This window comes from Cricetulus griseus, chromosome 8, assembly GCF_003668045.3.
Source record: "Cricetulus griseus strain 17A/GY chromosome 8, alternate assembly CriGri-PICRH-1.0, whole genome shotgun sequence".
Classification (NCBI taxonomy): domain Eukaryota; kingdom Metazoa; phylum Chordata; class Mammalia; order Rodentia; family Cricetidae; genus Cricetulus; species Cricetulus griseus.
This window is the reverse complement of record NC_048601.1, coordinates 20,903,069-21,045,647: the sequence shown is the minus strand read 5'-3', so window position 1 is coordinate 21,045,647 and position 142,579 is coordinate 20,903,069. Positions and strand designations below refer to the sequence as shown.

At 47.7% G+C, this 142,579-nt stretch overlaps 2 protein-coding genes, 2 long non-coding RNA genes, 2 other non-coding genes and 1 pseudogene across 11 annotated transcripts; 4 read left to right on the top strand and 3 right to left on the bottom strand.

The window, feature by feature from the left end:
* Positions 1-37,390: 37,390 nt before the first annotated feature.
* Positions 37,391-38,716, top strand: LOC100750823 (annotated as a pseudogene).
* A 13,602-nt stretch (positions 38,717-52,318) lies between these two features.
* Positions 52,319-53,377, bottom strand: LOC100764724 (ribosome biogenesis regulatory protein homolog). Its single transcript, XM_027428214.2, has one exon. The coding sequence runs from the start codon at positions 53,375-53,377 to the stop codon at positions 52,334-52,336; it is 1,044 nt and encodes a 347-aa protein (XP_027284015.1). The 3' UTR covers positions 52,319-52,333.
* Positions 53,378-63,141: 9,764 nt separating this feature from the next.
* Positions 63,142-96,056, bottom strand: Cd9 (CD9 molecule). 4 transcript variants are annotated; one of them, XM_035448783.1, is made up of 8 exons: positions 96,010-96,056; positions 73,152-73,254; positions 67,052-67,149; positions 66,563-66,637; positions 65,448-65,546; positions 65,243-65,332; positions 64,150-64,233; positions 63,142-63,623 (listed from the first exon to the last, which is right to left on the bottom strand). In XM_035448783.1, the coding sequence occupies exons 3-8, from the start codon at positions 67,115-67,117 to the stop codon at positions 63,558-63,560; spliced, it is 480 nt and encodes a 159-aa protein (XP_035304674.1). In that variant the 5' UTR covers positions 67,118-67,149; positions 73,152-73,254; positions 96,010-96,056; the 3' UTR covers positions 63,142-63,557. The 4 variants fall into 4 exon arrangements, with proteins under 4 accessions (XP_035304674.1, XP_027284129.1, XP_035304673.1 ...); XM_027428328.2 differs by lacking the exon at positions 96,010-96,056 and adding an exon at positions 95,392-95,608; XM_035448782.1 differs by lacking the exons at positions 73,152-73,254; positions 96,010-96,056 and adding an exon at positions 69,907-70,007.
* LOC118239267 lies at positions 94,044-114,363 on the top strand. Of its 2 annotated transcripts, none has more exons than XR_004771078.1 (4): positions 94,044-94,502; positions 100,564-100,627; positions 101,372-101,508; positions 114,089-114,363. It is a non-coding gene; the product is annotated as an uncharacterized LOC118239267 (long non-coding RNA). The 2 variants fall into 2 exon arrangements; XR_004771079.1 differs by lacking the exon at positions 94,044-94,502 and adding an exon at positions 94,516-95,421.
* LOC113836950 lies at positions 100,130-100,320 on the top strand. Its single transcript, XR_003487475.1, has one exon. It is a non-coding gene; the product is annotated as a U2 spliceosomal RNA (small nuclear RNA).
* Positions 101,835-101,936, top strand: LOC113836953. The gene has a single exon (XR_003487477.1). It is a non-coding gene; the product is annotated as a U6 spliceosomal RNA (small nuclear RNA).
* A 4,366-nt stretch (positions 114,364-118,729) lies between the features above and the next one.
* LOC118239264 lies at positions 118,730-127,773 on the bottom strand. Of its 2 annotated transcripts, XR_004771064.1 has the most exons (4): positions 127,559-127,773; positions 121,107-121,165; positions 120,353-120,419; positions 118,730-118,932 (listed from the first exon to the last, which is right to left on the bottom strand). It is a non-coding gene; the product is annotated as an uncharacterized LOC118239264 (long non-coding RNA). The 2 variants fall into 2 exon arrangements; XR_004771065.1 differs by lacking the exon at positions 118,730-118,932 and having other exon boundaries at positions 119,480-120,419.
* Positions 127,774-142,579: the final 14,806 nt, after the last annotated feature.

Here is a 142,579-nt window from a genome sequence, read left to right as displayed (position 1 = left end):
GGTTAATGCTTCCCATTACTAGAAGTTTTGTGGATGCTTGTTGACAGTTTCAGTTGACTCTCCTGATTTAGCTTCAGCTGAAGAAGTGCCCACCCATTCTGCTCTGTCTATGGGACACCTGCATCCAGTGACAGGCTGGTTTGACAGTGCAAAAATCTGACCCCCTTGTTCAGATGGGAGACAGTTGTGCAGGTGCCTGTGTGTGAACCACAGTCTCTGAGCCTTAAAGCATCCCCCTCTGCCCTTTACAGAGACTGAATCCAAGAGAAGGTCCGGATGTGCTGTTCTCCGCAGAAGCTAGTTTCTTACAACAACTGGTAAGGGCTTGTGTATTAGTCAGCCTTGTGTCACTATAACAAAGACCCGAGATAGGGAACTTATAAAGAAGAGAAGCTTATTTTGGCTCACAGTTTGTAGTGTCAGTTTTTTAGGTTCTAATGTTCTGGTTGCCCCAGTTGTTTTGGGGCTTGTGGCAACCGAGCACACCATGGTGATAGGAAATCAACCCATTCACTTCACAGCAGGGAAACAAAAGAGAAAGAAGGGGACAGGGTTTGCTCACATATAAGAGTGCCCTCCAGGGACCCAAGGACGTCCCACTAGACCCGCCTCTGAAAGTTTCCATCGCCTCCCCATAGCATCAAGTGCTGGTTCTACTCTACTCCGTAGGAAATAATGCCAGGAAAAAAGTCTGTTCCTGCTTGGTCGAGGCAGGCTTTTGCTAATATACTCCATCTGAGGTAGCTGCTGATAACAATAGGTGGATAGAGACCCTGCGAGAGAGGGACGAAGACCTCCTGCCCTAGGCTTCAGCACTTTCCCTGATGCCAGGTAGTCTGTTTAGAGGTGGGATTCTGGTATTTCAAAGGAAATATAATATCTCTTGTGCTGGTTAGTTTTTTGTTTGTTTGTTTGTTTGTTTGTTTGTTTTGTCACCTTGACACAAGCTTAGGTCATCTGGGAAGGCAGAACTTAAGTTGAGAAAATGCCTATATCAGACTGACCTGTATGTAGGCAAGACTTTGGGGGAATTTCTTTCTCTTTTTCTTTTTCTTTTTCTCTTTCTTTTCCCTTTTCTCTCTCTTTTTCTCTTTCTTTTTCCTTTTCTTTTTCTTTTTCTTTTTCTCTTGGTTTTTCAAGACAGAGTTTCTCTGTGTAACACTGGCTGCCTTGGAACTCACTCTGTAGACCGGGCTGGCCTTGAACTCAGAGATCCACCTGCCTCTGCCTCATAAATGCTGGGATTAAAGGTGTGCTGTTGTGTGAAGTTTTACTCTTTTGGCTCTTTAGTCTTTTTGCTTTTTTTTTGGGGGGGGGAGTCCACCACTCAGCTCCCAAGTAAATCATATACCGAGGCTTATTCTTTTTTTTTTTTTTTTTTTTTTTTGGTTTTCCGAGGCTTATTCTTAGTTATGAGTGTCCAGCCTTGTTTCTAGCCAGGTTTTCTTATCTTAAATTAACCAGTCTACCTTTTCCCTCTGGGCTTTTGGGTTTTTATTTTTTATGTTTATTTTAACTCACATTATGGGATTGTGTTTTCATACCACATTGTGTGCCTGACAGAAGAGGGTGCCAAAGCCCCTGGCACTGGAATTAGAGATGGTTGTGAGCAATCATGCGAGTGCTGGAAGTCGAACTTGGGTTCTTTGCAAGGACAGCAAGTGCTCTTAAACCCGGAGCCATCTCTCCAGCCCCTCCCTCTGGCCTTTTATCTTTCTTACTTCTGTACATCTTACTTGCCTTCTTACTCCATGGCTGGCTGGGTGACTACGTGGCTGGTCCCTGCTGTCCCCCTCTCCTTGTTTTCTAGATGCTTCTTCTCATTTTTCCATCTATTTATACTCTGCCTGCCCCACCTGTCCTTGCTCCTGCCTCACTATTGGACATCCAGCTCTTTATTAGTACTATCAGATGTTTTAGGCAGTCAAAAGAAAAATCACAGCTTCACAGAGTTAAACAAATGTAGCATAACCAAAAGTCACACCTTGAACTAACTTTCTACCACAGTGTGTGCTACCGCCGCCTGGCGAGGGGGAATTTTCTTGATTAATGATGTGGGAGGGTCCAGTCCACTGTGATTGGTCCCAGCCCTGGGAAGGAGGTTCTGGGGTGTATAAGAAACAGCTGAGCAAGGCAGTAAGCAGCATTCTTCCACGGCCTATGCTTCAGTTCCTGTCTCTTGGTGCCTGCCTTGAGTTCCTGTCCTGACTTCCCTTCATGATGGACAGTTGCTTTTGGCCATGGTGTTTATCACAGTGATAGAAAGAAAACTAGGACGTTTTTTACACCTCCATATCTTCAAAGCAATAGTGTTGGTGTTGACTTTGTGCAGTTACAGCAAGAGCCAGATGAGTTAAGATTTCGAAGCCCTTAGAGTGTTACCCCACGCATATGCAACTCAGTTGATGATCATGATTTGAATTGGATGTATTAGTAAACACAGAATTATCGATAAACTTCTTACAAGAAAAGAAAAAAAAAAGAACAAAGCAAGTGTGAAATCCTTCACTTCCTCCTTATTGAAGCCATGAACAAGATGCAAATAGCAGAGCCAGACAGGAAGTGAGAAGTGAGAAATGCTGGCCTGGTACTTTCTTTATCACTAGGAAGCAACCTTAGGGAGGGCTAGAGAATGCTTTGTAGTGGATCAGCAGGACTAGGGTGCTTTTTTTTTTTTCAAGACAGGGTTTCTGTGTGTAGCTTTGGAGCCTATCCTGGCACTCGCTCTAGAGACCAGGCTGGCCTCGAACTCACAGAGATCCATCTGCCTCTGGCTTCTGAGTGCTGGGAATAAAGTCGTGTGCCACCAACGCCTGGCAGCTAGGTTGCTTTTTTAAGAATCATGAGTATCATGGGGCTGGAGACATGGCTCAGAGGTTAAGAGCACTGACTGCTCTTCCAGAGGTCCTGAGTTCAATTCCCAGCAACCACACAACCACACAACACACACACACACACACACACACACACACACACACACACACGCGCACACACACACACATAACGGTGGCTCACAACCATCCGTTATGAGATCTGGTGCCCTCTTCTGGTGTGCAGATATACATGGAAGCAGAATGGTGTATACATAATAAATAAATAAAATCTTTAAAAAAAAAGAATCATGAGTATCTCTATTTTACTATTATTATTACTATTATTATTATTATTTTCATCCCTACCACGTTTCTTCTCCCTCCTCTCCTCCCAGTCCCTCCCCTTCATTTCCCATCTGCCTCCCCATCCACTCCTCCTCTGTTTCTTCCCATAAAAGGGCAAGCCCCCCATGGATATCTACCAAACGTGGTCGACTCTATAGTGCTCTGCTAGAATAGGGACATCACCTGTGGGTGACAGGGCACCGCCACCTTCATCATGCCCTCGCCTTGCACTCAAGTATTCTTGGACACTTTAGGAGATATGGAGATTAATGCCATCCTCACTCCTGAGGGCCAGTCTGTCTGGATCCAGGATATGCAATATGGGCCCAAATAGCTCCTTTTTTTTTAAATACTTTGTCCTTAAGCAGAAAATATAATTGTCCTGCTGTGGTGGCATACTCCTGAGTATTCCCAATACGCAGGAGGCTGAGGCTAGAAGATCTCACTGCACATGTACCCCAAACCATTTCAGCTCTGATCAGGCCTTCTAATTTTCACATATGGATACATGAGAAATATACTTGATTAGAAACTGTCTAAATTTGGTTGGTATATCCAGTTGTGGTGGGGAACACCTTTGACCCCAGCATTTGGAAACAGAAGCTGGTGGATCTCTGAGTTCAAGGCTAACCTGGTCTACAGTACAAGCTCCAGGACTATATATATGTGTGTGTGTGTGTGCGTGCGTGTGTGTGTGTGTGCGTGTGTGTGTGTGCGTGCGTGGGAGAGTGTGTGTGTGTGTGTGTGAGTGTGTGTGCGCGTGCGTGTGTGTGTGTGTGTGTTGTGTGTGAGTGTGTGTGTGTGCGTGTGTGTGTGTGTGCGTGCGTGCGAGTGTGTGTGTGTTCGTGTGTGAGTGTGTGTGTGCACGCGTGCGTGTGTGTGTGTGTGTGTGTGTGTGTGTGTGTGCGTGCGTGCGTGCGTGTGTGTGTGTGTGCGCGCGCGTGTGTGCGAGTGTGTGTGTTCGTGTGTTTGTGTGTGTGTGTGTTGTGTGTGTTGTGTGTGTGTGTGTGTGTGCGTGCGTGCGTGTGTGTGTGTGTGTGTGAGTGTGTGTGTGCGTGCGTGTGTGCGTGTGTGTGTGTGTCGTGTGTGGTGTGGTGTGTGTGTTGTGTGAGTGTGTGTGCGTGCGGCGTGCGTGCGTGTGTGTGCGCGCGCGTGCGTGCGTGTGCGTGTGTGTGTTCGTGCGTGCGTGCAAGTGTGTGTGTGTGTTCGTGTGTTCGTGTGTGTGCGCTCGCGTGCGTGTGTGTGTGTGTTGTGTGTGAGTGTGTGTGTGTGTGTGTGTGTTGAGACATCTACATTATTGTTCAGAGATAGGAATCATGTGTACTTTGGTGCTAGTGTTGACTTGAGGGTATTATGAGGTTGCTAGGGGCAAGAGAGGTTTGTGCATAACCCAAGCCAAATAGGGCTCACTGAGCTATCACCTATGCTTGCTTGCCTTGGTAGTGTCCATCTGTAATCTCAGCATTAGTTGCAGGAGGACTGCTGGAAATTCAAAGTCAGCCTGAGCTACATAAGAGTTCTGGGTTGACCAGGGCTACATTACAAGACCTGCGTCAGAAAGATTCCCCCCCCCCAACAACAACACACACACACCACACACACACACACACACACACACACCTTTCTGATTTGAAATTTGCATGTCACTGAAGCTCAGCAGTCACTCCTCCGTTCATTTTGACTTACAGGAGGATGGGAAACTGGGTTTAGCAGTAGACAGGTTGGCCCAGGGTGCCCAGGGTGTACAAGGGCTGGAGTTTCATGGATGGCACCAAAACAAAATACAAGCAAGCAAACTCCAAGCAGAGCAAACAATAAGGCCCCTGCAGAACCGCACCAAAGCAAACAGGAAACAAGGCTGTGAGTGGTGGTGCATGCCTGGAATCGCAGCACTCAGGAGGTAGAGGCAGGAGGACCGTTGCACTCTGGAGGCCAGCCTGATCTGTGTAGCAAGTTTCAGGCTGTCTGGGGTACACACCTGCCTCAAAAACAAACAAACCAAGAAACCAACCAACCCCTTGGACAGACAGACAAAGTTCATACTCAGGGTGAAGCACTGTATTCCTGTCATCAACTGGAAACGTGGGCTGATGTGAAATGAAGAGCAGCTGGTAAGGAAACAATGAATGAAGAAGCCCTCAGAATGAGAGGGAGTATTTGTCGCCCATACATCCGATAGAGGAATATACAAAGAACTAGAAACAAAATCAAACAGTCAAGAAAACAAATGACCCAATTAAAATATGGGCTAGGAATCTAAACAGTTCTCAACGGAAGAAATAAAAATGATTTAAAAATATCTTAGAAAGTGTTTTCAGGCGGGCGGTGGTGGCTCATGCCTTTAATCCCAGCACTTGGGAGGCAGAGGCAGGCGGATCTCTGTGAGTTCGATCCAGTTCTAGGATAGGATCCAAAGCTACACAGAGAAACCCTGTCTCAAAAAACAAAAACAAAAAGAAAAAAACAAACAAAACAGTGTTTTCGTTGAATGAAAATGGCTCATAGTCTCATATGTTTGAATGTTTGGTCTTCAGCTAATGGGAACCTTTGGGCAGGATTAGGAGGAGTGTCCTTGTTGGAGGAGGCATGACATTGGGTTTGGCTTTGAGGTTTCAAAAGTGCAGGCTCAGTGTCTCTCTGCCTCCCTGCTGCCTGTGGATCAGGATGTAAGTTCTCAGACCTATGGCTGCCTGCCATGATGTTACCTGCCACGATGATCATTGGCTAATCCTCTGAAACTGTCACCAAGCCCCCAATTAAATGTTTCTTTTATAAGAGTTGCTTTAGTCATGGTGTCTCTCCACAGCAATAGAACAGTGACTAAGGCAATCATTCTCAGCAGTCAGGGAAAGGAAGATTAAAACCACTTTGAGATTTCGTCTTATCCCAGTCAGAATGGCTAAGATCAACAAAACAACTGACCACAAATCCTGGTGAGGTTGTGGGGAAAGGGAAACCCTCATTCATTGTTCGTGGAAGCGTAAATTGGTGCAGCCGCTCTGGGAAATTCTTAAAACATTAAAAGTAAATTTACTGTGTGACTCAGCTGTGTCACTGCTTGGCATACGTCTAAAGGGTTTGACACCCTAATCCATAGATACTCGCTCAGCACATAGCCACTCTATTCACAATAGCCAGGAAGAGGAAACAATCTGCGTTTTTCAACAGATGAATGGGTAATAAAAATGAGGCACATGTACAAAATGGAATTCTGTTCCGCTACAGAGAAAAACAAAATCATGACATTTGCAGCTAAACGAACACACCTAGAAATGATTACATTGAGTTAGATAGCCCAGACTCAGAAAGACTAACACTGCATGGGCTCATCTGTGGTTCCTAGCTCCAAATCCTCAGGTATGGGTACATACTACATGAAGTAACCTCAGAACCCAGGGAATTATAAGGGGATCATGGAATGGGGGGTGGGGGACTTGAGAGGGGAAAAGCAGGATCCGGGTGATATTAAGTGGTAAATGGAAAAATGGGAGGGGCTTCAACTGGGAATGGGAGGTCAATACAGAAGGAGGGATGAATAACAACTATCTATCTATCTATCTATCTATCTATCTCATACATGCATATGTGTACACACACACACACACACACACACACACACACACATATGTAAGCATTATACTCACACACACACACACAGAGAAAGAGAGAGAAGTTATGTCACTTGGGTTAACAATGCTCCTCACAAAAACCACAGACTATCGGGGCGTTGATGGCGCACGCCTTTCATCCCAGCACTCGGGAGGTAGAGGCAGGTGGATCTCTGTGAGTTCGAGGCCAGGCTGGTCTCCAGAGCAAGTGCCAGGATAGGCTTCAAAGCTACACAGAAGAAACCCTCTCGAAACCACCCCCCCAAAAACAACAAAAAAATCCCCCAAACCAAAAACAAACAAAAAACCACAGACTAACAAAACCCCTAGTACCAGGCACAAGAAATCTCCATTTGAATGGTGGTCATGGTAGACCAGGCGACTCCCAAGACAAAATATTTGCCCTTGGTTGCCTCTCAGAGGTTGAAGGTTAGCCCCTACTGCTGGAGACAGGACGCACTTATGATACAGGACTCAGACTATGTGAGCTGGATCTAATCGGAAAGCCTCCTTCCTCCAGTCTAACTTTTGTAGTACCAGAAGGTGCTGTGCAAGCTGTCAAAGGAGAGAAGCAACTGACAGTCCTACCCAGCTTCCACATCTATGAACCACAACAGTGACCGGCAAGGCAAGACAGCTGTGGCGGTGTAATAGTTGGGTGGTAGCCACCTGCTGTCTAATTGGACGTAAGGACCACTCAGCAAGAAGGGAAGTTGTAAGTACAGCTGTTTGGGGAAAGGGTGCGCTGTGTGACACCCCACAGCTCCCAATGTCACCGCGATGAAAGAATATGTGATGGAGAGGCAGGAAAGGCAGAGGGGTGGAGTGGGACAAGTATGGGGTAAATTTTATTCTTTATTTCCTTCTGGGGAGGAGGTTACAAGGATGGAGGGCGGATGCGGAAGGGCTGGGGCATGAGTGTGATTGGGATGCATGATGTAAAATTCCCAAAGAATCAATCAAACGATGTTAAAAACAAACAGGTACCACTGTTTACTTAGTGTTCGAAGAGTCTCCACAGACAAGGCATTCCTGTTCTCAGCCCGGTCGTGGTGGTGGTGGTGGTGGTGGTGGTGGTGGTGGTGGTGGTGTGTGCACCATTGGTAAAAGGTTTCAGGTCCATGTTTGATTCCGTAGTTCTCGATGGAACCCGGAGTCGTGTGTGTTCTAGCGCGTGCTCACTCCCAAGCTGAAGCCCACTCCTACATTTCTTAATTTTTAAAAGATTTGTTTTATTTTTATGAGTGTGGGTATTTTGTCTATATGTATGTTTGTGCAGTACAGAGACTGGAAGAGGGCATCAGATCCCCCAGAACTGGAGTTTCCGGTGTTGTGAACCACCATGTGGGTGCTGGGAATCGAACCCAAGTCCTCCTCAAGAGCAGCCAGGGTTCTTAACTGCTGAGCCATCTCTCTAGCTCCACCCCTACCGTTCTTTTATAAAATGGCAGACAGGGGACTGTTTGAAAAGGCCTGTGGGATGGAGCACGGCCAGACGCATCTCTGGCAGGGCTATTTCAGGAAGACCACTGCAGCAGGCTGAGTCCATGCGCTGCTTGGTAGGTATTCACATAGCAGCTGGCCTTGGCATCTCTGCTCCTCCTTCGCATGAGATGCGGTTTCTGTCTCCATCCTGATCTTTGGACCGGTTCATCTATCCCAGAGCATGAGGCTGAGGGACTGGGCTTAAGGCTGGCAGGATAAGTCTGGGAGCCTGGGAGCTCCGTGGAGAGAAGTCTGCTGTTCCAGATTACGTATGGAAATAAGGTCTCGTGTTTTATAAATAAATTTCCGGCACTTCGAGGGTCAGTGAAGGCCCTGCCATCTGAGCAAACACTGAAAGCATGGATAGGTTATGAGTCAGGAGGCAGCAAGGGAGTTCAGGGCTGGAGCAGGGAGAAGAAAGAAACCAAGAACTGGCGAGCTGGCAGATAGGCCAGAAGCTCAGGGTGGGGGAGCATAAGCCCCGGGGTTTCCAGAAAGGAGCCCAGAGGGCTGGACTTGTGCAAGTCATACACCTGACTTACATCCATGACCTAAGATCCAGACCTGGGAACTGGGGAAGTGGGGTGGGGAATGGGGGGGGGACGGCGGGGCGGGACGGGGATAGGAAGTAAGGTAGGGGTGCCTGCCTGGAGGTTCTCAGAGGCTAAACCAAGAAATGCAGGGTCTTATCCTCGCAGGGTTGCCCGGGGACACTTCTGTTAGTAAAGAATCCTGTTTATCACTGTCTGACGCACAGTCACCTGTGGTTTCCATGGTTCCCATCTACAATGCAGGGCTGGTCTACAGGGTGGGGCATCCTCTCCCTTGTCTGGCTCATAACTCAGCTGTTTCTCTGCTCACTGCTGGGTGACACGGGGAGAGGAAGGTGTGGATCTCAGGCCTGGGTTTCCCCGGGAGGTGAGGCAGAGGTTTGGTCTTTGCGACTGGGACTGATTGCGAAACACTAAACTGAAGCCTCACTCCCTCCACCCAGTTAGGGAGGAGTTCAGAAATGCAGACTCAGAGAACTCCCAGCAATGAAAAGTTAGAGCAATTTATGAGCTCTGGTCATTTAGAACTGCTCTCCAAGCCAGTGGCAGGGTTGGTGTGTGGGATATTGGGAAGGGGGTAGGTGGGTGATGGGTCATCTATAAATCTACAGCTCAGAGACAGGTTGTTTAGAGCCAAAAAGAAAGGGAAACAAAAGCAGTGGCCTGCTTGGTTTTGTTGGTTTTCTCCTTAGAGCCATGGTTTCCCTAGCATTCTGGGCTTGCCTGGAACTCACTGCTCCATGCTCATCCTGAGTGTTGTGTTTCTGCTTCAGCCCCATGAGACCTTGGATCACAGGTGCATACCAGCACACCTAAGGGGATCTTTATGTACAGATCTGGAGACTGCAAAGCCTTTTTGTTGTAATTTAAAAAGGCAGTTTGGCAGGCAGTGGTGGCACAGGCCTTTAATCCCAGCACTCGGGAGGCAGAGGCAGGTGGATCTCTGTGAGTTCGAGGCCAGCCTGGTCTCCAGAGCGAGTGTCAGGATAGGCTCCAAAGCTACACAGAGAAACCCTGTCTCAAAAAACAAAACCAAAACAAAAAAAACAAAAAACACCCAACCACCAGCAACAACAAAAGAACCAAAGCCAAAAAAAGCAGTTCAACAGAGCTGGAGTTTTTTTTTTTTTATTAGGGGAGAGGGAATGGGGAAGTGGGGGAGGGGATGGGGAGACTGGCTTCTGGGGACAGGAGCAACAGAAGAGAAAAGAGAGGCAGAGATGGGAGGGTGACAGGCAGACACACAGACACACACAGACACAGACACACACACACACACACACACACACACACACAGAGAGAGAGAGAGAGAGAGAGAGAAAGAGAGAGAGAGAGAGAGGAGGTGGGCAGCGCCCTTTAATGGGGACATAGTGAGTATGCACTGGTGGTGCTCTTAGTGGCTGCAGCTGAGTATGAATCCCGTCAGAACCCCAAGGACAGGCCAGTACAGATGCCTGAATACTAACACCTTTTATTTCCATGTTTTCATCTGCTTTGTGCACAAAGCAGATGAAAACATGGTAAAGATGCCAAGCCAAGGAATATAAATCCATTCTAAAATGAGTAAACTAAACCCTTTTTTTGGGGGGGGGTTGGAATATGGTCTCACTGTGTTGCCTTGACTGGCTTGGAGCTTGCTGCATAGACCAGGCTGGCCTTGAACTCAAAGAGATCTGCCTGTCTCTGCCTCCTGAGTTCTGAGATTAAAGGCCTATACCACCACACCCAACACATTTGTCCTCAAGTTACTTAACATAATCAAGACGACTGAGTGTGTCGTCTGTGCTCGCCTGTAATTCCAGCACTCAGGAAGTGGAGGCACAAGGACCTAGAGAGAAATCTGTGTGTGGGCGGGCTACAATGTGAGTTTCAGGTCAGCCTTGGCTACATAATGAACTCTCTCTCAAAAAGAGAAACAAACAAACAAACAAGGATGGACATTGGTGTTGCAGGGTTCCAGGTCTGTCAAGGCTGCATACATAGACAGACTCTGTTTCAGAAAAACAAAACAAAATAGCCAAACATAAGCAGAATCTGAACATTCCCGTTTCTGACTCATTGCTCATTCTGTTGAATCAGTGTTTCTTTGTAGCCCAGCCTGGCCTCCAAACTTTCAGTCCTTTGGCCTTGGACTCCTAAGTAGCAGGGATTACAGTGTAAGACCCCCTGGAGGGAAATTACAATGCTCATTCATGAATGAGCTTTGCATAGTGGCAGGATTGCAACCACTGAGGTTATCACTAATTGAGAACTTTCCTCATGCATTGACAGTGGGGATGGTGGGGACATAAAACGATTTAGCTGCTGCAGAGAACTACTTAGTGGCTCCTCAAAGGGTTAAATGCCAACTGACCTTATAGTCCCCAAGTTCCACCTGTTGGCATATATCAGAGAGCTGAAGACACATTTATACAAAACTGTGTACATGTGGTACACGCTTGTAATTCCAGCCTTCAGGAGTGGAGGCAGAAAGAACAGAAATCCAAGGTCGTTCTTGCCTTAGTAGTGAGCCGGAGGCTAGCCTTGACTACCTAAGACCCTGTCCGAACAGTTTGATTCCATTTATATAAAATGTCCAGAATAGGCTACCCGTAGAGACAGGAAATGGATTAGCTGTTTCCAGGGGGTGTGGAGGGGTGTGGCAGAGCTGCAGATGGGTTTGGGGTTTCCTTTGGGGTGATAGGAAAGTTTTGGAATGAGATAGTAGTGGTGATGGCGACTTTTGTGGGGTAATCGTTTTGTGAAGATGTGTATCGGCTAAGGCACCGTCTCATTGGTTTAATAAATAGCTGAATGACCAATAACTAGGCAGAAGAGGCTATGTGGGACTTCTGGGCAGAGATAGAAACTTGGGGAAGAAGAGAGGTGCGGTTTGCCAGCAAGACTTGGAGTAAGAGGGACAGATGGTAATGAGCCATGTGGCAGAACATAGATTAATATAAATGTGCTAATTTAAGTTATAAGAGCTAGTTGGGAATAAGCCTAAGCTAAGGCCAAGCTTTCATAATTAATAAGAGGTCTCCGTGTCATTATTTGGGAGCTGGCGGTCCAAAGGGAGACCTGCCACAATATTCAGTACAGAGGGTATGCCAAAAACTACTAGATCAGCTTTGAATGACAAGTTTACACTGTGTGAATCATAGTTCAGTAAAAGTGTCAAAGCAGAACAAACAAAACTCATGAATGCACTTTACCCTCTGGGACAAGCGACTTCATGGGCAGAGGGCAGAAGCAGCTTCCTGTTCGTGTTCCTGTGTCTTCATGAACACACTGAAGAGAATGTTTCCTTAGTGCCTGTTGTTTGAATCATGGGGAGTTTTCTTTTTATTTCCTTCAACACTTCACTGGCCTCAGGAGCCATATTGGTGGCTGCTAGTGGTTTTCAGTGAATTAAATAGAGTTCACACTGGCATTCCAGTGCCGGTGATAAGAATAACAGCTAGCGCCGGGTGTTGGTGGTGCATGCCTTTAATCCCAGCACTTGGGAGGCAGAGGCAGGTGGATCTCTGTGAGTTCGAGGCCAGCCTGGTCTCCAGAGCGAGTGCCAGGATAGGCTCCAAAGCTACACAGAGAAACCCTGTCTTAGAAAAACCAAAAAAAAAAAAAAAAAAAAAAAGAATAACAGCTAGCATTTATTGAATTTAAAAATATTTTGTTTGGGGCAGGGAGCTGGCTCAGGTTTGGAGCATTTGTTGTTCTTGCAAGAGCTGGGTTCAATGCCCAGCTCCCACCTGGCAGCTGCCAACCGTCTGTGGGGCCAGGCATACATACATATATGCAGGCAAAATATTCATACCTATAATATAAATGAATCTAAATTTAAAAAAAAATTGCAGTGCTCTGGTGGGGCACACTTTTTTTCATTAATTAATTGCTTTATTATATGTGAGTAAAAAATCAGTGAGCAATGGTTTCCCAGTTTATGAATAACACAGGAAAACACACAAAAAACTTACTGTCTACAATCTTGTTTCATAAATTATTCAAATATACTTGGAAAAAATTGATGTTTTAGCAACACTGGGAAATATACAAGGCTACATTTTAATAACCAGTTCAGACAACTTTTTTTGAAGATTCTAAATTTGATAACTTTTGAAAGGGCAAATCCTTCTTTAGATTGTAAGGAAGTTATTTGAATTCACAGAAAATGAAATTCAAGGTTTCCAAGATTCTGTTGGTTTGAGATTTTTTTTAAATTTAAATTCTTTAAGTACTACTCACATTTACATATACCATTCCCTTGCCCTCCCATCCTCCCATGTTCCCCACCAACCCCCACCAAACCATCCCGCAACTCCTCCCCAGGGATAGTGAGGCCCTCCACCAGGAACCTTCAAAGTCTGTGGTATCATTTGGGAGAGGGCCTAGGCCCTCCTTGCTGTATCTGGGCTGCGATAGCATCCCTCCATAGGGAATGGGCTCCCAAAGTCCATTTGTGCTCTAGGGTTAAAGACTGGCTCCACTGTAAGAAGTCCCATAGAATGCCCAAGCCTCCTAGCTGGCACCCACATTCAGAGGGCTTGGTTCGGTCCAATGCTGTTTCCCCAGCTTTATGACTAGGGTCTCGATGCCATCAGTAGATCAGGTCAACTGTTTCTGTGGGTTTCTGCAGCACCGTCTTGGCTCCTTTGCTTATCCCTCCTCCCTCTCCACAACTGGATTCCCAGAGTGTGGTTCAGTGCTCAGCTGTGGGTACCTGTTTCTGCTTCGAACAGCTTCTGGATGAAGGCTCTAGGAATGGTAACCAAGGTAGACACCAATCTCATTATAGGGGAAGGGCATCAATGACATCTTCACCACCACACTTGGATTCTTAGTTGGGGCATCCCTGTGGATCCCCTAACATTTCCCCTATGCCAGACCTCTCTCCAAACCTGTACTGTCTCCCTCTATCAAGGCGTCTCCTTTCTTGCCCTCCTCTACTCCTCCCCTGTCTCAGTCCTCCTGTTCTCCTCCCCCCTCCCCTTCTTCCCTTCTCACCTCCTTCCTCTCTACCCACGCCCAGTGATTCCACTTTGTTCAGGGGTTATCATCTCTCTCCCTTTCTTTGAGGGACTATGCAATCTTCTCTTGGGGTCCTCCTTGTTTCCTAGCTCTTCTGGCAGTGTGGATTGTAGACTGTTAATCCATGTCTAAAAATCTTATATGAGTGAGTAATACCATGTTTATCTTTTTGTGACTGGGTTACCCTCACTCAGGGTGGTTTCTTCTAGTTCCATCCATTTGCCTGTGAATTTCAAGATTCCATTGTTTTTTTTTTTCCTCTCAGTAGTACTCCATTGTGTAAATGGACCACATTTTCTCTATCCACTCTTCAGTAGAGGGGCATCTAGGCTGCTTCCAGGTTCTGGCTATTACAAATAGTGCTGCTATGAACATGGTTGAACAGATGTCCTTGTTGTATGAATGTGCTTCTTTTGGGTATATGTCCAAGAGAGGAATTGCTGGATCTTGTGGTAGACTGATTCCCATTTTTTTGAGGAGTCGCCATACTGATTTCCAAAGTGGCTGTACAAGTTTGTACTCCCACCAGCAATGGAGGAGTGTTCCTCTTTCTCCACATCCTCTCCAGCATAGACTGTCATTGGTGTTATTGATTTTAGCCATTCTGATAGGAGTAAGATGGTATCTCAGAGTGGTTTTGAGTTACATTTCCCTGATGGCTAAGGATGTTGAACAATTTCTTATGTGTCTTTCAGCCATTTTAGATTCCTCTGTTGAGAATTCTCTATTTAGTTCTGCACTCCACTTTTTAATTGCATCGTTTTGGTGTTTTGGTGGCTAGCTTCTTGAGTTCATAGTATATTTTGGTGATCAGCCTCTGTCAGATGTGGGGTTGGTCAATATCTTTTCCCATTCTGTGGGCTGCCATTTTGTCTTAGTGACTGTGTCCTTTGCCTTACAGAAGCTTCTCAGTTTCAGGAGGTCCCATTTATTAATTATCTATCTCAATGTTTGCCCTACTGGTGTTAAGTTCAGAAAGCGGTCACCTGTACCAATTTGTTCGAGGGTACCACCTACCTTCTCTTCTAGGAGGTTCAATGTGGCTGAATTTATGTTGAGGTCTTTGCTCCATTTGAACTTAAGTTTTGTGCGTGGTGATAGATATGGATCTATCTGCAATCTTCTACATGTCCGAATCCAGTTATGCCAACACAGTTTGTTGAAGATGCTTTCTTTTGTCCATTGTATAAATTTAGCTTCTTTGTCAAAAATCAAGTGTTTGTAGGTGTGTGGGTTAATATCAGGGTTTTCAATTCGATTCCATTGGTCAACCTGTCTATTTTTGTGCCAATACCAAGCTGTTTTCAGGACTATGGCTCTATAATAGAGCTTGAAGCCAGGGATTGTGATGCCTCCAGAAGTTCCTTTATTGTACAGGGTTGTTTTGGCTATCCTGGGTTTTTTGTTTTTCCATATGAAGTTGAGTACTGTTCTTTCAAGGTCTGTGAAGAATTGTGTTGGGATTTTGGTGGAATTGCATTGAATCTGTAGATTGCTTTTGGCAAGATTACCATTTTTACTATGTGGTGGGGCACACTTTTAATCCCAGCATTCAGGAGGCAGAGGCCAGTGGATCTCTGTGAGTTCGAGATCAGCAGGATCTACAGAGTGAGCTCTAGGACAGCCAAGGTTACACAGTGAAACCTAGTCTTGAAAAAAACAACAAAAAATTTATTGTATGTATTTGCGTTTTGCATGCCTGCTGTCTGTAGGGATGATAAGAGGGTGTCAAATCCTCTGAAGCTAGAGTTAGAGGCGGCTGTGAGTCCCTGTGTGAGCCTGGCAACTGGACTCAGGGTCTCTGCAAAAGCAACAAGTGCTCTTAACTGCCAGACCATCTCTCCAGCCTTTATCGAGTAATTGTATATACTACACAATCCTAAGTGTGCTCTCTCTTCCCTGCCCCTGCTCAGTGCTGGAGATGAACTCTGGGCCCTACCTCACACAAGATAGCTAAGTGCTCTACCACTGAGGTATAGCCCTAGCCCTGTGTGTATTCATTCACCACCCTTTACAAATGCATGCATCAGACATTGTTACTGTATTAATGTCCCGTGTTTTGAAAGGAAACATCCAGAAGCACAGAGAGGTACAGCTGCCTTTGTCATGATTTCAGTTTTCTTGTCTTAATGTCCCCAAGGCCAGAGTTCCAACTGTATCAGAGTTCCATCTGTATGAACCCCAGGCTAACATTTTATGCACCTGCATCTAAATAAACTTAGATAAAACAAAATACTGCTGTCTTATGGTAGGGGGCTGGCCTAGAACTCACAGAAATCCACTTGCCTCTGTCTCAGAATGCTGAAATTAAAGGTGTGTGAGACCATGCCTGGCCCTTCCTAAATATCTCGGCTATAGCTGTTTATCTGTCTGCCTTCTCTGTCACCCATTGACGTTTCCCTGCAGGAGTGACCTCTATGATTTCAGGGTGTAATGAATCAAACTGTGAATGTAAAAAACACTGTTAAAAAGAGATATACTGTTAGTTATCTGTGTCTCTCTGGGTGTGGATGCCCGTGGAGGCTGTAGGACTCCCTGGAGCTGGCATCACTGGTAGCAGTGAGTTGCTTGATGTGGGCACAGGGGTCACCAAGAGTGCCAAGAGTGCCAAGGGTTCCAGCGGAGCTAGGAACTGAGCTGGTCCTCTATAAGAACAGGGACTGCTCATAGCAGCTCTTTCCAGCCACAGAAAGCACAGTGTAGAGCATTTGTGAAACCATGCATTTAACAGAAAGACGAACCAAGGGATCCAGGCAGCCCCAGATGCCCGTGTGCAGCAAGCATGCTGGACAAGAGCTCTACCATTGGGCTGCATCCTCAGCTCTTGCTTTCCACTTTTTATCCTCATTAAATTACCCAGGCTGTCCTTGAACTCATCCATGGCCCAGATGGACGTTGAACTTGTGAACTTCCTGTCTCAGCTTCTCCGGTAGCTGGGACTATTGACTTGTGGCAAATCATAATAATAATTAGGACATCATAATTATTGATCTGGGAGTGTATCTCGGTGGTAGAGCATGTATCTAGCACATGAGAGACCCTGGCTTCAATTCCCAAAAACAGAGAGGGCATTATGGTAGTTCTGTGACAATTAACCAATGTCACATTCCAAACTTGTCATCATCTGAGGGGCCGGAACTGATACATTTAACCTCTCCAAGAGACATTAAGCTCTAAGAGATGGCTGTAGAGAACATGATGGAAGAACAGCTGGGAGAACTGTCCCATTTGAAGAGTTGAGGGAACAGTCGGGATTTAGAAGTATTTTTCCAGAGTGATGCATTTCCCACCACCAGGCATACCTGTGAGGTTACTGTAGTCTACCAGCAGGGGGCATCGTGGACCTAGAGATTCTGGCTTTGGACCTCTTAAGTGGAGCCTGTCTTGGGCTCCAGGCTCTTCAACAGTTGGCCTCTCAACTTTCTCATTCAGATTGTTTCTTTCTGTATACTTGCCTGAATTTACTGTCCTCCCTCACAGTCTCCAGGGATTTTAGGCAAGGGTCACTGCATCAGGCCTGCTGTTTTTCTGTTGTCGCTATTTGGTTTTTTGGGGGGGGGGTTCTTTGTATAAATAGCCCTGGCTGTCATGAAACTTGCTCTTTAGACCAGGCTGGCCTCGAACTCACAGAGATCTGCCTGCCTCTGCTTCCTGAGTGCTGGGATTAGAGGTGTGCACCACCACTGCCTGGCTGTGCCACTACCTGGCCAGGCCTGGTTTTTTGTTTATTTGTTTGTTTTTTAAAGATATTTATTTATTTATTATGTATACAACATTCTGCTTCCATGTATATCTGCACACCAGAAGAAGGCACCAGGTCTCATAATGGATGATTGTGAACCACCATGTGGTTGCTGGGAATTGAACTCAGGACCTCTGGAAGAAAAGCCAGTGCTCTTAACCTCTGAGCCATCTTTACAGCCCCAGGCCTGGTTTTATAGTTTTAATCAAAAGGATTTATGACATTGCCCTCCCCACAAAGTCAAGAACTTTCTGAGACCCCACAGCAAAAGGCCCTGATTGTCTACCAAGTATCAAACTTTATATGTGTAACTTAACTGTAATCCTCAAAGGGGGGCAAACAGGAAGATCCCGAAGTTTAGAGAGCATAAATGTACTTTGTCTTGAGGAGTCACAGGCCTGGAAGTGGTGCAGCTGGGATTTAATAGTCCAGGAATGTCTGTTATGTCCTGCCTCCCGTTGTGTGCACTTTGGTATCTAGAGGAGTGGTGGTCCTGAGGCCCTGTCCAGGGCGTTGGAAAGAGGACGTGATTGGGAGCAGGGGGTACCCAATGGGGATCACACTGAGAGGGCCCCCACTGACTGTGAGAAAAAGTAGCTGGCATGATCAGAATAAAGCATGGAGTCGTGGAGGCACAGCTGGTAGAGATGCTTGCCATGCGCTGGGTTCAATATTCAGCTCAGCGTTAAACCGCTCGTGGTGGTGCAGGTCTGTAATCAATCAGCAAACAGGGAGCACCTGAAGTTCAAAGTCATCCATGGCTACATGGCGAGTTTGAGGCCAGCCTGGGCTACATGAGACCCTGTCGGGGGGGGGGTCGGGGGGAGAGGAGGGTGGGGGAGGAGAGAGAGAGAGCACATGCTTGTTAGAGAGAAGGAGAGAGAGAGAGCCAAAGAGAGAGAGAGCCAATGAGGGGGAGGGAGGAAGAGAGAGAGAGGGGGAGGAGGGAGGGAGAGGGAGAGAGGGAGAGAGGGAGAGAGGGAGAGAGGGAGAGAGGGAGAGAGGGAGAGAGGGAGAGAGGGAGAGAGGGAGAGAGAGAGAGAGAGAAAGAGAGAGAGAGAGAAAGAGAAAGAGAGAGAGAGAGGGAGAAGCCTGCTACTTGTGTGCTCTATGATGGAGCTGGTTGGAGAACGGAGTCCTGCAGGGATTCCTGGGCCACTTGAGGAACTCAGATATTACTCTGAGCAAAAAGGAAACTATTGTAATCTTTAAGCAGAGGAAGGAAATACACACTATTTTGTCTTTCTTATTAATTGTGGTCACAAAAACACAACATAAAACTTAACCAGCCTTGGAGTGGGCTGGGGTGTGGTGGTGCACCACTTTCATTCCAGCCTTTGGAGACAGAGGCTGGTAGATCTCTGTGAGTTTGTGGCCAGCCTGGCTCACATAGAAAGCTCAAAGTCAGCCAGGGCTGTATAGTGAGACCTTGTCTGAAAACAAACAGGATGGCCTGTGTATACAGTGTGTACGTGCCGGTGGAGGGCAGAGGTCAACCTCAGAGGTCATTCCTCAGGAGATGCTGTCCACCTTGCTTTTTTGAGACAGGATCTTTCACCAACCAGGGTCTCCTCAGCAAGACTAGGATAGAAAGCCCCAGAGAAGCCATGATGCTAGTTTTTATTGTGTGCATCCTGGGATGGCACTCAGGTCCCCATGCTTTCATGGCAAGTGCCTTACTGGCTGAGCGGTGCCCCCTCCCACCAGGCACAGCTTCAGTGTAACTGTTCCTTTGTTGTTATTGACAATTTCCACAATTGTAAACAATGCACTACCACCATGTTTATACCAGTACCCTCTCTTGTCCCTGTCGACCCCTGCCAATCCCTGTCTTCCAAACTAGTCACCCTCCCTCCTTCCCTGCCTCCTTCCCTCCGCCTTTCCTTACACTTTCTGTTTTCTACAGGCCTCCTGCAGGTGGCCATAGCTGCTCCACGTACATGATTGCATCCACTGTGTCTTATCCGGACAACTGTACTCATTTCTCTTCATTCCCACCCCTCTTTGGCTCCCACAGTTCTTGCATCCTTTGCTCCATGACGTTCCCTGGAACATAGGAAGGGTGACACAGATGTCCTGTTTTGGCTGAGCCTCAGTCACTCATTCTTGGCATCCGACCAGTTATGAGACCTTTGGCCCTTGCTCGCAGCTGAGAGAGGCTTTTTGACCAAAGCCGAGAGCTGTATTCGTCTGTGAATAGAAGGCAGGTTCACTACATGTCCATTCAGCATAGGACCCACAGGGCCATGCTTTTGACCATGAAAACCAGGTATGTACGCCCTCCCATGGATCAAGCCTCAAATGTAATCAGAAATTGGTTTGGAGCTGTGCTGGCTGATTTCGTGTGTCAACTGATGCAAGTTAGAGTCGTCAGAGGAAGGAGCCTCAGCTGAGGAAATGCCTCCATGAGACCCATCTGTAAGCATTTTCTCAATTAGTGATCAATGGGGTAGGGCTCAGCACATGGTGGGTGGTGCCATTCCTGGTCCTAGGTTCCATAAGAAGGTGGACTGAGCAAACCATGGGGAGCAAGCCAGTAAGCAGCCCCCCTCCATGGCCTCTTCAACAACTCCTGCTTCTGGGATTCTGCTCTGTTGATTTCCCGCCCTGACTTCCTTCAGTGATGAACAGCCATGCTGAAGTGTAAGCCAAATAAGCCCTTTCCTCCCCAACTTGCTCTTTAGTCAGGGTGTTTTGTTGCCACAATAGAAAAACCCTAACTAAGACAGTAACCTCCAAATATTCTTGACACTATTACAACAGGTCAAAGTGGATGTGTGAAGAACCAGCCTGCCTCCTCGTCAGGCTTAAAAGCCATCTTATAGTAAAGACAAACTAGGCTCATTCCTGTTTACGACTAAATCTCTGTTTCTTGGGCGATGTCCCACCTGTAACCTTATCTACAAATAGTTCTGTACTGCTGTTCCAGGAATGGCAACCATCTCTTTGTTTAAAAATGTTAACCATCTTGCCATCCAACCTTTGTTTCTAAAGGGTTGTTATCCTGTTGTTATGACTACCATGTTATGAGTCCTTGTTGTTAAGACCACCTTGCAATCATGTCTTTGTTTCAGGAGGTTATTATGACTAACTTGTATGCTTATGTTCTGCTCTTGTAACCCTGCCTATTTTGCCCACTAAGCCCCCCCCATTTGGAAACCCCAGAGCTATAAAAGCCTTGTCTTCCTCACAACCAATGCTGAGCTCTTGAACCCTGCCTTAGGGGGAGGCAGCTCATGTACATGAATAAAAAACTTGCTTTAAGGCTAGAGAAATGGGGCTGGAAAGATGGCTCAGTGGTTAAGAGCACTGGCTGCTCTTTCAGAGGACCAGGGTTCAATTCCTAGCACCCACATGGCAGCTCACAACTGTCTGTAACTCCAGTTCCAGGCAATCTGATACCTTCACACTAATGCACATAAAATAAATAAGTTAAATAAATTAAAAAATCAAACAAACAGTGGGAATGCTAAAATATCCACAACTTATTTCTTTGTTGGGGGTTGTTGGCACACGCCTTTGATCTCACTACTCGAGAGGCAGAGGCAGGTGGATCTCTGTGAGTTTGAAGCCAGCCTGGTCTACAGAGTGAGTGCCAGGATAGGCTCCAAAAGCTACACAGAGAAACCCTGTCTTGGAAAACCACACACACACACACACACACACACACACACACACACACAAATCTAAGATCTGACATCCTCACACAGACATACATGCAGGCAAAACACCAGTGCATATAAAATAAAATTTAAAAAGCTTGATTCAATTAATTTGGCGATGATGATGATGATGATGATGATGATGATGATGATGATTTGAGTCCTGGTCTTTCTCCTTCCATCTTTGGGATTAACACATAATCCAACTCTAAGACCAGAGACTATGGGACCCACTCAAGGTAGTTTGGAGAAAACTACTGACATTGGCCCTGACAATGAATTTTTGATGTAATACTAAAATAAAACAACAAAAGCCTAGATGATTATCTTTGAGGGTGTGGAATAAAGGGAATTATTATATAGAGTTGGTAGACCCAAAGGTTTCTAATTAAATCATCAGAACCTTCCAGACATCATCCCAGAGGAAATCCAGTAGGCACCACACACTCCAGTGTCCAGTGCAGTCCTGCTCACAGAGGCCAAGCTATGAAAACCACAGGTGTGCACTGATGGAGGGTCATGATAAAGAAGCTCATACAAGCATACAGTGGGATATCATTCAGGCCCAAAGAAGAGCGAGATCTGCCATTTGCCACAACTGAGCATGGAGCCACGAACCAAGTGAAATAAGGCAGAGGGAAAGAAAAGCATTGTATGGTCTCGTGTGATCTAAAATCATATTCAAATACATAAGCAGAGGACAGACATCGGTTACTGGGGGAAGGGGGAGGGAAAACTGGGCTGTGTGTGGGGTTTGTGGTAGATGAGCAGATTTTAGATGCTTTCACCACAAAAGTAGGTAACTATGAGAGGTGCTGGACCTGTGAATTTGTTCCACTTAGTAACTTCTTCACTGCATGGACCCTAAATCTGTCACACAGTATACCTAGACTTTCAGTGTGTACCATGCAAATTTTTGTTTTGTTTTGTTTTTGAGATAAGTTTTCACACTGGCCAGACTGACCCTTGATTTCATTATGTAACTAGGACTGACCTTGGACTCCTGATCCTCTGCTTCCCAAGTGCTATGTCTACAGTTATGTGCCACCTGGATAGACAATTTTTTCAAGACAGTTTCTCTGTGTAGTCCTGGCTGTCCTGGAACTCACTCTGTAGAACAGGAACTCACCTATAGGCCTGGAACTCACAGAGATCCACCTGCTTCTGCCTCCAAAGTGCTGGGATGAAAGGCGTGCGCCACCATCACTCAGCGTTTTTGTTTTTGTTTTTTTCCTTTTCTGAGACAGGTTTCTTTGCATTGCCTTTACTGTCCTGGAACTTACTGTTACTGTGTAGACCAGACTGGCCTTGAACTCATGGAAGTCCACCGGCCTCTGCCTCCTGAGTGCTGGGATTAAAACTCATGTGTGGGAACAATTCTCTTAAAACAGTAATTGGTGCCAGGCGTTGGTGGTGCACGCCTTTAATCCCAGCACTCGGGAGGCAGAGGCAGGCGGATCTCTGTGAGTTCGAGGCCAGCCTGGTCTCCAGAGCGAGTGCCAGGACAGCCTCCAAAGCCACAAAGAAACCCTGTCTTGAAAAACAAAAACAAAAAAAACAAACAAAAAACCAGTAATTGGTTACCTGGTTTAGTAGCACATGCCTTTAATCCCAGAAACTTGGAAGGCAGGGGCAGACAGATCTCTGAGTTTGAAAATAGCCTGGTCTACACAGTGAGTTCCAAGCCAGCCAAGGCTATGTAGAGAGACCCTGTCTGTCTCAGAAAAGAAGTTGGGCTGGGGATGGGGGCCCACACCTCTAATTCTGGCACTTGGGAGGCTGAGGCAGAATTGTGAGATTGAGAATGACCTGGGCTACATCGTGAGTTCTAGGTCAGCCAGTGCTGTCATGGGACCATTACTAAAAACCAAAACCAAAACCAGGGAATGCTGGGGGGAAGCCCAGTCAGTGGAGTGTTTGCCTTGTGTGCACAAGGACCTGAGTTTGATCCCCAGCACTTGGAGAGTTTGTAATCTGTGCCTTGGGGAGGTAGAGACAGGAGGATCCTTGTGGCCAGCCAGTCTAGCCTAATTGGTGTGCTCTGGACGAACCAAAGAACTGTGTCAAAGGAGGTGTACCTAGGCTGTCCACTGGCCTGTATAAGCACTTGTACATACAGATACCCCCAACACATGTTACCTGAACACACATACAGCAATAGACACACAAACACACAAAAGCATGTGGGGGACTTGGGGAGTTCAGTGGGAGGACACAAACTAGAAATCGAGAGTAGAAAGCTGTGACTTCAATCGTTAGCAGGAAAAGAAGTTCCAGTTTTACACACACACACACACACACACACACACACACACACACACACACACACACGAAAAAACAGTCCAAAACACATGTCAACAGGTTATTTTGGCGTTGAAGGGAAGGGCTTGTGGGACAGAAACTGAGGATGCAGTCAGCAGGGTGGGAGCAGCCATGGTCAAGAGAAAGGATGGGAGCCGGGCACCTATGGACCACTAGACTTGCAAGGACACATCCAGTGTAGGATGGGGTGGGGAGGAAGCAGGCTGGGCTGTGGGTGGATGACTTTTCAGGAAGTCCAGAGAATTCTTATCACATGGCTCTAGGTTCCCAAGAGACAGGGAGAGTTTGGTCAGGTGACATTTGGGAGGGCAGGGGCTGAGAGAGATTCCAGGCTACAGAAAACAATGTGTGGTAACCAAGGTGAGGAACAGAGAGAATGTATTCACAAACCTCTTGGATGTTTTTGTTTTGCTACCGTTGTTTTGCTGAAAGGACAGGTTGTCGAGCTGCCTTCTAAACATGCGTGCTTATACTCTTAGTCCCACCGGTCAAGAATAAGACCACAGTTTAAAGTCAAATTCAAAACAAGCTTTAATTAAATACTGGACAGGTTGATGAACTCTCTGGTCAGGTCCATCTCTGGTTTCCCAGAAAAAGGCCCCCAGGCACGGCTTGCAGGGGTTTAAAAAGACAAAACCTATAATTCACCACATTTCTCATGTGGTCCAATCAGGGACAAGCATACATCCTGACATACCTACCTCCAGCCTACATTCAATCAGGGGCAAGTGTACATCCTGATGTATTTCCTGCCTGAATACCTCCCGCCCACATGTGATCACGCTTATAGAGTCAGATGGGTCAACAAACATGAGCTTGTGCTGCTCCCAGCCTCTGCCGGAGGAGTGTCTTTTTGTAGTGGGCATGAGTTAATGGGAAGATTCATGACTGGTCCAAGTGCGGAGAACAAATGAGTGCCCAGTGCTTGGCGCACAAGACCCACACAAGCCTCCGTTTGCTCTTCCTCCTCTGTTTAGCAACTCTGTGCCCTCAAGTGCCACAGCCATAATGCACTGACGACCATAGATCCAAAATATATGGGCCGTTCATTCATGGACCAGGTCTGCAAGATTTCCTGCTATTAAGGGCACCCAGTTACTGGACCTTTGTAGATTGCCAGCCAATTTGTGACCCTCCCCTAGTAAGTATGGATTGATTACACCCCATTTCCACCTACAGAAGCTTTGCCTGTCTTTGAGAGCAGTGGGATTCTGTTTTGAGTCCCTCGTGAGATTTTGAATTGTACGAGTACCTTTTGTTGGGCATGCATGCCTGTGGTTTACAGTTTGGGCATATGCTTCCGAGCAAATTAGGAACTTTTTATTTATTTATTTTTCTTGGCTTAAAACTCATTATGTGGCCGAGGCTGGCTTTCAACTTCTGATCCTCCTGCCTCTACCCCCCCCCCCCGCCCCCGCCCCACAAGGGTGGCACCTTCCTCTGTAGCCTGTGCTGACCTCTAGTGGCCTTTCAGAGAAGGCAAGCACTGCAGACTTCCCTGTCAAGGGGGAAAGTGCTCCCTCCCCACAGCCAGGCCTCTGTGGTTTGAGCTCTGTGACTCACAACCATTGAAATTTGCTGGTGTTGATGTAGAGATAGCCTTTTCCTGTTTGCTTTGAAGGCAGTCTCCTCTGGGTTTCACTCACGTGACTGACTCCCTTTTTTCTTGTAAACTAGCCATTCCTTTTTCCTGACACTTAAACTCTTCCCTTATTGTCTTCTCAAGGACCCAAATCCTCCATTCGATTTTACTTATTTTCATTTTTTGTGGTCTTGACAGCCTTTGGGTAATGCGGACAAGGCCCCAATGACTCCTTCCTGAAATCCTCTTGCCTCAGAGAGGGGGAGGGGGGCTCACCTCAGGTCTGAAGCACTTCTCTCTCTGTCTCTCTCTCTCTCTCAGCGAAGCCGATAGCTTCCAGTCTCTTGACTGTGGAGCCCATTTTGGTTTAGAGTTAGCAATCCTGTCTCTGGCTAGTCTGAGGTTCTGGGATTATAGGTTTCCTCACTAGACCTAACCCCTACCTTCGTGAAGGCTGCTTAGAGCAGTCTGGTCCTTTGTAGATTGCCAGCCAATTTGTGACCCTCCCCTAGTACGTATGGATTGATTACACCCCATTTCCACCTACAGAAGCTTTGCCTATCTTTGAGAGCAGTGGGATTCTGTTTTGAGTCCCTCGTGAGATTTTGAATTGTACTCGCAATGTTTATTGGGTATGCCAACAAACAACAAATCTATCCCTGAATCTCAAGACACTCACCCTTCAGGGCATGGGGAATACAGTGTATAGGAAAGCAGAAACCACTCACCAACCTCTGACTTCCTAGAAGCAAGATGGGGTGGGGTGGGAGGGAAGGGTAGAGGATGGGAGGTGTGGGTGGAGGGGAGAGAAGTGAGGGAGGAGGGGGCGTTTCAGTTTGTTCTGGATGCCATGGCTACCAGAAGGGTGGGTTAGTGACTCATGGTTGCTGGAGCCTGCAGGTAGGGTTGAGTGAGTCACTGTATTGCTCGGGGTGGGGAGGGAGAGGCAGGATGGAATGCAGGGAATCACCAAACTGAGGGTTGGTATCTAAGAATCGGGAGTCCTTGAGAAAATAATTTGCTTTTCTTGTTAGTTGAGCTTATCAGTGGGGCATAATTCCACACTCCAAATTATTGTGGAATTAGGTGAACGTGTTGTTTAAATAATTGAGTGTGCTACAAATGCTGGTATTGCCGTTATTCAAGTCTTCATTTACTAGGGAAGACAGGCAGGGTGATAGCATCCACCTCCTTCAGTGGTTAAGGGCATTCGATAATGTATACAAATGCTCTGCACAGGGTATTGGGTAAATGTTGGCCACGTTCATCAGCTGGGGGGAGGGGTCCTCTGGTTCATCTCCAGTGACTGCTTTGCCGTCTCAGGACCATATCTCAAGGAGAAACGGGTCCATTGTCCCAGATGAGAGTTGGCAATGAGGGTGCACCGGTTGGGGCCAGGCAAGCAATCCTCCTGTGTCTGCATTGCGAAGCTGCCGACTGCGCGTATTTAGTGTTATGCATGCCCCCACGGGGAAGAAGGAGAAGAAAACCAACTGATAAGGGACTGTTTGTGTTTGCCTTCTTCCTTGCACCTCAAATTCATCTGAAGGGGGAAAGATGGACCCAGGGGCTCGGGCTGCGCTTTCTGATGCGGCCTGCAGGGGGCGCGAGCCCCTTCAGGACAGAGTCGCTCTGTGTGGCCCGGGAGGCTGGGGTGGTTGCGGTGGCTCTGGGAGACAGGAGAATGAGTCAGCCTCCCAGGCTTCCGGGCACGGCCAGACCCTCCCTCCCTCCCCGCCCGACCGCGCCCTGCCCGCGGGCTGCCGCCGCCCCGGGGTCACCCTCGGGTGTCAGCCTGCCACCCTGCACCAACCCAAGCCTCCCTGAGTCCCCGCTGCGCCTCTAGGCAGCAGGGCCAGCCCTCGGGGTGTCGAGTTTCCTGTAGACCTGGCGCCCCTCCCTCCCCAAGTTCCAGGGCTTCAGCGCCCAGGGTGGGAATGGGCTGTGCCAGGTCTGGGTGGCAGGCGGGACACTGGAGGGAAACTTGCCACTAGCCAAACCACTTGCCAGGGGAGCCTGGCCAGTTCCTCTGTTCAAAGTCAGAGAGGACAGGAGCCCCCAGTGGCTCCCAGCTACAGGTTAAGAAGTAACAGAGCTGGCTCAGACCCTGTGGGTGCTAAACTTCAGAGGGCCTCTTCGGAGATGCTGCCTAGGAGGAAGTGACTTGCTGAGAAGCCCAGGACCTTAGGTTCTGCCCCCCTCCAAGAGGAGCAGGGAAGTGCCTAAAGTAATGTCTAGGGCAGAACACTTAAACATTGTACATAGTAACGTACATGTTATTATATATGTATAGTTTTAGATATAAAATTATAATTAACACGCAAATCATATAGATTTCTGTGCGTGTATACTCGTGTATTTTATAGGGCACCTCCTGTATGTGAGGTATTGTCCCAATGGTTTGTCAGGTATTAATTATCTCAGGCAGTTTTCCCAGGACACAAGGACATAAGTACTATTATTTCCATGTGGTAGCTGAGGAAGTCAAAGCTCACAGAAGTTAATTTTGAGCTGGGTGTTTGTAACCCAAGCACTTGTGAGGTAGAAAGAGGAGGACCAGTGTAACAGGCCCCAGACCTTGGCACAACTGACCCCATGGTGGAAGTGCTGTAAAACTCAGCACGTAGACAGCACCACCTGCCAAAATAAAGACAAAGACCTAATGCATCAAAGTCCATAGTTGTGGGAACGTCTCTAATGGACTGACTATAACCTTGCTTTTTGTTTCCTGTAGTTCTGCTTCTGGCTAACTGTTTTTGTTAACTGAAGTATGTCAGTCTAGGACATGTTTTTGTTTTCCTTTTCTTTCTTTCTTTCTTTCTTTCTTTCTTTCTTTCTTTCTTTCTTTCTTTCTTTGTTTTTGTTTTTTTGTTTTGTTTTGTTTTTTTTGAGACAGGGTTTCTCTGTGGCTTTGGAGGCTGTCGTCCTGGAACTATTTCTTGTAGACCAGGCTGGTCTCAAACTCACAGAGATCCTCTGCCTCTGCCTCCTGAGTGCTGGGATTAAAGGCATGCGCCACCAATGCCGGGCTTAAGACATGGTTTTTATGCTTAAAAGTTTGGGGCTGCACCGGGATCCCGAACACCCAGTGTAGTCACTGCAGGCTAATAAAGACTTTCTGTTGGCTTAAACTCATGTCCAAGTAGTCTTCTCTGGTGAATACCCCACGACATCAAGGTTCAAGACTGTTTTCAGCAATGTAGTGAGTTCAAGGCTACCCTGGGCTACATGAGACTCTGTCTCCCAAAATATAAAGAAGGGAGGGATGGGAGGGAGAGAAGCAGGGGAGGGGGTGTGTGGTTCCTGCCATTTGCTCTACTTGTGTCACTGGTGATAGGCCTTAAGTGCGTTTGTTCTTATTTTTCCTTCTCCTAGAGCACACTTGATATTTGCTATCTTTGTATATAGTTTTGTATCAAGCCTAAATCTTTTTCTTTTTCTTTTCTTTTTTTATTTTTTTTTGGTTTTTCGAGACAGGGTTTCTCTGTGGCTTTGGAGGCTGCCCTGGAACTCGCCCTTATAGACCAGACTGGTCTCGAACTCACAGAGATCCGCCTGTCTCTGCCTCCCGAGTGCTGGGATTAAAGGCGTGAGCCACCAACACCCAGCTTCCACATTCTTTTTATTATTATGCTTTTCTTAAAAGTTTTTTTCTGCAATTACATCTTTTAAAGATTTGTTTTATGTTCCTCAAATGGGGGCTTTGCCTATATGTATGTCTGTGTGCCATGTGCATAACAGGTGCCCACAGAGACCTGAAGAGGGCACTGGAGCCCTTGGACCTGGAGTTACAGTTGGGAGTTGCCATGTAGGTGCTCCGTATTGAACCTGGGTCCTTTGGAAGAGCAAATTAATCTTCTTGTTGGGCTGAGCCATCTCCTAAACCTCTTCTCAGCAGTTTTAAAAGTTCTTTGAGAAGTTCTTTTTTTGGGGGGAGGGTTTCAAGACAGGGTTTCTCTGTATAGCTTTGGAGCCTATCCTGGCACTCACTCTGGAGACCAGGCTGGCCTCAAACTCACAGAGATCCACCTGCCTCTGCCTCCCGAGTGCTGGGATTAAAGGTGTGCGCCACCACCGCCCTGCTGAGAAGTTCTTAACAAGTATTTTGATCATAATTACCCCCAACCCACCCAACGCCTCCTGTCCCGCGAGCTGTATGTTCTCGCCGGCAAGAAATACACGCAGGACACTTGGATCCTTCTGCAGACAAGCTTTAATGCATCTTGAGAGTTGGGAGAGAGCATAAGCTTACCAGAGTGGAGACTCTGAACCAAGAATCCCATTCCTTAATAAAGGCTGGCAAGCCGCCTGGGACGTGTTACCCTATGAATGGCTTCAGCTCCTCAGGCCGAATGAGCCACGGGATAGGCAGAGATCAAAGGAATGGAGATTACCCAGCGCCTGTGAAGTAATTTACATTTTGGTGTCTTCAGGCACCATTATTGTAATGGAGAATGCAGGGATGGCTCCCTACAGCCTCCCCCACGCAGTTGACCCCCCCCATCTCTACCCATACAACTTGGTGTCCTTTTTTTTTTTTTTAAACCCTATCTAGTTCAGTTTGTGCTGCCCATCTACTTTTATACTTGTGAGTGTGTGTCCCAACACTGGATAGTAGCTGATACCAGGGGCACATCCTTAAAGAAAATGGACTGTCCTCTCCCAGCAGCTGTCAGCTGCCAATATTTCGTCACTTAGCGGGTGGAACTTCCCTCCCACCTCCTCTCTCCATGCTGGGATTTAGTCTGGCTGGAGCTTTTGTAGGGCTTGTGCATGCTATCACAACAGTATGAATTCATATGTGCACCTGCCCTGCTGTGTCTGGAAATACTCTTTCCTTGTAGTCATCCACCACCTCTGGCTCTCACAGTCTTTCTGGTCCTTCTTCCTCAATGGTTGCTGAGCCTTGGGATGAAAGGATGTGATACAGATGTCCCCTTTAGGGCAGGGTGCTCCACAATCTCTGTACCTTGACTACTGTAAAAGCTGCCTAAAATATATACATGCACACTTATAAAAATAAGTCAAAGGAGTTACTCTAAAACTGATCACAAAGCACCGATTGGACACCACAGACTAAAACAACAACAACAACAACAAAATCCAAGTGCCAAGAATAGGTCACCTCGTCATTGATGGCTGAGGTCCCACACAGTGCTGAACATGAACACTATAGACTATTACAAGTATTCTTTGTTACTTTCCAGAACTTGATGACAATGACAAAACCCTATTGCTGAAGACACACACACTTGAATCAAAGAACACGGACAAATCAAGCCTGAATTCACCAGGAAGTTCCATCTCTACCTGCCAGCTTTCATAGTGCCGGAAGGTGTGGTACATGCTGGTAGGAGGAAAGTAATTATCCGTCTTACCCAACCGTGAACCCTGAGAACTACAGTAGTGAGACTGGCTGGTGCAGCAGTGGGATGCCTGTTATGGAAGCAACCAGCCGTGTTGACTGAATTTAAGTTTCCATTCACAAGATAAAACCATACCTGGAACTGTTACTGGGGCCAAGAACCCATGGCCATTAAGGTCTTAGGTCCTAGGGGGGACCCTAAATTCTGCTAAATGTATGCAGTCTTAAACTGACTCCTGATGACTTTATAGTGACAGCCACAGATTTGTGCGTCTCAGAACCCTCGTCAGAGAAGCCTCTTTCCTTCGTAGATGGTGATTAACACAGAGATCATTCTGACTGAGTAGATCTGGGGCTCAGATGGAAACATGTTTCTAAGTGATTTGAGTAAGCAGTTTGAGGCTGAGAAGCACTGCTCTGAAGACTGACTTGGTAGACTGAGGTGATCTGGGTACTCTGTACTTAGAAACATATGCTCCAGAGAATGTCATGTACAGATGTGCCTAGAATTCCCTGTCTTCTTTCTGACTACAGTAAAGGATTCTTCCAAGGCAGTGCCAGCATCACAGGTAGGAGCTGCCTCGCAATGAGTGCTGTCTTGACCTCTCTCAGCCCAGTGTCGTGTACTAGACTCATGTTTAGTAGACACTACTATTCTTCTCACCCAGCGGAGTTTGTTTCTCGGGGGGTTCTGGGCAATCCTCTGCTCTCTCCACTTGAGGCTGGGATCTTTGAGCTGTTAGCACTCAGATAGCTCTGTGGGCAGCCTGTGGCTCTCTGTAAACCTTCTTTTTAAAAAATCTGTTTCCCAGGTCTCCAGGACAACCCATTCTGCCTCTCCTTTAGGTTGCATTCCATCCTGGAGTCAAGTTCTGTCTGGCATCGCCTAGTTAATAGCCTCTTTGACTTCTCTTGGTCTACTAAGTGGCATTGTAGATACTAGGAATTAAGCTAGGAATCTTCCTTGTCAATTTAACTAGACTTAGAATCACCTTGAAGATAGACCTCTGGGTGTGCCTATGAGGGAGTTTCCGGGGAGTTTTAACTGAGGAAGACCCACCCTGGATGTAGGCAACCCTATCTCACCGGCTGGTGTTGTGGGCTATATAAAACAGGACAAAGGAGAAATGATTGGAGATCGCATTGTTCTCTCTCTGCTCCCTGAGAGCAGAGGCAATGTTCCCCCATGCTTTGCACCCAGTGAGCCACGCCCATCATCTTTCCTTCTCTGCTGAGGTGGACTGTACTCACAGACCATGAGTCGGGATAAATCCTGTTTCCTTCCTCAAGCTGCTTTTATTTTTTTTTATTTTGCCAGGTTTTGCCTTTGCTTTACACTAGGCTGGCCTTGAACTCACCGAGAATCACTGGCCTCTGCCACCTAAGTGCTGGTATTAAATGTGTGTGCCACCATGCCCAATATTCACATCAATAAGAAAAGTAATGTACACATTTTTGTTCCAAACTGTGTGCACTGGAATGCACTACTTAACCTTTTTTGGTAATGGAGGGTGGAATGGGGGGGGGTGGGAGGGTGCTCTGAGACAGGGTTTGAACTCACAGAGATCCGCCTGCCTCTGCCTCCCGAGTGCTGGGATTAAAAGTGTGTGCCACCACACCTGGCTATCACTTAACATTTTTGAGCCTCAATTTCCACATTGGGAAATGAGGAGAGGTTCAAACAAGAATCTGCAAGGCTTTGGTGAAGGCAGATCGTGACATAGCAGAGGCTACTCCTTTGTGAGTAGTCCTTTGTAAGGGACAGCCCTCCCGTGTGCCTGCCATTCTAGAGGCCACAACTACATCTAAACATTTCTTGAGATTTACAGAACTCAAAACAATTGGTGTCCTTCAGATAATGTGAGTATGCGTAATGTCCTTCCTAGTTCTTTAGCTCAGTGCCTCAGCAAACACAAAGCTCCCAAATTACTGAGCAGTTTAACTCATGGAAAAGTACTGCATCATTTTAAAGAATTACTGGGTGGAGCTTGGTGACACACACCTGTAATCCTAAGGTTCCAGTCCAGGCTTAGCAACAAGACAAGACTCTGTACCACAAAACAAAGCACAACCCCTAAAGATATACCAACATATGGACAGTAGCCCAGGGAGGTGGACAGTGAGTACAACAGTCTGTCAGAAGAAGAGGAGGAAGAGGAGGAAGCAGCAGCTGCTAGGAGACCCTGCACGTCTTCTCCCTTTCTTTCCCTATAAAAGTCTTTTGTCCCTATGAGTTTCCCAAGAGGGAGCTCCAAGGGCCCAAACTCCCTCCATCCTTTGGGGTTCTGTACAAAATTTCTGTCCTTCTAAGTTAAATAGTAAGTGGCTGGGTCAGAGTCCTAGTAGTGGTGACATCAGCGTTAATCTATGATTTGAATTGAGTTGGATACATTTCAAAACTGTTTAATTTTACTTTTTTTTCTTTTCTTTCTTTTTCTTCTTCTATTTTCCACTTTTGGTTATAGACTCAAATATTCTAGGCTAGCCTATGTTATGTTTTTGTTTAAATTAGATATAAAGAAAAAGAAAAGATGAGACATAAGACTAAGAGACATATTGACATATTAACTAGTTTATTATAGGCCTGGCAGAGTAGGGAGACTAAGAGAAGAGAAACAAGGTTAATGGCTGACCGCCATGGCTGGTCGCCATAGAGAGAGAGAGAAGAGAAACAGAAGCAAACAGAGAAGAGAAGAGTAAAGAGAGAGCGAAGAAGCAGAGAGAGAGAGAGAGAGAGAGAGAGAGAGAGAGAGAGAGAGAGCGAAGCAGGGAAGTTGGGACTTTTAAAGGGAAGACTGCGCATGTGCGCTGAGGTTCCACGCATGCCCAGAGTCCTCACGCAGGCTGTAAATGTGTGGTGGGTGATGTGGTGATGGCACGTTCCTGTGCGTGCCCTGACTGTCGTCAGGGGGCGGGGTTTGTCTCTTAAAGAGGTAGAGCTGATCAGCATTAAAGCCTGAACCTTTCAGCCTAGAATTTACCAAATAGTTGAGGATAACCTTGAACTTTTGATTCATCGCATCTGACTTACAAAGGACTGAGGATCAAACCCAGGGTTTCTTGCATCCTAAATAAGCACTTGACTGAGTGACGTCCCCATCACCCCTTTTATCTTAGTCTCCAAGAAGTCCAGAGCTAATATTACAGTCTGAGACAGTGATAGGTCCTAGAACCTTGTGTCTGTTTCTCATTGGATTAGGGGTCTACTCATCAGGTGCCCACTGTTACGTGTCCACTCAGGGCCGAGGGAATTCTAGTCTGTTACTACTTCAGGAGGTTCACATAGTAAAAGAAAAAGGTGGCCAGGAAGATAGCTCAGCAGCAGTACTAAAAAAAAAAAAAAAAAAAAAAAAAAAAAAAAAAGATTAAGAACACTGACTGTTCTTCCAGAGGTCCCAGGTTCAATTCCCAGCACCTCCAAACCTCCATCCATTCTTCTCACTGAAAACTCTACTTGGAAACAAATGCAACAGGAATCTATTCTGTCTGGGACCAAGCAGGAAGAAAAGAAAGCCGGAGAAGGGTTGGGTGGGTGAGGGAAAAAGTGAATTCCAGCCCTTGGGCTTGGCCCTGGACGGCGGCTCACAGTGGTTGCCATGGAAGTGGTCAGAAAAGCTCCTTGCCTTCCTCCACCCCACCCATGGATTAGGCTTGTAACTTTTCTTCTAATCCCCTCAGGTCCTGTCTGGTGTGGAGTACAAGTTTCCTTGTTGGTGCCTTGGTTTCCCAGTCTGACCAGGGAAGCAAGTATTGTACCCTGGGATAAGCGAGCGGGTTGTATATTTACTCCCACTATGCACCCTTCACTGTGTTGGCCCTTGCACACTGGCTATAGGAATTTTTCTACAGAGTCCCCTTGCCCTCTAGTGTCCACCAGGCAGTGGGAGCCCCAGCAAGATTGGCCTGCTTGAGGAAAGTGAAGGGGTATTGATGTTCCTTCCTCTGGCCCGCTGGCTTACTGTAGGGTCCCTCACCTCCTCTGCCTCAGAGTGGCAGTGCCTCCCTGTTTCTGCCAGCTTCAAGGTCCCCTGCCGTTTCCATTGCTTTCTCTCAATTCGGCCCTCCCCTGTGTGCCATACTCCTCTTTCCAGTTCCCCCAGAGCCTCTCCCTAGTTTTCAGGATAGAGATGGAACCCAGGCCTCAGCTGTGCTAGGCCTACACCGCAACTGAGCTATAGTCGCAGCTAGAGTCCCAGCCTTTGATTACTTTCTGTTTGCTGCTGTATAATGACTGCTACCGAGAATGTCTCAACACAGCCAGACACAGTGAAGCTGGCTCCTAGTTCTAGCACTTCTGAGGTGGAGGCTGGAAGACCATGAGTTCAAGACCAGCCTGAGCCACATAGCCCCAGGTCTTGTTTTATGGTTACGGTTTTACCAGTCTCTCCCACCCCCACCACTAAACACCTCTTTCCCTCCCTCTCTTCTCTTTTTGCTGACTGCCCACCGTGTGTGTGTGTGTGTGTGTGTGTGTGTGTGTGTGTGTGTGTGTCTTCCCTGTTATAATCCAATATCTGTGAATTTCTTTGTCCAGAGACCTGCAGACCTAACCCCTGAAGAGATTGAAAACCTTCCCTATAAACCACTATATCCCCCAAATAGGAGGGAGGTTGATATAGTCGACCATTTTTCAACCTTCTCTGTCTCTTGTGATAAGAGACCTGGCTGTAGGCAGAGTTTTCCTTTCCCAGGAGCCGCTTCCAAATTTTCACACAGAGGCTCATATTAACTGCAAATGCTCAGGCTTATTACTAACTAGCTCTCATATTTTAAGTTAACCCATATCCCTTATTTACCCTCTGCCATGTGGCAATACCTTTATTAGCATGGCATGTTCATCTCCCTCTGCATCTGCCTGGCGGCTCCTCAGTCTCCACTCCTCTCCTTCCCTCCATCTTTAGTTTGGCCTAAACTTCCTGCCTGGCTACTGATCAATCAGAGTTTTATTATCATTTTATTATATCAATTTGAGTGACAAATCTTTATAGTATACAAGAGGATTATTCCACAGCACCTGGCGGAGTTACATCAGTGTGAAGCTTGTGTCTGTATTGTGGGTATTCATGTCATAGCCCTGGCACAGAGTACCTACCTTCCTTTCTTTCTTTCTTTCTTTCTTTCTTTCTTTCTTTCTTTCTTTCTTTCTGAGACAGGGTCTTTCTACTTGGCCTGGCTATCCTGAAATTCACTATGTAGAACTCACAGGGATCTGCTTGCCTCTTCCTTCTGAGTACTGGGATTAAAGGTTTAGCAGAATAAGTTTGATGAAAATCTATTGGATAGGTTCTTTTTTTTAATTAATTAACTAGTTAATTACTTTTTATTTTGTTATTATTTGTGGTGTGTGTGTGTGTGTGTGTGTGTGTGTGTCTGGTATATGCCACATGTATCCAGGTGCTCTAGGGGTGTGTGTGTGTGTGTGTGTGTGTGTGTGTGTGTGCGCGCGCGCGCGCGCGCATACAGGTATGGCAGGCCGTGGCACATTTGTACTACAGTGCATCTCTGGGGGTCAGAGGAAAACTAGGTGGTCAGGCTTCTACTTTTGCCCACTGCACCATCTTGCTGGTGTTAATTCTACCAGTAGAGAATAAGACCACTACCACAGTTTAAAGCCATATTTGAAGCAAACTTTAATTAAATACTGGCCAGGCGGATGGACTCTGGCCAGGTCCATCTCTGAGTTTCCTGAAAATGACCCGGAATCAGGGTTTACATTGGCTTCAGTATTTCCTATTAGGTCCAATTAAGGGCAAGTATATATCCTGACTTATCTTCAGCCTACATCCAATCAGGTGCAAGCAAACATCCTATGTGTTTCCTGCCTGCATACCTCTTGCCCACATGTGATCAAGCACAACCATATATATGGGTCAAACAAACTTGCTTAGGGCAGTGAAAATATGAGGCTTGTTATCTCCCATAAACTACAGCCTCCAGCATTTCAGGAACTATCTATCTGTCCTTGGGCAAGGGACTTGCAGATCAGAGACATTTTTGTTTTATGGATCTCTAAGGCATAGTATTTAAAACCTAAGATGTAACTTCGGCTCTCACACAGCTCTTGTACAATTTTTAAAATCACTTAGCGCCCCCTCACCCCCTTTATTTTGAGACAGGGCCTTGCTAAGCATCCTAGGTTGGCCTTGTTCTTACTTAGCCCAGGTCGCCCTTGACCTTGTGACTCTCCTTCTAAACCTCCAAAGTAGCTGGCAGAACCACAGCATCAGCCTCAATCAGGCCTAGCCGTTGGGTAAATTTATTCACCACTCTAGAGATGTTTCTCAAGTGCCTGTTATGTTCCAGGCACTGTTCCAGACTATCGAAAGGCAGAAGTTACTAATAAAAACAAATGTGCAAAATGCTGCGAGACTATTGGAGAAAACTGAAGGAGCGGGGAGAGGAGTTTCTGGAGGGTAGCCAGGCCTTATTGAGAAGGGGGCATTTGAGCAGCCTGCAAGAGTTGAAGAGTGAGCTCTGAGCTATTTAGAAGGGGAACGATGCTCTCAGAGAAGACCTTCAAGGCAAAGGTCCTGAGGCTGGAGCCAACCTGGCAACAAGAAGGAACAGGGAAAAAATGGTCAGAGTGTTTGGAACCAAGGTGCCAAGGGGGATGTTGAACAGAGGCTGTGTCTTCCCTCCTTGCTCTTAGAAGCTAAATTCTCTCTGTTTTCTAAGTGTAGCCTGAGAGTTATTGACAGGAAGCCAAAGGTTTCTGACATACAATATGATGGGACTCCTTGGGGTTTTCTAATTGAGTCTTTTATAATAAGCCCTTGTTGCTGGGGTATTTTAGTTTTGTTGTTATTTAAAATTAAAAAAAAAACTTAAAAGAATTTTTTTTAAGGCCTGGAGTGGTGGTGCATGCCTTTAATCCCAGCACTTGAGAGGCAGGGACAGGTTGATCTCTGTGAGTTCTGGGCTAACCTGGTCTACTGGTTTATATAGTGAGTTCCAGGACAGCCAGAACTATGTAGAGGGTCTTTCTAAAAGGAGAAGGAATGAGGAGGAGGTATTGTGTGCTGACATAAAATAACAAAGTAACTTTAAAGAAGCCAGAAAATATTCACCTTAGACCAAATGCGAGCTTGTGACTTGTGAACTCGGATTCATGTTAGCCTGTGTCACATGCTCCGTTGTGGAAGAAGTTACATAAACTTTGGTAGTGACACAGCAAGAGATCAGCATGAGTCAACACACTTACTAATCACGTTGAAGGGATCGTCAGGTAGGTGGGTGGGATTTGAACCAGAATGTCCCCTGCAGGAGGCTCAGACGTTTGAATACTTGGTCTTCAGTTGGTGGCTCTGTTTGGGTAAGTTTAGGGGTTGTGGCCTTGCTGGAGGAAGTGTGTCTGTCACTGGGGGTGAGCTTTGAGGTTTCAAACGTCTTGCTTCATACCCAGTGCTCTCTACTTCCAGTTTGTGGTCCATCATGTGAGCCTTCAGCTTGGCTCCAGACACCTTATCCCGAGGCTTGCTGCGTGCTTCCCTGTCATCATGGACTTTTCCCTTTGGAACTATAAGCCAAATAAACCTTCCTTCTATGAGTTGCCTTGCTTATCTTATTTAATCACAGCAACTGAAAAGCCACAGCGAAGAGGAGAAATCTCTTCCATAGGTTTCAGATGTCACCTGTAGCTTTCCGTATTGGTGGAGTCTAGGGGTCCGCTAGACTTGGGGGCACATTCTGAGTTCAGAGAATGTCAGGTGAGATACAAAAATAAAGGTGGGATCCCTTGGGCGCCCCACCCCTTCCTTCTTCCTCGGCGCTACCTGCCATCTCTTTTACGGCATCATGGCTACGCTCCGCCCTCTGGTGAAACCCAAGATCTTCAAAAAGGACCAAGAAGTTCATCCGGCACCAGTCAGACCCATATGTCAAAATTAAGCGAAACTGGTGGAAAGCCAGAGGTATTGAAATCAGGGTTCAGAGAAGAATCAAGGGCCAGATCCTGATGCCCAACATTGATTACGGGAGCAACAAGAAAACCAAGCACATGCTGCCTAGCGGCTTCTGGAAGTTTCTGGTTCACAATGTCAACGAGCTGGCAGTGCTGCTGATATGCAACGAATCTGCTGGGATTGCTCACAATGTTTCCTCCAAGAACGGAAAAGCCATTGTAGAAAGAGCAGCACAGGGGCCATCAGAGTCACCAACCCCAATGCCAAGCTTCGCACCGAAGAAAATGAGTAGATGGCTGGTGTGCATGTTTTATTTGTGTTTAAATAAAACCACGAAGCTGAAAAAAAACAAAAAACAAAAAACAAAAATAAAGGTGGGCTATTAAAGGGCTTTTGACCACACGATAGAATGCAGGAGAGAAAGCAACCGAAAGGGGAAATATCTGTTTGGGTTTCATTGCTTCTGGGTCTGTGCACAGAGAGGTGTAGCATGGTGGTATGGTGTGTGAGGTGGAGCACAGGAGCTCACCTCCTGGTGGACAGAAAGACAGGAGGCGTCCACTGTGAAATAAACCCTCCAGATGTGAAGGCCACCTGACTGTGACGCCTGTAACTCACTGGTTGCAGAGGTTGGTGTGTCAACTATTGTCAACTGTCAACTATCCCCTCCCTCCCTCCCTCCCTCCCTCCCTCCCTCCCTCCTCCCTCCCTCCCTCCCTCCCTCCCCTCTCTGTGTGTTCTGTGTGGTCAAAACAGCATGGTTGGCTGAGGAAGACAGCCTTCAGCAAGAGAGATTAGCTTCACTCAGGGGTATGTGAGCTGGGGTATTTCTCTGGTAGACCTTCCAAAGGCCGGTCCCTGGATCCCCGTGACTTAGTTCCTCCACCTGGGTCCCCTTTTCTAAAGTTTCTATCACTTCCCCAAAGTGCCATTGTGAGCGATTCCTGGAAAGAAGCGGTGTCTGAGAGGATAACTGACTGACTTTGACCCAGTAATGCAATGAGTTTGGAATGCTGCAGGTCCAGAGACTAGTTCCAGTTTATCCTGGGCTGCCTTACTCTCTAAATAGCCATTCCTTGCCCTCTTATGTTTCAAACCTAACACCCCATGATTAGCAGATAAAAATCCTTTGGAATATATAAATAAGCCTCTAGTTGCTATTAGTCAAAGGGGTTAGGAATTCTGTCAGATAGCATCTGAGGTCTGTAGCTGAGCTGTCTCTACCTTCCGTGACACACCTCTCTGCTATTTCTACCAGTGTATCCTGATGTATGACCTGCTTTGCTCTGTCCTGTAGAACCTTCATGAAACTGCTTTTTCCATGGTGGGATTTGGGATTTGGGGAATTTGAATCTGTGTTCCCTGGTCATGAGTACTCATACCTCACTCCAGAATAAACTCTCTTGAGGATTGTGTTCTTGCAGCAACACCATCATGACATGAATCCATCAAGGGATTAACCTGTTGGTTTGGCCAAAGCCTCCTGGAGTCTTTTGGAGAGATGTCTCATCCTGAGTGTTTTTAGGTCTCCACCTTCAATTCCTTCTCGCCATGATCAGGCACATTCTAATTAGTCAGGTTCTAACAGTCTGTAGCATCATTAGAGAGGACTTAGTTTCTTTGGAGAACCTTAACTCACTTGTAAATGTGTATGATTTTGCAATATATATGTTTGGTCTTCATCTCAGTTCCCTGGCTCTTAGGACTCTCTGAAATGGATGGTACCCTTTTGTATGCTAATGAAATGTCTATTGGCGGGTTCCAAGGTAGGTTGGGTGCGACCACCAGAAAGATGGAGGCTGGGTTAGAATTTGTCATTATTCAATAAGCTCAGATGTGATGGAAAGGTACAATCCTGTCCATCTGTGTATGTGACCATATGTGCATGACACTCCCTGAACACTCAGGAAGATGGGACTCGGGGAGCATTTGGGAGTTTCTGGAGGGTGGTACAAGAAAGTGAGACAGGGCGGAGGGAGACCCAGAGATTAACCTAGGGCGGCAATGGGAAGAGTGGCAGCCCTTAGTCCACGGGCACTTCATTCAACCCGGGGAGCATGCTCTGAGAAAATCCCATGATCCCATGGACTAAATCTCTGAAACTGTAAGCCAGCCCCAATTAAATGCTTTCCTTTATAAGAGTTGCTGTGTTGGGGCTGGAGATATATATGGCTCAGAGGTTAAGAGCATTGGCTGCTTTTCCAGAGGTTCTGGTGAGTTCAATTCCCAGCAACCACATTGTGGCTCACAACCATCTATAATGATATCTGGTGCTCTCTTCTGGCATGCAGGCAGAACACTGTATACATAATAAATAAATAAATAAATAAATAAATAAATAAATAAATAAATAAAGTCTGCCCTCTAGACTTAGATCCTCATCTATAACAGATGCTTTGGCCATTTTTTCCTTTCCTTGTCCCGTGACTCTGGTCTACATCCTTTGTAAGAATCCTTTATACTGTGAAACAAGCTTGTTCCCTAACTAGAACTAATAAATAAATTAAAAAAAAAAGAATCCTTTATACTGTCAGGTGTTGGTGGTGCACGCCTTTGATCCCAGTACTCAGGAGGCAGGCGGATCTCTGTGAGTTCGGACCAGCCTGATCTGCAAGAGCTAGTTCCAAAGCTACAGAGAAACTCTGACTTGGGGAAAAAAAAAAAAAAAAGAAGCCCTTATATTAAGCCAGTAAGTGTTGCCCCAGGTGGACACAGAAGCAAAGTGATTGAACTCAAGGAGGGTTTGTGGAAACCTTGGCTTATAGTCCATGGGTCAGAGGTGCTGAGACAACCTGGGACTTAATCTTGACCTTCTAACCTGTGTGCAAGGGGAACAGTTTTGAAGAGGACCCTCAACCTGTGAGGTTTGATGTTATCTCTGGGTAGTCAGTGTTAGAACTGAGTGATCAGAGTACACCACTGTTGTCTGTTCCAGAATGACTTTCCTCCTAGTGGGAGAAATCCCCACACATTTTAGGGTTATAGAGTGATATGAGCATACAGTAGGAGAAACCAAGCATCCCATCTGGGCTTTTTTACATGGGTTCTGGGGATCGAATCCATGTCTTGGTGCTTGCAAGGCCCCAGCTTTACCAGAAGAGCTATCACCATAGGCCTCTCCCCCTTAAAAATTATTTTGAGAGCCAGGCGGTGGTCGCACACACCTTTAGTCCCAGCACTTGGGAGGCAGAGGCAGGTGGATTTTTGTGAGTTCCAGACCAGCCTGGTCTACAAGAGCTAGTTCCAGGACAGCCTCCAAAGCCACAGAGAAACCCTGTCTCGAAAAAACAATATATATATATATATATTATATATATATATATATATATATTTACTTTTTTTTTGAGAAAAAATTGCCCAGGCTGCCCTTGAACTTATAGGCCTTCTGCTTCTGCCTCCCAAGTGGCCATGTAGGCTGCACCACCCACCCACCAGGTGTAGCTCTGACTCTTCTGGTTCTTGTCTTTCTCCCTGTCCACCCAGATGATCATCTTGTTTTCTGAACACACTGGTACCCTATGCTTTCTATGCCAGGAACGTCCTCTTCTGCCGTCTGCAATGAGGATCCCTCTCCTGCTTTGGTGCCTTCCTCCGAGAGTCGCTTTGATGCTGTACTGCCACAAGGGCACTTTGGATACCTTTAATTGGCTCTAGTTTATTTTTCATGGGATTTATCACCTCCTCACATACTATGTGATGTTCTGGTGCACTGTTATTATTTTTTGTGGTAATGAGGATGAAGCCTGGGGCTTTGCACGTGCTAGGAAAGTGCTCTACTGAGCCACACCCAAGCCCGCATTGTTAGTATTAATCCGGTTTGTCTTCCTCCTCCTTTATCAGGCGGAAGGACAAGGAGCTGGTCTGTCCTGTTCACTAATGTTTTTCCATGCCCATCATGTGACCTGACCGAGAGACACTTGGTGCTTACAGTGCTTACGGTGCTTACGAGGTATCTAGTGACGTAAAGGCGGGGAAAAAATGCATCTCAAAATATACCTGACACTGAGGCCATCAGAGCTGATAATAATCCAAGGCCAGCCACACCTCACTGGAGGAAGCAGGGACAAGAGGAATCCTAGGCTTCCATGGCCAGCCAATGAGAGATGTTTTCTTTTCTTTTTTATTTATTTGTATTTTATTTACATTGATGTTTCACCTGCATATATGTCTGTGTGAGGGTATCAGATCCCCTGGAACAGGAGTTATAGACAGCTGGGAGCTGCCATGTGGGTGCTGGGAATTGAACCCGGGTCTTCTGAAAGAGAAGCCCGTGCCCTTAACCACTGAGCCATTTCTCCAGCCAGGAGAGATGTTTCCTTAGAGGAAGTGAGTAGCATTTCTGAGGATGACACCCAAGGTTGTCTTCTGGCCTCTGCATGCATTCTCACCCATGTGTGCCCATACCTGCACACTCACACACCCACACACAGCAACACATACACACACACACACACACACACACACACACACATGCATGTGCACATATACACACCCATATACACGACACACTCACACTTTACAAAAATAAAGCCTGAGCATTTCAGTTCTCACACTGGCCAGTCAGAAGAGGGTGTACTGTGACTTATGACCAAAGAGTCTGAAGTAATAGGTGGGGATAGCGATCAGTGTGTGACTGTCAGAAAAGGGAACTGAGGAGGGATGTGGCTTTGTCGCAAACATTTGCATAGCATGCATGGGAGCCATGGATCAGAGCCCGACTATTTGCAACTAGTGGGCTGGCTTTAGTGTTATGGGAGCTCACCAGAGATGAGCGCTCAGACACAGTTTACACAAGTCCATATTCCAGCTGGCCGGGGCTATTCTCAGGTATTCCGGACACAAGCGCAAGTGTTTAGAGTAAGCAGATTTAAAAGACAATAACCACATCCTGGTGTCAGTCAGGCTCAGCAGCTGGACAGGGAGGTTTTGTGCAAGCAAGGAGTTTAACAGAAGCTAAGTTGGTTAGCTGGGGCATCTTGATCTCAGTTCTCAGAATAGAGTCGTGTAGTTTTCCCCTGAACTTTACATCAAGGAGATCAAATTCTAGCTTAACCTAAAATGGCCCCAGAAAGAATATAAGATGGAGGAGCCTTTGCACTGTCTTGACCTGCCCTATTGTCATGCATATTTAAAAAAAATCCTCTGAGTAGTTTGAAGAATTAGGTATCATGTTTCCCTCGTCAATAAAGATACTGAGTTTCTATGAAGTTCAATGTCTTGCCTAAAGTCATAGGCTAATGAGTGGCATGGGTAGAAAATCCAGGACTTTTGATTTGGGAACCCATGTGCTTACTGTGATTTCTCTCTCTCTCTCTCTCTCTCTCTCTCTCTCTCTCTCTCTCTCTTCTCTGTGTGTGTGTGTGTGTTTGTGTGTGTGTGTGTGTGTGTATAGATCACCCCAAACTGCCAAAATTTTCACGGCTGCTAGAGTTCTGGCAAAGGACCAGAGCAGAGATCAGGAGAAGGACACGGGCCTTTGCAGCTAAGGGTTTCTGACTGTGGACCTTCTTCTTTGGAACAAAGATCACAGTCCATTGTATCCTGGCCTCTGTATACAAGAACACACTTAGGAGAGGCAGTGTTCCAGGTTAGGTGAGGCCTGGGAAGGTAAACACAGGCTCCTGAGTCCCTGGTGTACTGGGGTTTGTGTGCCATGTGACTACTCTGCCTCTAGTCCCTTTTGAGAGAAGCTTTGCAGGCCCTTGGCAACTGTCTCTAAGGCCTGCTTCTTCCTGTCCTGACCCCATATCTGGTTGCTTTTACGGGATTGGATACTAGCCCAAAGGCAATCTCACCACAGGCTGACAGAACCATGATACAGCTTTGGTGGCCAGAGATGTGACCAGACAGGAGAGTAATCTCGAGCTAGGCCTCTTGGCAAAGGGCAGGAACATTACAAAAAAGGAACACAAAGGCCACCTACTAGAAGGGCGACTGTCTCCAAGGAATTCTGCGATCCTTACCCTGAGCCCCCAAGTCTTTATTCTGTGATTCCCTTGAAAAAAGTCCCCTTATGGTGTAGTTCAGTGAGGGAACACTTGTCTGGCATGCATGAGATCTGGGTTTGATTACCAATAATACAAATACACACACACACACACACACACACACACACGAATTTACTCCTTTTAGACCTCCATTGTGGGATGTCTTAAGGAGTTTGTTGCTTGTAGCATCAAGCAACTTGTGTGCATTTTGTATTTACTCTTTTTTTTTTTTCTTTCTCTAATGCTAAGGACAGAACCCAGGGCCCTCTAGGCAAATGCCCGACACTGAGCTATGTGCCAACCCTCCACATTTCCTTCTTTAGCTGTTTCCAAAAGGCCCAGAAGGGAACACGCTGGAACGCCTCCTTCCGTCCCTTCTGGCAGGCTGTCTCCCTAGAGGCAACCGTCTTTACAGATTTTGGAAGCATCCTTCCATCTAAGCAAACACAATCATGTTCACACTGTCCCATTCTTCCCATTTTGCACACAAATCTTAGCACTCTATTCTCACTGTTCTGTGGCCTCCCCCCCCCCTTTGTAGTTATGGAGGATTAGTTGTCCTTCTCCTCCACATTCCTTTGCTCCTTCCTGGGAGGGGGCCGGAGGGGCAGCAGAGGCCAGGACCCTTTGGGAGGTTTAGCATTCCTATTTATCATTCCTATTCATGTGTGCTTATGTATCTCACCGCGGCTGCCTTTGTTAGTCAGCTTTCCATGTTGTGACAAAATACCTGGAATGAACAGCTTAAAGGAGGACACATTTAATTTGGCAGATGTTTTTGTAGGTTTCTTCTCGGGTCCTGGTTCTGACGTATTGGGTCTGTAGTGGTGCATCGTAGTGGGGGTGTTCACCTTGTGATAGTTAAGAAGTAAAGAGAAGCCCGCGTTGGTGGTACACGCCTTTAATCCCAGCCCTCGGGAGGCAGAGGCAGGCGGATCTCTGTGAATTCAAGGCCAGCTTGGTCTCCAGAGCGAGTGCCAGGATAGGCTCCAAAGCTACACAGAGAAACCTTGTCTCAAAAACCAAAAAAAAAAAAAAAAAAAAAAAAAAAAGCAAAGAGAGAGGAAGAAGAGGACATTGGTTGTGGTCCCAACATCCTCTTCAAGAGTCTATCCCTAATGACCTAACTTCCTCCTGTTGGGTTCTGCCTCCTAAAGAGCCCATCTTAGCTCCAGGTGTTGGAGACCAGGCCTGTAATCCATAGGCCCTTGGGGGACATCTCAGATCCAGTTGAAAGGGCAGTTCTAAGGCTGAGTTCTCACTAAGAAGCTCCAAGGCCTGTTCTTGTTTTAGTTCCTGCATCACAATGAGGGATGATAAGAATATTTTCTGGAGGTGTTGAAAGGAGGGACTATGGGCACGTTGAGGAGCTCTCTTTTGTAAGTCCTCAGGCCCTAGGCAGTCACAACCTAAATGATGTCCCTGACCTCTGTCCCCTTGATCATTCTCAGCTGACAGCAAGTCCCTACTTCCTGATGTAGATAAAAAGCATTTCCAGTTTCCTACCACTCAGGAGGCAGAGGCAGGAGGATTGCCTTGAGTTTGAGGACCGATTGGCTACACAGTGAGTTCTAGACCAGTCTGAGTTACAGTATGATATCTGAAACAATAACAACAACGAAATGGAGTCTGAAGTGATATTTTAATGAGAGCTGTCTGAGGAGATAGGCGGGGATTTGGTTCTACAAAGCCAAAGGAATTCATGGGGATGGAGAACCCCTGCTGACTGTGTGTCTGTGTCCTCTAGTGCTTTGGGTGGGCAGGAGGGTCTGGGTTCCTACCCTGGCCACCAGTGACCTCTGCCCCTTATCTGAGGAGTAGGCTCTCTTAGGGCACCTCTGTGTTTTAGTCACTTTCGTCCATTAGACTTGTCACATAGTTTGCCATCGGAAGCATGTGGACACACCAAGAGCTTGTTTCTCTGAGTGTAAAGGTGGAGATATTTCAACTTGCCGTGGTGTGCAGTGGTGTACCCATGAACCAGTGTGCCCCAACCAGTGGAAGGGCAATTAGAGAAACTGTGTGCCTTATGTTCCTTCCTTCCTTCTTTCTTTCTTTCTTTCTTTCTTTCTTTTTTTTTTTTTTTTTTTTTTTTGGGAGATTCTGTCTCGGCAGGTGGGGGAACCTAACCAAAGGCTAGCAATGTACTCCAGCGGTAGAGCATTTCCTAGCATGTACAAGGCTCTGGGTTCAATCGGCACCATGCCAATTACAAATGAAACAAAATGAACCTCCCAGCAGGCACTAGCCTGGGGTCCCCACTCCTCAATACCTCAGTAAGATTGTGTCATATCTTTGACCGCACTTTGTGGAAAGTCTAGACGTTTCCCCCAGATTTCAGACACACAGAGTGTGTGTCGGGCTACGTTTCCCCAGCCATTCTGGCCCTGGACTTCTACTTTTGTCTAGGCAACCATCTTAACAGTTTCATCATTTCTATTTGCCAACCTAGCCGCCTTCTTTCTTTATTTCAAAATCCACCCCCTCACGACCTCACCCAGAGGCACAAGTGGTGTGTGTGTGTGTGTGTGTGTGTGTGTGTGTGTGTGTGTCTAACTTTCCAATGATCTTGAAGGACAGAAAGAGCTTACATTGCTGTGACCATAACTTGAAAGTGGGTGCTAGATCACAGGGCTTATGATATATATATGAGTACTGCCTGGTGTGTCCACAGCCCTGGCTCCTGGCTGCTGGGTGACCATCTCTTTTGTCCCTGTTCCTCCTTTTTCAGAGGACTCTCATCACTGTCTGAAGCTGCTCCGATGAAAATCAAATCCCTCCATTTTCTTTGTCGGTGAAACCCCATCCTCTCTTGTCCTGAGTCTCTGTCCTGGCTCCTAGTCTCTTTCTGGGCTCACAGCAGGTGCACTATTACAGACATCAAACTCTTTCCTGGGTGCCAGAGTCCTCCCAAAGGAGCTGGGAAGAGGTGACATCTGAGGCCACCTTGAACACTGGCCTTCCCAGTCCTGGCCAGGTGAGGAGGTCACCTTCATTTGTTTAGCCTATGGTAGAGATTTGATTTTGTGGGGACAGGTGTCCAGTCACTTGTGGGGACAGGTGTCCAGTCACTTGTGGGGACAGGTGTCCAGTCACTTGGGCTGCAGACACCAGGCTTGACTTCAAACAACATAATGATACATCTAGCCAGGCGTTGGTGGCACACGCCTTTAATCCCAGCACTCGGGAGGCAGAGGCAGGCAGATCTCTGTGAGTTCGAGGCCAGCCTGGTCTCCAGAATGATAAATCTACCTCTGTGGTTCATCCATGGGCAGGAGGGCCTGGTCTGGAGGTTGTACTTAATGTCGCTGATGGCCACTGGGAAATCACAGTCCTTCTTCTGCCGGGATAGATGGCCTCTTATAGTCTTGTCTTTTGTGCTGCTGAGGAGCCTTCTGGTTCTTGAGAGGTAGGTGTGCAGTGTGACTCCCCCTCCCCTCATGGGTGGCTACTGGCTGCAGGTGGCTGGTATTGTCACAGACTGAGCTCCTGGTATAGGCCCCAGTGCCCCAGCCTACAAGAAAAACAGATTCCTCTTAACAAAGCTGCACAGTGACCTACAGAAACTCAGTTGTAATCTGACCTCCCAAGAAACCAAGGCAGGTAAGAGCCAACGCTCTGGAGCCTCATGGTAATGAAGTCCCTTGCTTTCCTCCTTACAAAAAACTCACCTGAGGCAACCTGATCTTAACCAGTTATTTCCTGTCTCCCTGTCTCCCTGTCGTGCCAGGCAAGAAAAGTCACTTTGCCATGGTCCTTTTCTCATTCTTTCCCGTTACTCAGGTTCTCCAAACAAATCATTTTGTTTGACAGGAGGAAGTGTGGTCTGGTTCTAAAATCTCAAATAAAGCCAATGTAAGATCTTTACATTTATTATCATATGTTTGGGGACAGTGCATTCTTTTATTTAGTGCATTCATTCCTTTATTTTTAATTAGAATTGTGTATATGATGTGTGTGTGTGTGTGTTGCTGGGTGTGGTGGTGTACACACTCATGTATGTGTGTGGAGGTCAGAGAACAATTTTGTAGAGTTAGTTCTCTCCTTCACCTTTCTGTGGATTTGGGAGCTTGAGCTCAGGTGACACTTGCACAGCCAGTGTCTGTGCCTTTACCCACTGAGCCATCATACCAGCCCCTATAATTTGTTTTTGTTTGGTTTTCTTTCTTTCTTTCTTTCTTTCTTTCTTTCTTTCTTTCTTTCTTTCTTTTTTTTTAAAGATTTTATTTATTTATTATGTATACAGCATTCTGCTTCCATGTATATCTGCACACCAGAAGAGGGCACCAGATCTCATAACGGATGGTTGTGAGCCACCATGTGGTTGCTGGGAATTGAACTCAGGACCTCTGGAAGAACAGTTGATGCTCTTAACCTCTGAGCCATCTCTCCAGCCCTTTGTTTGGTTTTCAAGACAGAGTCTTGCTATGTAGTCTAGGCTGGCTTCCAACTCATGTTCGGACCTCTTGTCTCAGCCTCTCCAGGGCTGGTGTTACAGGCATACATCACATGGCTGGCTTTTCTTTTTCAAGACAGAGTTTCTTGGTGTAACTGTCATGGAACTCACTCTGTAGACCAGGCTGGCCTCCAACTCACAGAGATCTGCCTGCCTCTGCCTCTCAAGTGCTGGGATTAAAGGTGTGCACCACCACACTAGGCAATGTCTGGCTTTTCTGTGATAGGCATTTTGCAAAGCTTCTCTCCCACTTCCCTTCCTGTCTCCTCTCTCTTTTCTTCCTTCCTTCCTTCCTTTTCTGGCATTCTCAGTGCAAGGGATGCAGCCTTGAACATGCTAGGCAGACATGCTCTGCCTCTTAGCTTTGGTCAGCTTCCTCCCAAGCCCTGTTTTGAGATGGGGTCTTACTATGAGGAGGCAAGAGTTAGGCCGAGTGTGGTGAGGCCAACGAACAGGGGATTTGGGTTGAGTGGAGACAGGCAGATGAGGGAATGAGTTTGAATGATGAAGAGAGATCAGAGACTGTGACACTCGGAGCTCTTTGTCCTACCTTGCTGGCTGATTTATTTCGCTCTTCATTGCCAGTTCCACCTCACGTTTTGATATCTGTCTTAGGGTTTTACTGCTGTGAAGAGACACCATGACCACAGCAACTCCTATAAAGGAAAACATTTGATTGGGGCTGGCTTACAGTTCAGAGGTTTAGTCTATTGTCGTCATGGTGGGCAGCATGGTGGCACACAGGCAGAAACAGTGCTGGAGAAGGAGCTGAGGGTTCTACATCCTGCAGGCAGCAGGAAGTGAATGCCACTAGACCTGGCTTGAGCTTCTGAGACCTCAGAGCCCACCCCCCAAAGACACACTTCTTCCAACAAAGCCACACCCACTCCAACAAGCCACATCTCCTAATAGTGCCACTCCCTATGAGCCTATGGGGGCCATTTTTTTGTTTTGTTTTGTTTGTTTTTTTTGTTTTTCTAGACAGGGTTTCTCTGTGGCTTTGGAGGCTGTCCTGGAACTCGCTCTGTAAACCAGGCTGGCCTGGAACTCACAGAGAATTCCTGCCTGCCTCTGCCTCTGCCTCCTGAGTGCTGAGATTAAAGGTGTGCACAACCAACACCAGGCAGGGGGCCATTTTTATACACACCACCAAAATAACCAAATCCAGGGTAAAATAATGCAAAGTCAGGACAATGGTTTCCAAATTGAGAGACAAGGCCCAATGGTGACGCATTCAGTTATACCAGTGGGTTGCAATCAGCATCTCTAAACAGAACATAGTGTAATACATGTAGCAAGGGTAAGTATTATATAGTTGTTTCATTTCATTTATGTGTAGGTAGATAGTGTGTGTGTGTGTGGTGTATTTGTGTGACTGGATCATAAGGTGTTTAAATGCCACAGGCTATGAGAGCAGGTGAGGAGGTCATAGATGCAAAGGTCAGCTCACTGGAAAGATATGTTTTGGAAGAAAGGACAGGTTTGATGATTTTCTAGGGCTTTGCACATGCTTCATCCCCCTAGGATGGAGATACATGCTAGGCTACGTCCCCCAGAATCCACTGGAAGAATTTTATTATGAACCCTGAACTCTCTAAGACTAGATAAGATATGGTGCTGAAGAGAAAAATATGTTTCCAGGATCAAACTAAGAGTTGGGCAATGTGAGTGGGGCAATGATCGCGCACGCCTTTAATCCCAGCACTCGGGAGGCAGAGGTAGGTGGATCTCTGTGAGTTCGAGGCCAGCCTGGTTTCCAGAGAGAGTGCTAGAATAGGCTCCAAAGCTACACAGAGAAATCCTGTCTCGAAAAACAAACAAACAAACAAACAAACAAACAAAGAGTTGGGCAATGTGTCTGTAGTCTTAGTACTCTGGAGGCAGAGGTGGTGGGAGAATCACCTCAAATCTGAGACCAGCTGGTCTATACAGGGAGATCAAAGCACTTGCTGTTTAAGTTGAAGACTGGAGTTCAGGTCCCCATCACCACAAAAACAAAACAAAACAAAACAAAACAAAAAACTCTGGGTGTGGCAACATGTGTTACCACATATCCAATCCCAGAACTGACCAATTATAAGCAGCTGGGACCTGGTTCGCATTGGCTGGTCAGTCTAGCCATTACTGATGAGCTCTAGATTTAGTGAGAGACCTTGTCTCAAAGAATAAGGTGGAGAATGATGAGGAGACATCCAATGTTGACCTTTGGTGACTACACTCAGGGGGACAAATCCACAAGATTGTGCATACGAGCACAAATGTGACACACACACACAAAAGAAAGCAAAAATAATCCATAGGAAATGTCCACAGGAGCTGGAAGAGCATCACTTCAAGGTGGTTCTTAGTACTTGCTCTGAGGCTGACTTTTAATCGTTTCATCTCTTCTCCCTGAGCCGGCTGCTAGCTCTCTGCTCATAAGCCCATTGTAACCTGTTTTTGAAGTCATAGCACAATTATAATTCACCTCCAACCTGCTAAGTCCAGCCTCATGCTAGATTCCTGGTTCCCCCTCTCTTCCCCTCCTGTTTGTCCCCTTCCCTCCTCTCCTCTTCTCCACCTCCTCCTTCTACCCCCACACTTTCTACCCTGGGTTCTTAAGGAGCCCAGGCTCACCTAGAACTTGCTATGTAGCCAAGGATGACCTTAAACTTTGTATCTTGTTTGCACCTTCAAAGTTCTAGGATTACAGGCAAGTGCCTGTAATGTCCAGGCACCATGTCCATTAAGAATATTTAAATGCCGGGCGGTGGTGGAGCACGCCTTTAGTCCCAGCACTTGGGAGGCAGAGGTAGGCTAATCTCTGTGAGTTTGAGACCAGCCTGGTCTAGTTCCAGGACAGGCTCCAAAACAATACAGAGAAACCCTGTGTCGAAAAACAAAACAAAACAAAACAAAAAACAAAAACAATAAAGAAACCCTGTCTTGACTCCCCCCCCCAAAATAAAAGCTTAAAAAATTTAAATATTTTAAGTTGTGTGAGTATGTGTGAGGGCACATGAGTGTATGTGTCCTCAGAGGCCAGCAGAGCCATTTGTATCCCCTGGAGCCAGAACTACAGGTGATTGTGAGCTGAGACAGAACTCAGGTCCTCTGCAAAAGCAGGATTTGCTTTTAACAACTGGGCCATCTCTCCATTCCTGCAGTAATGGTTTGATAAGAGACAGCCAGGGCTACACAGAGAAACTTTTTACTGGCACACTTTTTATTAAAGTAATGTTTACAACACTTGTAAAACACAGGTAGACTTGGTTTTCTCCATTCTCCCTGCTTTGATAAATTTACAAGCTTTGTTACAAAACAATGCAAACATACTGAAACCAATCACTATATCCAGAAATCTGATCCAAAGTCAAGAATTAATTCGTAGTCCAGTACTGACTGTCCTGAAGGGAGACAAACCTGTCCCTTCAATCTCAAGTTCAACGGGGGCAGTGGCCTGCACTGTGCACAACTTAACCCTTAGTACAGACAGTCCAGTGGGAAGAAAACTACTTCCTCCTCTTCTCACCTTGGCACTCCTTTCTTCTTGCCACGTAAAGCAGGAGGCCTGGAATGCTTCTGGCCTCCAAAGCTGCCTTTCCTCTTCTTTCCCTGGCCCGGGGGTCCGCCTTTTCTCTTGCCCTTCTGGCCCATTTTCCTCCTCTTGGCAGCAGCTTCTTGGTCCTCCTCCCTCATCTGCATGTTGGTGGCCCTCGTCACGTCCAGCTGAGGCTTCTTACTGTTCATTACTCGAAGTAGCTCCAACTGGTTCTTTTTCTCCGCTGCAAAGTCCCCAAAGAGGGGCTGAAATTTCCTCTTCTTGCCGGTGCCCCGGGGTGCCTTCTCCTTGGGCAGGCTCTCCTGGAAGCGCCCCGCCGAAGCGGTGGAGACCTTGGCTACGTGCATGGCGCGGCCCAGCTCCTCCTTACTCTGGTGTCCCGTAGGGTGCAGGCCGGCCGAGCTGGGCATCTGGACCTTGTGCGCTCGGGCCAGGTTCCGTAGCCGGTTCAGCTCGTTCTTAGCCACGCGTTCCTTCTTGGCCTGAACCCGCTTGGCGAACTGGTCTTCCATGGGGTCGGCGCCCCCAGGCACCTCGATCAGCCACTCCTTGGTGTCGTCCCGGGCGCGCTTGTAGCCCCAGCGGCGCCGCCACTGGCCACTCACCTCGTCCCACACGAGGTTGGTCTTCTTCTTGGGCCGGATGCCCTTTAGGCGCGCGAACTGCTGCCAGCGGGTGAGCGGCCGCGGCCGGGGCAGCGGCTTCTCGCGGGGCAGGCGTGTGACGGGCTCCGGCAAGCGCGCTACCACCGCCTCCTCCACGCGCTCGGTCGGCAGCTGCCACAGCTGGTTGATGAGCAGCTGCGTGTTGTCCCGCGCCAGGGCCCGCAGCTCGGCCTCCGGCGAGGGCCCAGCCTGGCGCAGCACCGTCGGGGGGTTGCGGTCCGAAGCCAGCAGGTTGCCCAGGTCGAACTCCAGCTCCAGCTCTTTGTGCAACGTGATGAGCCGCAGCTTCTCCGCCTCCTCCTGCTCTGCCTTGGCCAGCAGCTCCTCGACGTTCGGGCCCTCCATGGCTCCCGCTGCGGGCCCGGTCCCGTGTCCTGACTCTGCGGCAGCAGCAGAAAGCAGCTCCACTCTACAGCAGCATCCAAAAGCTGCCAACCAAGTGAGAATGTCCTGAGTCGAAATCCGGAAGATAAATGTTCGAGAAACTGTGTTTTAAGACAAACAAACAAGCCGGGCGTTGGTGGCGCACGCCTTTAATCCCAGCACTTGGGAGGCAGAAGCAGGCGGATCTCTGTGAGTTCAAGGCCAGCCTGGTCTCCAGAGCGAGTGCCAGGATAGGCTCCAAAGCTACACAGAGAAACCCTGTCTCGAAAAACCAAAAAAAGAAAAAGGAAAAAGAAGTGTGGCCTTAGCCGGGTGTGGTGGCGCACACCTTTAATCCCAGCACTTGGGAGGCAGAGGCAGGTGGATCTAGTGAGTTCGAGGCCAGCCTGGTCTACAAAGTGAGTTTCAAGGCTGTTACACACAGAAACCTTGCCTCAAAAAACAAAACTAAACAACAACAAACAAACAGAAAGAAGGAAGAAAAGAAGTGTGGCCTTGTTGGAGGAAATGAGTTTTCAAAAGCCCTCGCCAAGCCCAGAGTTTCTCTTTTTCTGCTGCAGGCGGTGATGGAGCGGTCAGCTACTGCTCCCGCACCATGTGTGCTGCCATGTTGCCCTCCATGATGAAAATGAACTAAACCTCCAAAACTATAAGCAAGTCCTCAGATCAATGCTTTCTTGTACAAGAGTTGCCTTAGTCATGGCATGTCTTCACTGCAATGGAACAGTGAGTGAGACACCTGCCGTGATTAGTTTGTAAATAAGAGTTTTTAAATGGAGACTGAAGCCAGGGCTTCATGCTTGCATTGTGTTAACTAGGCTGCATCCCTAGTCCTTGGATTTCCTTTTATACCCCACTTCTTATCAGTGATGGCAACAACATCGAAACCAGTGGTGCTTAGCCCTTCTCTGGGCTCTATTAAGTCACTACCCTGCAACATAGAACATTTTCCTATTCTACAGAGGAAAGCCAGGAGTTCAGAGGTTAACTGACTTACCCAATGTCTCTTTGTGAATGGCCCAGGCAGAATTTGAACTTGAGTTGTCTCTGCACTCACAGTCTCCCTAATAGACTGTCCTCACAGTTGGTTGACCAATCTATTGGACTACAGTGCTGTGCTGTGTGGGGTTTTCTCCCCAGCTGGAGTGTAAACGCTTGTAAATGTCCACTGTCCTCACTGCATGTCAACTCTATACTCAGAGCTTTATATAGAAGAAAGGCAAAGAACAGGCTGCTGGCCTCAGGAGATCCCAACTAGGGACTCTAGACCTTTGGAATTAGTCAAATGATGAAACTGTGTCACCAGGCAGGGACAAGTTAAGAGCCTGAAAGTGAGTAGTCAGGAGTGCCCTACTATTTCTTGAAGTTTTTAACACTGTTTTTCAGTGGTGGAGACAGATCCCAGGGCTGTCAGCTGAGCTATACACTAGCTCTACTAGAAGATTTTGGTACGTGGTAAAATATCTGTGTCTTCAACATGATTGTATAAATTGAAAGAAAATGACCCCCAAAGTGAGTGGCACTATTAGGACCCTTGTTGGAGGAAGTGTGTCACTGTAGAGGTGGGCTTTGAGGTGTCATATATGCTCAAGCCACACTCAAAGTGGCAGATCACTTCCTGTTGCCTGCAAGACATAGAACTCTCAGCTACCTCTCCAGCACCATGTCTGCCTGCAGGATGCCTTGTTCCATCACGATGATAATGGACTGAACTTCTGAACTCTAAGCCAGCACAATGAAATGTTTTCCTTTATAAGAGTTGCCATGGTGATGTTGTCTCTTCACAGCAATAGAAACCCTAACTAAGACATCTTTCTTGTTCTTATTTTATGCATTTTTGTGGTGTGTGTGCATGCATTCATGGTCACATGTTGTGGGCACATGTGCGTGGGGGTGCATGTTTGTAGGCCAGTTGTTGGTATCAGGTGTCTATCTTAGTCACTCTCTTTATCTGTTGAGGTATGGGTCTCTTCTTGAGCCTGGAGGTTGTGGATTCTACTAGTCTAGATAACCAGCTTGCCTTAGGGTTCCTTCTCTACTCCCCAAATTCTGGGATTACAAAGCCTGCCCAGCTTTTACTTGGGTTTTGGGAATCCAAACTCCAGTCCTCATGCTGGCATGGCAAACTCTTTAGCCTCTGAGACATCTTCCCAGCCCAATTGCTACAAATTCTTGATTACAGATATCTTGCTTAGCATGTATACCTTTTCCAGGTTGAGAATGTAAGAGGATAATAGCAGACTGGTGAATCAGGCTATAGGTAAGGCTCTGCCCAGTTGCCACATCCCATTTGGCTCCAGGTGTCCAGAGGCCACATGCCTCAACTGAAGTCAGACCTTCAGGCCCTGGCCTGGGCCTACGGAGTCTATCTGATCCAGTTACTGTAGTCCCACTCTACTTGTTTGTCATAAAAACTGCCACGTGGCCAGTCCTAACCAAGGAGATGTGACAGGATGTCTTCTGAGGGAATTCTGGGAGTAATTTACATATTTTTAAAGAGCTGCATGTGGGGAGCTATACCTGTAACCTCAGCACTTGGGGAGGTCAAGGCAAGAGAGATATGAGTTTGAAATCAGTTTGGGCTACATAGTGAGACCATGTTTTACCCCCCCAACAAACAAACAAACAAAAAGCAAAAACTCAAACAATACACACACACACACACACACACACACACACACACACACAGAGAGAGAGAGAGAGAGAGAGAGAGAGAGAGAGAGAGAGAGAGAACATAATTTAACCATATAGGGATGTTTTTCTCTTCCAGTCTTTAAATACAGACGTTGTGGGACAAGCTGAGGCCTTAAGTTGCAGCAGCTGCCATGTGACCACAATGGAACAAATTCAAGGGCAAAACCCAATCTACAGACACTCAGCCACGGAACACCCTGATTGTCAACTTCCTGTCTGTGATACAATTTCCTCATTTCGTAAAGGTCTTTGACTTGACTCGATGTGAGAATATGAGGGCCTGAATTTGACCCTTGGAAGCCAAGTGAAAAACCTTGGTTTGGTGGTGTGTGCTTGTAATCCCAGAGCGGGCAAGGCAGGGACAGACAGGTCCCTGGGGCTTGCTGCACAGCCGGTCAGATCCACTCTGAGGGATGGCTCCTGGGGAATCAACCCAAGGTTGATTTATGACCTCCATGTGTGTGTGTACACACACCTGAAGACCCATATACACATATGTACACACACACACACACACACACACACACACACACACACCCCCTCGAGTTCTTGTCTCGGACTTTGAGCTTCCCTGCTAGTAAGTACTGGAGGGGAAGGTGGACAAGAGAAAGGGGCAGGGCCGGAGGCACAGGCTGGCTGCTGGGACAGAGAAACAGTGTGTGGTGAATATGGAGTAAAAACTTCCCTGCTGCATCATTGTCCATGCAGTCTCACCTGCATGATTTGTGTGGTTACCCCAGGCCCAGGGTGCACTGACCCATCTTCTGCATCCATGAGCTGTCTCTGGTGAGCCCGTGAATAGGGAAGGCACGAAGCCTCCTCAGTCCTCTGTGCTGCTAATGGCACTGGACACTTCTACTTTTAGTCCACTGGCCAGAGGCAGTTACATGGTCCCTCACACAAGAAGCCACTTCCTGTACAATGGATGCCCACTCAAGAGAGGACAGGGACCTGGAACCATCAGTTGGCAGTGTGTGTGTGTGTGTGTGTGTGTGTGTGTGATCAGCTCTGAGATGGGTTATTTGGGTCTAAACTGGGTCTTTAAGGCAATGATGGCCAAGGACTCTGTGTGTGTGTGTGTGTGTGAGAGAGAGACAGAGAGAGAGAGAGAGAGAGAGAGAGAGAGAGAGAGAGAGAGAGATGTGTATATGCTTGTGGGAGGCCAGAGGCTGACTTTAATTGTTCCTTAATCACTCTCCATCTTGCCTTTTGAAACAAGGTCTCTTACTGAACCTGGAACTCACTGATTGGCTAGGCTGGCTGGCCAACGAGCTCTAGGCATCCTCCTGTTCTCACACTCCTAGCACTGGGGTTCCTAGCACTGGGGTTCCAGATGTGTATCGCTGTGTCTGGCTTTTTATGTGGGTGCTAAAGAATTGAAGTCATGTACTCATGCTTGTGCAGCAGGCAGTTTAGTGACTGAGTTATCTCTCCAGCCCAGGAAAGGGGGGCTTTGAGTGGGTGGTGGGCACAGACAGTGTTAAGGTTAGGTGTTGATCCAAAGGAGAACCCATTGGGTGGGGTCTGTGCTCAAGGTGTGGAGGCATAAAAAATACAGTTGAGAAGAATGAGAAAAATAGAGGGTCTGGAACTTGGGTCAACTTACCTCTGCCCTGAGCTCCTCATAGTTAGGAGCTGTGGTGTGAGCTGGCCTATTTCTCACCAATTAAACACCTAGGACTCAGGAGGAGTCCTGGGTAAAAGATAAGGAATATCCCTTTAGAGTGAGGATTTGGGGAAGGAAGAGTCACAAACCCAATCAGCAAGACCTGTTGGTTCGTTCCAGGAAATGGCAATCTTGTTAGTGAAAGGGCCCGCAGTCTGCTTTCATCTTCTGGGTTTGGGTATGTTAGCTCAGGATAACTGTGGGGAATGGCCCAGCCTCTGTAGATCTCTGCAACTGGGAAAGAGCTGGGGAGAGCCCTGCCCACAGAGCGGGGAATTCCAGGCCCTAACCAGGCTTTGTAGGTGTAACCCACAATAAATGCTCAGTGACTTCAGACAACCCTGCCCTTAGTTCCCTGGAACCTGAAGACTTCGTAATCTTTCAAGAAGCACACGGAGCACGTTTGTGTGTGGGGGTGTGGTCTAACTCCTCCTTCCCTCACAGTTTTGGGGACTGAACCTAGGGCTTTATACATGCTGAGCAATCAATTTATATTAGTCAGTGAGGTACTGCAGGAGGGCTCAGGACCTGAGATTCCAGGCTGGGCATGGGTTGTGTCTGCCTGCAAGCACAGCACTCTGGAGCCAGAGGCAAGAGGCTCAGTGCAGGTTTGAAGTCAGCTTGGTCTTTTTTTGTTTTTGTTTTTGTTTTTTTGAGACAGGGTTTTTCTATGTAGCTTTGGAACCTATCCTGGCACTTGCTCTGGAGACCAGGCTGGCCTTGAACTCACAGGATCTGCCTGCCTCTGCCTCCCGAGTGCTGGGATTAAAGGCATGAGCCACCAACGCCCAGCAAGACCAGCTTGGTCTTAACATACTGAGTTCCAACCAGCCAGGACTGCACAGCAAGGGCTGGAAAACAAAATACAAATGTTGGGAAAGATGTCTCAGCGGCTAAGAGCACTCACTGTTTTTCCAGAGAACCCGAGTTTGTTTCCCAGCACCCACATTGGATGGCTCACAATTGTCTATAGCCCAAGCTCCAGGAGATCCACTGTCTCTGAGCACCTGCACACACACACACACACACACACACACACACACACCACACAATTAAAAAAATAAAACAAAATCCAAACACTCCCAAAACAATAGTGAACCAAAGAGCCTGGGCTTCAGCCATGGCCTCATTATGTGTCTGTGCCAGGTGCTTTTCATTTGCATACAGGAGGCCAAACCAGCTGGCCAGGCAGTTTATTTCCCTTCATCCACATGTGATGGTCTCAGATTTCCCCACTCAATTCCAAGTGAAATCTTGTGGCAATTAATTTTAGGCTGCACAAATTGAGTCCAGAATTTCCTTGTTCAAAATTACCTTTGTCACAGGTAGTCATCAAACCCTCTAAAGTTGAAGCAACGGCTGCTGTCCTGGTGCAGGGCAGGGACCACCTTAGGGAAGGGAGCTGGGGATAGCTTTCCTTTCCTTGCTTGCTCTGCTTCTGCTCACCTAGCTGTTACTGTTTCTTACTAACACATGTGTTAACTGAACATATTAACGTGGTTCAGTGTGATGTATTTATGTGTGTGCACAGCGTGTACTGATCGCATCAGACTTCTCTCCCCCTGCATTCTCAACCTTTCCCCATCCCCTATAATCACAGTTCTCTACATTCAGGATAACCTTTAGCAACCACACACGAGAAGAAACATGTGTGACTTGTTTTTCTGAAACTGGGCTCATTTCATTTAACATCATGTCCTCCAGCTCTGTCGTGTGGATGGCAGACCTTTCCTCTTCATGGCCAAGTAATATTCCACTGAGTATGCATAGCACAGTTCCGTTATCCTCTGCCCAGTTGATGGGCATCTAGGCTGCTTCTGCTTGTCAATTGTTTTTGAATAGTGCTGTGATAAGCCCAGATGTGTGGGTAACTTTGTAGCAGGCAGACTACATTCCTTCAGGTATAAATCTAAGAGTGGTGAGGCTGGATCATGTGGTAGTTCTGTTTTTAATTGTTTGGAAGCAGAGTGCTGGTTCCCACAGTGGCCAGACTACCTTACATTATAACGATCCCAGCATAGCCATTCTAATGGTAACAGGGTGATACTTCATTGTAGTTTTGACCTGTCTTTCTTCATAGCTAATGGCATGGAACATTTCCCCCATATATATTTGTTGGTTATTTGAGCCCTCAGGGAAGGTTCTAGAAATCACCAGTCGGGGTTCAGAGAAGTGCACAGTGTGATGGGTACTATTACACATGGACTCCGGCATTCTGAGAATTAGCCTCTCGGAGTCCCCCTAAAGGAAGCCACAGCTGTAGGAACATGCCCTTCCTCTAGGCAGTCCTGCTCTGCAGGGCCCCAGCCACAGGGCTGGCAGCTGTTTCTTCATCCACATTACTGTCTTGTTCTCTGAGAGATCCCTCAGTCTGCTAGGACTTAACCAATTTCCCAGATTAAATTTATCGTGATGAATGACCTTTTTTACATTTTGTTTTCCCGGCTAGACCATGGTTCTCCTCTGGTCATTTAACAATTCCCAATCAACTACAATTGAAAGCAGCTATAAATTATGCTACATACAGTGGCCGGACTGCTTAAGGAGAAAATGATTACCCTCTTTGCTCTCATCAGCCAGAAGCTCCCAGGAGAGGTGACCTACACTCAGCACTTGCCTTCTTCTTTGCCTTCCCCTTAAACCCAGCAGGAGGCCCAAATCACTCAGTGTAACCTATCACTGTGCTTGGCATTGCCAGGAGGACATGGGTGCTGCACAGCAGTTGGTGGGAACTTCCAGGCTGGCCCAGAAGGAAACAAGAGGGCAGCCTGATGCAGTAGGTGTGGTCCCTGACCTCCGGCTGGGTTTTTCCAGGGGCTGGGCCTTTGGGGACGAGCTGAAAGTTCTCCTGCCCTAAAACATTTTTTAGAGATTTTATTTATGTGTATGTGTGTATGCTCGCTGTGTGAGGGAGCTGGAGTTATAGTTACTTGGGAGTCTAGGAACTGAGTGAGGGGTCCTCTGCAAGAGCAGCGGTGTTCTTAACCAGTGTCCTGTCCCTTTTGATGCCACAAGACTGTCTCCCTTCTCTTCATTTCTTAGGTATGGCAGGAGAGCTGCTGCATGTGACCACCATTGCCTCTGTGCAGCTGTGACAATGTGTGTGTGTGTGTGTCCCTCTCCTGGCTTTAGTGCAAGGCAAGGATGCTTTCTCTTTCTCCTTCCTTTGGAATGCCTTCAGTGTACTATTTATTTTATTTTATTTTATTTTTTTTTTGAGACAGGGTAGCCCTGGCTATCCTGGACTTTGCTTTCTAGACTAAGCTGGCCCTTAAACCCAGAGATCATCCACCTGCCTTTGCCTTCTGAATGCTGGCATTAAAGACATGCATCATCATACCTGGCTTATTTATTTATTTGGTTTTTTGAGACAGGGTTTCTCTGTGTAGTTTTGGAGCCTATCCTGACACTCGATCTGGAGACCAGGCTGGCCTCGAACTCAGAGATCTGCCTTCCTCTGCCTCCGAGTGCTGGGATTAAAGGCGTGGGCCACCCACGCCCGGCTTGCTTATTTACTTATTTATTTATAGAACAGAACAGGGCTGTAGCCCAGGCTTACCTCAACTTACTACATAGCCCAAAGCTAAATTCCTTGTATTTCTTGCCTCGGCTTTTCAAGTGCTGAGATTAAAGGTGAATACCATGATACTCTGGTTTAAGTATATTCTTAAAATGTAACAGCAACCTTAATCAAAGTCATACCCTCATTTGGCACTGTGGTGCATGCTTGTAATGCCAGCTCATGAAGCTGACACAGGACTGTGAGTTCAAGGCCAGACTGAGCTAGATATTGAGATGCCACCTCAACAACAACAACAAAAAACAAGAAACAAAGAAAGAGAAGAAACAAGTTTTGCTATCATGTGTCAGATACTAAGACTTATCCTTGTGGAAATTCAGATAAACAGACTACTGCCTCCCACACTCCCAGGACACCCCAAGGGCTATGAAACCCAGTCATCAAATGAGTCCTGGAATACCACACCTGTTGGGACTTCATATGTTGAGGCTGCCATGTTGCCACCTGGTCACACACAGTTCATATGCCCAACCATGGCACACACAGAAATGCTCATGATTTTTCTTGCTGTACTGGGGATTGAATTCATGGCCTCACTCATGCTATTTAAACCCTCCATACCTTAGCCCTGTAAATGCTTATTCTAACCACTGCCCTGGGTATCTCCTGACACATGATATGTCAGATAATGGACTGAACATGGGTAACGATGACCTCTGCTTCTGCCACCAGAACAGTGCTTTTCCAGGTTTGCCTGAGTGTGGTGGTCTCTGTGAGCCCCCAGGCTCAAGTCAGGCTGAGATCTCTGGGTGCTAGTGACTGTCTGGATAGGTAAAGATTGTTAGAACAATGCACCCCACCCCCACAGGGGAAATAGTCCTCAAGGTCTTGCCTGGCCAGAAAGCCAGGTCTGGCTTAGGGGCTTTGCAGAGGTTCTATGGAAGGAGAAGGTCTGACCTTGCCTGGATTTCCATAAGGGAAGCAGATGGTTTGGGAAAATCCAATTTCAAAGGAAAGAAATTGAATTAGTTTTCCAGGGGTCTGATGGCCAAGACTTGAGTGGGGACAATTGCATTATCTGCTGAGGACTCACCAAGCCAGCATGAAGGCTGAAGGTGGGCGGGGTGGATGACCTCCCCCTCCCCCACCACATAGGACTGCATATCGAGGAGAAGAGAATAGCTTCCATGAGAAGTCCTTATATGAACAACCTTGTCATCTGACTTTTCCCTTTTCCTCAGACCCGCTTTGTAACTACACAAAACTAATGGCTGACCTGTTCCCACAGCCAGAACCACTCTCAAATGCTTGAATGGAGAAGGGATCTAGGGCCACAGTGAGAAAGCAAACTTGACTTAGTCCTTTTTGCTTGTTTAGTAAAATGCACCCAATATATAGCATGCCATTTTCACCACTTTAAACTGCACACACACTAGCCCTGTTTCTTTACACATTCCCCAAACTTCATTATCCCAAACAGAGTCTTTGAACTCATTAAGCAGTAACTCCTGGGCCAGTAAGATGGATGATGGGGTTAAAGGTGCTTGCCCCCGAGCCTGAGGGCTTCCTGGAACTTGGGGTCAGCCTGAGCTACAGGGAGAATTCCTGGCCAGCCTCGACTACAGATTTCATCTCATTTATTTGTTTGATTTTTGAGGCAGGGTTTCTCTGTGTAGTTTTGGAGCCTGTCCTGGAACTCACGCCATAGGCCAGGCTGGCCTCAAACACACAGAGATCCACCTGCTTCTGGCTACTGAGTGCTGGGATCAAAGGTGTGGGCCAAGGAGTACAGATTAAAAAAGCAGTTCTAAAAACTAAATTAAAAAAAGCAATATCTCCAAGAAGTCCTAGACATTGTTATAATCTTTTATTATGTATCAAATTGTCTTCAATATAACTTACAACCTGATTAAATCTGATAGATACTTTTATCTATTTAAAGGCAAAAAAAATTCTCTTTATGTACAATATCTTCTGTCTAGAGTCTGGCAAATATAGTACCTTTCATAGCAGGATTTTTGCTTAACATAACAAGCAAAAATAAACAACCAAAAAAAAAAACCAAAAAAAAACAAAAAACAAAGCAAACTGAACCCCAAGATCCCTCAACTACAAATGTCAATAATGAATAAAGTATTAAAAAGACAAACACAGAATAACTTGTTTAGAAATGCGTAATGAATACTAATATTAGTGGCAAAAAACCAAACGGCCGGACAGTATCCAGGGGCCATTGTTCCTGCTCGGGGTCGCGGCAGACTCTAGACCATTTCTCGGCTCCTGCGGATGGCACAACACAGGATCATGCTGAAGATCATGCCGAAGATCTGCAAAGACAGGAAGAGCGGGGTTTTGCCTGAATGAAAGGGAAAGGGCACCACTCAGTCCAAGACAGGGCTATGAGGTCCAGGAGGGGCGCTGATGCAGGGGAGGGGAAGGCCAGGTAACAGGAGGGACGGCTGCCTTGGGTTCCAACAGCCAGTCAGCCGCGGAGACATACAGCATGACCATTTCCTCTGAGAACATTCAGGGTGAGACCCTAACAGGCAGCTTTAAATGCTGAATTCGGCGTTTCCAACAGAGTATGCAGATGAGGACTCTCCCAACCCTCTTGTCCTTCTGCAGCGCTGGGAGGGAATGAAACCCAGGGCTTTGCCCACTTTAGCCAAGTGCCCAACCTCTGAACCAGTCTCAGAGCTCCCGCTTCCTAGTAGTAAAACGGAAATCCGGACAGCACGCGCCTGGCCACGACAGCCAGGGCCGCATTAGCTGCTGACCCTAGGGCACTTCCTCGGATCGTGCCCGGGCAGGGCTTATGAAGAGAATTTCTTCTCTGAACCACCCGCCACTCACCATCACCACGGCGATGCCGATGCCCACTGCTCCGATGATGTGAAATTTGCTGTTGAAGACATCATTGATGGCTTCCGGGCAGGACTTAGGGAGGCAAACAAGACACGGGATTACAAACAGGTCTTTTTTTGTTTGTTTGTTTGTTTGTTTTTTCCGAGACAGGGTTTCTCTGTGTAGCTTTGGAGCCTATCCTGGCACTCGCTCTGGAGACCAGGCTGGCCTCGAACTCACAGAGATCCACTTGCCTCTGTCTCCCGAGTGCTGGGATTAAAGGCTTGCGCCTCCAATGCCCGGCCCACAGTTTTGACTTTGGGTGTGTACTTCCTCTTTGCTGACTGGCTGACTCCTGTCTCATGTTGGGAGGCCTGGAGGCCAGAGAGCCAACTGCCATAGGTGTATTTGGGCATAAGGGCTGTCCTGGGTGGACAGAAGGGGAGGTGGGGTACCACAAACTTGAGAAGACTTCAGGGCAGGGGGGTGGGGTGGGAGGTCTCTTTCCTTCTTTCCATTTGTGTGTTTGGTCTGCATGGATGCGTGAGCACCATGTTTGTTCCTGGTGTCTGTGGAGCTCAGACATGGGCATGGGATCCCCTGGGACTGGAGTTAGATGGTTCTGAGATACAAGGCTGGGAGTTGAACCTGGGTCCTCTGGAAGAGCAACAAGTGCTCGCACCACTGAGCCAACTCTCTAGCCACCCACCCCTCCAGGGATGAAACCTGGAGCCTCACCCACCAGATAAGAATTCTGCCACTAAGACAGCCCCCTCTGGGGTCTATTCCCATGTGGCTGGAGAACCATTATTTTATTATTCTGTTTCTGGATTAAGGAAAACTGACCAACCAGGACCTGTTTCTAAAGCCTTAGAAGCAGGCTTACCCTTCACCGAGTATGCTTGTTTTCAGGCTAGGGACTTGGGCAGAGGTGAGTGATTCCAGGTGCTAAAGGACCTCATTATATCTCTGATCTGGCCTTTGTCTTGCTGCTCCTTGAGGATAAAGGCCCCAGGGAAGAATGTTACTAAATTCACTCCTGCCTTTGCAGGGGTTTGCCTAAACAACAGGGCTGGGTGCCAGAGGTTTGCTCTAACTTTACCTTAACTTGGATGGATTCAAGAATTTGCTTTTTGGGGCAGGTGTCCGAGATAAACTGCTCCACACCACCCATTAGGCCACAGCAGTTCAACTGAAAAAAGAAAGCAGGAATGGGGATGAGGAAAAAAAAATAATTAAAAGAGGCATGCCAACCCAGTATAGAAATACCAGAAGGCTCAGTGGTTTCCACCACAGAGGCGACTTACCGCCATATGGATGGCTTTGAGTGTTTCCCGTTGGGGCTCATCCTTGGTCTTCAGCTTTTGGTAGGTATCCTTGTAAAATTCCTGGACTTCCTTAATCACCTACGAGGGACAAACAAATGAGTAGTAGAGAGGGCTTTCTAGAAAACACCTTCACAGATACGCTTCACATATCCCGCTAACTGCCATTAGTGTCATCTTTCTCAGCACCTTCCCTGTTTCAGACTCCAGAGTACCTGGATCGCCATCTTACATGGCTAAGTTTCTTTGGAGGTGGTTGTGCGGTACTGGGATCACCAGCCCCTATCTCTTCTTAAATTCTTTTATTGGTTGGCTATTTTCTTGAATACGGGATCCTGCCTCAACTCAACGGTCCCCGTTCTTTTCCTCTGTCACTTGAGTGTAAGATGCTTCACCTTCAAATCCTGCACTAGCATGTCCCAGCTTGGCCTACAGCGCCTTAGAGTTCACCACAGGAACTCAGAGACACGCTCAGACCCTTCCTTTGCCCATTTACCCCCCAAGACTCCCTATAAAACTCAATTTCTATATTCCCTTCTCTACAAATCAAGAGAGTTGGGTCCCCCTGTCCAACTTTACCTTTTAAATCTCAAGGTACTTTTGGTTATAAATGACTTGTGTGACATTTGTCAAGCATCTTTCTCCCACACCAGATGGCAAAATTCCTGAAAGTGGGGACCTGGAACTTGGATACCTGGGGACCTTGGATAGCGTTTGGTGTGGCACTTGTGGTACGTAGTTCCAGATTAGAGCAAGGGAGTCCTGGTTACAGAAAGCCACGTTGCTCTGAGCAATCTTTCTAAAGGCTGCTTGGCTGTGATTGTCAGATATACAGATACATGGGCACACATATGGCTTCCAAAATGAATAGTCCTTGAATGTTTACTATGTGCTAGCCACACAGTGCAGGCTAAGCTCTATGTTCCCAGCCCTGAGGGGTGCGTGTCTTACTCCCATGTGGAAACATACTGAATAAAGAGGTATGTGGGAACCCAAGCAAGTGGCTAGCCCGGGCCCTTCAATCTTCATCAACCCCCTCCCCAGCTCAGAAACTCAAATGACTGCAGGACCCAAGAGTTCTTGTGGGAAACTCTTACCTCATCCTTGTGGGTATAGCCCCAGACGGCTGCAGCTATCTCAATGGCAAATATCACCAAGAGGAACCCAAAGAACTAGAAGACATAGGAGATTCGGTGAGAGGCTCCAGCAAGTCAGTCAGAAGCACCATGGGGGGGGGGGGAGAACAGGCAGCATGTAAATGAACAGGCAGGAAGGGGGTGACAGGAAAAGCAGAGAGCCCCATGGCATTCTGGGGGAAATGTGGGCTCAGTACTCTCCGAACTGGTATTTGAAGAGTTTTAGTTTGGAGTCGGGCAGCAGGGCCACGGGCAAGATAGTGGTGGGAGCCACAGGTGTGTCTGGGCCTGAAGTGAGGACACTGGGGAGGCTGAGCAGAGCCCAGCTGTCTGGGTGCTTCTTACTCCACCTTCCACCTGTCCCATGCATTGGGTCTGGTGACATTTGGGGAAAGGAGTGCTACTAAGATAAGACTGACTTGTTACTGTGAGTCCAGAAGGAACACTCACCAATCCCAGCATGCACTGGGACTCTTGCACAGCTCCACAGCAGCCCAGGAAACCGACGAGCATCATGAGGGCCCCAGCTCCAATCAGGATGTACACTCCTGAGGGGAGAAGGAAGGAAAAGGATATTTGGAAATGTTAGTTTTGGGGCCTAGACCTCTTTCTTTGTGAGCCTCTGTGCCTCCATCTTTATTGCCTCCACTCCAGGGAGAGAGCCTCCTTTTTTTTTGTTTTGTTTTGTTTTTTGTTTGTTTGTTTTTTGAGACAGGGTTTCCCTGTGTAGTTTTGGAGCCTATCCTGGCACTTGCTCTTATAGACCAGGCTGGTCTCAAACTCACAGAGATCCACCTGCCTCTGCCTCCCAAGTGCTGGGATTAAAGGCGTGCGTCACCAACACCACCAACACTCGGCGAGAGCCTCCTTTCTTAACCAAACAGCATTCTCCACCTCTGTTCTTGGTTCTCTCACCTCTTTCCCAGAACTCTACTCTACAATGTCTAGACTCTACCTTATCCTTTGTTTTCCTAGAAGGGGCCCAAGGACAGTGTGAGTGGCTAAGGGGAAGAAGAGGTGGGGACAGACAAAGAGTCTAACTCCTGCCCACACCCATAGAATGCAAATCCTTGGCTACATTTATTCCAGCTCACCATGGCTATGCCCATAGAGTCCATCATACAGTGACACTCTTGAGCAGTCATAGCTGCTGAGCAGGGACAAACCCTGTGAAGGCCCCTTCTGTCCCAAGGTTTTAGTGCCCCCATCATATATATATATATATATATATATATATATATATAAACATTTTTGTGTATGTGTGTGTGTGTGTCTCTGTTGGCTTATGTGTTTACAAATGCAGTTGCCCTTGGAGGCTAGAAGCGGGTTTTGCAGTCCTTGGAGCCACCCAACATAGGTTCGAGGAATTGAACTTGGGTCCTCCATAAGAGCAGTATGCACTCTTAGCCCACTGAAGAAGTCCTAACCCACTTCTTCAGCCCCCATACCTCCCAACCTGCTGCCCATGTTCTAGCCACCCTTGGGAGGGCTACTGTGACATGTCAAGAGCCTCAGCTCTCAAGTCCAGAGTGCTTGGTTTTAAAGGCCAGTTCTGTAATCCCAGAGAAATTTACTCAGAGAAATTATTTGTGTGTGTGTGTGTATAAATATTATATAATTTATTTTTTGAGACAGAGTCTCTTCATGTAGTTCTGGCTGGCCTGGAACTCTATGCAGAACAGCTGGCCTCCTAATGCTTCTGCCTCCTAATGGCTGGGGGTATGGTGTGGTTTGAGACAGGTCGCCATATGTGGCTCTGGCTGTCCTAGAACAGACTGGCCTTGAACTCACAGAGATCCACCTGCCTGTCTCCTGAGTGCTGAGACTAAAGGTGTGCGCCACCCTTGCCCAGCTACCACACCTTTAATCCCAGTACATGGAGGCAGAGGCTGACAGAAGACAGATCTGTAGGCATTCCAGGTAAGCTTGGTCTACAGAGTGAGAGTTCCAGGATAGCCAGGGCTGTGTAGAGACCCTGTGTCAAAGAAATAAAGTTTTTGTCTGGGTTCCATTTTTAGTACCACAAAAGAGGCAACAGCGCAGTCTCCCAGAACTGCGGTGAGGATGTAATCCACAGGTGCACAGAAAGTACCAATGGTTATTATTAATCTCAGCAATGTAAGGACTTGGTTACCACTGCAAAAACCATGTGGGTGTTTTTATGTGTTTGACACTCTCCCTATTCTCCCACTCGACCTGAGAGACTTCTTCAAATAGGGGCTGAACATGAGAGGGGGAGATAGGAGGCTTTCTCACTGTACACAGCACACTACATGAGTAGAACTTTTGGCAGGTGCCATAGTGACCTCACTGTCCCCCATCTGCAGCACCCAGCGTAGGACTGGTCTTTGCAGGCGGGAGACCGTGGGACTGGCCTGCAGCTGATGCTCAGAGGCAGCACAGGGCAGAGCACACACAGTGGGCACATTTGTGCCTCTCTGGCCTCCTCCCATCTGCCGTGACGTGAAGTCACGTGGGGTTACTGGCAAACCCCAGGGTGTGTGAATATGGGTATTGTTTCTGTGCATGCCTGGCCCAGACTGGGCAAGGGGACAGATGCGGCTTGTCCTCAAGTCATCTCTTCCTAGTCAGTCAAATGTAGAGGGGCCTGAACTTGGGGGAGGCAGTGTAGTCCTGTGCGTGGCCCCTGCGGAGGGGCGCCAGCTGCCAAGGGGACAACCGCAGAGGGAGGCAGTGGTACAGCACAGATTTCTGAGTGTCACATCAGGGCATGACAATGAAGGATGAGGTCACTCCTTTGAGCTGCAGAGCAAGGGCTGAATAAATAGGGGGTGGCATTAGGAGATCAAAAGGGTTTTTAAGCACATGAAATAGAATCAATGCAAACAGACAGACAGATGCGTTTCTTCTGAGTCCACACCCCAGTATGGGAGTCTGGATACCCTGGCAAAGAAAGCCAGGGCAGCTGTGGTAGCAGTAAGTGACTCTAAGAGGAGAGAGCATTTCTCATGTAGGTAGAGAATGCTCCCCTAATGGGCCTCTCAGTTCATATGGCGGATCCACTCCAGAAAGATCTTAAAGTAAAGGGTCCTCTGGCTTTAAATCTTGCTCAGACAGCTGCAGTCTGCTAGTCCTCTCTAGTCAGGAGAAAAGACAGTAATCCTGGCAGCAGCCTTTAAGCTATAGTGTGGCCCATCTGGAAGTAGGTCTCCCAACCCTAGTTAGTCACGGACCCAATGTGAGCCTTGGATTGGATCCACTCACCACTTTAGTCCTGCAGGGCTAGAGAAAGCTCGCCCTTTCTGGGCTTCCTGAAGGCAAGGCGAGGCGAGGCGAACACTCACCTCTGAGCTCCACCCCAGCACTTGGCTTGTTTTGAAAAAAACAAAACTGTCCACTGCTTCCTTTTGGGAAAGCCATGCACAGCCCCACACCCCACACTTGTTAGCAAGGGCTGGCAGTGATAAATGACAAAGTGTTCCCTTTATAAAACAAGTGAATGTTAGCTTTCTGTCTGACTCATGGAAAAATTTATTTGTCAGAGGGCCTTCTCCAGGATCTCCATGCTAAATTGCTTAAGGGCTGTTTATTGTACTTTCCTTTTTCTTGGGCTGACATTATAGGTGGGGTGGAGAGAGGAAGGACTAGCATGATGTAGCATATGTCAGGGTGTCCTTGAGCACAGGAATCCGGGTGTTCAGTCCCACCTGTGTATTGGGCTCTGGGCTCCGACTAGGGAGGACACAGCAGCCTCCCCTCAAGGCCCTGACTCGACCTCACAAGCATTTCCCTTTGCTGGCTTGTGTGGAAGAGAAGGCGATCTTCTAGGCTCATCTTCACTGCTTAAATTCAGTATCCCCAAGTAACCGGCCCCCACTGTACCCCCTCCCCCACCCCAGCTCAATATTGCTTTCTCTGCCTCCCCTGGCTGGTTCCACTCATTCAGACATCAGCATTCTGTGTGCCGAGCATAATAACTCAGAGAGGTGTGGGTATGCATGCCGTGCAGGCTGCAGGTGGTGGAAACTGAGGCAGCTCATTGGGGGCATTCACATCCAGACACCAAGGAGGGGTGGCCACTCATGGCCTAAATTCCTACATTCCTTCCCTCTGGCCATGGTTCTAGAAGGGCAGTACACCAAGAAGAGCTGTGGGCGTGGGACCAGAAAAATGCAGCTCTGTGACGTGTCTGACATGTTTGTAAGCCTGGGACTGTGTCCTGCTGACAGGATGAATCGACCAGGGCCTGACTGGAGAGAAGGCTCATGTGAGGCTATCAGCTTCTCTGCTTCATTACACACTCTTTCCGGACTGTGCAAGCTGTGGTCTCACCCCAGGAAAACCTGAGAAGGTTTCCTGAAAAGTCAGTTGCATACTCAGGTTGGCCTGAGGGTGGCCATGGGCAAGGGTTTGCCACCACATGAAGTCAGGGATATCAGCCAGGGCATAGCTGGCACTCCTAGTGGTTCATGTGCCGGGAGGACTGTGGTTCACACAAAAGGCTTCTCTCATAGTCCAATGGGAAAGGGGACACAGAGGACAAAGCCTCCTTGGCTCTTTGCCCAGGGACAACAACTTCAGTTTCCCCAAAATGTAATGGTCATGCAGGCAGGGCCTGTCTCAGTCTCTTGAGTAGCTGGTACTAAAAACCTGTGCCACCAAGCCTGCTAAGAGTCCAGCTTCTTTTGAACACTCCATTCTGCTTCCAGACAAAGGGCTAAAACACCGGGGAACAAAGTAGTCCCGACAAAGGGGTGCAATGGTCACTTCTTATAAGGGGAGCTCCCCTTACAACCTAGCACAGAGAATTCCAGGAAGAGTGGGATTTATGTTCTAGGGACTAGAACATGGGCAGGCGTCTGGGCTCTCTAGGTTGTGAGATGGGAATTATACCCTGTTTGTTGTAGTGTTTCAGGGATGGAGCAAGGGAGCTACACCAGGAAGGGCTCGGACTTGGGAGCGGTTTCCTCCCAGATCTCCCAGTCACCAGCGAGAACCTTTCTTCCTGCAGCTAAAAATATACAGAATGAGCTTGAGTCCTAGATGATGGAAAGAATGACCAGGAGCAGCCCAAAGGACTCAGGCCTCTTTTAGAAGATACAGGGGGACTGTGGGGCTCTTGCGCAGGAGGTTGGCCTGAAAAGGTACCTGTTCCTGCCTGTGGACCTGCTGTCCCCAGGGAGTGCGCTCACGGCTCCCTTGTGTGCTAGGGCATGGAGCATGAAGTGAGTCCCCCTCAGCACCCTGCTCCCTGCTACTCTGTGCAGGCCCTCCACACCCCACCCTTCCTGCTCTCACTGTGGCATTCCTGCTGCAGACTCAAAGCTCTGTTGCTAAAACAACTCAGGGCTCTATGGAAACCTGCTCCCTAAAATCTCTGCTTGTAGTTAAAAAGAAAGAAAGAAAGAAAGAAAGAAACAAAAGGCCAAACCATAAACCATGAGCCTTCCTTCTCCAACTTTCTTTTTAACAATAAGGCAGGCAACACACCCAGCCCTTCCCCACCCAACTGCCAAAGAACAACAATAGAAGGCAGGACAACTAGGAGATAGAAAGCTCAGAGACTTCCCCACCTCCCCTACCTGGCCAAGTCTGGCCCCAGGGAGGAGGGCTGGGGAAGCTGACTGGAGCCCTGGAGGAGGCTTGGGGAGGCTGGCTGGAGCCACAGCCCTTGGTCCCTGCAGCCTGGGAGATGATAACCATGTCAGACTCTTTTCTTGTCTTTGTAAAAATAACTTTGGTGGGTGAAAGGAAGTGACAACTCACCCTGGGTCTGATGGCATGACAGGATCACTCTAAAAATAGGGGGCTTCCTACTTCCAAACCAGAGGCCGAGTTTACTCAAGCCATCAGCTGTATGAGTCGGCCCCCAGTGGCATCCCCTTTATAGAGGTAGAGGACCGGGCTGGGTGGAGGCAGGAAGGACCACGAAACCTGTGTAGAGAAAGCTAGCTACTAAGCCGGTTCAAGCTTGGGTGATCCCAGCCATACTGGAAGTGGAAAGCCTCCCCTAAGACAAAAATAGTTTTCAGAAAGGGAAGGATGGCCTCTTGAGTCTCTCCATGGACTTCCTTTTTCTTCTCTCTCCCTTCCATCTTCCCTCAACTCTTTATTTTCTTTGTCACTTTGACCTCCTTCTCAGGGGCCTCACACAAGCTCCTCCATCCCCGACCCCCATTAACCTTAATTTTGACTGTACACCCAGGAAGCTGGTCTGAGACAGGGAGGGGAGCCCCTTCTCTCCCAGGCTCTGCAGATCCACGCAGAAGAAAGGTTTCTGACTTAAGATTATGATTTAGTTTGGAGACACACTGGGTGTGAACTGAGGCTCCTAAACCCTCAGGAGTGGAAGCAGTCTTGCCAGACCCAAGTTCACATCAGAGAACGGTCAAGATGACAAACTCAGCTGGCAAGGAAAGAAACCACATCAGTCAGATGCAAACGCTACATATACACACAGCTACACATACTCACAAAGCCACCTCACTTGAAAGGGACAGGGCTGGCTCATGTAGCCAGCCACTCCCAGGCCCTAGTCCCTGGGTCAGCTTAGAGGCTCCAGAGCCTAGGTGCCAACTCCCCCTCTCACCTGTGTAGAAACTGGAATGATTAGTTTCTTGCTCAAAGATGCTCTTGGTCTGAGAGTCGAATCGGAGCCATAGTCCAATGGCAAGCACCGCAATTCCGGCAAGCTGCAAGAGACACACAACACAATGCGTTGATTGGCATTAGTCCTCCAAGTGCAGCAGCAGAAAGTAATGGCAAGTGTGTGATCAGCTCATGTGCCAAAATTATCAGTAAACTTGGATTAACAATTCCTGCCAGGGGCGGTGGTGCACACATTTAATCCCAACACTCAAGAGAGGCAGAGGCAGGTGGATCTCTGAGTTGGAGGCCAGCCTGTTCCAGGATAGCAAGGGCTACAAAGAGAAACCCTGTCTCAAACCTCCTGCCCCACCCCTAAAAAAGAAAAAGAAAAACAATTCCCTACCAGAAGTCATACAGTAGGTGGGCACAGAATTCTATACAGCAGCGAAGAGTAGCTACAAGCTACTCCAAGGTTCAACAAAAGCAGGCGTCACTGAACTCATAAACTAGGTATATATGAACACCAGCATGCTGTTTAACTGTGTGCATATAAAACATATGTCATGGAGGTGATGAAGGGAAAGAAAAAGCAGGGTAGCAGGTGGGTGAGTATCTAGAGTGCTTAGTAGGATGTTTAATGATACTTTTATTTGCCACGCTTTATTGCCCAGGCAGGTCTAGAACTTCTGGGCTCAAGCTCTCCCCAAGCCTCGGCCTCCGGAAAGACCTCGTATATACTATACCATGCCAAGCACAAATTGGTGACTTGTAACTTGAGCAATGTTACACTCATGCATTGGGGGTTGGGGGCAGCTGTGATGTGCTCAGCGCACAACATAGCAGAACCACTCCTCACATACCCACATCAGCCCTTTATTCACCAGCTAAGCCCTGTCCTGTCCTTGTGGAAGGCTGCTGGGGAGGCCTTCTGCCAAGCCTCTTCATCCCCACTCCCCAGCACCAGCTGATCTCTCATCACTGGTACCTACCAGGGCTTACTGGGGGAGTGACTCACAGCCCTCCAGTGTAGTGGCTGGCTGGATATGGAGGCAGATGGGGTTTTGCTGGTCTACCCGTCCTAACAAAAGCACTTAAATCAATGCCACCACCTTGATTCTCTGCCCTGGGAACTGTGAGAATCTGTGGTATGGACAGCACCCTCTTCCTGTTCTTTCTCCTTGACTCTAGCCATGATGTAGCAACTGAATTGGGTGCACTGAGTGCCAAGAGCACATGGTGACAATGGGAAGGGTCACCAGGACATCAGCCTATAGAAACCACCTCACCTGTACCCACAGAGGTGTAGGGCTGATTGGATCCCATCGAGTACTGAGTTCCTACAATGTGGGCTGTCTTTCCTGGCTTAAGAGTCTGTCCCGTTGCTTTAGCCTTCCCACCTGTAAACAGTAAATGGTTTTCCTGCCTGTGCCTCACCAGTGCAGCCAGAAAATAAATGGGCTAACATTTAGAGCCTGCGCTCCTGAAGGAGGAGGTATCCAATGGGCTTTAGGAGCAGCCCCATCTTCTCTGGGCAAGGTCACATGACCCAGCACCCTCTTTCCTGGTCAGCTGGCATCTTCCCACACTGCCCAGTCCCCCTCTTAGAGAAGACATTGCTAATCACCAGTAAGAAGGTCCTGAGGCTGAAGAGTCCCTGGCTGGACATTGGAAGAGTTCATGAATGCCGGGAATTACAGTCAACATGAACCCAAGAGCAGTGTGTTCAAAGACACTGGTCCGGTTTTTCTCCTTAGCCAGGCACATGGGAGTCTCTTTAGGCCTAGTCCAAATAGAGCACCATTTCATGCAGGAGAAGGTGAGTCATACTGGACCAGGCTAGCTCATCTCCTCCAGAGTGCTCCCAAACACAGGAAGCCCCAGAATTGGGCCTGGGGGAGAAGAGCTCCACTGGGCCCTGAGCTAGACTCTGGTTTATTATCAGAAATGATCTGCCCACATATTTGATATACCTACCTATCTACCTTAGGGCACGAAATTTTTTTCTGTGGTGTAAAGGGGGTGGAAAAATGTAAGAAGCCCTGTTACCCTAGTCTGTGAGGAAGAAACATGGGGTAGAGAACTTGGCAGGAAGAGGAAATCTCAGGTCTCATTTGGGCCATGGCTGAGGGCAGAAGTTGGCTCTACCTATGGGCTCCACCCCAAGCCTACAGTGACACCGCTGGGCTGTCCACACCACAGTCCTGCTTAATGGTGAGGACGCAATGTAGATGGCCGAAGAGAGTTGGAAAAAGCCACCACCAAGCCCCAGATGCTTTTGTTGAAAACGTCCCCAGGGAGGAGGAAGGATCAAGAAAGTAGACGACACGCAGGCTGAGTGTCGATGCGGCAGTCGCTGAACACTTGATATGTTTAGTTTCACAGGGTTTCTCTGTGTAGCCCTGGCTGTCCTTGGAAGTCAGAGATCTGCCTGCCTCTCCCTCCCAGAGTGCTGGGACTAAAGGTGTGCACCTTCACCTCTTGCCTTGTTTTGTTTTTGTTTTTGAGACAGGGTCTTACTATGCTGCTCTGGCTGACCTCGGCCTCTGTGCTGGGATCAAGGGGGTGCGCTACTACTCCCAGCTCTTGTTTGGTTGTGAGACAAGTTTCCCAATGTGCAGCCTGGTTTTCAAGGAACTTGCTGTGTGGACCAGGCTGATCTTGAACCTATTCCTGCCTTCTAAGTGCTGGGGTTCCAGGCGTACCCCTGATACCATTTTTGTTGATCTCTAGTGCTAAGTGGCTGGAGGGGATGCAATGTAAGCCATTAGCTGCCTTGTTCTGCGTAATGGAAAGACAGCTATAGTTGGCTAGGTTGGCTGGGGTGGTGGGGCTGTGAAACCCGAATAGCTCACATTTGGCTCATCAGGCAGTATTGTTTAAGGAGCTGAATACGTCCCAGGGACGCTTGCTTTTGGTGGCAGTGGCTGGAGTACTTCCGTGGCCCCCTTCCTTGCCCCCACCCCAGCCACTTCAATCATAGGAGAAACTAAATGAGAAGAGACCAGTCGAAAGAACCAGGCAGCTCTGACCTATAAAACAAAGTGTCCTGTCAATCAAATACCAAGGGACTCCACAGGGTCTGAGAAGGAGCTGCCCCTGCAGGTTTGTGTGCAATGGGTAGTTAAGCCTCGTGTCGCTGGGCTGAGTGTGTACAGGCTTCTTGCTGGACATTATTCCCTCAACAATGCTGTATAGCTACTTACACAGCATTTATATCGAGTTAGGGCAAGTGTGGGTTACATGCACATGTAATATCCTTGTATTTAAGGCATCCTTGGATTTTGGCATCTGCAGAGGCAGGGGTGGGGGCAAGAGCTCCTGGGTAAGGGTAAGGTAGGAATTCCTGCATGTCTATCTTGGAGACAGCAGGGAATGGCTATATACGCATCTGTGAGGCAAAGAGGTTGACTCCCCAAGCTCTGGTCCCAGGATGTCTTTCTCTTCCTTGGTGGGCTGTGTCCTTTAACTGGAGCCAAAATTAACCCTTCCTCTCGAGTTGTCAGTATTCTACTACAAGAACAATAACTAATAAAAGTTTCCTCCCGGGCCAACTAACGGACACTCGGGAGTCATATCAGCTACCGGACTGCCTAGGCCACTGTGGTCGTGTCCATCAGCACACAATCCAGGCAGGTTTGGTGTGGGTGCTCAGACAGGGCCCTTAGAAAGCGGCCAGCAACGTGCCAGATCACCAGCTGGAGAGGATAGTGAAGAGACTCCAGAGGCAGCACCCCCAGCCAGAGGCCCTGCCTCTAGTTGGCCTCATTACCTTTTTTGTTTCCAACAAAAGCCAAATGGAAACAGTCTGGTTTTGCTTCGAAAAGCTCCTTTGCCATCTGGCCCCAAATGGTTCCATCCATGTGACAGTGAAGGAAAAAAAGGAGTTTCTCTCTTTGTTTCACTGGGACTTGCTTTGTTTTGTCACTCATATGGATTAAAAAAAAATGGTATTAAAAGACGGGCCATAAGAAAAAACGAGACAAACCTAAACTGTATATATACAGTCTACAAAGAACTTTGACTAGAATCTTTTTCCTTCTTTTCTGTTTTTTAATATTCTTTATATTCTCTCTCTCTCTCTCTCTCTCTCTCTCTCTCTCTCTCTCTCTCTGTGTTCTTTAGTGGAGGTCAGAGGGCACATGTGTGGAGGTCAGAGGGCAGCTTGCATTCCACCCTAAGACAGGGTCTCCTGTTTGCTGCTGTGTAACCAGGCTAGCACCTCAAAGCTTCGGGGGCTTCTTTTCTCTAGCTCCCATCTCCCTACAAACTCCGGTGCCACCACGCCAAGCTTTATGTGGGAACTGGAACTTAGGTCCTCGGGCACGTTGGGAAAACATTTTAACCCACTGAGCCATCTCCCCAGACTCTATGCTTTCTGCTTTGGTTTTTGAGACAAAGTTTCAGGATGTGATCTAGGCGAGCCTTGAACTTTCCTCCGTCCTTCTCCGTCAAGCTCCCCAGGGTTAGGTGACCAGTATCTTTAAAGACAGTCAGGATGATGAGGGACAAGGAAAGTCAGAAGCTGCCACAGGCCAGCGGTTTAAGATGGCATTGCTGTTATGTGGGGTCTTGGGTGAGAAACTGGAACGGAGAGGACATTAATGGAAGCAAGCGTGTCACTGGTTAGCAATAATGCGTGGTGATGCACGCCTATACTCCCACAACATGGGAGGCTGGGGCCGGAAGACAGGAGTTCCAGGTTCCATAGTGAGTTCCCAGATAGCCTGGGCTCTAGCGTGATAACTTACTTCACAAAACCTCCGCCAACTCAAACCCTAAACAAACAAGAAGCCAGGGGTGCTGTGGTAGCAGAAACATGGTGAGGTATGAAGTGACAAAAGAAGCCAGTAGGCCACTCTATCTTGGCAAGTGCATTTGTACTAAAAAGCCGCCGCCGCCTGTCTGTCTGTCTCTCCCCCACAAAGCTTCCGTCTCCTTCAAGGACTGCTCAGTTAATTAGCTTCTTTACTGCCTCTGTGTTCTGTCTCTGCCAACACTACACTGGCAGGTCTCTCAACCAAAAAAAAAAAAGAAAAAGAAAAAAGAAACAGCAAAAGGGAAACCTAAACTCCCTTTCTTCAACCCCCGAGCTCCTTGACACCATCATGAATCTTCTCGAGGGCAGGTCACTCACTACTCAATTGTCCCAACCTGCAGCCCATGCCAAGGAACCCAGGCTCCTCCTCCTTTGATGGGATCTTAGTTTCACTGACTTAGCACCTGGCATTCCTGCCTCTGCTCACCGAAGTCCCTCCTCCTGAAATGCCACCCTGGCCACCACGGCCGGCCGCCCTAGCTCCAGCACTCTCACCACACACCTCACCGGAGCACACGCTCCTTAGGGTCAGGTTACTCCTTTCGTATCACCCCACTCCCCACCCATCTGTCCTTTGGACACAACGACTCCAAAGAGACATCTGCTTTCCTAATATCAACAAGACAAAGCTGGGCACAGCGACTCCTGCCTGTGGTTCTAGCATGAAGGAGGCTGGGGGCATGGGATGAGGTGGGGTGGGCACCCAGGAGGCAGAGGCAGGCAGATCTCAGTGAGTTTGAGGCCACCCTGGTCTATTATATAGTGAATCCCAGGCCAGGCCGGACTACATAGTGAGATGCTGCCCCCCCCTCCAAGGTGTGGTGGGCCACACGTATAATCCTAGCACTTGGGAGATTAAGGCAGGAAATCTTTGAGGCCTGCATGAACCAACTACACCGTAGGCTCAAGGACAGCCTGGGCTACATAGTAAACTCTGACTCAAAACTCAAACAGAGTAGCTCAGTGGTAGGGCACTTGCCTCCCATGTGAAAGGCCCTGGGAGAGGGGCCAATCCTTATTAAGTCTCTACTTCTTTCAATAGGATCTCTCTATACACAGCTGGGGCCAGTCCCAAGTTTTAGAGCCTCCTGTGTTTTCCAAGGGCTGGGATTACAGGCGTGTATTGCCATGCCCAGCTCTTATAAAACCTTATAAAATCTTCTGAAAGCAAAGCGCTTGCTCCGCTGTCCTCTCTGTAGTTCCTCTGCCTATCGAGAAATCCAGCCACACATTCCAAGTTTGGGTGAACACACAGATAACCAGTCATGGAAGGCTTAAGCCGGTTTCAGGGTCACAAAAGTTCTTTCTGCCTGCCTGTCCTTCCCCATGTTAATGCTGGAACTGAACCCAGGCCTTGAACTTGTGAGGTAAACCACCAAGCCCTCCACCATCGCACCACAGCTCAGCTCATTTCTGTTTTCCCAGATCCACAGAAAGTGCAGAAGAGGGTTTTAGTGAGTCACATCGGAAATCTCACTACAGGGACAGTCTCACCCTGAAACATGACCAGCAACCATTGGAAATACCTCCAATTCAAAAGGACAATTTAAAAAAGAAAAGAAAACTGGGGCATAGGGGTACCGGGCTGCTCAGTTGTTCCTGGCCAAGCTTACAAAACTGGATCCAGACAGAACCTGTGGAGGTATGCACCCACTGGGGGAGGGGAACCGTTAGAAACTCAAGTCTCTGAGTAGATGGACAAGGAGGAGTCTAGTAACTGCATCCTGTCCCTCAAGTTGGAGGCAGCCATGTAAACCCGTGGGACAGATCCCAGTCAAAGCACACTGGGTGTACTGGGTGTTCTGGGCTGGGCCATCTCCTATTCTGTGACCTGACTGGCTGTACTTTTTTTTTTTTTAAAGGACAAAATTCTTATGCTTTTCCTAGTTGGGGCTAGAGAATCCAGAAAATAGAGAGCAGAAATCTGAGCCTGCTGGGATTTCTCTGTATTTGGCAGGGGGCAGGGGAGGGGGGGAAGGAGAGAGAGAGGTTTTGAAACAGAATTTCAGGTAGCCAAAGTGTCAACTTTATAAGTAGCCTCTACAATATTGCAGGCACGTGCCACCAAGCCTGGTTTGTGTGGTACTGGGGAGTGAACTCACGACTTTGTGCATGTTATGGAAAGCATCCTACTGAGTAACTCAGCCACACTTCCAGCACACTCTGCATGGACTGGAGGTAGCCTCACCTGCCTTGCTGGGAGGGACAAGGGTAGGCAGTGGGGGTGGAGGAGGTCTGGGAGAAGGGGAGGGTTTCTTTCCTACTTCCTTGTTGTTCCTCTAGAAAAAAACAATGGCTATTTTAGGAAAGGATGGTGGCCTAATAGGAATATAGCAAGCAAGAAGCAGGAAACCCTATAGCTGGCACCTGTCTGTCACCTGCATGGCTACACCACCAGTTCCTGGCTGTAGGTGGGGTGGATGCCAGAGTCACCTGGGGAATTCTAAACATGTGTTTGCCCTGGCTCTACATGGCCAGGTGATGTGACCACACATCTCTGTGGAGAAGGACTGGGTGCAATTCCGGTACTGCCACCAGAAGCTCCGACACAAAGCACTTTCCTCAGCCTTTGAGACCCTTCATTTCCCCTCACCTTACTGTAGCTCAGTGATACTTATCTAGGCTGGCCTCAGACTTGTGGTGATCCTCCTGCCTCAGCCTCCTGAATGCTGCTAGGGTTACAGGCATGCACCACACACACACACACACACACACACACACACACACTACTGTTTCACTTTCAGCTTAGGTTGAAGTCTAGGTCAAAGAAATACATAAAACTCTCTGTAGCGTGCTATAGCTACGCAGAGTCTCTGTAGGGGGAAATGGTAATGACACACAGCAATAAACCTCTGTGTTGTTAGGTGACCTGAGAAGGTGGCTGGCAGAAACAGGATAATTTGGGACATTGGGTTCTGTTTTCCCAGACTGTGTGTCTTGGGTGGGAGAGGCAGAAGGGTAAATTGACGTTCTTTCTCCACACCCAGAAAACGCTTGCCAGAGCCTGGGATTGGGTGGAATGGCAGACATGAGTAGAAGGGAGGCTGGAGAGGCGTGCTCAGACCCCAGACTATGGCCTCTCCTGGGGTTCCAGAATGGGCAGGGAGGGAGGAGAGGGCTCTCCCTGGCTTGTGGAGGAAATGACACCAGCTCTTAATTCTCCCTTCCAGCAAATGCCCATTGCCCTGCTTTATGTTTTTTGTTTTGAACGTGGCGACTTGGGCACCTGTAGGCACAGTTGCTTGTACTGCCCCAGAAGTCAGTAACAGACCAAATCACTAAGATGCAGTTATTGCCATCAGCTCCGTTTCCATGCCTTAAATATCAGTCAAGCTTGAAGAAAGCCATTGAGGCAGAGATAAGGCCCTCTGTGTCCACAGGCGAGCCAGGCCACCCGGACGTGTGGGCTCCAGACCTCAGGCATCCCCATGGTAACCTCCTCTCTCCAGCAAATGCCAAGCCTGGAATGGGCCGAGTCACCAGTTAGGAGGCTGGGCCATGCAATGCCAGTAAGAACACACAGGATCCCTAAGTTACAGCCTTCTCTAATCCCCTCCTTGGTCTCCTCCCCCACCCGACCCTGGAACTATTGGCTGTGGAAGGGCATGGGTGTAGACAGTGCTGGAGGTAGGCCTCCCACCTCCCAGAGGGCCTCTCTCCCCATTTAGGAGCAAGTCAGGTCCACTCCAACAGATGAGACTCCACGGCCGCCTTTCCTTGAGTATCACAAACTATTAGCACGTGGTAATGTTTAAAGAGCATGGACGAACCTGAGTTTAAAGAAGGAGTAACCACCAGATCCAGGCCTTCTCTCTGTTCTACCAAGTGAGCAGCATTTATATCGGCAGCAAACCCTCGGGGACACCTTGCCAGCCAGCAGCTCCCAAAGGGTAGTCCTGAACCTGTCAGACTCCGCACACCACTGTTTCCTCCTAGACCTGATATCAACTCCGGTGGGGTTCCCCAGGGGCCTGTGTTTGAGCATATGCCCTAGGGCATTCTGATACTTTCACGTTCATAATCACTACCCTGGGCTTTTGTTCACACCCTTGCTGAAAACACCAACAGAGGGAGAGGTGAGATTTCCCGGGCACAGGTTCTGGGACTATAAGCCTTAGCTGGAAGGAGTAAGGCTGTTTCCCCACAGGACACAGTTAGGGAGAGTGGGGCTCCTCTACTCCAGCCAACCCAACCCCAAAGCCACAGGAAGTCCACCTGGGCCGCTGGCTGGTGCCAGTGAAGGCCGGGTGGGAGTGGGAAGCCTGAGAGGCAGACTTCACTGGCTGGGCAGCTAGCTCCACACGGAATGATCAAGGCCAGGAAGCTGAGGCAAAAGGCTCAAGTTGCAACCTGCATTTGGCTCACAAAGGTGCGTTTACCTCTTTACCCAGCTGGGCTCCAATGACTCGGGGGGTGTAAGAGGCTCCCACGGCCAGCCAGGGCTGCAGTTTGGTGAAAATCACTCCGGATTTTCCTGGGCCAAGCTGCTATTATGTGTGAGAGAAGACACAGGCTGCACTCTACCCCAAACTCTTTAAGAAATTTCCCTTTTTATTTTTAAACAAGAAAACACGCAGAGACTGTGGTCAGGTTGCAGGTTCTCTACCTTTAGCACTGACTCAATCTCTGGCGGGTTTTCCTGCCAGAGGCAGGTGATGGTGAAATAAACAATGTCCACAACAGAGACTGGCAACAGCAGCAGCAGCAGTTACTATCTGAGGATCCACGCAAGCCAGGCATGGTGGTGGGATGGGAGTTGTTTTGCTAACATCCTTTTTTGACACACGATCCTCAGAGATGTTCAGCAACTCATTTAGAACCACACAGTCAGAACCTTTGGCTCAACCTGAACCAAGGTCACTGGGATTAAAAACTATATTTCTGAGAACTGCCCAAGTGGGACTGGGAATCCCCAAGTCAGGAATTGGTGGCCCGGACAGGTAGGACTTGGAAAAATACTCTAGCTTAATCCTTAGTGACAAGGATTTTTCTACTTGCCCAGGCTTGAGGATGAAGTGTCAGCTGCCTGGCAAGAGAGGGCAGGTCAGCTCTTCCCTGGGGTTCACTGTTCTTTCTTTCTGCTGAGGCTGGAGGGGAGGTGGTCCTTGGAAAATGTGTTTGAGGGAGCCCCAGCCAGGTGCCCCTCGTTATCTGTCCCTGATGCCTGCACAGAAACAATGGTGAGTGCGGTGGTGGTGCACGCCTTTAATCCCAGCATTTGGGGAGACAGAGGCAGGCAGATCTCTATGAATTCCAGTCTGGTCTACAGAGGGAGTTTCCCAGCCTTGAAAACCCAAAACAAACACAGTAGCAAAATTATAGTTATAAAGTAGCAGCAAAAATGATTTTATGGTTGGTGGTTGCCACAACATGAGGAACTGTATTGAAGGGTCGAAGCATTAGGGAACCACCTCTCTACGTTTTTTTTGGGGTGGGTGGGTGGGTGGTCCTTATTGCCCAGAAGGTTCTAGATGAGAGTATTCAATCCTCTCTTTGGGGAAGTACACGGGAAGACCTGGGGGGGGGGCCGGCTAAGGTCTGGGGTAGAGTAAGTTTGCTTCTTTCACCCGCTACCCTTTCATCCTTTTTTGTTGTTTTGAGGCAGGGTCTCATGTAGTCCAGGCTGGTCTAACTTGCTATGTATCTGAGAATGACCTGGAACCCTGCCTGTGCATCTTAAATGCTGAGGTGGTGAACTATTGGGAATTAAAATCCAAGTTAAGCTTCATGAGGTGAGCCTTGACTATGGGGCTAACTTAACTACCCTTCCCAAACTGGGGAGATAGCCAAGTGTTCTGTAGATGGAGAGACAAGCTCTGTGACTCAAGCCCTGGAAGCGGGGCTGGAGGCCAAGCTCAGTTCTCAGCCACCCTGTGCTGTGATTCCTCGGCTGGAGAAGGGAGACCTGGGTGAATGGACATGTTTGGGACCAGCTCTATGTCACAGAACAGTTACAGGAAGCTAGCAGTGCTGTGACTCTAGCCATGGCTGCTGGCATTAAGGCTCTCTAACCTAAGCACTAGGCTCTGCCTGTGAGCCAGGGACAAGCAGCTTTGCATCAACACTGCATTACTGCCTCTATTATGTAGATGGGGAAAATGAGGCTTGTGTTTTTAGCAAGCCAACTCCCTCAATAATTACTCTGGTTCATAAATGACCCTTGCTGTTAACTTTTGCTTTTTTTTTTTTTTTTTTTTTTTGAGGCAATTTTTTATGCAATCGATGGCTTTAAACTCACTTTGTAGTTGACAAGAACCTTGAACTCTTTTTGGGTTTTTGTTTGTTTGTTTTTCGAGACAGGGTTTCTCGGTGGAACGGCTCTGACTGTTCTGGACTGTGCTTTGTAGACCAGGCTAGCCTTGAACTCAGAGATCTGCCTGCCTCTGCCTCCATGAGTGCTGGGATTAAATAAAGGCTTTCACTACCACCACCTGGTGAACCCTGCACTCTTGATCCTACTGAAGGCACGTGACACCTGGCCCAGGTCTCTATGACTCTTTTGTAGCATCATGGACAGTGTGTGCAGGCACCCCCCCCCCCCATGAGAAGCCAGGCCCTTAGGAAGGCAACTTTTATTTTGTATCCTAAATTTTGGAAAAAAAGTATGATACTCATATAATTCAACACTTAAAAAAAATCCAACTATAAAATACACAAGTTAAGGAAGATACCTGTTTCCTTACTTCGAAGGCTTTTCTGTGTGGCTGGCAGCCTGAGAACATGGTTGGCCTGCACACTGACCTGACCAGAGCTCTGTCTTAGGGATCCAGCACTCTGAGGAGGCTTCCATAGCCAGGATCAATTAATCAGTCAGAGATGAGGAAGTAGGCTCAGAGAGGTGAAGCAACTTGTCCAAGCACATCACAGCCTGTCACAGCACGTTCAGGGTGACTCAGCTGTGGGCTCTTTTTGTCATCTGCATGACACAGACCATGAGAGAGAAGTCTCATTCTTGGTAAAAAGGGTGTCTATGTGTGGATTTACCTCTCCAGGATGTGGAAGAGAATCTAGGACCACATCAATGTTTTCTCAGGTTATTGTGCTAATAATAATGAGGCAGTGGCTTGGTCTGGACAAGTTTAGGAATTAAGAAATCCTCTCTTCTATAGACAAGAGTCAGCATCATTTAAAAACCTGAGCCCAGAGTGGTGGTGGTGCACGCCTTTAAACCCAGCACTTGGGAAGCAGAGACAGGTGGATCTCCATGAGTTTGAGGCCAGCCTGTCTATAGAGCAAGTTCCAGGACAGGCTCCAAAGCTACAGAGAAACCCTGTCTCCAAAAACTTAAAAAACAAAAACAAAAACAAACAAACAAACAAAAAACCCAAAACCCCAGAGCCCTTGGGCTGGGGTGTCTCTCAGCAGCAGAGTCTGGCCTTGCATGCTTGAGGCCAGGCTAACCTCTTTCAAAAGGTGACAGACATCTCGGTTGAAGTTTCCACTGCTTGCTTGCCAGGCGCACAGCATCCCCCGGCCAGCTAAAAAATAATCTCCTTTCTGCAGAAAGCAGGCATTTTGATCTTAACCAAAATCATGTGGTGGGGGAGGGGGAGGGGAGGCTGGAGGATGTTTTGCCTTAGATTCCAAAACAGCACACATTTGTTTTCCCCGTGACCGTCTCACTACAGTGACCAGCTCACTACGGTGTCTAGCTGTCTAGCGATTAGCTGTACACACTCACGCCCGCTTCCCCACATTTTACTGTGTGGAACAGCAGCTCTCATCCCATCTGTGGAAGAAGTCAAGACGGGCTCTCATGGATGGCCCGAGAAGGGGGATGTGGCCCTTCTTTTACACATGCACTGGCACTTACAGCCTGGCTCACTCTCCTCTCCCATCCTGACATATTTTGACTGCTAAGGCAGACAGGTTTTCCAAATTTCTATCACGTGCCTCTTAATTTTAGATGGCAAGTGTTCACACCTACACCCTACCCCCATAAGCAATCAGTTCACTTGAACGGTTTTCACAACGGGCCTTCTGGTAGACCCATAACACCGACTTCCTCTTTGTGTGTGTGAAGCAGGGTCTCACACAGCCCAGGCTAGCCTCCCTGAGCATCTGAGGAAGACCTTGATCTGTTGATCTCCTGCCTCCGCCTCCTAAATGCTGAGATACCAGGCTGGGGTCACCATGATCCATTTTTATGTGGGGTTGGGGAGTGAAGCCAGGGTTTCACACGTGCTAGGCAAGCATTTTTAATCAAATGAGCTATATCCCTGGACACCATCTCGCTTCTTTTTTCTTTTTTTTTTTTTTTCGAGACAGGGTTTCTCTGTGGCTTTGGAGGCTGTCATGGAACTAGCTCTTGTAGACCAGGCTGGTCTCAGACTCACAGAGATCCGCCTGCCTCTGCCTCCTGAGTGCCGGGATTAAAGGCGTGTGCCACCAATGCCTGGCCCATCTCCTTCTTTTGATATGAAAAAAAAAAAAAACAAAAACAAAAACCAAAAAAACAAAAAACCTGGGGCATACAGTTACTTCTCTGAGATAATACCATAAAGTATTGAACTTGATTCTGATTGCAAAGTGCATATTAAAATCATTTTGTCAAGCCGTATCTCTTCCAGCCCCAGAGTGGGAACTGAATCCAGGGTCTCTGAAGTTCCGTTCCCAGCCCCAGAACTGTTGCACACCGTGGCTTGAGGTGCTCCCGAGACCCTTCCTCATTGAGCTGCCGATGGGCAGAATAAACTTCCTTCCTTCCCCTGGCTGCTGGCCTCTGGGCTTCGTCCCTGTCCTTGTCCCACTCTGAGGGACTTGGTGCCGTTTCTTCTTGTCTCAGCTTTCCTACTGCTGCAGATGCCCACTGCCTCCACGGGTCAATATTCTTATCTCTCGGAAAACTGGCTTCTGAGATCCAACCTGGAGCCTCTGCCTGCACCCCCACCCCCTGCCGCAATGAAAAGACACCAGCTCCTAAAACATATCATGGAGTCCTAGAGGTCACTGTGCCATGAGGATGATGTCAGCTTCCCATTGCAAGGGACTAAGGGCTCTCCAGCCTCAGCACCGGAAAATAATCGAATTTCTGCTTGCAACAAGTTTTCTGGGTCACCTAAAGGTTATGTGCCTTACACGCAGGGTCATAATTCGATTAGCAGAAAGCAGAGTATACGAGACTGTCCCAGGCTGGTAAACGAGGTCTTTAACATTTGAGCATTGCCTGGTGTGGAGGCATCTATAATTCTAGCTTTTGGGAGGCAGAGGGATTATTGAGAGTTTGAGGCCAGTATTGTCCATATAGAGCATTCCGGGCCAGCCTGGGCTACATAGTCAGCCTCAAACAAAATACACCGCCACATGTTTGAGTGTAAGGGTAATAGACTGACACTTGGGGCATCATAAGGTGGCAGTATTCAAACTGCAAAGGCGCAGCAGGAAGCCGCCTCAGTGGAGGAGGGTCCATTTCTGCGGTGCACATTCTTCTTTTGGACTAGGCAGTGGAGGTTCCCCGGATTGAACACACCGGTCAGAGCTGGGGTATGACCACGTGGTGTGTGTGTGAACACGTGCAAATTGGCCCTCTGCCAGTGCTCACTAAACCTCTACCCACTGGTGAGCTCCCAACTGTTCATGGCTTTGCTGATCTTTTCATTCGGCTTTAATAAATCCATTGCACCACGCATCATACTATAGACTCACTGGAGGTGGGAAAGAAATGAAAATTAGAATACCACGGAATCTGTTTGACTTTAATAAAATGGTTCAATTTACTTCCTGGTATTTTTAGCTCAAGTCTAGGACAGCTCCAGCAAGCTACACAGGGCTGTGTTGTTTCTGCTCTGGACACATTGGTGGTTCAAACTAGGGCATGTGTGAGTGAACAGGGTCTGCCTTCTGGTGCCGAGAAGCTGTCTGGAGGCGGGGAGTCAGCCACTGGCCTTCCCTGGGCCTGAGCAGTGTTCACTGGACCCCCGGTGGGCAATGGGTCAGCTGTGAAGGCCACTTCTGTCCCTCTGCACAGTGTCTATTGTGCGCAATGAGCAAGGACTCAGCACCCAGACTGTTGATAGTTCTCCAAGTCATCAGTCCCCAAACCACAGAGCCTTCCTTAGAATCCAATTAACACGGACAGTTTCCAAGCTAGACTGTTTTGTCTGTTCCTGCCACCCAACTCTGGAGACCCAATCCCCTACCCCTGTCCCCAAGACATTCTGCCTTCCTCTAAGTCTGCAAAAGAGAGGAGATCAGTGGGGCTGGGCCTCCCAAGCTCCATGGGGTGAGAAGAGGGATCACCACTGAGCAAGAGCTGCCTGGGAGCTTATGAAACTGGATCCCCAGTGTGGACGAGATGAATTAGCAAGTTTCCAATCACTCAGCATCCATTAGGCATAGAGTCAGTGAAGATTGGGTGGAGAGGTGGCACTACAGATCAGACTGCCCTGGGTTATCCCTAGAGTTCAGGGTTCCACTCTTCTTTCTTCTTTTTGATATTGGGGACTCATGATTTTATTTTGGATATGACTCTCTTGCCTGAATTTATGTATGTATGTGCAGTGCGTGCCACCTGGAGCCCTTGGAGATCAGAAGGACGTACAGGATTCCCAAGAACTGGAGGTATGGATGCTTGTGAGACACCATGTGGGTGCTGGGAACCAAACTTCAGGCCCCTGAAAGGGCAGCAGGTGCTCTCAACTACCAAGCTATCTCTCCAGCCCCCATAGCTCCAGTCTTGAACTTATGTTTCAGAGGTTTAAGCCAGACTAAGAGCAGGCTTGAGCCTCTGGAACGTCTCTTAGTGCCTAAATTCAGAGCCACGGTGCTTTACAAGGTAAAACCCACAAAGATATATCCAAGTCACATGATGGTCAGAGTAACCTTGAAATGCTCGTTTACGGCAGAGCACAATAGCTATTTCGGATATGACTTGCCAATTATTTTGGTTAATACATCTGGACCCTTGTCAAAGTCATGGAAAACTCAAATGTGTTGCCAAAGCAGATGTGACTGTTAGGGGGAGGGGAGGGCTGAGAACTGTCTAAGCAAGTCCATGGAGTCAGAAGAAGAAACATTAGCTTAGTCATTTCAGTTTTTCTTACTTATTTACTTTTGAGGTGGGGTCTTACTAAGTAGTTCTGGCGGTCCTATGTAGACTAGGCTGGCCTTGAACTCAGAGATCCACCTGACTCCTCAGTGTAGGAATTAAAGTCAATGTGCTGCCACCCAGCTAAATTTAGGGTTTCTAACAGCATTTTTAAATATCCTCTGTTCTCCCATCTGATTCCAGGAAGTCAGTGTGTCAAAAACATGTGATGTAGGAGGTTACTTGGAAACCAAGGGAAACAAATCAATACAGGTCACCCACGATCTGAGGTTCATGGGCATCCAGCACAAAAACAAAACAAAAAAAAAAGACAAAAACAAACAAAAAACCCCTCAAAACCAAAACAAACCAACCATGCCTAACATTTTTTCCCCTTAGAAGAATCATGGGGTTCCCTGAAATGGCTGTGACCTCGAAGCCTACAGTAACATACACTTAATATTTATTATTAAAGCTTAGTCCAGCACCCACATGGCAGCTCACAACTGTCTGTAACCTCAGTTTCAGGGGATCTCATACCCGCACAGGATATACATGCAAGCAAATCATCAATGCTCATAAAATAAAAAAAATTTGCTGGGACGTTGGTGGCGCACAACTTTAATTCCAGCACTTGGGAGGCAGAGGCAGGAGGATCTCTGAGTTCGAGGCCAGTCTGGTCTCCAGAGCGAGTGCCAGGATAGGCTCCAAAGCTACACAGAGAAACCCTGTCTCGGAAAACCAAAAAAAAAAAAAAAAACTTAGCCGGGAGTGGTTTGGCCCACACCTTTAATCCCAGCACCTTCGTGGTAGAGACTGGAGGATCTACCTCCGAGTTCAAGTCCAGGTTGGACTACATAGAGAGACTCTTTCACAAAACAAAACACCCCACAAAAAACAAACAACAAACCCCCAAGCAGGAAATTACCCGAATGGATACAATTTTTATAAAATTGTCTCATCTTGGGATAGGATGTTGCTTTCCACAGCCTTAACACACCACTTGATGGAAAATGAAAATGTCCCTGGACCAGCTTGACTTTTTCCACGGACTGGAGAAGCCAGGTGACCTGCATGCAGCCAGACCTCCAAAACACAAAAACATACAAAAGACTGGCTTTTTTTTTTTTTTTTTTTTTTCTGGTGGTAGTTCAGGGTCAGGGAGATTTTTCTTTTCTTTTCCTTCCTTCTTTCTTTCTCTCTTTCTTTCTTTTTTCAAGACAGGGTTTCTCTGTAGTTTTGGAGCCTATCTTTTGGAACTCACTCTGTAGACCAGGCTGGCCTCAAATGAACAGCCGTCCCCTGCCTCTGCCTCTGCCTCTGCCTCAAGTGCTGGGATTAAAGGCGTGCGCCACCACCACCTGGCATCAGGGAGATTTTCAACCTTTTCAACGGAGAGGTTGTTGCTCTTCTGTGTGTAATAAGTAAAATGCATTTCTGCAAGGCTTTGACTGGAAAGCAAAAACAAAACCCCAAACTTTGAGGGCTAGGGAGCTGCAGCTCAAGGGTGGCAGAATGCTTGCCTCCCATGTATGACAGAGCCTAGTAAAGTCCCTCTGGCCCAACCCGGACAGGGAGGAACTCAGAAGTCACAATGCCACTTCTTTTCTCAATGCCACATGGATTTATCCACAACACCTAAGACAGCAACAGTAATGCAGAAGCCACCAGAGCCCTGAGATCTGAGCCCCCTTGCCCCGGCCCCCCAAGCCAGAAATACCCAGGCAAAAGTCATCTATCTACCTGTGTGTTACCAAAGAAAAATTGGTTTTTTTGTTTGTTTGTAAATCCAAGGTATTTTTAGGTCCCAAGGTATTTTAGGTGTGGTGACCAATCTCAGGCTACATCTTCTTATAAAAAATGAATTGAACCAAAAACCAGACAGAGCCACCCCAGGACACACAGACCTATGTGTAAGATTAAAGGTTCATGTCCAACACACTTCCCGAAGGGAGAACTGAGAATGGCAATTTGTGAATGCAGAAGCCAGGAAAGGCTCGTTTAGGGGAGTAAGCACTAACCAGCCACCCCAGATCCACCAGCCTGTCCAAATTTGGGAAGCAACCAGTAACTGGCAGCCAGCAGTGCGGCTTCTCTGGATCCATAGCAAGCTCTGGAATGTTGCCACCGGCACTTTGAAAACAGGGGCAGAGTCTGTGAGAGAGAAGTGTGGGTGTGTGTGAGGGAGTGTGAGTGTGTGCACATGAATCCAATTCTCACTACCACCCAGAGGTCCGGATTCCTGATCTTGGTTGTCGGTTACTATGGCTGGGATGGGGGAGGAACCCGAGAGCCAGGCAGGGGCCAGGTCCTATTTTCCATCGCTGGGCAGACACTTGGCCTCAGCTCACCCTCTTCCCCAACCTGCCAGCTCCAGTACAAGCAGGGCAGTGTCACTCCAGCCCAGGCGCTCTGTGGGAAGCCATTTTATGCAACAGTTCAGCCCAACATCCAAGTCAAACAACTTGTGGGAAGCAGCAGGCCGGGTGGGGAGGGGCTGTCATCACAGCCACCTACCCCCCTCCATTGCCTGCCCAGACTCAAACCCAGACGCCTTAGAACCCCCGAGAGGGCCTGTACCTTTATTTTTAGGAGTGGGTGTCCCTCCCTCCTTGAGTCAGATATGTGGCAACACAAAATGGAGTCACTGTTTTGCCTGGGAGAATGAGGCTGGCTGGGATGGCAGGGGGACGTGAAAGAGATGGACGGACGGACGCACCATGTGGGAGTGTGGGCTAATCTGTGGTTTAAACATTCACACTTAACCAAGGATATACTATAGAAGCTGCAGGGGGAAGCTGAATCTACCACCAGGCCTCGGACGGACACAGCATCACTCAGGACAGGGATGCTGAATCCAGGGCCACGCTACGACGATTACTATCAATGACCTTGAAAAGCCAAGGCAACTGACACTCAACAGAACCTGGCGATAAAGAGACAACTCCCTAGAGTGTGGGAGGATGAAAGGAACAGGAAAGATCCAAGAAACAGGTTTGGTAAAGTCAAGGGAACAGACCTCAGTATCCATTTCCTGCAGCCCAGCCAGAGGTGAGGCCTGGGCTGTGGATGATGTATGCGGCCGGCTGCAGGGGTGAGGTAGGAGGATTGTGTTTGCAGTGGCAGGGGGTTGTTCTACAGGCTGAACTTGAGTGGACCCTTAGAGATCATCAACTCATGGATTTGTGATGAGGGAACTAGTGTGGACCAGAAGAGTGAGCTGCCTGTGGCTTCAAAGTAAAGGGGGGGGGCACACTCAGCCAGGCTCTGCCTATGTTTCTAAGCAGCTTCCAAGATGGTAAGGTTATCTCTGGAGGAAGAGAGCAGGCCCTCTGCTGTTTCCATCCTTTAGGATGGGGAAGGGACAGGTAGTGTCTAGGGGGGCACAGGGAACAGAAGCAGGGTCTGACTCAGTAGAGCCCATCTGTCCCTTCCTAGCCTAGGCCAGGGAGGATGGGAGGTCCTCACTAAACAGGCTCAGGGTCTGGGAGGATGGGTAGGATGGAAAGAACCGCCCCGGCCAAGAGGATCAAGGCCAGTCTGGTTGCATAGCAAGACCCCAAACAAAAAATTAATGGAAAAAAGCACATTACATTCCTGGTCTGGCCCAAGGCTGGTCACCACATCACAGCTTGAAATACCCCCATCTCCTGTCATTTAGACATGAGAAAGATGTTTTCCTCCCCCTCTTTTATTATTTCTTTTCTTTCTTCTTTTTGGAGGGAGTGAAGGGATAGACATGAGGTCTGAGGAAAATTCAGGAACCACTGAAATAGGCTGGGGAGGTTTGGCTCTGAAGATATTGGAAAAACAGACTGCTTGCTGGCGTGGTTGTGGGTATGAGACACCCAGCATCAGGAGGGCAGGCTGGGAAGGCTCAGCTGTCATGGAGCAACCCACAGGGGACATGCTCAGGCCTAGGAGAAAGGCAAGGCTCCCCTCTTCCGGTCCTTTTCTGCACTGTCCCACTGCAGCTAAGACTGGCTTCTCTTTGGATTCCTGCCACCCATCCCTTTAGGATCTATCTTCTGCACACAAAGGTGGCCCCTACTTTTCAAAGCCAGTATCAGGTTCCAAATGTCAAGTTCATAAATCACTGGTCTCAAGAGAGAGAAGTGGCAACATCATAATAATCCCAGCGGTCCCCTGAGATCACAGCCTGCCATAAAAGATTTTGAGGAGTTTCATCTCACCCTTCTTCTACTCCCACCCAATAGCCAAACCCAGTTGGGTACCTCACTTGATAATGTCCTGTCACTTGACCCTGGATATGTCACTTAACCTTTCATGGAGCAGATTTCTTGTCATCAGTAGGTAAAATGGGGATAACGCTTCCTTCTCAGGCTACATCATGGGCCTAGGGGAGGCCCTACAGACTGTAAAATACTTTACACGGAGACTGTAACAGGATGGGGCTTTGTCCCTATGGGACCCAAGGGTAGGACAGGTAACAATAATTAACTTACCCCCAAATGGTAAGAGAGATAGAAGAGGGCAGGAAGAAAACGGGAGGGGCGAAGGGGATACAGTACTATCTCAGCTTGCAGTCTTGGGTAAGTCACTGCCCTGGCACTCTCATCTGCCCAATGTGAACAGAAGAGCTTAGCATCTACAGTTGGTGCACAAGCGGTTCGCAACCCTAGAACCAAGTCCTTCCAGAATGAGATTGTTCTGTTTCATGAGGTATTAGTCAACCGGCTCTGTCTAGCCCGGGCAGGGAGCTCTGGATAGAACAGAGTAGCAGGCAGGAGACAAGTTAGACAGATTGCAGACCAGCAGGCAACAGACTGAGTAGACACAGGGTGGTCATGGGCACCTCCCTTCAGCCCCTTCCAGATGCCATGGGGGCAGATGGGGGACGCAGACTTGCTACGGCACTTTGTGTTCCTCCTAACCCTAAACTTTCACCTCATCTAGGCAGACAGTTGGGGACTAAACAACAGACAGGCAGGGGAGACAGCCGGCTAGGGTAGGGCAATGAAAACTCCCCAAAGGACAGGGCGGGGTTGGGTGGGGCCAGCAGTCAAGACTGTTTTGTGATGCTGGAGCAGATGAGCTGGGCAAGCCAAGCCTGAGAGCTGGCCTGCCGGTCTGCTGAGCTGGGGAAACACCAGGAGGGAATGCCCCTCTGACATCCTCTTAAGATGTATGGGTGTGGCGACTCCTAGAAACTCAAGAGCAGTGTCTGTAGGCTGCAGAACACTCCCGAGCAGCCCTGGACAGTATTAAAACTTACACTGGCTGGAGGATGATAAGCACCTGGTGGCAGGCTCCAAGGGAATAGTGCACTTTTGTTTTGGTTAAAAGTCTCTGGTGGTACATAACGCGTCTCTACCGTCATCTCTCTTGAGGGGCTGCCTGGCCAAACCCTTTCCTGCCTGCCTGGGATCAAATGCTGCCCATTTGTGTGTAGGGGGTGTGACCTCTCAGAAGCAGGACACAAGGGTCGTCCTTGTATCTCCGTAGGGAGCGGACACGGTTGCTTTTCCCAGACTTCCAAACGCGGAGAGGTAGGGAGTGTCTACTAGTTCCTCTTTCCCCACCCCACCCCACCCCGCCCCGCTCCGCTCTGCTCCGCAGCCTCTCCAGGTGAACGGCCATTCCTGCGGCCCCGCCTGGCCGTTTCTAGGAGGGTGGGGAGGCCTCAAGCCCAGAGTACCTCATTACCCTGGAAATGCAGAAACTCCGGACTCATACCACCTAGAGGCGCCGACGGGCACCTTCCCCTCCCTCCTCTCCCTAACTCTGCCAGAGTTCTCTCCAGCCAAGATAGTTATCGCTTTTGAAAAAGAATCAAGACAACCTAGTCTTTCAGGTAGTTTGGAGAGAGGCACGGACGTTCTCACGGGGACCGAGAGTCGAGACTGTGAACAAGGAAAGCCCGTCCTCCAGGTGCAGGACTCCCCGACCCGCTTTCTCTCCAGAGTGAGGGTGCCAGGAGCCCCTCGTGGGAACCCCTTTGCCACTGTGGGACCACCGAGGTGGGAGACACTCACTGCCCTGCTCGCCAGGAGCCTCACGGGCCAGGGAGGGCCTCGAGTTACTCGAAACGGGGTGCTCCGCTCCTCCTCCCCGACACTTCCCCTGTAGCAATCGGGGTGCTCCGGGTGGCAGCGGACACAGACCCCATCTCAGATCCTCGGCGGCGAGGGGCCCGGGAGCGGAGTGCACAGCCCGGGCCACTAGGACCGCGCTTCTCCCGCCCACCTGCCCGTCCAGACCGTGGCCAGTTGGCAGCCGCCGCGCCTTTCTCTTCTCGCCCCGAGTCCGCCTGGCGCTCGCAGTACCAGCTCCCCGAGCTGCCGGGCGCCGGGACACCCACGGCTCCGGACGCCGCCGTCCGGAGCTCGAGAACAGGTGGCCTCAGAGAGGAGCGCGTGACAGTCGCCTCTCACTCACCCAGAAGATGAAGTTAAATCCGAAGAGCAGGTATTTGATGCACTTGCTACCCCCTTTGACCGGCATGGTGTAAGCGGGACTTGCGTGGGACAAGAGGCGCGCACGACTGGGACAGAAGGTTCGCGGCAGCGGACTGAGAAACGCTGAGGCTGGGGGCTGGCCTACGTCTCCACTTTTAAAAAGTGCCACTCCTTACGGCCATCCGCCAGCTGCGATGCGCATGTGCGGAGGATGCCGACCCCGCCCCCGGCCCACCTGCCCCGCCCATGCCTCGTCCCCTCCCCAGCCCCAGGTTCTAAGACTCTGACTCCACCGGGGTGCGGAGCCCGCCCTGCACCTTGCCCTTCCGGGACTCGTTCCTGAGACCCTCTTTCCTTTCTTCTTTCTCCTTCCCACCGTCTTGGGGTCTCTCCAGACCTCCAGACCCGGCTACTTTTACCCGGGAGCCTTTCCTGTTCGTTTCGGGCGCTGCGCCTAAGAGTTTACGGTGGAAGACCCCCGGGTGTCATCTAATCTAAAGAACCTTTTTAGATTCCCGCATCAAGTCTGCCGGCCCCTGTTTGCCTGGCCTGCTTTCTCTCCAACCCCTCCTTGTAAACCTTTCCGGACTGAACATACTTATTTGAGCACTGTGGCCGCTGGAACGCTCCGGGTGCCAATCTGAGCGTTTCTCATTTACTCAAAAAAATTAATTCATTCACAGAGTCGAGTTGAAATTCGTCATCCAGTGTTTACTCCTCACATTCTCTACCCCACTTGGTGCCACACCCTTACTCTGCCCCACCTCGAAGCCTGCAGGTGGTGTGTGGCTGGCTGCCCCTGCCTCCTTTGCCTGTGAGATCTTATTGTGTTTATTCTTTATTTAAGTTTACACTTAGTATTTTGAGACAGAATCTTACTATGCAGCTCTGTCTGGCTTGGGTCTGGCTTTGTAAACCAGGCTGGCCTTGAACTCATCATGCTTCGTAATTTGTTTCTGTAGCCCTGCGACCTGGATTTGCGTATGTAGCTCAGGCTATCCTCAAACCTCTATCTTCCTGCCTCTGCATTGCTGGTGCTGGTGTGACAGCCATGGACCACCATATCCTGCTCTGAGGTTCTCTAAATTCTTCCTTGATTCTTCTAATTTGGGTGGGGAGGTCCTTTTCAACATCCTTTGCAACATTCTTTCCCTCACCCCGCCAGAAAGTTTCCTTGTAGGTCTTTATTGAAAAAGTAAACCATACTCATCACAGAAACATCAGAAAATGCCAAGAAGCAAAAAGAATGCGAGTTAAAATTTCACCCGGGTTACACAGTGCTTTGGAGGCGATCTGGGCTACATGAGACCCTGTCTCCAAAAACAAAAACCAAACAAGACAAATTGTCACGAAGCAAAACCAGCCTCTGTTAGCTTAGCACAGCTCTCGCTTCTGTATTTGTCAGTGGACTGGTTTCATTAATCGATCCACTTAAAAAGATTTTTTTTTTCACAGTCCACTTTGGAAAGGTACTTCACTGAGGGCAGGAGTTGAGAGCAACAGATTCTATCATCTTTTTTCCCTGAAGGAGTTTAGGAGCTGGCTGCGGGGGTGGGGGGGTACGGATGGTGGGGGGGAGGACAGGACAGGCAGAGACTCTGGGGTGGGGTGTTCAATTTAGGGGTCTCTGAGAGCTCTGAGGAGAGACCCTTGCTCTTCCATTTTGTGATGAGTATCCCAAGTTAAGAGTCACAGTCAAGACAGCCTGGCAAAGCTGGGGCTGGGGCTCCCATGGTCTTCGGCAGAGAACACGTGAGGACTCTGTCCTCCGAGAGTGCTTGAGGGGAGAGGATGACCCTCAGGGCTTTCAGGTGGAGCCCTGACCTCGCACAGGCGGGTCAGAGGACAGGCTGCAAGCTCTGTGAGGCTAAGAACCACTGTTTGTACCTCCAGTGCCTGGTTTAAAACTTTGGGGCGTCAGACAGGAAATCTGGGTGCATTTGAGGAGGTTAGGTAGGATGAAGCTGGCGGTGGAGAGAGATGAGGGATGGGCTGGGGGCAGGATGGAGATGTGAAGAGGTTAGGACAAACGGGAAGGTAGGAGGGGCAGGGAGACCTAGAAATCTGAGGAGACGGGGTGGGGGTGGGGGTGGGGCAGAGGGGAGAACCTGAACTAGAGCCAGATCTCTAAGGGCTTGCTTCATTTGTCCTAAAATTTCTTAGATGTTACTGAGTGTAATGCTGCGAAGCCACCTATATCCATGGATGTGTGGCGTGAGAGACCCCAACAGGCAACTCCATGGATGTCCCTATGCCAGTCTGATGCAGGGGGCATGGTGGGAGCAGACTTTGGAAGCTGGTGGGGGAAAGAGGGGTCAGCAGTTAGGTGAACAGGGGAAGCTGTGTATGAAGACGGGAACAAAAACACAAAATTGTCTGTGCCTGGGGAAGCTACCTGCAGTGGGCGAGCTGGCGGGAGGAAGGAGAGGCAGCGCCTAACTTGAGTCTCTTGCCAGGAGGAGTGGATGTCAACAGTGCTTCGCTGATTCAGTAACTCACTGAAGATGGCTCCAATAGGATGTGTGGCACAACCAGGCGCTGGGACAGGGTAGAAAAAATAACATCTCCTTGTTCTGGCGGGAGTCCGACCATTTAGGGAGAACAGGTCTCAAGAAAAGGTTTAATCTCCCTGTACCTCCTCCTGAGGACCATGGGAGAGAGGAGTTCGGTAAACATTTCCATCTTCAACAGAAACTACATTGGGTAGCAGTGAGTGCTGAAGGAGGTCCCCCCCAGCACCCCCCCTTGCCACACTATTATTATTTACGCCTGTGGAACTGTTTAAGAACCCCATCACATATAATCTGGAGGGTTTTTGTTGTTGTTGCTTTGTTTTGAGATTCCAGGCCCACACAGTGTGGTGGCCTTACATGCCGAGAACACTGGACCTGGAGTGAGGAGAGCAACCTCTGGTCTTGGTCCCTGCTCTACAGTTATTTGGACAGGTCAACTCCTGTCCCTGGACCCTGGTCTTCTATGGTGCAGTGACTTTCTTGGCCAAAGTGTGTTTATTACAGGAGCTTATTGCTACAGGCAACCAGGAAAAAGGAGGTATGGAAAAAAATGTGGTTTGCTTTAACTGGAAGAGGAAAATGTGGGCAAGCCCTTGAGTCAGGGATCACATGGTGGCAGCCAGGCCTTCCAGCTTTTGTGGAGTTGGGACTGGGAAAACTTTTTCTGCTTTCCCTGGGGGGATCTTGTTTCTGGAAAATCCCCTCAACTCAGGGGTCGGTGTTGGCTCTTGTACTCCCCCTGGTGGTGAGATTTAAACACATCTGGCCAAGCCACCAGCTTTGGCTTCAGCAAACGTCTCAGAGACTGCCCACTCTTCTCAACCCATGTGTGCGCACTTGCCTATGAAGCCTGCTCAGGCAAGATCCTTCTCCCTGTCCCGAGCTTCCTGTATCAGTGACCGTTTGGGTTTGTTGCTTTCACTACTAGAAGGTTCGGCGGTTGCCTTTATTCTAAAAGCGGGTATGTGAGCCTTCTGCAAAACCTCTTTTTTTTTTTTTTTTTTTTTTTTTTTTTTGAGACAGGGTTTCTCAAAGGTAGCTTTGGAGCCTATCCTGGCACTCGCTCTGGAGACTAGGCTGGCCTTGAACTCACAGAGATCCTCCTGCCTCTGCCTCCCGAGTGCTGGGATTAAAGGCGTGTGCCACCAACGCCTGGGTTTCTGCAAACACTCTTATCACATCCTCATAGATTGCTTGATGTAACTCTTCTAATGTCACCATATTCCTGTATTGGTACACATGTTGGTGGTGAACGCCTTCAAAGAACACTCGATTTGGGGGTGGGGGTGGGGGCTCAGCAGTTAGGAGCACTGGCTGCTTGCTCTTCCAGAGGATCTGGGTTTTATTCCCAGCTCCCACAGGACAGTTTGCAACGACCTGTAACTCCAGTTCCTAGGGATCCGATACTCCCTTCTGGCCTTTGTGGGCACCAGGCATTCATGTGGTGTCCAGACTTACATGCAAACAAAACACCCACACATACACAAAATAAAAATTAAGATAAAACACTTAAAAAGAACATTTGCCTTGACCGATTTTCGTCGCTTGTTGGCCTTCTGTGCACATGGTCCTCTGCAAACATCTCTGGCATAAGTTTGGGGAGATATGCTGGCCTGCAGGTGTCTCGGCTCTCACGTGGGTTACTCATGCTCTCACCGTTTCCTCTTGTTTACTTCACTCCTTTGTCCATTCAGGTTGTCATGTTTGTTCAGCAGCAGTCCAAATGTGCCCCGTCTTAGTCCCTGAAACTAGTGGGTGCACCACTATGCCTAGTATAAGGGACTGTAGATGGATTCAGTCAAAGGATCTTGAAATGGGGATTATTCTAGTGGAACTTTGTAACCAAAAGAGAGTTTTGCTGTTTGCTTCTGTTTTTGACAAGATCTCACTAAGTAGCCCAGGCTGGTTTTGAACTCTAGATCCTCCTGTCTTCTTGAGTACTGGAATTTTTCTTTTTCTTTTTCCCTCCCTGCCTCCCTTTGGTTGTTGTTGAGACAAGGTCTCTCTGTGTAGTTCTGGCTGTCCTAGAACTCACTACATAGACCAGACTGGGCTCCAACTCACAGGGATCCTTTTATCTCTGCCTCCTGAGTGCTGGGATCAAAGGCATGCATTACCACACCTGACCTGAATACTGGCATTTCAGTAGTGTGCCATCATCCCCAAGTCTGCAAAGACTTCTCTTTTTAGAAGTATTTTTATCTTATCGCTTCTCGGCCTTTTGACTAAGATCAAGTGTAGTATCTGTTCTTATCAGTTTAATATCTGATACGTCCTCTATCCGAGGACAATATATTAAATGGATTTTTGGAACTAGGAGTTGGAATAGGAGCTTGCTCCGTGCACTCCACGCATCGACCTGGTATTGCAGTACTTCCAGGAACGGTGCAAATAAAAAAAAAAGTATTTTTTATCTTATTTATGTGTACGAGCAATGAGTGTTTTGGCACCCGTATGCCTATGCACCGCTTGTATGCCTGGTGCCCATGGGGGACACAGGAGAGTGTCAGATTCCCTGGAATGGGAGTTACAGACAGTTGAAGGTTATAGTGTGGGTGCTGGGAATTGAACCTAGGTCCTCTGAAATGTAGTTACAAGATAGTGCGCTTAACTGCTGAGCCATCTTTCCATTCCACCAGAGTTTCCCAGCCAGAGAAGGAGAAGTGAGGACAGAGACCCAGATTGGGATGGAAGCAGGACCAGGTGAGGAAAAAAATTCTCCGCTACAACTGTCAGCAAAAACAAACCCACTGCTGCCCACGTACTGGCCTCTGGAATGGTAAAATAATTAAATGTGTTATTTTAAGCCACTACATTTGTCATATTTGTCATACAGTAGTAGAAGGAATGGACACAGCTATTAAAATAAACACTGGGGCCAGAGTGTAAAATCTCTGTGGGATCCTACATGTAAAATCAATTTTCTCTTTTTAAGCCTTTCCATCTTCCTTTCATTCAGCACCAAGCACTGCCTTGCCCCTGACTCTCCTCCTCTTCCCTTAGCCTCTTTCCTGTTGAGGGCACAGGGCCTTTGTTTCCTAATATCTCTCAAGTTGTCGCCCATGGACATCTCAGGCACTTCCCACTGAGGAACTGTAGTCGTCAGGGCTCCTGAGAGGAAGAGAGGCTATAGACTGAATATGTACCCAAGGGGGATTTATTAGATTGGCTTACCTGACGTGATTTGGATAGTCACCTCAATGGTGGCTTTCTTCACCCCGGAGAAGATGAAAACTGTAGCTGTTGGGTCCATGAAGCTGGAGTCTTGGCAGCCCCAGACTGGAGAGCGACTGACTGGTCTTCAGTGTACATTGGAAGCCTGATGACGCTGCATCAGTGATGCAGCAAGAGCGGCGATGGCAGCAACAGAGTCGATGAACTTGCCGATGAGATGTGAAGGCAATGAGGCAAACAGCAAAGCTTTGCCCTTGGATCTCCTTTTTTCAGGGCTGCTGCCTGTTCTAGAAAACCCTCACCGATGTGCCCAGCAGCCTATCTTTAGCCATTCCAGACCCGGTGAAGCTGAGATGAAAAGACTAAAAACCGTCACAGGGACCAAGCCCAAGCAGGGTCAAGTGTTAGAGGTAAGACCCCAGGCTTTGTGATTGTGACTCAGCATTGGCTCCTCATCTTTCCTTGCTCTTGTCCCCTCCAATAACAGGGGTCACGACCTCAAAACTGTGCACTATCCTCGTCACTGTCCTGGCTCACTGGTTTCCGGCTTTCCGGTCAACACGCCTCAGTACTTTGTGACGGCACTGAGGGAGCTCTGTTAGCATCCACAACTGTTTTCGTTACGTTGAACACACACCCTCAGCACAAAATTCATCTGTGTGTGGTATGGTTTTGATCAGGCTTTCATGGTTAGGGTGGCTGAGGGGGTTACAGGTGCAAGCACTCTAAACATCCCCTTCAGTCCTGCACAGATGCTAAAACTGGAACGATACAGGGGAGATCAGCGTGGTCCCTGTGCAAGGATGGCACGCAAATCTGGGGACTGTTTCATGGTGTGCAGCAAGACGGGAGAGAGGGCTGAGGAAGCAAACGGACACAGCCAATAAGAACAAAGCATAGTGATAGGTGTGTAAGAAAATGTCACAGCGAAATGCATCATTTGTATGCTGACTAAAGCCCCATGGTTAGGGGCAGGGGAGATGGCTCAGTGGGTAAAAAAGGACATGTCACACAACTATTGAGAACCAGAGTTGGGGTCCCTAGTATCCTGTTAAAAGCTTCTTGGACTGACCTGTATGTAATCTTAGTATATGGAGGACAGCTGTGGTCGAGCACACCTTGAATCCCAGCACTTGGGAGGCAGAGGTAGGTGGCCATCTGTGAGTTCAAAGCCATCCTTGTCTACAAAGTGAGTTCCTGTGCAGTCAAAGCCACACAGTGAGACTCCCTCTCAACCAACCAAACAACCTCCCAAAACATCAAAAACCAAAGCAACCAACCAACCCCCCCCCCACACACACACAGGAGGCAAAGACAAGGGCTCCCCAGAGGAGGTTGGCTAACTAGACTAGCCAATTTCCTGAGCTCTGGGTTCAAATATGAAACCCTACCTCATTATAAAAGGTGGAGAATGATTGAAAAGAAAGACAATTGACATCAACATGTGGCCTCCAGATGCACCTCCATATATACACATCCACCCCAGACATGTATGACCAACGTAAATACACACACACACACACACACACACACACAATTTAATTACAAGATCACTTTTTAATATCTCTTGCTTCAAAAATCCCATTTCATGCAGACAACCTTGTCTCCTGCCCCGTCCCCTGCCCTCAGCCCCCTGGTCCTCATCACCTGTGACTGTCCTCCGCTCCTGTCCATACAGAACAATTTAGCTCTTGCTGGGCATTCCAATTTGTATTCCTCTCTCCTCCCCCCTCTTGCTCAGCAAGAAAAATCATATATCTCAGGGTATCCCCCTTAGAATGTGTGCGCGTGCGTGTGTGGGGGGGAGTATGAAGAAACCAATGTTTAATACCATCCATTTGTTGTGCCTCTGAAGCTTGTTTAACCTTTTCTTGCTTGCTTTCCCCGTTTGAAGACTTCCCAGTCCCTTTCCTATCTCTGAGTGATTTTTCTGTATTGCTGCTTTCTTCTCATAAAATGGAGAGAGGTCTTGGAGTGTCTATTATCATCTACTCAACTATTGGAGCTAAAAAATCAACTCCATAAATGTGGGACAAGTTGGCCGTTCTTGGTGTGGCTTGTGCACTTTTACCAGGTCAGGTACAAAGTTATCCTATAGTAAATATTGGATGTGTAGGAACCTGATGTCCTGGACCTGAGATGGACAGAGAGGCTCTTTGCTGTCCCTTCTGCATCATCATCTACAATTTCTGCTTGCTCTTGCGGGATGTCACACGCATCCCCATGTCTGGGTTCCTCACTCCCTTCCCCAGCCCCAGTTCCTGATCCCTGGGCCTTTCAGCTTAGTCCTGTCTGAGGCTAGCTCAGCCGCTGCCTTCCCAGCGTCATCAGCCATCAAAGGTAGCTCATGTCCACTCTCACAGCACACTCCTGTAGCAATTTCTATTTTATTTGTTATTTATTTATTTTAACTTTTTTTTTTTTCTTTTTCGAGACAGGGTTTCTCTGTGTAGCTTTGGAGCCTATCCTGGCACTTGCTCTGGAGACCAGGCTGGCCTCGAACTCACAGAGATCCACCTGCCTCTGCCTCCCGAGTGCTGGGTTTAAAGGCGTGCGCCACCAATGCCCGGCTTGGCTTAACTTTTTTTTTTAAACAGGGTTTCAGTACACAGTCTTGACTGGGCTGGAACCCACTATGTAGATCAGGCTGGCCTCAAATCTACCTCCCAACTGCTGGAATTAAAAGAATGTGCCGCTGTGACTGGCCCTTGATTAATTTTTCGAGGCAGATTCTTTCTCTTTAGCCCATGTTGCCCTGGAACTTCGTATGTAGCCCAGACTAGTCCCAGAACCCCTCCTGCCTCAGTCTTACAAATATTAGATTTGCAAGCATGAGTCTTTATGCCCAGCTACTTGTTTCTTTTGAATTATCCACTAGATTCTTAGGTTCAGTCTGGGCTGTAATGTTATGTCTTGTACTTTTACCAAGCAAACGGCACTCCCAACTTGTATCCCCAGCTCCAGTCACAGGCAGTTTCTGAATGTTGAAAGCAAGCCTCTAGATACTCACTGATACCGAGGGGCCCATTTAATATGCAAATGCCCTCGGAGGTTGAGGCCTGTCATCACCTATAAGCAAAGAAAACAACTCACAAAGGTTTATTAACTTTTTAAGTCTGGATTTGAATGAACTCAGATGGCTCAACCCCAGAGCCTCAGGCTAAAACACTATTTCCCGGGGGTGAGTGTGTTGCTATTGGCACTGCTTGGGGCCTTTTTTTTCTTATTGATTGATTGAAAGGAGGTCTCACTATGTTACTCCTGCTGGTCCAGCTCAGCCTCCGGAATATCTGGGGATGTGCCTGGCATTCTTCACTGTTTTGGTCCTTTGATTATAGAGGGTGAGGGAAGGGGCTACAGATGACCTGGGATTGTGCTATCCTGAGGTTACCTGCAAACAAACTGATTCTCATGTGAGTTTGCACACTGGTTTTGTCTTTTGTCTGTCCCTTCTGAGCCTTTCCTTCTATAGCAGCATAGAGATCACTGCTCTTTCTGTACCATGCTAGGTGGGTAGGTGGGTGGGAACCCCGGTGGGCCTGCCCTTGGCTCAGTGGTAGGCCGTAGCAACCACAGGTAGAATCAGCAGCTTCTCTTTGGGTACTTCTGGATTTGGCAGAAGTGGCTCTGGTGTGTGTGTGTGTGTGTGTGTGTGTGTGTGTGTGTGTGTGTGTGGTCTTTCTTTCTTAGGAAGGAAGAGAAGAAGGAAAAGATTAGCAGTCGAAGGTTCAAACTCCAGGGCATTCACCTGGTTGCTATGACAACCTAGGCAAATCACTTTGCTTTTCTGAGACTCCATTTCCTTATCCATAAAGTGGACTGATATTCCTGTGTGATCATTGAGAACCAAATGAGCCCTTGGATGTGGCAGTGTTCTGTAAACCGGAAACATGCTCACAAAAGACCCTTTGAAATTTGTTTTTATTTTACCTATGTATATGTGTGTCTGCCACATGTGTGAGAGTGCTCTTTGGGGCCCCGGAACAGGGCTCTGGATTCTCTGGAGTCAGAGAACGGCCTGACATAGGTGCTGGGATTTGAACTCAGGTCCTGGAGAAGAGGAGCAAGGGGTCTTAACTATGGAGCCATCTTTCCAGTCCCAAACTCAACCGTGAACCAGATTCTCAGGCGAAGGCATGGTGGCAGGTGTTACAATGCGGTAAGTGGCCTCAAGCTTTGGAGTCCTGGACTTTTGGCAAGAGGATCGTCTTTGAAGAGCTAGTTCTGTCTTCAGAGCACATCCATCAGACAGAGCGTGTTGATTCCTGTTCACCACGCATCTACCTCACCTGTACACTGAGTGCCAGGCCCTGTGGGCTTACAGGCACAGGCAGGGTCCACATTCCACTTAAAAGGAGTCTACCACCCAACTGGAATGCAAAATAGCAAGGGAAGAATTAGTGGAGTGAAGGGCGGCAAACATGTGGGAACTCACATTACATGACTGACCTTGAGTGGCCGAAGCCACAAACCAGAGAGATGGGGCCATGCTGGGAACAGCGGAAGGGGACACCACCTCCCACTTCCACCAGCTCCGGGGAGGGGAGTCTGCCCTGAGAAGGTTCTACCAAAAGGCGAGTAAAACCACTTACTGTGTTGCTCACACTGTCCTTACGCCTCAGGGGCCATTTGGCTAGATACTATAAATTCCTTGTATTAGGACCTTGTGTTCCCGAAATGTGTCTGGGGTGGGCTGTGTGTTTGTGTGTATGAACATGTGCCTGTCTGTTTCGTGTGTGCATATATGAGAGTGTGGGCCTTAGAGTGTGAGTTTAGGCAGATATGGGAAGGTGAGATGCGGTCAGGATGAACTTGAAAGAAAGGAGATGTCATGGATGTTCACCTGGGCTTGTATATTGTTGTCGTGGAGTCATTGCCTGGAAACACTCAAGTTGAACTCTGTCTTATGACATGGAGGCCCCTGAGCTGGTATCTGCTAATGCTTGTGCCCGAGTTCCCCACTTCTGGTGCCTTATATAATCCCATGGCTCCCTCCCTTCCTCCACTTTTTCCCGCTCACTCAACTTTTGTTTTGCAATAATTTCAGGCTTACAGAAAAGCTGCAATGACTACATAGCATTTTCCTAAAGTTAACACAACTGTGGCATATTGATAAAAACCATGAACAGAACCCTGACACAATGCTATTAACTAGGCTGTAATTTTGATCAGATTTCACCCTTTTTTTCCCTCACTGATGTCTTTGTGTTCCAGAGTCCAGTTCAAATTCAAATTCCTGCATGGCATTCAGTGTTTCACATTCCTTAGACTCTCTCTCTCTCTCTCTCTCTCTCTCTCTCTCTCTCTTCTCTCTTCTCTCTTCTCTCTCTTTCTCTGTCTCTCTCTCTCTCTCTCTCTTCTCTCTCTCTCTCTCTCTTTTTCTGAGACAGGGTTTCTCTGTGTAACAGCCCTGGCTGATCACTCTGTAGACCAGGCTTTGAAATAGCTCATAGATATCTGCCTGTCTCTGCCTCCCTCGTGCTGGGATAAAAAGACATGCACCACTACTGCCTGGCCATTCCTTAAACTTTTAGGGAGGACTTGCTGGGTTGTTCCTGATGTACCACCTTTGGCCCTATAACTCTCTTGTCTGTGGTGACTTTTCTGTTACCAGAAAATCCCTGTTCCTCCAGCTGCACTCCTCTATGAGGGCAGGGCCAACACTGGGAGCTTGGTTAGCAGGGCATCTGGGGAGCTGGCTGTTAGCAACATGCCAGGCAGCATCTCCCCTTTGCACACAGCATGCCATCGACTCTCTTGCTTGATGGTGTGCCTCTTTTCTGGAGAGATGAGCAAATGCCGTATTTGACAGTTTTATATCAACATGACAAATTACTCATTTGTCTTAGTTAGCTTTCTCTTTTAGATTTTATTTATGTGTATGAGTGATTTGCCTCATTACTTGAGGAGGCCAGAAGAAGGCGTTGGACTCTCTGAAACTGGGTTTGCAGGTGGTTGTGAGCCACTATGCTGGTGCTGGGAACTAAACCCAGGTCCTTTGGAAGAACAGCCAAGGCTCTCAACCACTGAGCCATCTCTTCAGCTCCCTTATTTTTATTTTTTGTTTGTTTAGTTAAGTTTCTATTGTGGTGATTAAACACCATGACCAAAAGCAAGTCAGGGAGGAAATGATTTATTTCAGCTTATAGCTTATAGTCCATCATGAAGGGAAGTCAGGGCAGGAACTGAAACAAAGGCTGAGAAGGCACACTGCTGACTGGCTTGCTTCCCACGGCCTGCTTTGTTACACTACTCAGGGCTACTGCCTAGCAGTGGCACCACCCACGTCAATCATTCATCAATAAAATGCTCTACAGACTTGCTTTTATGTAATGGAGGCTTGCTCTTTCTCCTTCCTTCCTTTCTTCCTTCCTTCCTTCCTTCCTTCCTTCCTTCCTTCTCTCCTTCCTTCCTTCCTTCCTTCTTTCATTCCTTCCTTTTTTCTTTCTCTTTCCTCCCTTCCTTTCTTCTTTCTTCTTGCTCTCTCTCCTTATCTCTCCCTCTGTCTCCTTCCTTCTTTTTTTGAAATTATAATATATAATTACAACACTTTCCCCTTCCATTTCTTCCTTCTGGGGCGTGTTTTTTCAATGGAGGTTTTTCTTCCAGATAACCTCGTTTGTGTCAAGTTGACAAAAAAACCAACCAGGACACAGTTCATGAAGAAAATACTTTTCCTTAGCACACGGTTTGGGATCCTGTTGTGTGACTTGTCCAGGCACCAGACCAAAGAAACATCCTATTCGAGTGGAGCTTGGCGAGCCAGTGAGTTTATTGGGGTTACTTACAGGAGCAGGGGGGTGAGCTTTGTGAGCCAGTGAGTTTATTCGGGTTACTTACAAGAGCGGGGGTGAGTGAAAGGCAGTACAGCAGGGCGAGTCTCTGGAAGCTGTGTAAGTGGAGTCGCCTGCCTAACTTGCGTGCAGTTCCATGCAGAAGTCTGCTTCCTTCCACAAGAGCCTGTGTGAGCGTGGGGTGGAGTCTTGTGAAATGTGTAGCCTTCTGAACTTTGTAGTTTCCGCTACATTCAGGGTCTTAGGAGTTTTCCTCTTCCACTTAGGAGGACACAGCTACACAGCAGCTCCAAACAGTATAGCGTGGGCTCCGGTGTGGGCCCTGCATCGGATGGCTGGAGCATGGGAGGCAGGGAAGGACAGCATGACTGGCAAAAGCTGAGAGGAGCCAGATAGGGCCAGGCTCAGCTGATGTAAAAATCTTCTTGTTATCAACTAACAACTGACTAAGGTCCTTCAAGAAATCCATTCAACCATTCAACCTTTTCTGTCTTCCTTTCCTCTCTCTCTCTCTCTCTCTTTTTTTTTTTTTTTGAGACAGAGCTTTTTTGTGTGCCCCTGGCTGTCCTGGAATTTGCCCTGTAGACCAGGCTGGCCTTAAACTTATAGAGATCCACTTGTCTCTGCTGAGATTAAAGGTGAGCACCACTACCACCGGCTCCAGTCAACGTTTTCTAGCCACCCCCGATCCCCACAAGATCTCATCCCCAGAGACCAAGCTCCCAGGCATGAACCTCAAGAACATCTTAAATATAGCAAGCACTAATATTCTCATTCTCTCTCCAGCCGTGTCAACCAAGGGGCCGTGTTTACAGTGTCTTTTCACAAGGACAGTGCAGAGCTGGTGGCAGAGCTAGAAGCCGGCCTCAGTCTGCTCCTTTGTCTTTGTGGTTTGCCCATCTCCAGTGTCCTCTGTTGTCTAATCTTGGGTGCTTTGCTTCAGCCCATGTCTAGGAGGGTTTCACAGCTCTGTTTGGCAGTAGGTGAGTCCTGTGGTTTCTTCTCACCCGGCACATTAAGAAAGACCTCGGCATCCTTGGCTGTGGGGACTCCTTCAGCCTCTGGGGCTGTACGTCACTGCAGACAACTCACTCACTTTCCCATCTGCCTTTTAAAAGCAAGCCAGGAAAACAGAATGCCAGACCCCTGGGTACCCGGAATTGCCCCCCCACCCTAGGCTTTGATGGGAGTCTCTGCTTCCCCATTCCGTGCTGTGGGCACCCTGGAATTTCTATACAGGAGGCCAACCTTCACACACTAACCTTTGGGGTCCCCTGAGAAGCTAAGTCTCTGTTTAGCTTTAGCTTTGTATCTGCTTCTAATTTTAGCTTTCAAATAACTTGCTGATTCACATAATTAAAAAATAAGGGTACTTCTCAACCGGCCGAATTGTTTCTTGGTTTGTTGTCAGTGCCCTGTCTGGGCTGATCAGACACTTGTTCACATCTTCCCCAGAAAAGTCACACCATGACTTTTTTCTGGCCTCTACACACACACATGCGCACACCTGCACACACTCTTTCCCTCACTCAGGCATATAAACGTGAAGACACAACTACACGCACACACATACACGCACACACATACACGCACACACATACATGCACACACATACATGCACACACATACACGCACACACATACACGCACACACATACATGCACACACATACATGCACACACATACATGCACACACATACATGCACACACATACACGCACACACATACACGCACACACATACACGCACACACATACACGCACACACATACACGCACACACATACACGCACACACATACACGCACACACATACACGCACACACATACACGCACACACATACACGCACACACATACACGCACACACATACATGCACACACATACATGCACACACATACATGCACACACACACACACACGATTATGTATACATCTTCTGGTACCCAAGAAGTGTTATCTAGCATGGCAAAAGGGACTTTGCAGATTCAATTAAGGTTAAACACCTTGTGATGGGAGATCTCTTCGAACATTCAGTTGGTCTTCATCTAACTCCATGGGTTAAAGCAGAGTGTGTTCAGAGAGAACTGTGATACGGAGTCAGAGAGATATGACTAGGACTAAAGAGAGACTATATATAAGCCAAGGAATTTGACAGCTTACAGAAGCGGAAAATGCAAAGCAATGAGCTATTTCCCACAGACACTAAAAAGAATGCAGTCCTGCCTACCCATCTCGTCCCAGTGAGGCCCACGTGTCAGATCTGACCTCAAGTACACTATACATAAATACGTGTGCTAGATTTGTGGGGGTCCGTTACAACGACAATGGAACCTATACGTTTTATGCTGGAGCTCTAACTCCATCACTAGGGAGATTGCAGAAGTATTAGTTCCTTGTGGTTATGCGTGGAGTCTGGAGTCTGGCGGATCTGGGCTGGAATCCAGACATAGCCGCATGCCACTTGTGCAGTTTTGGACAACTTCCGTCACCCATGTGAGCCTGTTTTATTTGCAAACGGGAAATAAGAGGAGGTTTGCTCTGAAGATCAGATAACATACACTAAACATTTAGCTGAGTGTATAGATACATAGTACATGTTCAAGAAAGGATTGCTTCGGCACTGTTGTGTGCAGCGACAGTGATTGTGACAGGGTTTTCTCTGAGTTCCATGGGTCTTACTGCCCTCTCTTTTGACTCTTAAAGGATCCAGGAAGCTACCTGCGAATCAGCCCTTGGGGTTTCACAACCTCCTCCTTGTGGGGGTGGGCTTGACCCCCTTTATGAGGGGCCCTTTTAGCCTAGACATTGGCAGGCAATGCAAGGGCTGGGACTCTGTCCTGTGTCTTGGGAGTGATGTCTCCATGACTGCCCAGGCTAGTGACTGCTCCATGAGTAGGCAGTGTCAGCAAGGGGCTGGTGCTGTGCTTTCTCCCTTTCTGGAGTGGGACTCTTCACTCCTTGCCCCAAGGGCATTTCAAGGGCACAGTTGGACTCTGGCAGGCTTCTGTGTGTCTCCTCAAAAGTGTAAACTTCCAGAGCGGTGGAGGCCTTCAGGTCCCTCTGAAGTCTGCATTTGTGAGCGCCCTGCTCTTTGAGCTAGGCCTTTTTACTGCTGGGTAGATCTGCTGAGCAGAAACTTTCCCTCCCAGCCTGGAAGCCCGCCATGTCCTGCCCTCTGGGGCCACCACCAGTGAGCCTGCCTCTGGGAGGCAGAGGTGGGGACTCTGTTCCAGCTCTGCTAACTCCTTCCTGGGTGGCCCCAGGATTGTGAGTCTTTTTGAACTCTGTTTTCACAGTGTTTGCAAAGAAACAAAACACCTATGAGGATCAGTGTGGAAAGTGTCCTAGCTTCCATAGCTAATGTGTTGTGAATTACACACCCCTCCCACACCCCCTCCCCGCCATACCTTCTCGGTTCCTTACCTGTTCCTCGGGAGCGGAGCGGGTTGCACCCCCCTCCCTGCTGCTCCAGGGGGTGCAGAACACAGACCTGGGCCCAGCCTCTGGGGTTAGGCTGGCCTTAGTTGTCTGGAATCTTTTCTGCTGCAGGCCAGCCTTCACTTTAGCTCCTCCCTGGGGCTGGCCACCCTCCCCACTTCCCACCACACAAACCCCACAGGCACTAATGCTCTTGCTGGGCACAGAAATATCATTGTATTTTTAGCTCTGGCCCCACTCCATCCCACGAGCACCCCTCTTGGCATGAACTTGGCCACATCTTCAAGTTCTTGTCGCCAACCCTTGAGCCACAGGAATGTGCCCACCCCACAACATTTACGCGGCTCTACCCACATCTCTCCTGCCACCCTTTTGCCTCTGTGACTTGAGCGATCGGCTTGTACACACCTCTCTCCTGCTCCCGTCACACACATGCATGTACAAGTACCCGTACACACATCTGGGAACTCTGGAATGTTTTCTGTCTCCTCTTGTCTCTATCCTTTGCCCTTCTTTCTGGCAGAGAAACTGCAGCAGGAATAAGAGCCCAAAGCGGACAAGGATAGAGAGAGGGAGACATGTTTGCTTCTTGTCCTTCTAGGACAGTTGGTTGGAGGTGTGCTCTCAAGTGTACACACACACACACACACACACACACACACACACACACACACCCATGACATGTATGGTGCACATACATGATCTCTGTCCTGTCTATGGCATGAAGTTAGGTGATTCACCTAAAGATGCCTGCAGTTTCCTTTTCAGCTCCAATTTAAAGAGGAACAGTCAAATTGAGGACCCCCACCCCCCAATCTAGTCTTGGTAGAGAAAATGGTTCTTTGTTTTGTTTTGTTTTGAGACAGGGTTTCTTTGTGTAACAGCTCTGGCTGTCTCAGAACTTACTTTGTAGGCCAGGCTGGCCTTGGAGATCCATCCTCCTGCCTTTGCCTCCTGAGTTCTGGGATGAGTGGTGGGATTAAAGGCACGCCACCAACTGGCTTAGGAAATGGCTCTAAAAGGTGAGAACTGCATTTCTCCACACTTAGCTTCCTCTAAGTCAACTCTGTTCTGAGTGTCTTTTTTTAAACGAGAGAGAGAGAGAGAGAGAGAGAGAGAGAGAGCGAGCAGGTGTTTATATCATGGCAGGCACGTAGACACCAGAGAACAACCTTGTAGCTCCTTGTGTCCACCTTGCTTGAGACAAGGTCTTTTGTTGTCTGCTGCCATGTAAGCCAGGTTGGCTCTCCAGCGAATTTTCAGATTCTCCTGCCTCTACCCTCGTCTCACTGTAGACATGCGGGAGATTAGAGATGTCTGCTACTGTCCTTGGCCTTATGTGGGTCCCTGACACCAGGACTCAGTTCCTCACATGGGGGGCATCAGGTGTCTTCTTAGCTCAGGTGTCTTTAATGTGGATCCCGCTGTCTGCAGAGTGCTTCCTGGGGACTGGTCCTGGGATAAGGCACGAGGAACCCGATTCTCATTCTTCTGAACCCAGGGCCTGAAGCATGCCAGGCAGGCTCCTCATCCTTCTTATTCTCCTTTCCTCAGGGCGACACCCAGGCTCCTTAGGGTCTATGATGCTGTCGTCCATTTGCTTCCTTGCCCCTTCCCTAACACACCCTGGACTCTTTATCTCCTCTCAGGTCTGGCGTGTGCTGCTGCCTCAGTCAGGCTCTTTCTCTCCCAGTATCTACATGGCTGGTTCTCTCCCTTCTTGGGCCCTCTGGTCAGCCCAGAACTCCCAAGGCATTTCCTTCTTCTTTGATCCCCAAATCACTCTTGCTGTCACCTGTCACACAGTACATTTCATTTCTTTTTTCTTTTTTCTTTTTTTTTTTTTTGGTCTAGTTGCATTTATTTATTTATTTAATTTGGAAACAATCCTATTTTACATATTAATCCCAGTTCCTTCTCCCTCCCAACCTTCCATGCTCCCCACCAGCCCCCCACCCCACCCCCTGTACTCCCCAGGGAGGATGAGGCCTTCCATGGGGGAATCATCAAAGCCTATCACATCACTTGGGGAAGGGACTAGGCCGTCCTCAGGGTATCTGGGCTGAGAGAGTATCCCTCCACAGGGAATGGGCTCCCAACATCAGTACATTTCATTTTGATTTTATTTTTTCCCTGTTGTGCATATCCTTCCACTTTCATAAAAGCTTCCCAGGGCAGAGGCTATGCTTTTTCTCCAGGGCTGAGAAGCAGGCCCAAACCACAGCGTTAGTTCCTATTTGAGGAACATAGGAAGTGGTGTCAAGTAAGCCTGGGAGGGCTTCCCGAGGAAACTTCCCAGCCCAGGCAGTTTGGGCCCTGTTAGGCGGGTACACAGGTGCTTGGTGTCCCTCGGAGTCAGGACACACTGAAGCCTCAGGGCCAGCGGCCCTGGGAGCTTGCCTAAAGGCTGCACTGGTGTGTCCACCAGCAGTTCCCGCCCTTCTCTTCCTGAGTGATGAGCTAGCTGGGCTGGAAAAATGTGCCAGGGAAATGACCCCTGCTAGCAGGGCCAAGATGTGGAGGTGGTGTTGTTAATGTTCAACAAACAAAAACTTACTCACAGACCCTTCCTTACATTGTCCATCAGTGTCGCTGCTGGGATCCAGCTGTGCCCCTGTATTCACAGTTGGGGTCCTAACCCACAGTGCCTCAGACTATGAACTCAGCTGGAAATCAGGCTGTTGCAGATGCAACTGGTTGTTAAGATGTGGTCACAACAGAGTGGGTTGGGTTCTAGTCTCACATGTTTGCTGTCCTTACAGAAAGATGCCACGTGCACACAGACATTGAAATTCCTGAGAGAAGACAGCCAGCCACAGAAGAAGAAGAAGTACTGGACAATTCCAGTTAAGTGGGACCTAGAAGAGCCAAATGACAGAAAATAACAGTAGTTACCAGGGACTGGGGACTCCACGGGGCACAGGGAGCCAATGTTCTGTGGACAGATACGGAGTTCTAGGTTGGGGTGACTAAAAATTCTGGAACAGGGTAGTGAAACTTAATGTTGTTATGCTGTATAGTTAAAAATGGTTAAAATTCATTTTTTATTTGTTTATTTATTTCTCATGACAGGGCATCTTTGTGTAGCTTTGGCTGTCCTGGAACTAGTTCAGTAGACTGAACTTGAGCTCACAAACATTTGCTTGCCTATCTCTGCCTCCCAAGTGTTGGGATTAAAGGTATATACCACCAACACTGAGCTTTAAAATGATTTTTAAGACATTTATTTTTATTTCCTTCTCCTTCTTCTTCATGTCAGGGTTTCTCTGTAGCCTTTGCTGTCCTGGAATTCACTATGTAGACCAGACTGACCTAGAGCTCACAGAGATCTGCCTGCCTCTGCTTCCTGAGCGCTGGGATCAAAGGCGTGCACCACCATGGCCTGGCTTTTTCTTTTAAAGGGAGAAAAAGTTTATACAGTTGCAGTCCTTCATGGCAGAGAGGTACTGGTGGTAGAAGCTTGAGGTGGGTTGTCACATTGCAGCCACGCACTGGAAGCCAAATGACACGAAGATAACATTCTCCTTTTTATCTTATTTACTTTGTTTTTGAGATGGTCTCAAAACGCAGCCCTATGCTGGGCTTGGTGGCGCACGCCTTTAATCCCAGCACTCGGGGAGGCAGAGGCAGGTGGATCTCTGTGAGTTCGAGGCCAGCCTGGTCTCCAGAGCGAGTGCCAGGATAGGCTCCAAAGCTACACAGAGAAACCTGTCTCGAAAAACAAAAACAAACAAACAAACAAACAAACCCAAAAAAACAACAACAAAAAAACCCGCAGCCCTAGCTGGGCCTGAATACATGATCCTCTTGCCTCAGCTTCCAGTGTACCCTGAGCCCCTCTCTATGTCTGCTTTATATCGTTCATAAATGTACTAATGTGTTGATAAGGAGACAGCACATGGGGAGATGATGTACAAACTTGGAGAAAGTTCGTGACAAGACACTGAGATGACCTGCAAAGAGTCAGGAACCGGGGAGGAGGAGACTGGCCCCATCCCCATCACAACCCACAGGAGATTCAACCCGCCCAGGTCCCAACAACGCCTCTGCCCACACCAACTGTGCTCACACCACTCTGTCCACACCACTCTCTGTTCACACCACTCTCTGTTCACACCACTCTGTCCACACCACTCTCTGCCCACACCAACTGTGCTCACACCACTCTGTCCACACCACTCTCTGCCCACACCAACTGTGCTCACACCACTCTGTCCACACCACTCTCTGTTCACACACTCTCTGTTCACACCACTCTCTGTTCACACACTCTCTGTTCACACCACTCTCTGTTCACACCACTCTCTGTTCACACCACTCTGTTCACACCACTCTGTTCACACCACTCTGTCCACACCACTCTCTGTTCACACCACTCTCTGTTCACACCACTCTCTGTTCACACCACTCTCTGTCCACACCACTCTCTGTTCACACCACTCTCTGTTCACACCACTCTGTCCACACCACTCTCTGTCCACACCACTCTCTGCCCACACCACTCTCTGCCCACACCAACTGTGCTCACACTACTCTGTCCACACCACTCTCTGTTCACACCACTCTCTGTTCACACCACTCTCTGTCCACACCACTCTCTGTCCACACCACTCTGTCCACACCACTCTCTGTCCACACACTCTGTCCACACCACTCTCTGTCCACACCACTCTGTCCACACCACTCTCTGTCCACACCACTCTATTCACACCACCCTGTCCACACCACCCTCTGCCCACACCCCTTTCTGCCCACACACTCAAGAATCCCAAGACAGCACAATTTCTTTAAAGAACCCAGTCTGTGGTGCTTTGGTACCATAGCCCCAGAAAGACGCAATGCCTCTCTGTGTCGGGAACCCCTGTGCAGCCCCCTGGCTTCTGGAGCAGCGAAGAAGAGCTGGCTTCTAAGGGCCGTCTCTGCGGCAGGTATTCCATCCCTCCATCTGTTCTTTGCTGTTCCTGCCTCCTTTGCCTTCTCACTTCCCTGCTGTCCTGTCTGTCACACGGGAGATGACTTGGTCAACAGGAAGCCAGGGATCTTTGGAGCTTGTTCAATACCCTATCCTCAGGCCTGGTTGCTCCCCCCCCATACAGATTTGTAAAAGACTGAGCGTATGCAGGAGGGAATGAGTCACTTCCCCTGATCTCTATCAGAGTTGCTTCCACAGAATGCCTGTGTGTACAGAATACGCAGGGACAGTAGAGCCTCCAAGTGCCGTGGTGACAGCTAGTCAGAGCAGAGCTCTGGGGCCTCTCTAGACTGAGGTGAAAACTACTACAGAAGTCTGGCTGGGGCTGTGAGATGTAGAGAAAGCCCTTCTCGCAGGACCACTGAACACAAGCTTGGCCCTGGTTCCAGTATTAGACAGTTAAAGGAAAAGGCTTCCCTATCATCTGAGGCAGAACCTGAAAGTGGGTAGAGATAGGAAAGGCAGAGTGCAGTCAATGATAGGCTCATTTCCAGACCTCAGGCGCTCACAGTCGACAGGGAAGCAGAGGAGACAAGGCCTGGATGCTCTCATGGAGCCTCTAGAGGCAGTTGTGGGGACACAGGAGACGCTTGGAAAAGGCTGCACGAAGGAGGTGCCAGCTGAGAAAAGCCTTGACCGAGGACAGGGAGGGTGGAGAATGGAGGAAGGACAAAAGTGATGGGTTGTGAAAGGGCTGTGTGGGTCTGGGGTAGCTGAGGCCTGGGGTAGTGGTGAGGGTGGGGGTGGGGGTGGGGAAGACAGCTAGAGAGGGACCATAAGGTTGGCAAATGAAGGACTTGGTATATTTCTCCTGCCTCAGCTGTTGTGATAGCTTCCTGGGGGGTGGATTTGAACAAGAATCTCTTCACCTCAGGGCACAAACAATGACCAAAGAAACCATTCTACTTTCAAAGCCCTTGGGGGCATTGGTGGCTTTTTTGAGGTTACTTACAGGAGCATCCCAGGAGCTCATGGGCAGCCGATTCACTGAAGAGCCCACTGGGGGATGAATGGCAGCTCACACAAGGCACACACTGGAGCTTGTGGACTAAGTTTCTAAGCTGCCTTAAGTGTTATTATTTGGCTACACAGGGTTTCTCTGTGTAGCCCAGGTTGTCCTGGAACTTACTCTGTAGACCAGGCTGGCCTCCAACTCCCAGAGATCCACCTGCCTCTGCCTTCTGAGTGCTGGGATTAAAGGTGTGCATCACCACACCCAGCTAGCTTCCTGATTTTTATAATTTTTTAAGACCTGTTTTGCTAATCCTTTGACTCCTGGAGGGAATATTTCAATGAAGAGGAAGCAGCCACATGATACCAGACGTCAGCCTTGACTCTCATTAGGATTGAATCTAAATTTGCCCCTTCAAGGCTTGACAGGTTTTTGAGAGGTGACTGGATAAAGCCATCAGTGAATTGATGGGTTAATAGCCAAATGGTCTATTTGGAAGTAAGCCTGGCCAGAGGAAGTAGGTCACTGGGTTGTGGTGGGGTGTGTGTGCCTTTGTAGGGTATAGCTTGTTCTCAGTACTCATGTTATACATCTCACAACTGTCTGGAACTCGAGCTCCCAACCCCCTTCTGACTGTCATGAGTACCTGCTTTCACACTTGCAGAGGACCTCCCCAAACACATAATTTTAAAAAATGTAAATAGAACCCCCAAACATAATGATGGTTATAAATTAAGACTGTGTAAAGAAAAATTTTAAGCAGGAATCTAATGGTTTTGTTCCTCAGTTATTTGGGGGAAGTTTAGGGGCAGATTGAATTTTGTTGCGTTGTAACATAAAATGACACACAGTCACACAAAAACTGTGAATACAAACACGGCACAATTATATTCATGGGATAAAAAGGTTTTATTTCTTGAGTCTTTAGAGGGTAGAAGGCTAGTGACTGGGGACTGTGTAAGGTTGCAACGCATGCACAAAACTTCTCAGGCCAGCATCCAGCACACCAGACCTATTGAGCGAGCTCCCTTGTTACATGGGATGAAAATGCCCTCAAAACACAAAGGAGAATCTGTGTTACACCAATCGATGGTAGGCAGGTTGACATGACTCTTCTGTGAGCGGCTGGTGGTCAGCACTGGGATCATTCACCACCCAAAGGTGTGGCCCCTGAAGGCTGCTTGGATCTGGTTAGCGGAAGGTCCAGGAGTGAAGCAGCCAAGCACGGCTGCTGGCCAGAGGGGGCGGCTCTGACATCAGCAGGAGTCTCAGTAACAATGGCTTGAGCTGCTAACAGCAGTGTCTCAGGTTTTCTTTGGATTTACGATGCCCATGACATCACTTTGCCTTTTGTAGATGACTCTGTCTGGAAGTCAAGGTTGGTGCCATCTGGCCTGCGTAGGTTTTTGCTGCAAGGGATCTGAGAACATCCTTTTTCTTAATTTTCAGGACATCAAGGACTCCAGACATTGTGTGTGGTTTTTTTTTTTTTTTTGCGTTATGATAGGAATCAGGAATCAGGAACAATGTTGTTCCTTGGGCAGTGGAGAGCCGTCTTTTGATTTCCTCTGTCTGGTTTATTGGGAATGCTCAGTCCTGTAATGTGGTCTCTTGCTTCAGGCCCTGGTTGTTCACCATCTAGAAGGCAATGTCCCAGTAGCTGACTCTGAGGCCTGAGTTTCCTGTGTTATTGAAAGTTCATGGGTTAACACAGTCATTTGGGTCATTAAAGTTTAGGATTACTTGTTCAGCAAACAGAGGGACAGCTTGGCATGTTGAAAGTTGTACCCATTCGGGAAAGTGGCAGGAAGACAAGAGTCTATTGTGGTGTGGGGGCTGAGTGATGTGGAATTTGAAGTTTTTGGAAATCCCCATAAGAGAAGAGGAAATCAAGACAGGAGACAGATTTAGATACTCGCAGCCATTCTAACTGCCCAGTGATGCCCTTGGGTCTTCAGAGAAGCATCTTCACCTTTACTTACATGACTGAATCTCTAGGATTGGAGAAGAAACATGGATTCTAATTGTCCCCGAGCAGGGAATGCTGCAGCATGGGTGGAAGAGTGACTGGAAACTGGACTCCTCATATGTCCCACAAGACTTCATTTTTGGTTTTTTTTTTATGTGGTCCCCTATTCATGCATAAATAATTATTGTGATTTCTTTCTTATGTTAATCTTGAGGTAGCTTTTCCCAGTCCCTACTCTGAAAGCTGTGGCCCTAAAAATCTTTTTTTTTTTTTTTTTTTTTTTTTTTGGTGGGGAGGGGGCAGAAAGTAGAGTGAGAGCTAGGACCAAAATTACAATGACAATTTCTTTGTAATTAGTTTCATGTTGTTGAGAGTACAGTCTCTACTTAAGAGGGATCACAAGACTCTATACCTACTGGCTGGAGGCATGGGGGAAGCTTGGCTTTTCTACCATAGGAGTTGGTTGGACTCCCTGAATTACAAGGAGTTTAGTTTGAAACTGTTACATATACTAGAAGTTACAAATGTTACAACATTAGAAGTGTAAGGGTTAAGCAAGAGTAACAAGATTATGCCAACAGATGATCTCAGAAGGGGCTGGGAACCAGGAAGCCATGGTTGTTTGCTCTAGGAGAGCCATCTTATCTTTCAGTATCTTTCCACTGTAGACCATTTCCTTGTCTCTTACAAAATTGTTTCAGTGGTACTGTAGTTGTAGTTTATATATGTATCGTTTGGCCAAAGTTTTCCCACCCAGTTTGTACTGAGGTCAGGCAGTGTTACAGTGCCATATTAACCTCATTGTTTTGGGATTCTCAGGCTATACCTTAATTACTGAGGATGCATTTTAGTGTGTGATCCAAGGGATGCTATGTGAAGAGTCAGGTATCTGGGCCATTGAGGTGGACCGAAGCATCTGTCTCATCCATTTTCAGAGTCCTTAAGAGCTGATGGGCTGGAGAGTTCCTTCCCACTCTATGCAGACATCCCTCCATTCCTTGGTGAGTCTGACATGGTCACAGGAAGCAGAGACCCTGGCTTGCCTTCCCAACTCTTTTGTGCTTAACCTTTCTCCTGTTGGGGTATAGATCAATTGCGTTTTGCTTGCATTTCAGGGCCATGTAGCAAAGTACCTGAATTTTTCCTTTCTCATGAGTATTTCTGAGGTCGTTTTTATCCTCATGTGGTGAAGTCACTCTCCTAAGAATCTCAAAAAAAAAAAAAAAAAGTGAAAAATAACACCTGAACTATTAGACTGCATGCTTCAGAGGGTCAGCTTGCTTGCATGAACAGCTTTGGTGTTGATTTTAAATCCACTGAGGTTAAAAATATGAGTGGGTGAATAAGAGCTCAAGGGGATGTCTTTTTAGCTGGGGAGTTGTCTTGTACCCTTGGGGATGGACTGTCCCCGAGGTGTTAACAGGGCGGAGATGAGAGCAGTTAGAGCACAATGATGCAGAAGTGGGGGTAAATAAATCTTGGTGGTAAAGTGGAGGTTCTCCTGTTAGTTGGCTGGGTGGCACCCACAGTGCTGGGGAGTCTTGGGACTGTGTCCCAGTCTGCCCCATTATCCAGTCAGGTGTCTGGAAGGAGGAAGAAAGATCCCGGTGTATGAAGAAATGCCAACAGCACAGGGAAGTCTGGGTGTGGTGGTGCTCTAAGAATCCAGCTGTGCTGATCGTAATAACCACCTTGGGGGAGGGGGTCTCCATCTTGTCTCTACCTGTGGTTGGTGGTTGGTGAGAATATGGGCCATTTATTACCAGGGAAGCCGGTGCATCTAGACTACATGTGGTCCGTTACTGGCAGCTGCCTTCTAAGCTTAAGTCTGGGTTCAGAGCTATGTTAATGTGCACACTTTTCTACCACGACATTAATTCAACTTACACCAGTAGAACGTGGAGAGGGGTGGGTCCCACACATTCTGGTTATGGGATGCCATAGCCCTGAAAAGGAAGGGAAAAGAAAGGAAAGAGAGAGTGAATCCGCTTCCCCAGTCTATGATCAGATCTCCTGCAGGGGTTTGCTCATCCCATCTATATGCTCCAGGAAGGAAGGGTGTGTGAATGCTGGCTGGTGGAAGGCAAGTCTGGGGGCGTGGGCAGGCCAGCTGCTAGCCAGGGTCATACTTTACCTCCAAAAGCTTGGCTAATTTCCCATCCTGTAGGAGAAAAGTCTGAAGCCCACCCTGGCCCTGAACACTTAAACTGTGACAGAGAGCAAGGGCAGGAGGGATGAGGAGAAAGGGAGAGAGAGAGAGAGAGAGAGAGAGAGAGAGAGAGAGAGAGAGAGAGAGAGAGAGAGAGAGTGCTCCTGTACTAACAGACAGTTGCCAGTTCCCCGTGGAAGTGAAAGGAGGTAGGCGGTAGGCGGTAGTGCCGACGAGGAAGGAATGAGCAATAGTATAGGGGTCGGAGAGATGGCTCCATGGTTAAGAGCACTGGCTGCTGCTTTTCCAGAGGACCTGAATTTGATTCCCAGCACCCACACGGAAGCTTATGATCATCTGTAACTCCAGTCTGGGGGGGGGATATGACACCCTCTTCTCACCTGTGTAGGTACTGGTTACAAATATGGTGCATAGGCATGCGTTCAGGCAAAATACTCACACACATAAAACAAACAAACAAACAAACAAATAGCACCTAGCTGGCTCCACCTCCTGACTGGCTGTTCATCAAATGCAGTAGATCTGAGTCTCAGGGCACCTGGTCAAGTTTTTAGGTCTTTCTCTAGTCCCCAAAGAAAGGGACCAGGGACATATCTGTAGCACAATAAATAAATGACCCAGAGACAGATATTGGGGTTTAAGCTTTAAGCTGAAGATCAGAAAAGCAAAGCAGCTGGTCCTAACTCTCACTCTACCTCAGACTGAAATGGGACCCTGGTTCCACCAAACCTCAGACTGTAACCTCTCCTCAGGTGGCTGGAGAATCCTGAGACTTCAATGTCTTCCTATTCTCAATATGGCTGGAGAATGAATGCCTGATACTGACTACTGAAGACCCTACTCTTATCTTTTATACCCCTCTAGTGCGGATGACCTCAGGTGCCGAGATCTTCTTTGTGTGAGCTGTTTCTCTTTAGGACTGGATCAATCTTGTGTAGATCTGGGTGGCTTTGGACTCACAGACATCTGTCTACCCCTTAATCCTGAGTCCTAGGATTAAAAGTGAGCACCACCACCTCCTAGTTTCTGGCTGCTGGTATTAAAGATGTGTATCACCACTGCCTGATCTCTATAGCTTGAGGCTGACTTTGCTTTTTCAATCCTCAGGCAAGCTTTAATAAATAAGTAATAAATAATAAATAATATGTCACCACACATAGGTTAGAAATAGAAATAAACAGAGAGAGATTACTAAGGGAAAACATTCCTAAGAGTGGGAGTGGGTCAGTGAACTGAGGGAAAAGCACACACTAAAAAGCAAAGGGTCAAGAGATTCATACCTCTTTATAGGTCATTTACAGGGTATCCACTTGTCTCAGTTAGGGATTCTTTCTCTCTCTCTCTCTCTCTCTCTCTCTCTCTCTCTATCTCCTTTCTTTCTTCCCTTCTTTTTTGTTTTCTAGAGGCAGGGTTTCTTTGTTTTGCTTTGGAGCTTTTCCTGGAACTCGATCTATAGACCAGGTTGGCTTCAAACTCACAGAGATCCACTTGCCTCTGCCTCCTGAGTGCTGGGAGTAAAGGCGTGCGTCACCAATGCCCAGCATTAGTTGGGGTGTTCTATTGCTGTGAAGAGACACCATGACCATGGCAACTCTTATGAAATTAATTGAGGTGGCGGCTTACAGTTTCAGAGTTAGTCCATTATCATCTTGGTGGGAGCATGGCGGCATACAGGCAAATATGGTGCTGGCTACATCTTGATGTGCAGTGACAGGAAGTGGACTGACTCACTGGGTGTGGCTTGAGCATATATGAGACCTCAAAACCCGCCTCCACAGTGACACACTTCTTCCAATAAGATCACACTTACTCCAACAAGGCCACACCTCCTAATAGTGCCACTTCCTTTGGGGCCCATTTTCTTTCAAACCACCACACACCCTCTCCCATGTCTGTATACAGTGCGTTTCCCTAGGCATGCCGTATTTGCTGTCAGCTATAGGCAGGGAAGGGGTTTCAGTAGTTAAGTGAGAGATCCTGTGTCAGAAGCCAGCCTTGGCGACCCCCCATGCCTAGCTAGCCGTCAGCTAGTCTAGCATCCCACCCCTCAGGTTCCAGGACCTGGCCTGAGAAGCAACTAACACCTATTCCTTCCCCCACTTCCTTAGTTAGTGCTCGAGATAAACAGGAGATTCCAGATACCTGGCCTGAGAGCAATTAACATTCATTCCTCCCCCACTTCCTCTTTCTCTGCTTCCTCCTTTCTATTTAAAAACCCCTTGTAATAATCAATAAACAGAGACCTTGACAAAAGAAAAACCCTGCTTGGTCTCGTTCCTTCTTTCTCGCCCATTATTTTCAGGCTTGATCCACCTCGGACTCACGAATTACCGGAGCCCCTCAGGCCGGGGCAATCCTGCCTCAAAAAACAAAGGTATCTGTATCTCATGATACAGATTCCATGAGGTTGTTATGCACAGTGGGGCAGGGCATTGAGGTGATGCAGCTATGCTCCTGATGTTGCTGCTTTCTGCCTTGGTTGTGGAGGAGGACTCCTTAGAGTGGGTGGTGGTAGTTGATAAGAGCCTTATAACTGTTTAAACTTCTGGGGACAAGTGATGCTTGAGGTGGCATGGCTCCCCAGTGCTCAGCAAAGGATCATGGGCATATCACTCCTTCTTAGGTTCAGGGAACACAAAGAGGAGGGTTGTGGTAGTGGAAAGAATGTAAGAGTCCAAGGAAAGGGGTGGAGTGTTGCCTAGCATTCCCCTCCTCTGTGTACATTGCAATGCCATCTTAGAATAGGCATTACTTTGGTAACTAGAGCAGAACAACAGAGTGGTACCAAGGCCCGTGATAGTAACTGTGGAGCTGTTGACATTCCAGGAGTTGGGAGGAGTCACATGATCTCTATCTGGGATTCCAGCTGTCTACACTAGCCCCCAACTGCAAATGATCTTGGGAGATGCTAGAACATGTAGGAAGCAGAAGACTAGTAGAAAGTGACACTCCATGATGCAGCTTCCACGGGCTTGTCATCAATGGTGGGGTGGGACTTAGTGGTGTTGCAGCTGTTTTGGGGTTACCCACATTCCTATAGGTGATCTCTCATCTGTACTCTGTAAACAAACCCAATATACACAATAACTCATTGGGCTCAGCAAGTTGGGCTTTGGTAGGATGATTGACAAGGACACCTGGTGTGTCATCTCTATGTTTCCTGCACTCCCTTAAATGCCATATTCAACAGCTCTCTCTGGGCAGTTTGAGGGCCGGCATCCAGCCTTTTAAGTTTCTTTCTAATATCAGGGGCTGGCTGGGAGAGGAAGTGAGAGTTGAGGATAAGCGTGCCCTCCCTCTTGAGAGTTAGGATCTAGCTCCGTGTACTGAAGGAGGCCTCTCCAAGAGGCTGAGGAAACTGGAGGATTTTTATCCAGCCTCTGGGTGACCTCCCTCAATTTATCAAAAGTAATTACCTTATGAGAAGCCTTCTGGAGGCCAGCCAGGAGGCAAACAAACATTTTGTCTTGGGCTACCCTGCTCAGGGATTGATTCTCTTGCATTAACAGGGATTTCCGGTGGGTGTCTGATGGGGGAAGTCCTTCTGTGTATGTGTTTGTCATATTGGTTAATAAATAAAGCACTGTTGGCCAATAGGGAAGCAAGTTAGGCAGGACTAGGAGAGAAGGAGGATTCTGGGAAATATAGGAAAGCGAGGGGTTGCCATGTGATCCTGTGAAGAGAGGACGCATACTGCTGGCATCCTCGATAAGTTTTTATAAAATATATAGATTAATGGTTATGGTTGATAATTAAGACTGAGCTGGCATATAAGAAATCCTAGTCACTGGCCAGCAGCATTGTAACGAATCTTAATCTCTGTGTGTTATTTGGGGGCCCTAATGTGGCCGTGGAACTCGGATAGCTGGTGGAAAGAGCTATCGTTTCAGGGGTTCCTCTGGGGAACTGAGTCTGTGGGGGACTCATCGGCATGGGTTGAGCAGCTGGTCAGACCCTTTCCTTTTCTTCAAGAGTGAGAGTAGAGGAAAGAATAACATGAGGTCATTCCAGGGGAGGCTCTAGGTTTGAGTAAGGTACCTGAATTGTTGGGTGAAGTCAGAAGGGTTGGCTGAGAAAGAACCAAGGCGCCTTTCTGTATGGGAGAGGTCAGCCATAGAAAAAGGGACATGTACATGGAGAAGGCCATTAGCACCTGACACTTCCCTTAGGGGGTAAAGGTCATCAGTGAGGGAACAGATGTGAGCTACAGGAAGTGATGAGAGTGTTGGGAGCTGCAGGAAGTGATAGTTGAGGTTGAATTCGGATTGGGGCAGGGAGCTGGCTGAGAATGAGGCTGAGGCTGAGGCTGAGGAAGAGAGAGGCTGAGGAGGTGTTTGGGGGTGTGTGGCCACATCCTTTATACTGAAGTCAAAAAGAGTGGAAGCAGAGGGCTCGGATCCTGGTCAGCTTCAGGAGGGGGTTTGGCTAATGTCAAGAGAACCTGGTGAGGGAGGCATGGGGTGCAGAGGGAAGGGTAAGAACGGGCAGTGAAGAACGCCACACACAGGCAGACCATTTGCCCATGTGGTGGCACTATTTGTCAAGATCAGTGAAGATTTGGTAGTCAAATGTGCCATCCTTTGGGCATAGAGACCAAGTGTCAAGTTTGTATTGTGGCCAGGCTGTGCTGCAATAAAAAAAAGGAAGCAACGAGGCACCTTGACGTCACTAAGAGGGAATGTTGAGACCCAGTAGACAAGCAAGTGGAGTTGAGGGGTCAGGCTTTGAGTGGGAGGAGCTCATGGTCAGAGAGTAGGAGAACAGAGTAGGTGGTGATGCTGTTGTTGTTGGTGGTGGTGGTGGAGTTTCCTCTGTAAAGGAGTAGAGGTGGGTAAGTGTGGTGACAGAATTTCTTTTTTCTTTCTTCTTTTTTTTTTTTTCTTGGTTTTTCGAGACAGGGTTTCTCTGTGTAGCTTTGGAGCCTATCCTGGTGAAGGGACCTGCTCCCCTTTCGGCAGCCATAACAGCCGAACACGTGCTTGCCATAAACTTGCCTTGGTCACTTAGAGGTCAGATGCCTGTCTCGTGACAAGGAACCTATCAGAAGTTAGTCACTAGAAAGTCAGATGCCTGTCTCGTGACAAGGAACCAATCAGAAGTTAGCTGGTGGCGCTATGCTTTATGGCTCTGGGTGTGCTTTACGGACAAGCGCACAGCAATGACGCACAGAGCATAGCAACCACCCTGGGAGGGCCTATGGGCCATAACAACCAGTTGACCAATCAACACAGGGCAAACCCCCCAAGCCTGGAGGCACACCAATCCTGAACTTGTGCATACCCCTAGACACTCCCCTTACGCTGTCCTATAAAGATCTGTGCGCAGCGGCTTTAAACTGTCTTTGCTAGCCATCCGCCATGGTGGGTGGGTCAAAGACCCGAGCTAACATGGGGTTAAATCGCTAAACTACAATAAAGCCTCATGCAATTTGCATCAAGCTTTCGCCTCCATTCTGTGATTGGGGTGGCCGAGGTCCTGGGCTAAGATTCTGGAAGCCTCAGCTTTCCGAGGGTCTTACAATAATAAATAAATAAATAAATAAATAAATCTATCTTAAAAAAAAAAAAAAAAAGAGAGGTCAACTGTGAAGCTGTTCCCCTCAACTTCAGCCCATGGTTCTTAAGTTCCACACTCCTGGAGGTCAGAGATTGTAGATTTTTGTTGTAGCCACTGCAGAGACCGATAGATTGCCTCACCCAAGCCAGGTGCTCACTGACACACCCAGTTTGAACCCGACTGTCTGTCCATACCACAGGTGAGGAAAATGAAGCCAGAGAGAGCAAAGCTCTACCCAGAGGCCAAGATCCAGCTCAGGTAGCCTGTTTCCAGCCTCAGCCTGAATCAGGCAGTCAAACTCTGCCCCTTTGAAATGGAGGAGGTCAGTCCCAGGATTGGTTTCACAGCTAGTTGGCTAGTCTGGGGATCTTTGTGCAAATCACTCCAGGCCTCTGAGTCTCAGGCTTTAGACTCCTGCCATTTACACAAGACCCCGTCTCCTGAGGACCAGTAGGTCCCGGATGTGAGTGATCTGGAGACCCTGATGAGAAGATGTGCTGCCTTGCACAGATTTGAGCTGCAAGACCATCCCAGAAAGCCTGTTTGGAGGCACTTGGTAAGGAATGGGACTGTGGGATATGGGCTCACTACTCATCCTCTCCACAGAATGTACCTGCATGTTCTCAGGCTGTGAAGTTTTTCAATCGAGTGCTATTTCTCCCGGTGACAGGTTGGCTTAAGGTCATCCAAATAAGCAGAGTCTGGGGCCGATCTCACACCCAAGTTTAATGACGTCCAGTTCAGGCCTGTCACTGGCTTCAGGGTCCTTCTGAGACTCATTAAAGATGCCCCATCAGTGCTGAGTGGCTGGCCAATCTCAGGTTTTCTGGTCAGGCCACCTAGAGATAGTGTTGTGGTAACCCAACTGCTGGGGGCGCTGGAGGCCTAGGATATCTAGAACTTTCTTTGGAGGCGGTGAGTCAGGTATTCCGGGTAGGGGTGGGGTGCTTCAGCAAGATTTCATGATGGACTCTCTTGGGAAGCAAGGGAAGGCAATAGACACTTGGTCTGTTTTGATGGGACATGAGTAGCCTTCCGGGCATTGTGCTTCCAGCACGCCCCAAATCTCTTTGAAGGAGACCAGAATTCCTTTGAAGCGATACAACACCCTGTACTTCCTCCAGCATTCCGAGTGCGCAGCCAGGAGTCTCCCAGATGGCCGCCTTTTACCTCCTTAAGTCTGTCTGCTGCAGGGAGGGATGGCCCTTTAGGTCCACGTGGGCTTGGGAGGCCTTGGCCACAGCCCTATCATGAACGGCATATATTTTTCTTTCTTTCTTTCTTTCTTTCTTTCTTTCTTTCTTTCTTTCTTTCTTTCTTTCTTTCTTTCTTTTTTTTTTTTTTTTTTTTTTTTTTTTGGTTTTTTGAGACAGGGTTTCTCTGTGTAGCTTGGAGCCTATCCTGGCACTCGCTCTGGAGACCAGGCTGGCCTTGAACTCACAGAGATCCGCCTGTCCCTGCCTCCCAAGTGCTGGGATTAAAGGCGTGTGCCACCAACACCCAGCATGAATGACATATATTTTCTTGATAGTCCCCTGACATAGATGCCCTTGTCATTACCTCTTCCTCATTAGTTTACAGGAAACAGATGCCCAGAGGAGACCAGTAACACCTGTGGGATTTGCTAAAGGAGCATCACAAGTTTGAAACAAAACAAAACAAAACAAGGTCACTTGTCCATGCTGTACTCAAGAATTGTTTTTGAGCATTAAGAGAAGTGATTGAAAACTCTCTTGGAGCTGGGAAAGGAGAGTCAGGGCCCTGTAAGGTAGTGGAGTGGCTGGTACCCTGGCATCAGAAACACATCTGTGTCTGACCAGGAGAAGCTGGTGGCTTTGGTGGTAGCGTTCAGGGTCCTGGTGGGAGCAGCCAGAAAGCATGGCTGCTGGCTGGCTGTGGCCTACAGGCTATGGCTTATTGATCCTTACTGATAGATGAAGCAAATGTGAATTGCATGGCAAACCTTCCCAGTCTCCAGACTCTAGAGCGGACCTTGGCTTTGCTCCAGGAACCCAGGCTAGGTGAGTTGTGTGGCCCAGGTGCATGAGGGTTTTACTGAAAGCTTTGTGGGATGTTCGCATCATGGCCTCTTCATCGTTCTGTTCCTCACAGCGTCTCTCTGTTGTCCAGCCTCCCTCTGTGAGGTCTCCTGAGGCCCCAGCATCTTCAATTCTTGTCTCCTGGTTTTCTTTCTTTCTCAGGGACTCCTGTTCTAGGTGGAGTGAGCCAGGACCACAGGGGGCCCCTCAATGAGCTCTGGAGGGAGCCCAGAGGCCATATCATGAACTCCGTGTGTGCCTGGCTGCCTGGCTGGCCCAGTGAGGGGTGAGGGGTATTAGGCAGACTGGGAGATCTGGAAACTCTGTGGGAAGATCATGGGGGAATTCTACATCACGGGCAGGAATCTGGGAAATTATTCCTCGGGTGCCTCAGAGGTGAGGAAGGTTGAGAAAGGAAACCTTATGTAAATACAGGAGATGCTATTGGCAGGTATGGGCTGCCTGTATGCACGCACTTATGGTCAGAGGCTATATATGTGTGGGGCAATGGGGACAGCACAATGGTCTCCATTCTTGGCAATGTCACAAGAAATAGGGACCCAGGCTGAAACCTCTGGTCAAGTCCTGACCACCGTGGTCCAAGCAGGTGACTGGGGTCCAGGTCTTTGACGTCTGGAATACACACTTTCCTCTTTAAAACTTTTCTATAGATTAATTTATTTCATTATTCAAATTATTATATTCATTATTTATAATAAATAAATTCAGCATTTATTTCATACGTGTATGAGTGTTTTGCCTGTGTACATATGTGCACCATGGGTGTGCTTCCTGTCTGCAGAGGTAAGTAAGAAAAGGCTTTGGATCCTTGGAACTAGAGTCACAGACAGTTGTGAGCTGCCATGTAGGTACTGGGATTTGAACCTGGGTCCTCTGCAGGAGCAACAAGTGCTCTTAACCCCTGAACCTTCTCTCCAGCCCCACTTCCCTCTTCTGTGAAGTGACAAGATCAGAATCCACCTGGGGAAGCTGGTGTATAGGACAGTTGTGCTGTGGTACATCAGCCTTGTTCAGACATGGGCTGTGGTGCCGTTTGCTGTGGGTTCAAGGTCAGTGAGTCAGTAATGTCTACCAAGTGCAGTGCCCTTAAACAGAAACACGTAAGACAAGCTTATGTATTGATGGCTTGATGAAGACGTGAGTAGAGGCTTGTGTTTCCCCCCAGGAGCAATGGCTCCACATTAACTAATCCAGTGTTCACAGCAGTTCTAGAGGACACTGTGAACAGTGAGCATCAACTGTATGACCAACACAGCCACAGTGGGTCAGTACTTTGCTGCCACTGTCATCTGTGTTTTACTGACGTGGCCACCGAGGTTCAGAAATCTAGAAGCAGCCTGGGGTTTCAATGCAGCTGTCACATCTCTGGTCATGCTCAGAGATGTCCCCTCCTGAGCGACATGGAGTGGGGCTGGCTTGCTTTTCCTGCTAGAACTGAAGCTCAGATGATAAGATACTTTGAGACTCACCAAGGCCAGGGTCATGAGGGATGATGCTAACTGGCAACTGTGTAATTTAGATACCTGTCAATTATCACAGATCACCTGCCAATTATCACAGATCACCTGCCAATTATCACAGATCACCTGCCAATTATCATAGATCACCTATCAATCATCACAGATTATCTGCCAATCACCACAGATCACCTGTCAGTCTTCACAGATCACCTGCCAATCACCACAGATCACCTGCCAATTATCATAGATCACCTGCCAATCATCACAGATCACCCGCCAATCACCATAGATCACTCACCAATCACCACAGATCACCTGCCAATCATCACAGATCACTTGCCAATCACCATAGATCACCTGTCAATTATCACAAATCACCTGCCAATCACCACAGATCACTCACCAATCACTGCAGATCACCTGGCAATCACCACAGATCACTTGCCAATCACCACAGATCACGTGTCAATCATCTGTAGCTACCGTTGTTCCTGGACAGTTCTAGTGGCAGCAGTGTGAAGGACCTGGCACCCCTCACTCACGTCCCAATTATCCCTAAGTGCCCCGCTAGGGAAAGGGAAGGAGATCTGAATTCAAATGCCACATGTTCAGCAGCCTGTGACCTCTGCACGTTTTCCATTTTTCTGAGCCCGACTCTCTCATGGATGAAATATGACCAGACACGTAGCTCATGGGATGTTGTGAAGGTCCAGAACAATTAATTATGCTATAGTCTCTGTACATAAATTAAGGGGTTAAGCTGAGTCCCATACTGAGAGGACCACAGGGAGGAGGAGGATGGCATTTAGGGCAGAAGACGCTACTTGGAGCAATCTCCCCCTGCTCCTTGACCCTCTGAAAATTCTGTCACTGGGCTTCCTGGCATGAAGTCATGGTTTCTTAGTCTCCTTTGTAGCCAGAGTGGATGTGTAAACCAGCTGTGGCCAATGGGAAGTGACCAGAAGTGGCAGATGTCTGTTCTGAAGGGTAGAGGCTCCTTCTTTCTAAGGACGCATGTCAGTTCCTGTGAAGGAACAATTTTCACAGTTCTTCACAACACCTATTTGTTCACTTGGTTGGCAAACTTGTGAGGTGCTGCATGGCCACCAGTAAGCCAGGCACACAGGTGGTCTTAGTGTGGGCCTGGGCAGATAGCTCAGTGGATAAAGTATTTGCCTTGCAAGTAGGAAGACTAGAGTTTGATTCCCAGATCCCATGTAAAAATGCTGGGCATGGTGGCATGGGTTTGCAGTCTCAGTGACGAGGAGGAAGATCTCCAGGACTGGCATCCTAATGGTGAATTTCAGGCAACGAGAGCTACTGTCTCATAGAGGATGGGCAGCGTTCCTGAGATGAGGTTGTCTTCTGGCCTCTACACATGGGCACACACATGGATTTGCTGTTTTCTTTTAAAGAGAAAAATAAGGCCATGGTTATAAATATTTTCAAAGAGTTTTTTTTTAACTTAATCATATGTCTGATACCCATCATGTCTATTTTCAATGTTGCCACAGTGCTGCAGGGCATGAATAAATCATAACTTAAAAAAGCAATTTCTTTGAATGGGCACATATAGTTTCCCTCCTTTTTTGTTGTTGTTTTTTGTTTCATTTCATTTAGTTTTTCTTTCTTTCTTTTTTTTTTTTTTTTGAGACAGGGTTTCTCTGTGTAGTCATGGCTGTCCTGGAACTTGCTTTGTAGACCAGGCTGGCTTTGAACTCAAAGAGATCTGTCTGCTTCTGCCTCCCGAATGCTGAGGAGAGTAAAGGTGTGCACCACCACTGCCAAGCGTCTCTCCTGTTTTTAAGAAAACCCATTTTTGTATATCAGTGTGTGTGCACACATATGTGTGTGCCTGCATGTGTGTTTGTGTATGTGTGTACAAAATTGAGTATGTGCCACAGCGTGTGTAGAGATGGGAGGACATTTCCAGGAGTTGACTGTCTCCTTCCACTTTGTTTTTAGTCAGGATCTCTCTTGTTGACTGTTTTGTGCAGAATACCCCAGGCTAGACCAGAACTTCCAGATGATTCTCTTGCCTCTGTCTCACATTTTGCTGGGATTAGGGATGCGTGCCACCACAGCTGACTTTTATTGTTATTACTTTAATATTTTATGTGCACGGGTGTTTTGCTGCCAGTACGTTACGCACCGCCTATGTGCCTGGTTACAGGTGATTGTGAGCCCCCACGTGGGTGCTGGCAATTGGTCCTCTGGAAGAGCAGCCAGTGCTCGTAACTACTGAGAGATCTCTTTAGACCCCCCACATCTGGCTTTCATGTATTTACTTGTTTTTAATTTTGTGTGTATAGGTGTTTGGGCTGCATGCATGTGTCTGTATACCAACCACATGCTTATTACCCATGGAGGTCAAAAGAGGGTGTTGGGTCCCATGAAACTGGAGTTATGGATGGTTGGGAGCTACATTGTGGGTGCTGGGGATAGAGTCTGAGCTCCCCCGACCCACCCAAGAGCAGACAGCTCACTTAACCACACTCAGCTCTCCAGGCCACATCTGGCTTTTTATGTGGGTCCTGGAGATCAAATTCAGGTCATCAGGTTTGCACCACAAGTGCTTTTACCCACTGAACTCTGCCCACCCCCATTGGCGTCTAGAAACCTCATGATTAAAGCAATTACTATCCACAGTGTTTCCACCCTTCCTGTCAAAATCTACCATAACAAAATCCTGAAAACTAATTTATACTAAAAACTTAGTGGCCGGCAATAATTGTTTTTCTTTTCCAGATTAAAAAAAAACACACAATAAAATTTTGCCAATGTTTCTTGGGACATTTTATTCATAGAGTTCTGAGGAAGTTGATAGGGAACTTAAGAATTTTGATGTAGGCCTGACATTATATTTCTGGACAGGCCAGCAAAGGAATGTGAACCGTGACCACCATTAAATGCGATGGGACAAACACAGGGCAGGTGTAAGTGATTTTAATTTCATAAGAACATAGAAAAGGACCAGGCATTGGTGGCGCACGCCTTTAATCCCAGCACTCGGGAGGCAGAGGCAGAGGCAGGCGGATCTCTGTGAGTTTGAGACCAGCCTGGTCTACAAGAGCTAGTTCCAGGACAGCCTGCAAAGCCACAGATTGAGGGTGAACCTGCAAATTATAGGTGGTTGTGAGTCACTTGACATGTGTGCTAGGAACCAAACTTGGGTCCTTTTGAAGAGAAGCAAGTGCTCTTAACTGCTGAGTCATTTCTCCAGCTCAGAGAAGCTTCTTTTTGCAACTAATACAGAGACCCACAACTGGTCAACATGCAGAGAATAACAGATTGTGGAACCAGATATTCCCTCCCCACAAAGCCCAGAGTAGGTAGAAAGACTGTAAGAGCCAGGGGCAGTAGTCACCTGCTGGATATGCCGAGGCCATTACACACATGAACTCACAGTGGCTGTGACTAAGCACAAGATCAAGACAGCCTAAACCCCAGCATAGATGGGAGGAGCTCCTAAAATTCCACCCCAAGCTGAGGAGTTATTGGCAGTTTATGGCTGCTGAGGTAGAGAGAGTCAGCAGCTCTGGGACAGAGGACAGCAGCCAGGGTGGGATTGGGGCTTCCTAACAAGGGACACAGGAGTGACTTCTCAGATCCTGTTCTGCCAGGATCTTGGCTTGGGAGACTTGAATTATTAATAAAAATTCTAGGAAGCCCAGTGGGTTTCTCGGGAAACTTCATCCAATTAAGAGGAAATAAATTCCAAGTGTGCTTTTAAGTGCCATTAGGACTTTTTTCCCTACTGTGAAAAAAAAAAAAAAAAACAACTTCTTATTGATGCACAATATTCATACAGAAAGTACTCAGATCGTAAGCCTGTAGCTCAATGCTCGTCCAGGTTACCAGAGGCAACACTACAGCCCTTTGGAGACGTTCTCACCCCCCAACCCCCCCGCCAGCCCAAGGTCGGCTCTCCTGGCTTCCTCCCACACAAGTAAAGTCCTGCCGGTGCCATGTTCTGTGTACATGGGTGACCCTTTCTTGAGTCTTCCTTCTTCCCCTCAGATTTACACTTGGGAGATTCATTCATACCACCACATTCGATTTCAGACCATTTTCACGGCTGTATAATAATCCAGTGTCTGAATGGTATAAGAGTCATGACTTATCCCAGGGAATATGTTCGGAGACCCCATAGGCTTCTTGGAACCAGAGAGAATACCTGGCTTTAGAAACCCTATGTTGTCAGCTTGGTGGGCTTGTACATGTCTCTATTCCCAGCAATAGGGAGGCTGAGGCAGGAGGATTGTGTTTTAGAAGCCAGCCTTGGCTATCTAGTGAATACCAGGTTAGTCAGGGTTACATAGAAAAACTTTGTTTTAAAAACTTTGAAATAAGTGGATAGATACATAAATAATAAAATACTGCTATTGTCTGTATACATATATGTATGATAAAATTTAAGTTATATGTAAGGTACAGAAAGAAATGAACAATATTAAATAGTAACACAATTGTAACAATGTAATGAACTTATTTAAAGCTTGTGAATTGGTTAGTTCTTGAACTTTCTATTAAAGTCACAATTAGAGTTGACTGCCGGAAACAAAACAGGATAAAGGGTAATGACTGACTGTATCGTTGTTTATTTGTCTGATCTACTTTTGAAGGACACCCAGATGGAGCTTGGGTTTGCTGTTCTTGCCAAGGACTCAAGTTCAACTCCCAGCATCCACATTAAGCATCTCACAACTGCATACACACACACACACACACACACACACACACACACACACACACACACACACAGATGGCTCAGTGTTAAGAGCGTTTGCTGTTTGTACATAGGACCTAGGTCAGCTTCTGGTGCCATTTCACAGGCATCTGTAACTCCAGTCCAGGATCTCTGAAGCTTGTGGCCTCTGCAGGCACTTGCACCCACGTGCACACACATGCACACACTCATACACACAATTAAACCAGTTGTTTTGCTTATGGTGGGCTATTAATAGCTATTTTCTCTCCAGGGAAGCTAGCAACAGCTTAGGTCAAGAATGAGCTTGTTCCTGACCCTTACAGTTCATAAGTAGGTGGTTGGGGCTGTAGCTCAGTGGTAGAGTGTTAGCCTAGCATGCTCTTATGCATGTGTGTGTGTGTGTATGCACATACACGAGAAATGGATAAGCCTTTTTAAAAAGGCTTTTTGTGTGAATGTAGTGCCTTTGGAGTGCCCTCCTCATTCCTCTGAGACACGGTGTCTTGCTGAGTCTGGAGCTAGGCTGGCAGCAGCAAGCCTCAGGGATCCTCCTGGCTCCACCCCACACAGTGCTGGGGGCAGCAGACATGACGACCATGCCCAATGTTTCCCGTGGGATCTGAGATCAGAACTCAGACCCTCACACATGTGTATTAAGTGCTGTTGCCCACTGAGCCATCTCACCAGTCTCCCCAAATAAATACTTTAAAGTTTTTAAGTACATCTACAAGAACATTGTGGCATGTTCTCTGGAGGCTACAAGGAAACTTAAGGAAATGACAGTCACCTACCACCTAGGGATAGAGTACAGACACATGGCTCGTGTGTTTCCAGCAGCTTCTTTTTTTTCTTCAAAATTTTATTTTTATTGTATGTGCATGAGTGTGTACATGTGCTCTTGATCATATACATGTGTGTGCATGAGTGTGTATGTGTACATGTGCAGGTGTGTGTGTGTGTGTGTGTGTGTGTGTGTGCATGTGTGTAGCCAGAGAACAACTCTGTGAATTTGGTTCTCTCCTACTTTTATTAGGTTCCAGGGACTGAACTCAGGTCACTAGGTTTGTTCAGTAAGTACCTTACCTGATAAGCCATCTAAGCACCCCTCTCCTTTTTAAATCTTTTTTAAAATTAAGGAGCAGTTTTAGCATATGCTTAAGCACAGGCATTAGGATAGGAGGAAATAAAGAAGAACAGGACCCTGGAGTGTGGCTCTGGCTTCTCCCGAGACTGTTTGGTGCTTATTTTTGACACAGCTGAGATCACTCTGTTCATGGCGTTCAGCTTTTTTTCACGTCCTGTTTTATCAGAAGCATTTCCCAGTGTTTCAAGAACTGTTCCATAGTATTGTTTTTCATGGCTATGTGAAAATCTATCCTGACTGGATGCCATATGACCTTTAGCCTCCCAAACCAGGACAATTGGGATGCTTATATTTTCTTTTGACAGCTAGAAACAATGTGAGCTGCCTATCTTGTAGGTAGATCTGAGCCCTAATTGTAAAGGATTTCCTCGAGATAGGTTCTTGGAAGTGGGATTGACTAGGGCATTATATGCTGTCACATTGATTTATAAAAAGGGGCCTTTTAAACTGTCTGTCTGTCTGTCTGTCTGTGATGCTAGCTATGGAACCCGGGGCCTCATTTATTTATGCTAAGCTCTACCACTGAGATACATCCTCAGCCCACAGTACTATTTGTAACACGCTTTCCAGCTCTAAGAACTGAGTTCACTACCAGAGGAGAAAAGGGATCATGGATCTCACCCAACTGAGAACCCTGAGAGCTTCAGTAACGACGGTCCTGGCAAGACATACCCACTGGTGTAATAGTGGCATTCGTGTTGTGGGCATGACTAAACACATTATGATTGGATTAAAGGCCACTCTATGAGATGGTACCCATACTTGGGTTATTGGGGCAAAGAACCTATGGTTAGATAGGTCACATTCCCTTTGGGAGCAACTACTACTATTCAACTAAATGGACACAGTGTTAAAATGACTCCTAATGACTTATTGCTATACCCAGAGATTGATGTGCGTCTCAGCCCTCATCAGAGAAACTTCTTGTGGAAGAAGTTGATTCACACCGAGGCTGAAAGCTGGTCAATATGCAGAGATTAAGAGACTGTGGAGTGATCAACCGTAAATGAGATATTTGTATCACACCCTTTCCCCTAAGACTCAGGGATTATTGTAGAGGAGGGCATGGAAAGATTGTCAGAGCCAGAGGTAGAAGATGACTACAAGGAAACGGCCCTCTCCAGACACAGCAGGGCAGACTATCGCACATACGAGTTCACAGCTGTTGTGACAGCATGCACAAACCCTGTGCGTGTTCAGGCCAGATAAGATGCCAGCATGGGGAGAGGAGGGGAGGTAGCCTGAATCCCCACCCTAGCTGAGGAGCTGTTGGCAATTGATGGTTTGGGGGGGGGGAGGAGGAGGGAGAGAGATTTATTATTTTATTAAATATCTCAAATATTTAATAAAAGTGTTATAAAAAAAACCGAGTTTGCCAGTGTATGCCCTCCATGGCATCTCCTTATACTCTGCATATTGTTTAATATATAGTATTTCCATCCTCATACTATTTGGTTTTCAGTATCAGAAAAATTCTCTTATGGGTCATTTTTAACCCATAAGCTATTCAGTCATTTTAGAATGTCAAGTCTATGGAAGTCTTTTGTTTGTTCCTTTTTAGATTAGGTATTCCTGTGTAGTCCAGGCTGGCTTAGAACTTAAATCTTCATGCCTCAGCCTCCCTAGTTCTGGGATTACAGGTATGTACTACTATGCCTGACCTCTAGAACAATTTTTGTGTTCATTAATTAATTATTATTATTTCAGCTTACAAAAAGTTAGGTTTCATCATGCCATTTTCAAACAAAAGTATTTGTTGTTGTTTCTCTCGCTGAATTCTTCCCCACCCCCTTGGTCCCCTGTGGCCGCTTACACTCAAAGCCTAGAATTCTGCTTTTCTGCCCTGCGTGACCTTCTGTCTTCCGCACGCCTCAGCACCTCTTGTTCCTCTCTCAAGGTCTCCTATCCAGTTTCACAGTCTACACCAGTCGTTCTCAACCTTCCTTACGCCGTGACCTTTTAACACAGTTCCTCATGCTGCGGTGACCCCAACCATAAAGTTATTTTTGTTGCTACTTCATAACTGTAATTTTGCTACTGCTATGAATTATAATGTAAACATCTGTGCTTTCCGATGGTCTTAGGTGACCCCTATGAAAGGGTCGTTTGACACCCAAAGGGGTCACAACCTGTGGGTTGAGTACCACTGGTTTATACCCATGTTCAAATCCCTTACATACAAATACATGAATATTAAAAGCTAGAATCCACATACAAGGGAGAACACGTGATGTTGTCTTTTCTGAGCTTGGATCATTTCACTTAGTATGTTTTCCAAATCTATACATTTCCCTGAAATTTTCATTTTTTTTGAAAAAAGATTTAAAAGAGATTTATGTATACGACTTCTTGCCTGCATGTATGTATGTGTACAACATGCCTGCCTGGTATCTCTGGAAGTCAGAAGACGGTGCCAGAGCTCCTGGAGCTGGAGTTACGGGTGGTTGTGAGCTGCTATATTGGTTCTGGGAACCAAACTGAGGTCCCCTGCAAGAGCAGCTGCACTCTTAACTATTTATTGAGCCATCTCTACAGACGCCATTTTCATTTTTCTAAACAACTGGATGGAATTCTATGTGTATTTTGTCACATTTTCATTACCCATTCATCCGTTGATGGACTTCTAGACTGGCTCCTTTTCCTGGCTATTGTGGATAATGCAGCAATGAACACAGAAGAGTGAGGATCTGTGTAGAATGTATCATTTGGGGGGTACATGCCCAGGAGGAGTAGAGCTGGATCATATAGTGGTTCTAATTTTAGGTTTTGTTTTTTCTTAAGATCCTCCATAGTAATTTCTGTACTGGACACATTAGGTCACATTCCCACCTCCAGTGGACAGGGTTTCTATTTCCCCACAGGGTCACCATCATCACCATCATCACCATCATCACCATCATCACCATCATCATCATCACCATCATCACCATCATCATCACCATCACCATCATCACCATCACCATCATCATCACCATCATCATCATCATCACCATCATCATCATCATCACCATCACCATCATCACCATCACCATCACCATCATCACCATCATCATCACCATCATCATCATCATCACCATCATCACCATCACCATCACCATCACCATCATCATCATCATCACCATCATCACCATCATCACCATCATCACCATCACCATCACCATCATCACCATCATCATCACCATCATCATCACCATCACCATCATCATCACCATCATCACCATCATCATCACCATCATCACCATCATCACCATTATCACCATCACCATCACCACCATCATCACCATCATCACCATCACCATCACCATCATCACCATCATCACCATCATCATCACCATCATCACCATCATCACCATCACCACCATCACCATCATCATCACCATCACCATCATCATCACCATCATCACCATCATCATCACCATCATCATCTCCTCCTCCTCCTCCTCCTCCCTAACTTTCATTTCATGTGCATTACTATTTTTGCTTGCATGTCTGTCTGCATGAGGGTGTCAGATCCCTGGAACTGGAGTTACAGACAGTTGTAAGCTGCCATGTGGGTGCTGGGAATTGAACCTGGGACCTCTGGAAGAGCAGCCAGTGCCCATAACCACTCGGCCATCTCTCCAGCACACACATTTGCTTTCTTGCTGACAGTCACTCAGACCGGGGTGAGATAGAATCTCAAGCTGGTTTTAATTGCTCCTCTTTGATTACTGAGGATGCAGAACATTAAAAACAAATGCTTTTTGATCTTTGTGTTTCCTCTCTGACAACTGCATCTTCAGCCCATCTCTTGATGGGTGGTTTTACACTCTTGCTGTTAACTTGGGCAATTCCTTTCATCTTCTAGGTATCAACGCCCTGTCATAGGTGCAACCGGTAAACATTTTCTCCTAGTCTGTGGGTTGTTCATTTACTCTGCTTACAGTTTCCTTTGCCATGCAGAGACTTACGTTTCTTGTAGTCTCATTGGTTGGTTCTCACAGTACTGTTTCTTGTGCTCTGAGAGTCCTGTTAGAAAGCTCTTGCCTGTACCTAGAACTTGAAGTGCATTCCTTGTGTTTTCTCCAGCCGTTTAAATGTTCCAGGTTTTACATTAAGGTCTTTGATGCACTTGGAATTGGATTTTGTTTGAGATGTGGATTTGAGCCCACTCTTCTGTGGAAGTGAGCATCCATTTTTTTCCCCAAGCCATTTATTATTTTTTCCTCTGGTATGTTTTTGATGCCTTTGTCAAAAATTAAGTAGCTATAGCTTTGTGGGTTTATTTCTGCATCCTTAGTCCCATTCTATTGGTCTACGTGTCTGTTATTGTGTCTGTATCATGCTGTCTCTGCCACTATGGCTCTGAAGTGCAGTATGGGGTCAGGGACCTCAATACTCCCAAGGGCGGTCCTTCTCTGATGACTGCTTTAGTTGAATATGGTCTTTTGTGTTTCCATATGAATATCTGGATATTTTTCTACAGAATACTACTGTAATTTTTTGTGGGAATCACTGAGCCTGCAGATTACTTTTGATAACTGACTATTTTGTTAGGTGATGTTCTATTTGGCTGGTTTGTTGGCTTTTGTTTGTTTTCCTTTTACTTCTTGTTAGGTTTTTTTTTTCTTTCTTTCTTTTTTTTTTTTTTTGAGACAGGGTTTCTCTGTGTAGCTTTGGAGCCTATCCTGTCACTTGCTCTGGAGACCAGGCTGGCCTTGAACTCACAGAGCTCCACCTGCCTCTGCCTCCCGAGTGCTGGGATTAAAGGCGTGTGCCACCAACGCCCGGCTAGTTTTGGGGTTTGTTGGTTTGCTGTGCTTCCTTTCCAGCTCTTCTTTTTTTATCTATTCCTTTCATGGGTTGTATTTTTCTTTCATGGATGAGGATTTTTTCTTATTTCTTTCCTATATAATATTCCTTCAAGAATTTTTAAATACTGGTATGATTGTCATGAATTGCTTTAATTTGTGTTTATCATAAAATGTCCCCATTTCTCCATCAGCTGGGAGAAACAGTTTCTCTGGATACAGCATTCTTGGTTTGGAGTTATGTACTCCTAGAACTTGAAATATATCATTCCATGCTTGTAGGGGAAGCTGTAGCCACGCCTTCTTAGGGGCTGGCTACAGGAGTACCTGACCACGCCCTCCACTATACATGCTTTTTTGGATTTTAAGGCTACTGATGAAAAGTCTGAGTTATTCTGATATTCCCGCCTCTGTATGTGAGTCAGTGTTTTTACATTTCAGTGTTTAATATTGTTTCCTTACTTTGTTCCTTTATCATCTTGGATATCACATGGTGTGGAGAGGTCATTCTCTGGTCACCCCGTTTGAGGTTCTAAACGCCTCCTGTATTCAGATGCCAGTTTTTTTCCCCCCCTGGGTTGGAATTTTTCTGTTATAATTACATTAAATAATTTACCTTTTGCATTTATCTCATCATTTATCTATTATTTCCTGAATATATTCTAGACTTCTTGAAAATATTGGTTGAAATCTGTAACATTTTTCTTTATAGATGTCTGAGTGCAACAGGACTTAACTGTTCTCTGTCCCTGAAACTTGCGTGTCTGCATGTTCTTTCCACAGATGGTGACAAGTGCTGACGCGCTGACGAGAGGTGCTTTCTGGTGAGGTTTCCATTTGATTGAGCGCTTCTTTTGTTTGGTTCCTTCTCAGTGCTGTGATTTCTGCACTGACTTCCCTTATATACTTGTCACTTTCTCCCCCAATTTTCCCACAGCTCACTCTGGTGAGGTCCTGCCGAGGCTGTGTTTAATAAGTTTTCTTAGCTCATTCGTCTGCCTGTTTCTCCCTCTCTTTCTCTCTCTCTCTCTCTCTCTCTCTCTCTCTCTCTCTCTCTCACACACACACACACACACACACACACACAGGGTCATTAATGATTTTTTAGAAGCCAGACTCAGTTCTTTCTCAGACACTTCAGTGATCTTGGGATTTCGGGCTCCCATTATAGGGGAGCGGGGTAATCAAGAATGCACTGTCGGCCTTTGGTCACTCATATTCTTTATTTATCTTGTTTGAGCTTCTGTGGGGAATGGGTGTGTCTTCCAGCTTTAATTCTTTCCCCCTTTCTAATTCTATTCGACTGTGTGAGTTCTTTTAATAGGAATATTTTCACTAAGAAGTATGTTTCCTGTGGCTTAGTGGGCAAATATGTGTTCTCTCATTAGCTGAGCAGCAGTTCTGGTCTTGCTTAGCTCTGGGAAAACCTTTTGTATTACATTCCTGTTCCTTTAGGGTACAGAGGTTGG

Excerpts from the sequence above, each read along its gene's own strand:
- LOC100764724 (XM_027428214.2), bottom strand. The coding sequence starts at position 53,377 with ATGGAGGGCCCGAACGTCGAGGAGCTGCTGGCCAAGGCAGAGCAGGAG.
- Cd9 (XM_027428328.2), bottom strand. The coding sequence starts at position 95,457 with ATGCCGGTCAAAGGGGGTAGCAAGTGCATCAAATACCTGCTCTTCGGA. Across the intron at positions 66,638-67,051 it reads CCCAGTGCATGCTGGGATTG|TTCTTTGGGTTCCTCTTGGT; the intron begins GTGAGTGTTCCT and ends TATGTCTTCTAG. Across the intron at positions 64,234-65,242 it reads TTGAATCCATCCAAGTTAAG|TCCTGCCCGGAAGCCATCAA; the intron begins GTAAAGTTAGAG and ends TGCCTCCCTAAG.